This window comes from Macaca fascicularis, chromosome 4, assembly GCF_037993035.2.
Source record: "Macaca fascicularis isolate 582-1 chromosome 4, T2T-MFA8v1.1".
NCBI classification, from domain to species: domain Eukaryota; kingdom Metazoa; phylum Chordata; class Mammalia; order Primates; family Cercopithecidae; genus Macaca; species Macaca fascicularis.
In genome coordinates, this window is record NC_088378.1 from 138,202,489 (window position 1) to 138,325,589 (window position 123,101).

General features: G+C 48.9%; 5 protein-coding genes and 1 pseudogene across 43 annotated transcripts; 2 read left to right on the top strand and 4 right to left on the bottom strand.

Annotated features, from left to right (window-relative positions):
- Nucleotides 1–33,682: 33,682 nt before the first annotated feature.
- On the bottom strand, nucleotides 33,683–36,660 carry ZBTB9 (zinc finger and BTB domain containing 9). 2 transcript variants are annotated; one of them, XM_005553287.3, is made up of 2 exons: nucleotides 36,461–36,660; nucleotides 33,683–36,210 (listed from the first exon to the last, which is right to left on the bottom strand). In XM_005553287.3, exon 2 carries the CDS (start codon nucleotides 36,137–36,139, stop codon nucleotides 34,715–34,717), a length of 1,425 nt encoding a protein of 474 aa, XP_005553344.1. In that variant the 5' UTR covers nucleotides 36,140–36,210; nucleotides 36,461–36,660; the 3' UTR covers nucleotides 33,683–34,714. The 2 variants fall into 2 exon arrangements, with proteins under 2 accessions (XP_005553344.1, XP_005553343.1); XM_005553286.4 differs by having other exon boundaries at nucleotides 36,393–36,660.
- Nucleotides 36,661–37,550: 890 nt separating this feature from the next.
- Nucleotides 37,551–71,022, bottom strand: SYNGAP1 (synaptic Ras GTPase activating protein 1). 22 transcript variants are annotated; one of them, XR_012433900.1, is made up of 20 exons: nucleotides 70,943–71,022; nucleotides 67,666–67,787; nucleotides 65,364–65,469; nucleotides 59,068–59,159; nucleotides 58,479–58,600; nucleotides 55,964–56,117; nucleotides 55,656–55,754; nucleotides 52,939–53,562; nucleotides 52,667–52,811; nucleotides 52,311–52,455; nucleotides 50,254–50,490; nucleotides 49,896–50,097; nucleotides 49,511–49,689; nucleotides 48,779–48,820; nucleotides 47,318–48,389; nucleotides 46,660–46,833; nucleotides 44,478–44,683; nucleotides 43,332–43,422; nucleotides 42,380–42,459; nucleotides 37,551–39,479 (listed from the first exon to the last, which is right to left on the bottom strand). XR_012433900.1 is itself a non-coding variant. In XM_074038365.1 (19 exons), the coding sequence occupies exons 1-19, from the start codon at nucleotides 71,007–71,009 to the stop codon at nucleotides 39,333–39,335; spliced, it is 4,026 nt and encodes a 1,341-aa protein (XP_073894466.1). In that variant the 5' UTR covers nucleotides 71,010–71,022; the 3' UTR covers nucleotides 37,551–39,332. The 22 variants fall into 22 exon arrangements, 17 of the variants coding, with proteins under 17 accessions (XP_073894466.1, XP_065400220.1, XP_073894469.1 ...); XR_010586441.2 differs by having other exon boundaries at nucleotides 44,478–44,689; XR_010586443.2 differs by having other exon boundaries at nucleotides 43,332–43,435; nucleotides 44,478–44,689.
- Nucleotides 71,023–73,165: 2,143 nt separating this feature from the next.
- CUTA (cutA divalent cation tolerance homolog) lies at nucleotides 73,166–74,718 on the top strand. Of its 6 annotated transcripts, none has more exons than XM_074038373.1 (7): nucleotides 73,166–73,193; nucleotides 73,267–73,406; nucleotides 73,585–73,799; nucleotides 73,970–74,029; nucleotides 74,138–74,183; nucleotides 74,311–74,360; nucleotides 74,500–74,718. In XM_074038373.1, the coding sequence occupies exons 3-7, from the start codon at nucleotides 73,612–73,614 to the stop codon at nucleotides 74,624–74,626; spliced, it is 471 nt and encodes a 156-aa protein (XP_073894474.1). In that variant the 5' UTR covers nucleotides 73,166–73,193; nucleotides 73,267–73,406; nucleotides 73,585–73,611; the 3' UTR covers nucleotides 74,627–74,718. The 6 variants fall into 6 exon arrangements, with proteins under 6 accessions (XP_073894474.1, XP_073894473.1, XP_015305044.1 ...); XM_074038372.1 differs by having other exon boundaries at nucleotides 73,267–73,392; XM_015449558.3 differs by having other exon boundaries at nucleotides 73,267–73,318.
- Nucleotides 74,719–74,826: 108 nt separating this feature from the next.
- On the bottom strand, nucleotides 74,827–81,216 carry PHF1 (PHD finger protein 1). 10 transcript variants are annotated; one of them, XR_001490310.4, is made up of 15 exons: nucleotides 80,355–81,216; nucleotides 79,176–79,350; nucleotides 79,012–79,093; nucleotides 78,810–78,905; nucleotides 78,299–78,399; nucleotides 78,037–78,185; nucleotides 77,764–77,859; nucleotides 77,493–77,561; nucleotides 77,235–77,358; nucleotides 77,057–77,124; nucleotides 76,437–76,541; nucleotides 76,122–76,300; nucleotides 75,937–76,031; nucleotides 75,595–75,672; nucleotides 74,827–75,455 (listed from the first exon to the last, which is right to left on the bottom strand). XR_001490310.4 is itself a non-coding variant. In XM_005553303.4 (15 exons), exons 2-15 carry the CDS (start codon nucleotides 79,332–79,334, stop codon nucleotides 75,167–75,169), a joined length of 1,701 nt encoding a protein of 566 aa, XP_005553360.1. In that variant the 5' UTR covers nucleotides 79,335–79,350; nucleotides 80,355–81,216; the 3' UTR covers nucleotides 74,827–75,166. The 10 variants fall into 10 exon arrangements, 6 of the variants coding, with proteins under 6 accessions (XP_005553360.1, XP_005553359.1, XP_065400232.1 ...); XR_010586444.1 differs by having other exon boundaries at nucleotides 75,595–75,675; XM_005553303.4 differs by having other exon boundaries at nucleotides 76,122–76,311.
- A 456-nt stretch (nucleotides 81,217–81,672) lies between these two features.
- On the bottom strand, nucleotides 81,673–100,940 carry KIFC1 (kinesin family member C1). 3 transcript variants are annotated; one of them, XR_001490308.3, is made up of 11 exons: nucleotides 100,533–100,707; nucleotides 93,397–93,534; nucleotides 93,156–93,255; nucleotides 88,533–88,586; nucleotides 88,364–88,414; nucleotides 87,770–88,170; nucleotides 86,272–87,051; nucleotides 85,397–85,687; nucleotides 85,187–85,291; nucleotides 85,006–85,081; nucleotides 81,673–81,926 (listed from the first exon to the last, which is right to left on the bottom strand). XR_001490308.3 is itself a non-coding variant. In XM_005553307.5 (11 exons), the coding sequence occupies exons 2-11, from the start codon at nucleotides 93,421–93,423 to the stop codon at nucleotides 81,882–81,884; spliced, it is 1,899 nt and encodes a 632-aa protein (XP_005553364.2). In that variant the 5' UTR covers nucleotides 93,424–93,534; nucleotides 100,730–100,940; the 3' UTR covers nucleotides 81,673–81,881. The 3 variants fall into 3 exon arrangements, 2 of the variants coding, with proteins under 2 accessions (XP_005553364.2, XP_005553362.3); XM_005553307.5 differs by lacking the exon at nucleotides 100,533–100,707 and adding an exon at nucleotides 100,730–100,940 and having other exon boundaries at nucleotides 85,218–85,291; XM_005553305.4 differs by having other exon boundaries at nucleotides 85,218–85,291.
- Nucleotides 100,941–104,694: 3,754 nt separating this feature from the next.
- LOC141410122 (large ribosomal subunit protein eL33 pseudogene) lies at nucleotides 104,695–105,220 on the top strand (annotated as a pseudogene).
- Nucleotides 105,221–123,101: the final 17,881 nt, after the last annotated feature.

Consider the following 123,101-nt stretch of genomic DNA (forward strand, 5'->3'; position numbering starts at 1 on the left):
CAAGTTTCAGTCAATGAACAAAATAAGCAGTTAGATTCACCTTCATCTACACAAGCTAACACTTTACATTCAGAATTCTAGTAAGCACACTCATGTAAAAGGATTTGGCCTGATATTGTGCTATATCAGGTCTACCAACCTCTGATCTACCAACTTCAGAATCCATTCCCATGTATAGTCCCCAGGTTACTACTAATATATATTAGCAAGGCCCTGCAATCCTTTTGGTGCCTAAGCTGTCTCCTCCTGGGTCCTAAGTACTCCTGTCCCTCTGGAACATGCTAAGACTTTATGGGTCTGGTGGCCACAGGGTATGGCTGTGGTGGGTCTAGTGGAGAATGCGCAACCCTATTCAAGGCATCTGCCTCAAGCAAGGTTGTCACAAGGATTTCAAGCAGAAGAAAGGTAACGTCCTCAGACACCAGAGGGCAACTTACTTCTGCTGGTCAGGGGGCTCAGAACGACCCCCTGATAATCTTGGATCTCAAGACTATTGGCTTCATTTGGATATCTCAATTCATTTGAGTTGTCTCAGTTCATTTGAGATGTCTTGATTACAAGATTCAGGATCCCATTCTTTCCTTATCAGTGCCCTTTCACATTAAAAACTTGCCAAGACTGTGAACTCAAATGTCATTATAATTAAGTAAACGGCACAATTAAGTTTTATTTTTGGTCTTCAGCAATATCAACCCTGGATCTACAAGAAAGATTCCTAAAAAAAAAATTTTTTTTTTAGAGACAAGATCTCGCTGTGTTGCCCAAGCTTGTGTTAAACTCCTGGCCTCAAACAATGCTCCTGCCTCAGCCTCCCAAGTTGCTGGGATTACAGGCATGAGCCACCGTTCCCAGCAAGGTTCTTTTTAGGGTCACCATGGAAGCTTTCTTGTTCTCACTTCAAGACTTGAACTGAAAGGTAACAGACATGAACTTGTCATTTTTTCTCTTATGAGCTCTCAAGTACACTGGAAAGAACCGTCCCACACCTTAGAGCTTATAGTCATTATTACCGTCATAATGGTGCAGGGTGGCAGCCATATGCGCTCCTGAGGCATGTGCTTCCTTCTGTTGGCACTCCATCAGAATCAACCACAGATGATGGCTTGACGAATTGTGGTGCCATTGCATGCCCATTTCTCATGGACAAGGAGGTTAGCACTGTGCTCAAGCCCAAGGACACAAACAAACCAATGCCCAAATCTCACCTTTTTCAGTCTGTTCCTGGGACCACTCCTGAGACCGATTTTTTTTTTTTTTTTGAGATGAAGTTTTTTTTGTTTTGTTTTGTTTTTGTTTTGTCACCCAGGCTAGAGTGCAATGGCACGATCTGGGCTCACCGCAACCTCTACCTCCCAGGCTCAAGTGATTCTCCTGCCTTAGCCTCTCAAGTAGCTGGGATTACAGGCATGTGCCACCATGCCCTGCTAATTTTTGTATTTTTTTTTTTTTTTTTTTTTTGAGACAGAGTCTTGCTCTGTCGCCCAGGCTGGGGTGCAGTGGCCAGATCTCAGCTCACTGCAAGCTCCGCCTCCCGGGTTTAGACCATTCTCCTGCCTCAGCCTCCCATCTCTACTAAAAAATTTTTGTATTTTTAGTAAAGACGGGGTTTCACTGTGTTGGTCAAACTGGTGAACTCCTAACCTCCAGTAATCTGCCCGCCTCGGCCTCCCAAAGTGCTGGGATTATAGGGGTGAGCCATTGCGCCTGGCCAGGACTGATTTTTTATCAGTCTGTGTCCAATTAGTAGACAGAAACCATCCAGTAACTTAAACAGAGTGGCTTAATATAAAGAATTATTAAATGATTAACTATAAAGATGTGAAAAAAGCTCTAAAGGGTATCGTGGAGTGGAGGGAGAATACCACCAAGGCCCTAGTTGAGACCTTATTGGAGAAGCTGCAGCTGCAGTCCACTGGATGGCGGAAAGGTCTGCCGCACGCCCCGGCCAGAGCTAGTCAACAATCAGCAGGCAAGCAGGAAACAACCCCCAGGGTGGCAGGGGAACGAGGCTGATGGACAGGCATGGAGAGCTTGGCTGCTTGGAGCACGTGGTGTCTACATCAGGAGGGTTTCGAGGTGAGCTGAGGCCAGTGGAGAGGCATGCAGAGACAGTGACGGCTGTGCGGTCTGGAGTATGCTAAATCTGCATTGGCAGCAGCAAGGTGGTCTCTGGGCCCAGACTGGGGCCTCACGGTAGCTTATTCATGGTGTGCAGCTGAGGGGCTGCGTTCTCATTCTTGGGGCACACAGCTTGAACAGAGCACTCGTAGATCATCCCCACCATTGACATACATTCACTGCTGATAGACCATGGAACAGGAGCAATAAAAGCAAAATGCAGCACACTGGAACTAGGAAGAGAAGCTCCCTTCCTTCTACAGCATCCCTCCTGTGCCCTCTACTGAAAAAGCTCAACATCATGCTCCTTGCAAAGGAGAAATGCTTACATAGTCCAGTCTTTAATAGTGCTTTCATAGGGCCAGGTACAGTAGCTCATACCTGTAGTCCCAGCTACTTGAGAGGCTGAGACAGGAGGATCACTTGAGCCCAGGAATTAAAGACCAGCCTGGACAACATAGTGAGAACCTGTCTAAAAAATAAAAAATCCTAGGCCTGGCGTGATGACTCACGCCTGTAATCCCAGCACTTTGGGAGGCTGAGGCGGGCGGATCACGAGGTTAGGAGATCGAGACCATCCTGGCCAACACGGTGAAACCCCGTCTCTACTAAAAATATAAAAAATTAGCCAGGCGTGGTGGTGGGCGCCTATAGTCCCAGCTACGCGGGAGGATGAGGCAGGAGAATGGCGTGAACCAGGGAGGTGGAGCTTGCAGTGAGCCTAGACCATACCACTGTACTCCAGCCTGGGAGACAGAGCGAGACTCGGTCTCAAAAAAAAGAAAATCCTCTCATAGTGGCATTCTGGCTGTCACACCTTTCCTGAGTTTGTGGCTGGTTAGCTTCAATTTGCATTGTCTTCATTCAGCATATCAATGGCACTTAACAGCAGTCTAATAAGGTATAAGATGTACAGATTAGAAAGGAAAAAATAAAACTGACATCATTCATAGATGACATAGAAAATCCAAAAGAGTTCACAGAAAATGTTAAAATTAAGAAGTAAATTTAGCATAATCTTTAAATCAATTTTTTAATTCTTTAATTTTTAATTTTTTTTTTTTGAGACAGTTTTGCTCTTGTTGCTCAGGCTGGAGTTTAGTGGTGCAATCTCGGCTCACTGCAACCTCCACCTCCTGGGTTCAAGTGATTCTCCTGTCTCAGCCTCCCAAGTAGCTGGGATTACAGGCGCTAGCCACGACACCCGGCTAATTTTTGTACTTTTAGTGAGATGGGGTTTTGCCATGTTGGCAAGGCTGGTCTCGAACTCCCGACCTCAGATGATCCACCCACCTTAGCCTCCCAAAGTGCTGGGATTACAGGCATGAGTCACTGCACCCAGCCTCATGAATTTTTTTTTTTTTTTTTTTTTTGAGACGGAGTCTTGCTCTGTGGCCCAGGCTGGAGTGCAGTGGCCGGATCTCAGCTCACTGCAAGCTCCGCCTCCCGGGTTCACGCCGTTCTCCTGCCTCAGCCTCCCGAGTAGCTGGGACTACAGGCGCCCACCACCTCACCTGGCTAGTTTTTTGTATTTTTTAGTAGAGACGGGGTTTCACTGTGTTAGCCAGGATGGTCTCGATCTCCTGACCTCGTGATCCACCCATTTCGGCCTCCCAAAGTGCTGGGATTACAGGCTTGAGCCACCGCGCCCGGCCCCCAATATTTTTTACAAGTACCTTTTTATATGCCAGTAACCGTCAATTAGAAAATGAGATTTTTTAAAAATATAATCTAGGCACAGTGGCTCATGCTTATAATCCCAGTGCTTTGGAGGCTGAAGCAGGAGGCTTGCTTGAAGCCAGGAGTTCAAGACCAGCCTGAGCAACATAGTGAGATCATCTCTACAAAAAATTAATAAAATTAGTCAAGCATGATGGCACATGCCTATGGTCCCAGCTACTCAGGGGACTGGGGCAGGAGGATCACTGGAGTCCAGGAGTTTGGGCTGTAGTGAGCTATGATCGTACTTTTTCATTCCAGCCTGGGTGACAGAACAAGACCCTGTCTCTTAAAAAGAAAAAGAAAATAATTACAATTCCATAAAATACCAAGAAAAATACCTAACATAGTATCTAACCCAGAACGATATCTAACAAAAGACGTGCAAGATCTTTACAAAACATCATTAACAGTGACACTAGTAAAAATGGTGGAGGGGAACTTCTGGAGGCCACCCCTCCCCAGAGACACCCAAAAAACTATCAAGAATTGTCAGAATCAACCTTATCAAACTCTAAAATATAGTCAAAGGTTTACCACAACCAAGCAAACGCTTAACCAGAAAAGCTACTGTAGGGGAAGGAGAGTGTTGAGGTGTTATTTTGTGTCTTGTTTTGTTTTGTTTGGGAGACAGAGTCTTGCTCTGTCGCCCAGGCTGGAGTGCAATGGCGCGATCTCGGCTCACTGCAACCTCTGCCTCCCAGGTTCAAGTGATTCTCCTGCCTCAGCCTCCTGAGTAGCTTGGCCTACAGGTGCCCGCCACCTCGCCCAGCTAACTTTTTGTATTTTTAGTAGAGACGGGGTTTCACCATGTTAGCCAGGATGGTCTCGATCTCCTAACCTCGTGATCCTCCCAACTTGGCTTCCCAGAGTGCTGGGATTACAGGCGTGAGCCACTGTGCCCGGCCCCTCGAGGTGTTTTAACTGAGCCTTTCCCCACACCCCTCCTTGGCATGGAAGATGGCAGCTGGCGTTCCTGGTAACTGGTTCCAGAGGGAACAGAGTGGACTTTGTTCCCGAGAAATTGTGTTTATCTGTTTTCACCTGACGGGCTTCCCCGAAGGATTGATGCAAGAGGCTTCTCTTTGTTTTGCCTAACTCAGAAATCTATCAGGGTGGAGCAGCTGTGCAGAGGACATTCTTGAAAACTGAAAGATAAATGAACTAGCTGCTGCCGCCCTGGGAAAAACGTAACATTGGGGCAAAGAAGACATGAAGAAAGCCTGGGAGGAAAAGCTGGAGAGTGAGACTTTGGGGGAATAGGAGGTCTGGAAAATCTCCTCTGTATACTGGGAAACCTAGAAATCCATATACATGCCCAGGCAGGATGCATGCCCAGAAAAGACCTGAGAAGAGCACAAGCATTCACCTCCAGATGGTCTTTTTTTTTTTTTTTTTTTTTTTTTTTTTTTTTTGAGATGGAGTCTTGCTCTGTCGCCCAGGCTGGAGTGCAGTGGCACGATCTCGGCTCGCTGCAAGCTCCACCTCCCGGGTTCACGCCATTCTCCCGCCTCAGCCTCCGAGTAGCTGGGACTACAGGCGCCCGCCACCACGCCCGGCTAGTTTTTTGTATTTTTAGTAGAGACGGGGTTTCACCATGTTAGCCAGGATGGTCTCGATCTCCTGACCTCGTGATCCACCCGCCTCAGCCTCCCAAAGTGCTGGGATTACAGGCTTGAGCCACCGCGCCCGGCCCAGATGGTCTTTAGGCTCAGAAGAAACAGAAAGTGAAGGCTAAGAAAGAGTTGTAAGTGACCAGGTTAGGCATCGAAAAAGTTCTCCCAACATAGAGCCAATCTGCAAACACCTAGAGAGTAATTTCGCTTTGCCTGCCTGCCCTTCCTTCCTTCCTTCCTTCCTTCCTTCCTTCCTTCCTTCCTTCCTTCCTCTTTCTTTCTCTTTCTTCCTTTTTTCCTTCCTTTCTTTCTTCTTTCTTTCTTCCTTTCTTTCTCTTTCTTTTTCTTTCTCTTTCTTTCCTTTTTCTCTTTCTTTTTTCTCTTTCTTTCTTCCTTCTTTCTCTCTCCTTCCTTTCTTTTCTTTCTTTCCTTCCTTTCTCTTTCTTTCTCTTTCTTTCTTTTTTCCTTCCTTTCTTCCTTTCTTTCTTTCTTCCTTTCTTTCTTTCTCTTTCTTTCTTTTTCTTTCTTTTTCTTTCCTTTTTCTCTTTCTTTCTTTTTCTCTTTCTTTCTTCTGTTTCTTTCTTTCTCTCTCCTTCCTTTCTTTCTTTCTTTTCCTTCCTTCCCTTCCTTCCCTCCCTTTCCTTCCCTTACCCTTCCTTCCTTCCTTCCTTCCTTCCTTCCTTCCTTCCTTTCTTTCTTTATCTTTCTTTCATATGGAGTCTCACTCTGTTGCCCAGGCTGGAGTGCAGTGGCGTCTTCTCCACCCAGGTTCAAGTGACTCTCCTGCCTCAGCCTCCTAAGTAGCTGGGGTTACAGGCACCCACCACCATGCCCAGGTAATTTTTAAATTTTTAGTAGAGGCAGAATTTCACCCTGTTGTCCAGGCTGGTCTCAGAATCCTGACCTCAGGTGATCTGCCCGCCTTGGCCTCCCAAAGTGCTAGAATTACAGGTGTGAGCCACCACACCTGGCCCTCTTTCTTTCCTTTTCAGTCATATCATAATATGAAAGGTTTCAGCCAGGCATGGTGGTTCATGCCTGTAATCCCAGCACTTTGGGAGGCCAAGTCAGGTGGATCACCTGAGGTCAGGAGTTGGAGACTGGCCTGGGCAACATGGTGAAACCCTGTCTCTACTAAAAATATGAAATTAGCCAGGTGTCATGGGATTACATGGCTGTAATCTCAGCTACTTGGGAGGCTGAGGCAGGAGAATCACCTGAACCTGGGAAGCAGAGGTTGCAGTGAGTTGAGATTGTGCCACTGCACTCCAGCCTGGGTAATAGAGTGAGACTGTGTCAATAATAATAATAATAATTTAAAAGATGCAAAATGCAAAAAATAAAAATACTAAAGTTAGCCAGGCATGGTGGCAGGCGCCTATAATCCCAGCTACTCAGGAGGCTGAGGCAGGAGAATCACTTGAACCTGGGAGGTGAAGGTTGCAGTGAGCCAAGATTGTGCCATTGCACTCCAGCCTGGGTGACAAGAGTGAGATTCCATCTCAAAATATAAATACATATATATACACACACGTGTGTGTGTGTGTGTGTGTGTGTGTGTATACGGTGTCTAGTTTGCTTTTTATTTAATTTTTTTTCTAGATAGGGTCTCTGTTGCCCAGGCTGGAGTGCAGTGATGTGATCTCTGCTCACTGCAACCTCTGCCTCTCCAGCTCAAGCAATCCTTCACCTCAACCTCCAGAGTAGCTGGGACTACAGGTGTGTGACACCACACCCAGCTAATTTTTGTATTTTTTGTAGAGATGAGAGACTGACGCAGGAGGATTACTTGAGCCTGGGAGTTCAAGGCTGCAGTAAGCCATGATCATGCCACTGTACTGTAGCCTGGGTGACAGAGTGAGACCCTCCCTGTCTCATAAAAGATAGAAAGAGAGGAAGAGAGAAGGAAAGAAGGAAGAGAAAGCAAGAAAGCAAGCAAGCAAGCAAGCAAGCAAGCAAGAAAGAAAGAAAGAAAGAAAGAAAGAAAGAAAAGAAAAGAAAAGAAGGAAAGAAAGAGAAAGAAAGAAATGAACAGAGACTAGGAGATTGTGAGGCACCATTAAGCATGTCAATTTAGGCATAATGAGAATGCAAGAAAGAGAAGAGATAGAAAGAGGCATAAAAAATATTTGAAGAATTAATGCCCCAAAATCTGATAAAAGACATGAATCCACACATCCAGGAAGCTCAACAAACTCCTAAACTCAAAGAGATCCACATTGAGACAGATCATCAAACTTGAAAGCCAAATATAAAGAGACAAATTTGAAAGCAGAGAGAAGGGAATCATAACGTGCAAGGGATAATCAATAAGTATAACAGCCAGTTTCTCATTAGAAACCATTAAGGCCAGAAGGCAGTGGAATGACATATTTAAAGAGCTAAAAGCAAAAAAGCTGTCAACCAAGAATTCTATTCTAGTCAAACTATCCTTCAAGAATGTAGAAGAAATTAAGACATTCCCAGATAAACAAAAGCTGAGAGTTTATTGCCATTAGTCTGGTCCTATAAAAAAGTTATAGGGAGTTCCTTGGGGCAAAAGGAAAGGACATTAGATAATCTACCTCCACAGTAATGAATTTGAACACTTATTTCACACCATAAATAAAAATTAACTAAAAATCGGTCAAAAATCTAAAAGTAGGAACTAACACTATCCCATTCTTAGAAGAAAACTTAGGGAGAAATCTTCATGACCTTAGATTTGGCAATGGTTTCTAAAATATGACACCAAAAGCACAAGCAACAAAAGAAAAAATAGATAAGTTGGACTTCATCAAAATTAAAAACTGTTTGCATCAAAAGACATTATAAAGAAAATGAAAAGATAATATTTTCTCCCAGACAGAGCCTGCGAGACTTGTAGGACGATTACACATACCAACTTAGGCCTAATGAGAATGCAAGACAGAGAAGAGGTGGAAAGCGGCAATAGAATGGGAGAAAATATTTGCATATTAAACATCTGATAAGGGTCTAGTATCCATCCTATCTAAAGAACTCTCGGTGGGGCGCAGTGGCTCATGCCTGTAATCCCAGCAATTTGGGAGGCTGAGGCAGGCAGATCACCTGAAGTCAGGAGTTTGAGACCAGCCTGACTAACATGGAGAAACCCCATCTCTACTGAAAAATACAAAATTAGCTAGGTGTGGTGGCATATCCTGTAATCCCAACTACGTGGGAAGCTGAGGCAGGAGAATCACTTGAACCCGGGAGGCGGAGGTTGCGGTGAGCCAAGGTCACGCCATTGCACTCCAGCCTGGGCAACAAGAGTGAAACTCCGTCTCCTGAATAAATAAATAAATAAATAAATAAATAAATAAATAAATAAAAATAGAACTCTCACAATTCAACAGCCAAAAGACAAACAATCCAATTAAAACATGGGCTAAAGTGCATTATTGCTGGTGGGAATGGGACATAAAATGATGCAGCTGCTGTGGATAGCAGCATGGCAGTTTCTCAAAAAATTAAATGTAGAGCTACCATATGGTTCAGTAATTCCACTTCTGGGTATATATCCAAAAGAATTGAAAGCACAGCCTGGAATAGATATTTGTACACCACTGTTCACAGTGGCATTATTCACAGTAGCCAACAGGTGAAAACAACCCAAATGTAATCCACAGATGAATAGATAAACAAAATGTGTTGTATACATACAATGGAATAGTAGTCATCCATAAAAATACATGCTACAACATGGATGAACCTTGAAAACATGCGAAATGAAAGAAACCAATCACAACAAGCCACATATTATGTGATTCTATTTATATGAAATGTCCAGAATAGGCAAAGCCATAGAGACAGAAGCAGATTGTGGAAGCTGGATGCATGGGGGAAATGAGGGGCAACTGCTTAATGAGCACAGGGTTTCTGTTTGGGGTAACAAAAAAGTTCTGGAACTAGATAGTGGTGATGGTTGCATAGCATTCTGAATGCATTTAACAACACTATATCACTTTAAAATTGTTAAAATGGTAAATTTTGTTGTATGTATTTTACCAGTTCAAAACTAACGACTTTTTTCTTCTTTATTTAAGACACAGGGTTCTGCTGTGTTACCCAGGCTGGAGTGCAGTGGCACAATGATCACTCACTGCTGCCTTGACCTCCTGGACTCAAGCAATACTCCTGCCTCAGCCTCCTGAATAGCTTGGACCACAGGTGCCAGCCACTGCACCTGGCTTATTTTTTAATTTTTTGTGGAAGGCCAGGTGCTCATGCCTATAATCCCCGCACTTTGGGAGGCCAAGGTGGGTGAATCTCTTGAGGCCAGGAGTTCAAGAGCAGCCAAGCCAACATGGTGAAACCCCATCTCCACTAAAAATACAAAAATGAACCAGGCATGGTGGTGCACATCTGTAATCCCAGTTACTTGGGAGGCTGAGGCAGGAGAATTGCTTGAACCTGGGAGGCAGAGGTTGCAGTGAGCAGAGATTTTGCCACTGTACTCCAGCCTGGGTGACAGAGCAAGGACCTGTCAAAAAAAAAAAAAAGAAAAAACACTTTTTTTTTTTTTTTTTAATGTAGAGACAGAGTCTATCTATGTTATCTGGAGTGGTCTTGAATTCCTGGCCTCAAGTGATCATCCTCCTGCCTCAGCCTCCCAAAGTGTTGGGATTACAGGTGGGAGCCACTGTGCCTGGCCACAAACTAATTACTAATGTGAATAATGCTGGAGTGAACACGGGAGAGCAGATATTTTACAAGGTGGTGATTTCATCTCTGGGCATATGCCCAGCAGAGGGGGTTGCTGGGTCACATGGTAGTTCTATTTTTAACTTCTTTAGGAGTCTCTGCACTGTTTCCCGTAATGGTTGTACCAATCTACATTTCCCAACAACAGTATGCTAGGTTCCCTTTTCTCCACACCCTCACCAACATTTAGTATCTCCTGTCTTTCTGATAACAGCCATCCTTATGGGTGTAAGGTGGTGTCTCATAGTGGTTTTAACTTGCATTTCCCTTATGGATGAACAGATAAAGAAAATGTGTGTGTGTGGGGTGTGTGTATGTGTATGTCACAAATATATATAATGGAATATTATTCGGCCTTTACAAAGGAGATCTTGCCATTTGCCTCAACATGGATGGACCTGGAGGACATTATGCTAAGCGAAATAAGCCAGACGGAGAAAGAAAATATTGCATGAGCTCACTTATATGTGGAATATTTTTAAAAAGAGCCCAACTACAGAGATAGAGAATACAAGAGTGGTTCAGGGAGGGGGAGGAAATGGGAAGATACAAGTGAAAGGATACAAAGAAGCAGATATGTAAGATAAGTAAGTGCAGACGTCTAATGTACAGCATGAAGACTAAAGTGCATAAAATTAATTATTACTAAGAATTTATTATTATTTCGTTTTGAGACGGAGTCTTGTTGTCAGCCCAGGATGGAGTGCAAAGGCACGATCTTGGCTCACTGCAACCTCCGCCTCCTCGGTTCCAGCAATTCTCCTGCCTCAGCCTCCAGAGTAGCTGAGATTACAGGCGCCCACCACCATGCCCAGCTAATTTTTGTGTATTCTTAGTAGATATGGGGTTTCACCATGTTGGCCAGGCTGGTCTCAAACTCCTGACCTCAGGTGATCCACCTGCCTTGGCCTCCCAAAGTGCTGGGATTACAGGTGTGAGCCACCACACCCAGCTAAGAATTTATTGTTTGTTAAATAAATAGATCTCGGCTGCTCTTGTCACAAGAAAAAATAACCATGTGAGAGGACAGGTATGTTAACTTGCTTCATTATTGTAATCATTTTACTATCCATGTGTCTCCCACAACATCATGTTGTAAACCTGAAATATATACAATGAAATTTATTTTTAAAAATAATTGCTATTAGCCGGGCATGGTGGCACGTGCCTGTAATCCCAGCTACTCAGGAGGCTGAGGCAGGAGGATCATTTGAACCCAGAACTCCAGCCTTGGCGACAGAGCGAGACTCTGTCTCAAAATAATAATAATAAAAATAATAATAATTGCTAAAAATTAGTAAGGACTTAACTAAATGAAAGGCTATACCACATGAATGGGAAAATGCAATATTACAAAGATATCACTTCTAAAATCTCTAAAAATAAATATAAACAAACAAATAGAATTGATTCCAAAATTTATATGGAATTGCAAAGAGCAAGGAATAGCAAACACAATCTTGAAGAACAAAGTTGGAGGTCTACACAAATAGATATCATAAAGCTATAATATTTAAGATAGTGTGGTATGGGTGAAAGGATAGACAGACTAATGTTATGCATTTTCTGTGTCAGTTCCCCACATTACAAAATGAAACAACTAAAGTGGAACACTATGAAGAAAGCAGATGAACTGAAAACACTAAAGAATCATGTATACTGGAAAAGATAAAGTATATTAGGAGGTGAATGCATAAAAGGATATATGCTTGGCCATGCACGTGTTCTATCTCCTGTGAATACCTTATGTTCTGCGTGTGAGAAAATAAAGACAAATTATTCAAATAATTGTGGTTCTGGAAAGCTGTGCAACCATCACCACCATCTAGCTTACCGTGCTCCCTTCAAAAAATGCACTGATTTAGAAGGAATAATGCTGGAAGGAGCTAAACTGGAGGAAGAGGAGAGTTATGGAAGGAATTGTGTCCCCCGACCCTCTCAAATGTTGATATTGAAGCCCTCACCCTCAGTGTGACTGATTTTGGAGGTAGAGCCTTTAAAAAGGTGGCTCAGGTTAAATGAGGACATAAGGATGAGACCCTAATGCAATAGAACCGGCATCCTTATAAGAAAGAATAAGCTGGGCGTGGTGGCTCATACCTGGTAATACCAGCACTTTGGGAGGCCAAGGCGGGTAGATCACCTGAAGTCCGGAGTTCGAGACCAGACTAACCAATATGGAGAAACCCTATCGCTACTAAATACAAAAAAATTAGCTGGGCATGGTGGCGGGCATCTGTAATCCCAGCTACTCAGGAGGCTGAGGCGGAAGAATTGCTTGAACCCAGAGGTTGCAGTGAGCCAAGATGGCACCACTGCACTCCAGCCTGGGCAACAGAGTAAGACTCCATCTCAAAAAAGAAAAAAAAAAAAAATCTAGAATAAAAGACACCAGTGATGCTCACACACTGGGGAAAGACCATGAGAAGACACAGTGAGAAGGTGGTCAAACAAGACAAGGAGAGAGACCTCAGAAGAAGCCAAACCTGCTGGACCTTGATACTGAACGTCCGGCCTCCAGGACTGTGGGAAAATAAATCTCTGCTGTTTAAGACTCCCAGTCTGGGGCATTTTGTTATGACAGCCCTAGCAAACAAATGCAAGGAGACACTAATAACTGACAACAAAATTTTAAAGGAAATTTTAATCATGAAGATAGAATGATTGCTGTTTGCTTACACGAGATTACGATCAGCCGGGCGCGGTGGCTCATGCTTGTAATCCCAGCACTTTGGGAGGCGGAGACAGGCAGATCATGAGGTCAGGAGTTCAAGACCAGCCTGGCCAGCACAGTGAAACCCAGTCTCCACTAAAAATACAAAAATCAGCTGGCCGCGGTGGCAGGCGCCTGTAATCCCAACTACTCTCAACTAATGGGGAGGCTGAGGCAGCAGAATCTCTTGAACCCAGGAGGCAGAGGTTGCAGTGAGCTAAGATGATGCCACTGCACTCCAGCCTGCGTGACAGAGCTAGACCCTGCCTCAAAAAAAAAAAAAAAAAAAAAGAAAAAAGAGCGAGAGAGATTATGATCACATTGAGAGGAGAAAAATCACATTCAAAAATGCATTCTGGCACAGTCTAGGGTTATCAGAAGCTGCATGACACAAGCAAAAGGAATGGGACACTTGTCCATTTTGAGTTTCTTGTGATGCTTTGTCAATGCTTTCAGAAGATGATTAACAATCGTCCACTTCTGAAGACTCCATTGCCAAGAAAGAAAAGTAGACTGTCCATCAGCTTCTTGGATCCAAATATGGGCGAACCCCAGGCATTCACGGTTTCACTCAGTCCTTCCACAGCTCATTTTGTTCACTTTTATCTTCCACCAACAGCAACCGGGACCACAGCCTCCATATCCACATATCCCTTCTCATCTCCAAACCTCACTCACTTCACTCTTCACTAACCAACTTGCTTTTAAAAGCAAGTCTAAAAACTTGCTTCATTTTATTATTGCTAAGTGTTATTTAACTTCATTATATGTCTTTCACACATTATTTCACTGTTCACATTTGTTGCAGTTAAAGGAAAACATAATTTGTATTCTGTAATGTTACTACACAAATAAGCTAATGAGTTAATTTAGTGTTAAACAATTAGGCCATTGGTGTTTTAAAGGCTTTATACTAAGCAGAAAAATCTTTTATATATACATATATAGAGAAAATGGTTGGGGTTTTTAGATGTGCTGGGAATACATTATCATTTTTTTCCCATTTAATGTAATGACATACAGACTCCCACGATCTAAAATCCACTATGCAGCGTGTTTTTAGGAATGGATTAGACTCTCTGATGGATGTCTGAACTAGGATACGAGATACTAGAAAGGATGAAGTCATATAGTCACCATATTGACGTGTATTTTAGGTTGTATTCCATTAGAAGGCAAATATGATTGACCATTAGTTATGCTAAGGTTGACCCCTACCTAGATTAGGGTGGTGACATTCTGATCACTCCATTTATAGTTAATGTTTTCCTCTGGGGACTAGAAGTAATCTGTGTGGTGTTACTTTGGTCCTATATGAATGTCTACAACAACCAGTCATCTATTGTTTTCAATGCCAAATGATAATCCTTACCTGAATCACTAATTTATTAGAGTTTGTGAAATTATATTTCTTTTTTTTTTTTTTTTTTTTTTTTTTTTTTGAGACGGAGTCTGGCTCTGTCGCCCGGGCTGGAGTGCAGTGGCCGGATCTCAGCTCACTGCAAACTCCGCCCCCCGGGTTTACGCCATTCTTCTGCCTCAGCCTCCCGAGTAGGTGGGACTACAGGCGCCCGCCGCCTCGCCCGGCTAGTTTTTTGTATTTTTTAGTAGAGACGGGGTTTCACCGTGTTCGCCAGGATGGTCTCGATCTCCTGACCTAGTGATCCGCCCGTCTCGGCCTCCCAAAGTGCTGGGATTACAGGCTTGAGCCACCGCGCCCGGCCTATATTTCTTTTATTTCATTCACATGTATGGACTAGATGTGTACACATCCACTTAAGTTTAAAAAAAAATAAAAAAGGCCGGGCTTGGTGGCTCATGCCTGTAATCCCAGCAGTTTAGGAGGCCAAGGCAGGCAGATGACTTGAGGCCAGGAGTTCAAGACCAGCCTGGCCAATGTGGCGAAACCCTGTCTCTACGAAAAAAACAAAACAGATTAGCCAGGTGTGATGGCGCATGTCTGTAATCCCAGCTACTCGGGAGGCTGAGGCACAAGAATCACTTGAGCCTGGGAGGCAGAAGTTACAGTGAGTTGAGACCACACCACTGCACTCCAATCTGGGTGACAGAGCTCTGTCTCAAAAAAAAAAAAAGTTAATAACATTTAAACAAAATATATTAACTAGAATTCTGTGAAGGCTTTGCTCATCAACTAGGGCTATTTGGTTATCCTAAAATAAATTTTTACTGAAAGAGCAAAATAAATGCTTTTTTCTTTTTTCTTTTTGAGACAGGGTCTGGTTCCGTCACCCAGGCTGGAATGCAATGGGGCAATCTCGACTCACTGCAGCCTCAGCCTCCTGGGCTCAAGCAATCCTCCTACCTCAGCCTCCTGAGTAACTGGGACCACATGTATGCACCAACATTCCTGGTTAATTCTTGTATTGTTGTGTGTGTGTGTAGACATGGGGTTTAGCCACGTTTCCCAGTCTGGTCTCGAACTCCTGAGCTCAAGCAATCTGCCTGTCTCGGGCTCCCAAAGTGCTGTGATTACAGGCATGAGTCACTGCACCCGGCCTAAAATTTTAATTTTTTTTAATTACCAATTTTCAAAGCAAGGAGTTGTTTTAATAGTTGTCTCAAATGGTAATAAATGCGACTTCTTGACTTCTTCTTATTGTATATTTATGAACTAATGAATTTTCATTGATTCAGTATATTCAATCCAAAATTATCATTATACTTTTAGTTGTCCAATTGTCACAACATTGTTCAGTGGGGACACCTTCACATGTGCTCCTGAGTCCTTTTGACGTGACATTATCTTCTAAAGTTTTCTTTCTTTTTTTTTTTTTTTTTTAAGACAGAGTCTCTCTCTGTCGCCCAGGCTGGAGTGAAGCATGCAATCTCAACTAACCTCTGCCTCCCAGGTTCAAGCGATTCTCCTACCTCAGCCTTCCGAGTAGCTGGGGACTACAGGCGTGCACCACCACACCTGGCTAGTTGTTTTGAAATTTTAGTAGAGACGGGGTTTCACCGTGTTGGCCAGGCTGGTCTCAAACTCCTGACCTCATGTGACCTGCCCACCTCGGCCTCCCAAAGTGCTAGGATTACAGGCGTGAGCCACTGTGCCCAGCCCTGCTTTCATGCTTCTTAACATGAAAAGGAGTCCCAGACTCACCTTGAAAAGTGCCTGCACTAGACCTGAAATCAGCAGTTTCCCAATGAGCCATATCTTGTTTTAATGTGGAGTGGTATTAGAGAGCACAGCATGGACATTACAAATGCTCATTTCTTCTGGTCCATTTCAGTGGACAGGACCAGAAAAAAAATTATACATATATATATATATATGTGCATGTATATATATTATATATATTTAAAAATATAGAGAGAGCTATATAATTTTTATATATTTTTTGAGACAAGGTCTCACTCTGTCTCCTAGGCTGGAGTGTGGTAGTGTGATCTTGGTTCACTGCAGCCTCAACTTCCTGGGTTCATGCCTCCTACCTCAGCCTCCCAGGTAGCTAGGACTACAGGCATGGACCACCATGCCTGGCTAATTTAATTTTGTATTTTTTTGTAAAGGCAGGGTTTTGCCATGTTGTCCAGGCTGGTCTCAAACTCCTGGGGTCAAGCGATCTGCCTTGCTTGGCCTCCCAAAGTGCTGGAATTATAGGCATGAGCCACAGCGCCTGGCCAGAATATATAAAATGTATATATATATATATATATATTTTTTTTTTAAGACAGAGTCTCGCTCTGTCGCCCAGGCTGGAGTGTAGTGGAGTCATCTCGGCTCACTGCAAGCTCCTCCTCCTGAGTTCATGCCATTCTCCCACCTCAGCCTCACGAGTAAACTAGAACTACAGGCACCTGCCACCACACCCGGTTAATTTTGTTTTTGTATTTTTAGTAGAGACGGGGTTTCACCATGTTATCCAGGATGGTCTCAATCTCCTGACCTCATGATCTGCCCAGCTCGGCCTCCCAAAGTGCTGGGATTACAGGCGTAAGCCACTGCGCCTGGCCCAGAAAATATATATTTAAAAACAATGAGTTAACATTGATTTTTCAATTCAATTTTAACATTATCGTGTTTTCACTTAGCTTCTTTGATTACATAATTGTATCTTTTCGCTTGTACTAAAAATACTGGTTCCTGGCTGGCTGCGGTGGCTCATGCCTATAATCCCAGCACTTTGGGAGGTCGAAGCAGGTGGATCACCTGAGGTCAGGAGTTCAAGACCAGCCTGGCCAACGTGGCAAAACCCTGTCTCTACTAAAAATATAAAAATTAGACATGGTGGCGGGTGCCTGTAATTCCAGTTGCTTGGGAAGCTGAGGCAGGAGAATTGCTTGAACCCAGAAGGCAGAGGTTGCAGTGAGCCAAGATCGCACCACTGCACTTCAGCCTGGGTGACAAGGAGACTCCGTATCAAAAAACAAACAAAACAAAAACAAAAACCAAACAAAAAATCTAGTTTGTTACATTATTAATTTATGCCTATTTATGTCTCTTATGAGAAAATTGTATATTTTCAAAATTCCAGTACTGATAATACTACAAACAATATTACTTCTGAGAGTTTAAAATTTAGGAGAGTTTAATGTGTAAGGGTCTAAAGTTTAAAATTTTAGTTTCAGCTTTTTTATCCTTAAAATGCATCCTATTGTCTGGGAGCAGTGGCTCATGCCTGTAATCCTAGGACTTTGAGAGGCTGAGGCTGGTGGATCATGAGGTCAAGAGATTGAGACCATCCAGGCCAACATGGTGAAATGTTGTCTCCACTAAAAATACAAATATTAGCTGGGTGTGGTGGCACATGCCTGTAGTCCCAGCTACTCAGGAGGCTGAGGCAGGAGAATTGTTTGAACCTGGTAGGCAGAGGTTGTAGTGAGCTGAGATTGCGCCACTGCACTCCAGCCTGGCGACAGAGTAAGACTCCGTTTCAAAAAAAAAAAAAAAAAAAAAAAAAAGCATCCTATTAATGATGTAAAGTCTCTCTCTTTCTCTCTTTTTTTTTTTGAGACAGAGTCTTGCTCTGTTGCCCAGGCTGGAGTGCAATGGCACAATCATGGCTCACTGCAGCTTTGACTTCCTGGACTCAAGTGATCTTCTCACCTCCTGAGTAGCTGGGGCCACAGGGGTGCACCACCAGGACTAGCTAGTTGTGTGTGTGTGTGTGTGCTGGCGGCGGGGGGCTTTTTGTTTGTTTGTTTGTTTTTGGTAGAGACTGCAGTCTCACTATGTTGTCCGGGCTGGTCTCAAACTCCTGTCCTCTTTTATTTTGGGGTTAGGTAATGGCATTACATGACTCAAAGTATACAAGGAGGAGTCTCAAAGCACATGGAGTCTTGTTTCCGTCTTTACCTCCTCAACTCCTCTCCCGTTTTTATTGTTTCTTGTTTATTCTAGCAGTGCTTGCTTTTACAAATACAATATTAGACCTTTCTTATTTCTTCGCCACCTCCACCCTTTCTCATAAAACATAGCATGCTGTATATCCTGTTCTGCACTTTACTTTACTTGTTTCACTCAATAATATATACTGGAGATCCTTCTACATCAATATGTGGAGCCTCTGATTATTTTAAGACTTAAGCAAATAAGAATAGTTTTATTTATTAACTTGGACCAGAACTATGTGCTTATAATATAATATTTTTGATCAGACATTCTTAAAGTATATAAATAGCTATTTCAAAATTTATTTCTCAATCTTTCTTTACATTGACTATATACACAAATTTTAATTTACACACTTATCTAGAGCATGTATATGTATGCATTTAACATTTTATTCAACCCATAACCATGGATTTTTTATTATCTATAAATAGCCAATGCCATCAAAAGACAAGCCCACTCCCCGTCTTCTTTTCAGTGATGGAGTCTCACTATGTTGTCCAGTCTGGCTTTGGGCTGCAGGGATCATCCCACTTCAGCCTCCCAAATAGCTGGGATTTACAGATATGCCTCACCATGCACAGGTATAGGCCTCTTTGTTGTTGTTGTTTTTTTTTTTTTTTTTTTGAGATGGAGTTTCACTCTTGTTGCCCAGGCTGGAGTGCAATGGCACGATCTCGGCTCACTGCAACCTCTGCCTCCTGGGTTCAAGTGATTCTCCTGCCTCAGCTTCCCGAGTAGCTGGGATTATAGGCATGTACCACCATGCCCGGCTAATTTTTATATTTTTAGTAGAGATGGGGTTTCTCCATGTTGGTCAGGCTGGTTTCGAACTCCCGACCTCAGGTGATCTGCACACCTCGCCTCAGCCTCCCAAAGTGCTGGGGTTACAGGCGTGAGCCACCGCACCCAGCCCACAACTGAAATTTTTAAGAATAACTCCCTGGCTGGGCGTGGTGGCTCACCCCATAATCCCAACACTTTGGGAGGCTGAGGCGAGGTGTGCGGATCACCTGAGGTCAGGAGTTTGAAACCAGCCTGACCAACATGGAGAAACCCCATCTCTACTAAAAATATAAAAATTAGCCGGGCATGGTGGTACATGCCTATAATCCCAGCTACTCGGGAAGCTGAGGCAGGAGAATCACTTGAACCCAGGAGGCAGAGGTTGCAGTGAGCCGAGATCGTGCCATTGCACTCCAGCCTGGGCAACAAGAGTGAAACTCCATCTCAAAAAAAAAATAAATAAATAAATAAAAATAAGAACTGCCCAATATCACAAATGTTCAGTGAGTGGTTGAGTCTACAGTTGTCTCACAAATGTCATGTGAAAAAGAGATCGAGACCATTTTTTTTAACACTATGATCCAAGCAAGGTCCACACATTATGATTGGTTAACGTGTCTTTTATTTTTCTTAGAGACAGGGTCTTGCTCTGTCACCCAGGCAGAGTGCAGTGGTGCTATCATAACTCACTGTAGCCTCAAACTCCTGGGCTCAAGCCATCCTCTTGCTTATCCTCCTAAAGTGCTGGGATTACAGGAAGCAGCCACTGCGCCAGCCCTCTTTTAAACTGTAGGTTCCAATCCATCTCTTTTTTCCCTTGCAATTTTGTGTGTGTGTGTGTGTGTGTGTGTGTGTGTGTGTGTGTGTGTGTAGAAATGGGTTGTTTGTCCTTTAGAGTTTCTTATAGTTTTGATTTTGTTGATTGTACCACTTTGGTGTGATTTAATGTGTTTCCCTGCCCTCTGCATCATTTTCTGTAAATTGATAATTAGATCTTTTCTTTTATTTTTTTAGGTTCTACAGAAATTTATTTATTTATTTATTTATTTATTTCCATAGGTTTTTGGGGAACAGGTGGTATTTGATTACATTAGTAAGTTCTTTAGTGATTTTTTTGGTTTGTTTTTGTTTTTTGAGACAGGTTCTCTCTCTGCCCAGGCTGAAGTGCAGTGGCCTGATCACAACTCACTGCAGCCTTCACTTCCTGGGCTCAGGTGATCCTTTCACCTCAGCCTCCCGAGTAACTGGGACTACAGTTGTGCACCACCATGCATGGCTAATTTTTGTATTTTTTATAGAGGTGGGATTCTGCCATGCTGCCCAGCCTGGTCTCGAACTACTGGGCTTAAGCTATCCTCCTACCTTGGTCTCCCAAAGTGCTGGGATTACAGGCATGAGCCACTGCACCCAACCTATATTTTGTTTATTAAGAAATGATACTTGGACAGGCTTGGTGGCTCACACCTGTAATCCCAGCACTTTGGGAGGCCGAGGTGGGCGAATCCCCTGAGGTCAGGAGTTTGAGACCAGTCTGGCCAACGTGGTGAAACCTTGTCTCTACTAAAAATACAAAAATTAGCCAGATGCAGTGGCATGTGCCTGTAATCCCAGCTACTCGGGAGGCTGAGGCAGGAGAATCACTTGAACCTGGGAGGCGGATTTTGCAGTGAAGCAAGATTGCACCACTGCACTCCAGCATGGAGGCCTGGAGGATAGAGCGAGACTCTGTCACAAAAAAAGAAAAGAAAAGAAAAGAAAAGAATAAAAAGAAGTGATACTACAGTTGTGCTAAAAGAATAAGAATATATACATTGACATGGCCGGCCGGGCGTGGTGGCTCATGCCTGTAATCCCAGCACTTTGGGAGACCAAGGCAGGCAGATCAAGAAGTCAGGAAATCAAGACCATCCTGGCTAACATGGTGAAACCCCGTCTCTACTAAAAATACAAAAAATTAGCCAGGCGTGGTGGCAGGTGCCTGTAGTCCCAGCTACTTGGGAGGCTGAGGCAGAAGAATGATGTGAACCCGGGAGGTGGAGCTTGCAGTGAGCTGAGATGGCGCCACTGCATTCCAGCCTGGGTGACAGAGTGAGACTCCATCTCACACACAAGAAAAGAATATATACATTGACATTACAGACTGAGTAGTCATCACAATGTTCCCAATTCACAAGAAAGCAACAGTCAGAAAAATTAGAAAGCTTTTTTGAAAAAAATTTAATCACAGCAGAATTTATTCACACACACAAAATTAAAATAAAGCTACAATCACAGTAAGTTTCCACATAGCTCATTTGTAGCCAAGCAAGGAAAGCCATTTATCAATAATGAGTTAATTAAATCATGTGATGCAGAAGCCAAAGAAGTGTGTCCAGAGAAAATAAATTTGTTTAAGACTCTTATTCATCAAGAACAGCTGCTTGAAGAGTTGAGGACACTGGGATAAAAATCAATAATCAACTAAAAACAAGTCCAATGATTAAATGTGATTTTCCCTTGGCTCTTGATGAGTGGACAGATGCTACTGACACTGCTTAGCTGTTATTTATTCAAGGAGTCATTGTGAAGTTTGGAGTGAATGAAGAATCAGCTGCTATCAACAGTATGTTTGGAACAATTACATAAGATAATACTTTCAAAAAAGTTGAGAAAACACTACTTCCATACAGCCTGAAGTGGAACCTACTAAGATGTGCTACAAGTGATGGTGGTAAAGGAAACGTTGTAGTGAGGCATATTTGCAAAGCATATGAAAATGTAAGGTGTTTAAAGCCTGTGGTTATTCATTGTAATAACCATCAGTAGGTACACTGTGAAGAATATTTTAATTTATCATGTGTTATTGAACCAGTGTGTCAACAGTAAACTTCATTTGCATCTCATGGTCTTAACATTGTCAATGCTTTGAACTGAATGTTTATGTACCCCCAAAATTCATACGCTAACCCCTAATTCCAATATAGTATTTGGTGGTGTGGCCTTTGGGAAGTAATTAGGTCATGAGGGTGGATCTTTGTGAATGAGATTAGTATCATTATAAGAAGAGACACAGGCCAGGCGCAGTGGCTCAAGCCTGTAATCCCAGCACTTTGGGAGGCCGAGACAGGCGGATCACGACGTCAGGAGTTCGAGACCATCCTGGCTAACACGGTGAAACCCCGTCTCTACTAAAAAAAAATACAAAAAACTAGCCGGGCGAGGTGGTGGGCGCCTGTAGTCCCGGCTACTCGGGAGGCTGAGGCAGGAGAATGGCGTAAAAACCCGGGAGGCGGAGCTTGCAGTGAGCTGAGATCCGGCCACTGCACTCCACCCTGGGCGACATAGCGAGACTCCGTCTCAAAAAAAAAAAAAAAAAAAAAAGAAGAGACACAAGAGAGCTTGCTTCTCTCTGCTCTCTGTCTTGTGAAAATATGAGAAGATAGCCATCTACATCTTGGGCTTTCCAATCTCCAGAACTGTGAAAAATACGTGTTTGTTGTTTAAGCTACCAGTCTGTGTTAATTTGTTGTAGCAGACTGAACTAAAACAGTTTTTGTTAGAAATAGCAGTTGAATATCCTGACTTGTCCTACCATACAGCAGTTCATTGACAGAGTGGTGGCAAAGAGATGTTAAGATTTTCTTGAGCTCAGGGCTGAGATAGAAAATTTTCTGAACATGCCTTCAAACACATGTAATAGTTAAACTTTCTGTGTCAACTTGGATAGGCTATGGTGTCCAGTTCTTTGTTCAAACACTAGTCTACATATTGCTCTAAGGGTATCTTGTAGATATAATTAACACTTATAATCAACTGACTTTAAGTAAAGTAGATTACCCTTGATGATATGGGTAGGACTCATCCAATTAGTCAAAAGCCTTAAGAGCAAAGACTGAGGTTTCCTGGAAAAGAAAGTATTCTGCCTCAAGACTGTAACATTGAAATTCTGCCTGAGTTTCCATCCTGCTGACCTGCCCTACAAATTTCAGACTTGTCAGCCCCCACAATTGTGTGAGCTAATTCCTTAAAATAAATCTTTTTTAAAAACTTTTATTTTAAGTTTAGGGGTACATGGGCAGGTTTGTTATATAGGTAAACTGTGTGTCACCAGGGGTTTGGTATACAGATGATTTACTCACCCAGGTAATAAACATAGTACCTGATAGGTATTTTTTCTGATCTCCTTCCTCCCACCCTCCACATTCAAGTAGGCCTCATTGTCTATTGCTCCCCTCTTGGTGTATGTGTTCTCATTGTTTAGCTACCACTTACAAGTGAGAACATGGCCTTGATGAATTTAATCTAAAATTACAAGGTAAAAAGGTGCTTATTGTGAAACTTATACTACAGTAAATTTATTAAAGTTGTTTGAATCAGGTTAAGCTACTTTATATATTTCCTATCATCAAAAGCTAAAACAAGAACCAAAATCTCCATTCCCATACAAAATTTGCAGCAGATATATTTTCTGAGCTCAAACCACAGTTCTAGCAGGTTTTTTGGTCCTCAGTGCAAGCGCAAAGGAAATTTCTATATTTCAGGCCGGGCTTGGGGGCTCACGCCTATAATCCTAGCACTTTGGGAGGCCCAGGCAGGCAGATCACTTGATCCCAGGAGTTTGAGACAAGCCTGGCCAGGGTTTCTGTAGAAACCCTGTCTCTACAAAAAATACAAAACTTAGCTGTGGGTGGTGGCACATACCTACAGTCCTAGCTACTTGGGAGGCTGAGACAAGAGGATCGCTTGAACCCAGGTGGTCGAGCTGCAGTGAGCCGAGATCACACCACTGCACTCCAGCCTGGATGACAAAGTGAGACCCTGTTTCCAAAAAAAAAAAAATTCTATATTTCATTTAACTGTGCAATTGAGGAGCTTCTACCTAACCCTCATTTGGAGGTGATTAACCTACAATGTAATGATATGCTAAAAGGCAAGGATCAAGAAAAGTATATGTATTAGCCTGTTTTCTTTTTTTTTTTTTTTTTTTTTTTTTGAGACGGAGTCTCGCTCTGTCGCCCAGGCTGGAGTGCAGTGGCGCGATCTAGGCTCACTGCAAGCTCCGCCTCCCGGGTTCACGCCATTCTCCTGCCTCAGCCTCCTAAGTAGCTGGGACTACAGGCACCCGCCACCTCGCCCGGCTAGTTTTTTGTATTTTTTAGTAGAGACGGGGTTTCAGTGTGTTAGCCAGGATGGGCTCGATCTCCTGACCTCGTGATCCACCCGTCTCGGCCTCCCAAAGTGCTGGGATTACAGGCTTGAGCCACCACGCCCGGCCCTAGCCTGTTTTCATGATGCTGATAAAGACATACCTGAGACTGAGAAGAAAAAAATGTTTAATTGGACTTACAGTTCCACATGGCTGAGGCCTCAGAATCATGGTGGGAGGTGAAAGGCATTTCTTACATGGCGGAGGCAAGAGAAAACGAGGAAGACACAAAAGCGGAAACCCCTGATAAACCCATCAGATCTTGTGAAACTGATTCACTATCACAAGAATAGGACAGGAAAGACCAGCCCCCATGATTCAATTACCTCTCCCTAGGTCCCTCCCACAACATGTGGGAATTCTGGGAAATACAATTCGAGTTGAGATTTGAATGGGGACACAGCCAAACCATACCATTCCACCCTTGGCCCCCACTTGGTTCATGTCTTTGTATTTCAAAACCAATTATGCCTTTCCAACAGTCTCCCAAAGTCTTAACTCATTTCAGCATTAACCCATAAGTCCACAGTTCAAAGTCTCATCTGAGACAAGGCAAGTTCCTTCCACCTATGAGCCTGTAAAATCAAAAGTAAGCTAGTTACTTCCTAGATACAGTTGGGGTACAGATACTAGGTAAATACAGTCATTCCAAATGGAAGAAATTGGCCAAAATAAAGGGGTTACGGGGCCCATGCAAGTCCAAAATCCAGCAGGACAGTCAAATTTTAAAGCTCCAAAATGATCTCCTTTGACTCCAGGTCTCACATCCAAGTCATGCTGATGCATAAAGTGGGTTCCCATGGTCTTGGGCAGCTCTGCCCCTGTGGGTTTTCATGGTACAGCCTCCCTCCCGCTGCTTTCATAGGCTAGAGTTGAGTGTCTGTGGCTTCTCCAGGCAAATGGTGCACGCTGTCAGTGAATCTACCATTCTAGGGTCTGGAGGACAGTGCCCTCTTCTCACAACTCCACTAGGCAGTGCCCCAGTAGGAACTTCGTGGCGGTCTCTGACCCCACATTTCCTTTCTGCACTACCCTAGCAGAGGTTCTCCATGAGGGCCCTGACCCTGCGGAAAACTTCTGCCTGATCATCCAGGCCTTTCCACACATCTTCTGAAATTTAGGTCAAGGTTCCCAAACCTCAATTCTTGACTTCTGTGTACCTGTAGGCTCAACACCACATGGAAGCTGCCAAGGCTTGGGGCTTCACAGCCCAAGCATACATTGGCCCCTTTCAGCCATGGCTGGAGTTGCTGGGACACAGGACACCCAGTCCCTAGGCTGCACACAGCATGGGGATCTTGAGCCCAGCCTACGAACCACTTTTTCCTTCTGAGCCTCCAGGACTGTGATGGGAGGGGCTGCTGTGAAGGTGTCTGACATGGCCTGGAGATAGTTTCCCCACAGTCTTGGGGATTAACATTAGGCTCCTTGCTACTTATGCAAATTTCTGCAGCAGGCTTGAATTTCTTCTGAGAAAATGGGTTTTTCTTTTCTATCACATTGTCAGGCTGCAAATTTTCCAAACTTTTATGCTCTGCTTCCCTTATAGAACTGAATGCCTTTATCAGTATCCAAGTCACCTCTTGAATGTTTTGCTCCTTTGAAATTTCTTGTGCCAGACACCCTAAATCATCTCTCTCAAGTTCCAAGTTCCACAAATCTCTGGGGCAGGGGCAAAATGCCACCAGTGTCTTTGCTAAAACATAGCAAGAATAACTTTTGCTCCAGTTCCCAACAAGTTCCTCATCTCCATCTGAGACCAACTCAGCCTGGATCTTATTGTCCATATTGCTATCAGCATTTTGGGCAAAGCCATTCAACAAGTCTCTAGGAAGTTTCAAACTTTCCCACATTTTCCTGTCTTCATCTGAGCCCTCCAAACTGTTCCAACCTCTGCCTGTTATCCAGTTCCAAAGTCACTTCCACATTTTCGGGTATCTTTTCAGCAGCGTCTCACTCTACTGTTACCAATTTACTGTATTAGTCTGTTTTCATGCTGCTGATAAAAACATATCCCAGACTGAGAAGAAAAAAAGGTTTAATTGGACTTACAGTTCCACATGGCTGGGGAGGTCTCAGAATCACAGCAGGTGAAAGGCACTTCTTACATGGCAGTGGCAAGAGAAAATGAGGAAGAAGCAAAAGCAGAAACCCCTGATAAACCCATCAGATCTCGTGAGACTTATTCACTATCATGAGAATAGCACAGGAAAGACTGGCCCCCATGATTCAATTACTTCCCCCTAGATCCCTACCACAACACAGGGGAATTCTGGGAGATACAATTCAAGTTGAGATTTGAATGGGGACACAGCCAAACCATATAAGAATATAATAGAATTATAAAAAGCCTTCCAAGTAATGAATATACCCAATCAAAACCAGATGGTCTTGGATTGATATCAGTATTTGGCAATACCTACCTTTGTAAAGACATTTTCAAAGATGAAATATGTAAAATCTCATTGTAGATCAGCATTAACAGATGAATATTTAGGGCCAGACGCAGTCTCTCATGCCTGAAATCCCACCACTTTGGGAGGCCCAGGTGGGTCAGGAGTTCAAGACCAGCCTGGTCAACATGGCGAAACCCCATCTCTACTATAAATACAAAACTTAGCCAGGCATGGTGGCATGCACCGATAGTCTCAGCTACTCAGGAGGTTGAGGCGGGAGAATCGCTTGAACCTGGGAGGCAGAGGTTGCCGTGAGCTGAGATCATGCCACTGCACTCCAGCCTGGATGACAGAGTAAAACTGTGTCTCAAAAAAAAAAAAAAAAAAAAAAAGATAAACATTTGCAGTTGACTTTGATGAGGAGGAACACTAAATTTGAACCCCAATTAATCAGCAAATCTATATTACAAAAAAATTGCATTCAATTATTACTTTTTTTATGTTGTCAAAGCATACTCACCCTTCTCACCATGTGATGTCCTGCATCCCCTTGGGACTCTGCAGAGTCCCCATCAGCAAGAAGGCTCTCACCAGATGCACCCTCTTGACCCTGGACTTCCAGCCTCCAAAAATGTAAGAAATAAATATTGTTTCTTTATAAAACAAATTTGTCAATGACAATTCATGGAAATTTGTTTTATTTTTAAAGTACTTATATAATATCCTTGATTTTGTTTCTTGGCATGCAAAGCCTAAAATGTTTACTATTTGATCCTTCATAGAGTAAGTTTGCCAACCCCCGATCTAGAAGAACACCTGATAAATACATCTTGGATAGCTTATAGTGATTTCTACAAAACTCTTTTTTTTTTTTTTTTTTTTTTGAGATGGAGTCTCACTCTGTCACCCAGGCTGGAGCACAGTAGTGCATGGCTCACTGCAACCCACGCCTCCCCAGTTCAAGTGATTCTCCTGCCTCAGCCTCCCGAGTAGCTGGGATTACAGGCACCCACCACCATGCCCAGCTAATTTTTGTATTTTTAGTAGAGACGGGGTTTCACCATGTTGGACAGGCTGGTCTTGAACTCCTGACCTCAAGTTGTCTACCCATTTTGACCTCCCAAAGTGCTAGGATTACAGTCATAAGCCACTATGCCTGGCCTATACAAAACTCTTGATCCACTCTGAAGTTCTTTTATTCCTGTCTTCCACTCATTAAATTACCTCTAATTCAATTCCTCAAGCCAAAACTTTACAGATCTTTTTTTTTTTTTTTAACTTTCCCACAATCTCTATATTAATTCATCGGAATATCCTGTCAGCTCTGCCTCCAAATACAGTAGCTTTAATTCATCTACTTCTCTGCCTATCTGCTGCCTTGACCCATCTCTTGTTTGCACTACTAAAATGGTCTGATTGGTCTCCCCACTTTCACCCTTGCCCCCTAATGAGCCAATATTCACTCTAGCTAGAAGGAGTCTCTCTAAAATGTTAAAAGATTATTACTCCCCTACTTAAAACTTTTTATTGCCTTCCCATTGCACTTCCAAAGCCAAATTCTTTATCATGATGTCAAAGGCTCTATATGACCCAGCAGCATCCTACCTCTTCAACCACATCTTTTCCCTCTTTCCCTGTAGCTCTAGGTCCACTGGTCTCCTTGTTAAGCAAACCATTCTTTTTGTCTTTCTTGGCTTGTGCATCTGTTAAACACTTTAGTAAACCAGCTTCTCCCTTTTCTTTGCATGTCTGGGCCTTTATTTCCCCTTTGAATATTAGATTAATGTATATAGTATGCCCTCCTTTTCTGTTACTCTCCTCCTTATCTAGTTTATTTCATTTACAGCACTGCAGTGTAAGCTTATGAGAACAGGCACTGCCCGGGCATAGTGGCTTACATTTATAATCCCAGTACTTTGGGAGGCCAAGGCAGGCAGATCGCCTGAGTAGCCCAGGAGTTTGAGACCAGCCTGGGGAGCATGGCTGGACCCCACCTCAATTAAAAAATAATAAATATGGCCGAGTGTGGTGGCTCATGCCTGTAATCCCAGCACTTTGGAAGGCTGAGGCAGGTGGATCACTTGAGGTCAGGAGTTTGAGTCCAGCCTGGCCAAAATGGTGAATCCCTGTCCTACTAAAAATACAAAAATTAGCCGGGCGCGGTGGCTCAAGCCTGTAATCCCAGCACTTTGGGAGGCCGAGACGGGTGGATCACGAGGTCAGGAGATCGAGACCATCCTGGCTAACACGGTGAAACCCCGTCTCTACTAAAAAAATACAAAAAACTAGCCGGGCGAGGTGGCGGGCGCCTGTAGTCCCAGCTACTCGGGAGGCTGAGGCAGGAGAATGGCGTAAACCCGGGAGGCAGAGCTTGCAGTGAGCCGAGATCCGGCCACTGCACTCCAGCCTGGGCGATAGAGCGAGACTCCGTCTCAAAAAAAAAAAAAAAAAAAAAAAGAAAATACAAAAATTAGCTGGGCATGGTGGCACATGCCTGTAATCCCAGCTACTCAGGAGGCTGAGGCAGGAGAATTGCTTGAACCTGGGAGGCGGAGGTTGCAGTGAGCCTCGATGGCGCCATTGCACTCCAGCCTGGGCAACAAAGCGAGACTCTGTCTCAAATAATAATAATAATAAATTAATAAATAAAAAGAACAGGGACTGATCATTGTGCCTAGAGCAGTGCCCACACATGAGTAACACTAGATAGTTGGCATGTATGTTTTTTCTCAACTTTTATTTTTTATTTTAATGGCTGCTCCATAGACAGAGCAGGGCTATTCCATAGGCAGAACAGCCTAAACTTTCATTTTAGATAGAGGGGGTACATATGCAGGTTTGTTACATGGGTATATGGCACTCAGATACTGAGTGGAGTACCCAATAGATAGGCTTTCGACTCACACCCCCTTCCAAATGCAATTACTTATTGAATAAAGGAAATTGAAAAATATGGGGAATCAAGAGCTATCAGAGCACATAGCAGAGGTCCTACCCTGGTCCCATGGTCAAGATTTCTAGATGAAGTGAGGTTTAAACCAGTATCTGAAGAGCAGGAATTATTCCACTGACGGGAAACTATACTAGGTAGAGAGATGAGCATGAGAAGCAGGAAAAGCCAAAGCCTGGGACCAGTAACTGGGACCAGATCACTCGGACCTCATGAAAGAGCAAGAGGAAGCCAATGAAAGGTTTAAGCTGGAGAGTGGTGAAACATTAATTTTTGCTTTAGAAAGATTACTCTGGTCCTAGTGCATAGGGTGAAATACAGAGGGAAGCAAGACAGGAGACAAAGAACCAGTTAGGAGGTTGTAGTGGCAGAAGTGGGTAAGGAGTGCATCAATGTGAAATATTTAGGAGATAGCTTTGGTAGGACAGGTATGGGAGGTGAGAGAGCTGCTGGCAAGGAACCCTCCCAGGTTTAAACCTTGGGCATTTGGGTTGATGATGGAACCATTACCAAATCTGGAAACAACAGAGGAGAGCTGGCTAGAGGTGGGGTGGAGTACTTTAGACATGTTGAGCTTGAGATGTCTATGGCATATGGCTGGTTTAAACGTCTTGTCTCTTAAAGACATCATCCAGAGTTCAAGCCCCTATGATGCCTTCTGCTCTTTTCTTCAGTGTCTGGTATACAGCAGGCATTCATTGTTGAAAAAAGAAAGGAAAGAAGGAAGAAATCCAAGTGGGTTTGGGGCCCAGTAAAACTAGAGGTATAAAATTAAAGGTTGGCTGAGTGTAGTGGCTCATGCCTGTAATCCCAGCACTTTGGAAGGACGAGGCAGACAGATCACCTGAGGGCAGGAGTTCGAGACCGGCCTGGCCAACATGGTGAAACTCCGTCTTTACTAAAAATACAAAAATTAGCCAGGCGTGGTGGCAGGCACCTATAATCCCAGCTATTCGGGAGGCTGAGGCAGGAGAATCGCTTGAATCTAGGAGGTGGAAGTTACAGTGAGGTGAGATGGCACCATTGCACACCAGCATGGGCAACAGGGCAAGACTCTGTCTCAAATAATAATAATGATAATAATAAAATTTAAAGAAATACATTAAATTAAAGGTCATCACTATTTAAATGGTTCAACTCGGAAGAGTGGATAAAGTCACCCAGGAATTTCAACATGAGTTCTGCATAGGGGAAAAAAAAAATCACCCCAAGAGTGTGTAAATTTAGAAGAGGGCATAAAGGACCCTGAAGAACTGTAGCATTTATGAGATAGGTAATGATAATGATAATATGTAATCCTTACTAAATACTATGTGCCTCATTTCTAATTTTGTTGAAAATATTTTACCCCTTCACTAGAAATGTTTCCATTTCATCTAGAAATCTCCCAATTATTAGGTCAGGCTAGGACCTCTGCTATGTGCTCTGATAGCTCTTATTTCCCCCATCTTGCAATTTTCTTTATTATGAACGTGATCCCTCCCTGGGAGAACTGATCGCAGTAAAGGTGTGGGGAACTGATGACTACTGGTCTCACTCATAATAACAGCTAACACTTACTGAGTGATTACTGTGTGCAAGGCACTGTTCTAAGTATTTTACATGTATTAATTCTCACTACCCTATGAGCACGGTTAAACGTAATGAGGAACTTCAGAGACAGAGAGGGTAAAGATAAAGGAGAGAGGTGATAATTAAAAGAGCAAAGGCTCTGGGAATGGGGCTATCCTTTGACAACAGATTGGACATCTCCTCCACTGCATCTTCTGAAGAACAGAGGCAGAGAGGTAACAAGTTTATTTGTGTAAACCAAAATCTTTAATTTCTGCACTTGTTTTCTGTATAATACCTACAAACAAAAACAAAACTCTAACAAGCTATTGTAATTGGTTTGATACCAGTAAGGACAAAGTGTCATGGGTATTAAGGAGAGTCAGGAAACAATTCTGCCTTACATCCAGCAGGCAGAGGTGGAAGTTGGGCAACTTCAGCACCCATTAAGTAGCAAGTATACCTGAGGCTTTGGGATCCCAAAATGTGTAACATATGGAGATTGTCCAGTGTGTCTCTGTTGCTGTGGCCTGGCCAGAACCCATTCTCCACTTTTCTGTCCTAGGACTTCAATTGCCTTTGAGGATTTCATGCCCACTTTGTTGCCATCTTGAGGGACTATATCATCAAGGTGCTCTGGCTAGAGGGTGGTCATGAGGCTTAAGTTCTTTCCCTGGGAAATTTTATCTTGAGATGAGTGACACAAGAAACAAGAATGGGTCATCATCCCAAACCGTATGCCTTGGAGTTCCTGCTCCATGGATCCCCGACGCTGACCCAGGTCTTATCCTTCTGATGGCTGGTCCTTTGGCCCTTCTTTCAATTCCAGGAGCCACCCCACATCCTGCCATAAATTCCTCTTCTGATGAGGTTAGCCAGAACCAGCTTCCAGTGCTTGCAACCAAAGGATCCTGGCCAATGGATATAGCCACCCATAGAATATGTGTCAAGAATAGCTGATGGATGGGACTGTAGCAGATCCAAGATAGGTTGACCCCTCCTCATCCCCTTTCCCAATATGTTCACAGTCCTTATCATGGGGATGGGATTATGGCGTGGCTCTTTTGAGACGCTGACAAATCCCAGCTAGAATTTACCTTCTTAGCCACAGTCACATTTTTCAGACCCTTCTGAGCGCCATACCTCGTAACTTTCAGAAACAAACTTTGGGGAAGGCTATCACCCCTGGCCCTATACTTCTCACTTCAACTCCTCTGTTTACCATCTCCATGTCAGTTCAGCCACCCACACCCATGACCATACTGTGGCACATGGAAGTTGTGTTTGTGAAACCTCTGCTGACCGAGAAAAGGTCTTTACTTAGCTTTCTTTGTGGCATTCAAGCGGTTTGTACTGCCCACTATCATCAACTTATCCTATCACATTGTAATAGCTTGTCTATCTTTGGTAATACCTGTGAACCCTTTGAGGGCAGTGTATTAATCAGGGTCTAGCATAGTGCTTTGTACTGAATGTTTGTAGAACAACCATCCAAACATACAGAATACAGGAAGTTGGGGAATATTATAAAGATCATGTGAACCAGCCAGGTGCAGTGGCTCAGGCCTGTAATCCCAGCACTTTGGGCAGCTAAGGCAGAAGTATCACTTGAGCTCAGGAGTTCAAGACCAGCCTGGGCAACATGGTGAGACTTTGTCTCTAAAATAATAATAGACTGGGTGCAGTGGCTCAGGCCTGTAATCGCAGCACTTTGGGAGGCCCAGGTGGGCAGATCACCTGAGGTCTGGAGTTCAAGACCAGCCTGGCTAACATGGTGAAACCCTGTCTCTCCTAAAAATACAAAATTAGCCAGGTGTGGTGGCACACACCTGTAGTCCCAGCTACTTGGGAGGCTTAGGCAGGAGAATCGCTTGAACCCAGGAGGCAGAGGTTGCAGTGAGCCAAGATCATATCACTGTACTCCAGCCTAGGCGACAGAGCAAAACTCCATCTCAAAAAGTAAATAAACAAATAATAATAAAAAGATAATATGTGCCAACCTCTTCTAAAAAGGAAAACAAAACCAGTTAGGTGGTCCACACCACCCTACCAAAAAAAGTGCTAGTTTAGATTTTAAAAGGTAAGGCAGAACAGGCGCAATAGCTCATGCCTGTAATCCCAGCACTTTGGGAGGCTGAGGCGGGCAGATCATGAGGTCAGGAGATCGAGACCATCCTGGCTAACCCGGTGAAACCCCATCTCTACTAAAAATACAAAAAAATTAGCCAGGCGTGGTGGCGGGTGCCTGTAACCCCAGCTACTCAGGAGGCTGAGGCAGGACAATCGCTTGGACACGGGAGGCAGAGGTTGCAGTGAGCCCGCGATTGTGCCACTGCACTCCAGCCTGGGGGACAGAGTGAGACTCTGCCTCAAAAAAAAAAAAAAAAAAAAAAAAGTAAGGCAACCTACTCAAGGTTATCAGGTAACAGGTTAGGGCCTAAGTCCAGAAGAGTGTTCTTGGCACCAGTGTGAAACCATCCCATTCCTTCCCCATCAACATAACCTAGCCACCTAAGGAACACATCCAAGGCTCTGCAGCTCCGTTCTCACTCTCTCCCCCACACAAATTACTCAATCCAGTCCACTATCAGTTTAGGTTTCAGGGCACAGTTTATTCAAAAATTTTAAGTAACTGCAAGTCCCACACCCAATTCCAATATCTATCCCCTCCGTATCTCCACAGAGGGGCTGTCTATCATATGTGGGTGGGATGGGAAAGGAAGAGGTATGGTCCTATTATGCAAGTTACTCGCCAGCCTTCAGCTTGTGCTGTCCCAAACCTGAGTCCCTCTGACCAAGGCAACTTGTTCAGAGAGCAGTGGTGCCACCCTGAGAGCACTTTAGGACAGTGCCATCTCCTGAGATCACTAGTCACATTCCAGTCATTGTGACCAATATATGAGTTACCAGTGGTGGTCAAAGGTAGACCAGAGGCACAGGCTGTTGAGGGAATACCCTCTATTAAAGAAGGTTCTAAGAATGAAACATGGAATGCTCAACTTGTTAAAGTGCTCAACTACAACATTAAAAAAGTGTTGGAAAGGTGTCTACTGGTGAGAAAGCAAGGTACAATCTGAGGGGCTCCTGGAAAGATACAATTTTAAAAGTACACAAAAGGAATTCTGCTTAAATCATTCCAGCAATGAGAGAGAAAAAAGTTTAGAGCTTAGCCTCTGAATTACTCAAGCTCTAAATCAAATGTATCCGTAGGTGGAGACCAACTCCTTTAATTCCTCATGGAGACGGAATAAAACATTTACCACTGTCTTTTGCTCTAATTCTTCTCTCACTAAATAATTGAAAATCTGGTTTCCTTAATGGACATCACCACTACAAAAATGTCCACCATGGGCAAGTGATCAACTTAAGTATGAATGGCCTATAAACTGCTTTCCTGCAGGGTTGGCTAGCCAAAACCTGGAGTGGGATGAGAAATTTGAGTTTCCACATCTGCCAGGCTGAGAGGCCCATATCTTAAAACAAGAGGTCCATAATGTATCAATGTATCTATTCTCTTGGCATGATTACAAGATCCATGACTGGTGTGCCATGGTAGTGAGGGAAAAGTACCCATCAGCAGCAGTGGTTATTTCATTCTAGAAGCTAGTATATAGCCTCAGCAGTCACTTGTAAGTCCAGTGGGCAGTGGCCCAGCCCTGGCCCTTGCACAGGTCCCGGTGGCGGAGAAAACAGGCATGGACTCGGAAACGACGGCCACAGTGGGGACAGGCATGCAGGGCTCCAGCATGGGTCTTCATGTGCTCTGTCAGATGGTGCTTCAGCTTGAAGCGCTTGTTGCAGATGCCACAGCCAAAAGGCCGAAGGCTGAAGGTCAGCATGATGTGCCGGTCACGCTTTGGCTTCACTGCAAACCGCTTCCCACACAGGCAACCAAAGCGTTTTCCATCTGCAGGGGGTGTCCCCCCTAGCTTCACAGGCCCATGAACAGCCTGGCCTGCTCCCCCAGGTCCTCCTCCCCCTGACAGGATTTCATTCCCATGAAGATCCACTGGTTTCCAGGATGGACCCCCTCCCCCAGATGTTGGCCCTGCCCCTGAAGGCAACAAGAACCCTAGCTCCCCATTCCCTTCAGTGTCCCCTCCAGAAAACACTTTGGTTTCCTCCTTTGCTCCTCCAGGCTGAGTTCCACTTCCTGATATCTCCTCCTTAGGCTCGAAGGGTTCCTGCTTAATGTAGAAGATTTTAGGGGGCAGCGCAGTAGGAGGGGCAGGAAGCTCAACTGGTGCACTCTCACCCTCTGGAAGCTTTCGGGGAGTAGCAGTCACGGGCAGTGGGTGGGGTCCATGAGGACGGGGAAAAACCCCTGATACTCTCTGGGGCTGAGGAGTCTGAGAGAGTGTGGCTGACCCCTGGTCCTCATCATCATCTTCTTCCTCCTCCTCCTCTTCTTCTTCTACCTGAATTTGCAGCACTTCTCCCAGTTCACTTCCCTCCCCTCCCACAGGGCTCTCAGTGGAAGCAGGGCTTTCAGTGGAAGCAGAGGACTGTACTGGAGTCTGGAAAGGCGAAGAGCGAATGCACCAGCCTCCTGTAGAGGATGTAGTGGAAAGAAGGGCATGGTAGGAGTTTGCTCCACGGGCTGAAATTCCACCACCTGAAGTTTCTAATTCTCTAAGAATCTCTGAGCACTGATCTACTACTTGCCACATTTGAAGGCCACTGGCCACAAGGAGATGAGCAGGAAGGGCATCCAGTGGTAGGCGGAGACGCCCTGAATAAATGAGCTGGAGCAGCCCTTCGAAGGCATCGGCTTCAATGACACTCGGCAGAGTGAGACGAGGTGCATCCCCCAGAAGCAGCTTGTCATGGAAGTAAGGAGAGGCAGCAGCCAACACTGCTTTATGAGCCCTAAGTTCCCGGCCCTGCACCAGGAGGGACACATCACAGAACTTTCCCTCTAGCCTGTGGCGGTTCAGAGATTCCAGTAGCGATGAGCTATGCTGCGGGAACTCGATCTGGATTGTCCGTGGGGCTGGGTTGCAGGTCGGGGAGGCGGGTACGGGCGGCAAAGGCGTTGGGGTTTCCATGGCCTCCTCGAAGGTGAGAAGAATTGGGAAGAGGAGAGGGGCCTGGGGGTAGACTCTACGCGGGATGAAGGCTGCAAAGGAAAAAGATGGAGGTCACAGAAGCCCTGGATAAAGGGAGCCACATCTCTTCAAACAACTCCCTCCCCCCACGAGCAATAACTGGAAACTTTTAAGTCAGTGGCGGTTTCTGCAAATCAGTCCAGCACACCAAGAAAGAAAAACAAACAAACCACCACCACCACCAAACACCAACCGGGGTTGTAACTTCCAGCCCCCGTGGAAGATGCGAAGGAGGTCCTTCAGCCACGAGCCTGTCTTCACCTGCCCAGAACAGCTCCTGCCCCGCCGCTCCGTTCCGCCTCACAGTGCCCACAGAGGTCTGCTCCCGGGAAACCGCGGTCACCCGGACACCGGGAGTCCCGGCCCGGCTGTCCTTCCCGCCGACACGCCCCCGCCGTTACACACGCGGCGCTGCCCTCGCAGCTACAGTGCCGCTACAGCTCCGTCCCAGGCCGGAAGCCGCCGCCTCCCCGCCGGACGCCGTCGCAAAGTGCGGCGGGCGGAGCTAGAGGCGTAGCCAATCGAGGAAGGGCAGCCTACAAGCCTCGTGTTGACTGGCTACCGCAGACGAGGAGGGCGGTGCTAGTAGGAGGGCGCTGGCTCAGGGTGCCAGCGTATCGGGCGTCTGGGGTAGCTGCCGAAGTCCTCGCCGCTACAGAGGACCGAGAGCCAGGTCCCAGGAGAGAACAGACCGGTCGGAGGGGGCGGGCCGTCAGCCGCCCCGGAAAGCTGCGTTTCCCGGTGATTAAGTGTAGCACCCGCCCCCGGTAGGTCCTGAGAGGGGCAAGATTAGTTGGGCACTTACCATGTGGGCCTGGCACTTGCCCACATCACCTTGTGTCCTCCCACCGGCCCTGCGAGGATGGGGGTTGCGGTCCTCAGTTTCCAGGCGGGGGAAACGGGCTGGAAGCGTCACTCAGTTAATAGTAGTGGACCTGGGACTGGATCTCAGATTTGCTAAGGAACTAGGCAGGTTCTTTCCTCTGTTCTGCACAGGAGCATTTTAACCAGCAATTAAAGAAACCTTACTTCTAGGTGATTTTTAAAAGAGATAAATGTGGATATATACATGAATTCTTTTATCAGATAACGCCGCTGTTCCTGGCCTCAGACTAAGTGACACAGTGGTGAGGGGAGGGAGAGACTGGAGAAGTTTGGCCAGTGCAAAACTCCTGCTCTAAAATATAAAAACTCTCATTGGGAGGGGAGAGTGACATTTTATGAGGAGAGTGTGGCATCAGGTGGGGATGTACGGTTTTCCTCTCAGGCTGTCAGCTTCCTTTCAGAAAGCAGATCTTACCACCGTACAGGTCTGTCTGGAGAGCCCTGCCTAAGAAAGTCGGCACAGCGATAAAAGAACAATCTCCGTTTATTAAACATGTTTTTTTCTGTTTCACCACACACTCCAGAAAAAAAGGAAATGGGGCTGGGAGTGGAGAAAAGGGGACAGCGAGGGGGGGATAGATGAGGCTGGGAGTGGGGTGGGGAGGGAGAACGAGAAAACAAAATAAAACAGGTAGGAAGAGCATCTCCCTACCCTTAAGGTAGTGGGTGGGGAGGGAAGCAGAGGGGCGGGGGGGGAGGGGGCCAGGAAGCTCTGTACAGAAGGGTTGCCCCCAGCCCACACACACACACCCCGGATATGTACAGTACAAACCCCAGATAATTACAACAGCCAAAGAAGAGAGAAGGAAGGTTGGGGAGGGTCCAGGGCTAGGGCCTGAGGTGGGGAAAGGGCACAGGGATAAAATTTCACATATTTACAACTTTTATATAAGTATAAATTTGGCCCCGGCTGGGTGTATGTGTGGGGGGATGGGACTGAAGGGAAACTGTCCATACAAAAGAAAGAGTAGAGTCTAGGAGAGTCTCAATACCAAACGCAAAAGGATGAAGGGAGCAAGGCTGGGTAGGGGACAGCAGTCAGGGAAGAGGGGGTGCCAAGGAGGGGCTTCTCCCCTCCCATGGCCTACCCACCCCAAACCCCATCCATCCTACCTCCCCTATCCCGCCAGAGAACTATGTACAGAGAAACACCGAAAAATTGTGGAGCTGGCGGGAGGGAGGGAGGTGGAAGGAGATTGGGAGGGGGAGGATGAGAGGGAAGCCCAGCCCCGTCCTACCTCCCCCAGGGGACAGAGTCATGGAAGGGGGTCCCCCAACACCCCTCCTCCAACACAGGTCCCCCCACCCCGGGGGAGAGAGACATGGCTTTTCCTAGAGTAAGTTCCCCCCTCCCCCTGGGAGTAGAGACCAAGAAGAGAGAAGGGAGCGGCAGGGGGGGGCTGTGTGTCAGAGTAGGACAGATCAACTAGCCTGTCCTCCCAACATACACACCCTCCTAAACCCTGACCCCTCACCCTAACCTCAATTCCACCCCACCCAACACACTGGGGGAGGGGGGGGCATAAGCCCCCTCACCCCGCTCTGGGACCAGCCGAGAGCAGATCAGGTGTGGGGAGAAGGGGAGACAACTCCCATTCCCCCCTTGCCGCCCCCTCCCTGCCCCGGTGGCCCCCTCCACCCCATCTGGGTTCTGGGTGGGGAGGGAGTAAATTTAAGAGGGGTAGGAGGAGAAGGAGTTTGTGCGTGCTGAGCCCCCCCAGACGCTCCTGAGAAATCAAGGGGTAATAGGGCCCCCTCACCTGGGGTCCCCTCCCCATAACAAGGGGGGCAGGGGAGGCCAAAATGGGGCGGTGGAGGGAGTTAGATTGTCAGCTCTGGTTACTGCTAAAAAAATCACCCTGAAGTTGAAAGTTTGGAGGTGCCACACCCCCAGGGTGGGGGTGAGGGTCTGTCCCCCAGTGCTCAGGGGAACGATGAGGCAGAGGATGGGGATAGCACCCCGGAGTGAAGGGGTCTGTGTGGGGTAGGCGGTGTCCTGGGGCAAGGGTCCCTGGGGGTCAAAGAGAGGGCAGCACCCCAATGGGAAGGAAAAGGGGGCGGCTGAGGGTCCCCGCTCTCCCTCCTGGAAATGGTGCAGTGGGGGGGGGTGGGCAATCAGTGTGCCTCCCAGGGAGGCATTCGGGGAGGCAATCCCGCTGTTCCTCGGTGATGTCCAGTCCTGGTGGTTGGTGCTGTTACAGGGTGGGGTGCACAGGAAAGGAAGAGAAGGTCTGTGATGCTGGGTGGGCTAGTGGTCTGCGGTGTTTCGGAACTCGCCGTTCTCCGTAATCTGCAGCCGGGGTGGGGGTGGTGGGGCTGGGGGGGCCAGGCCGTTCCACGGTGGGGCCAGCGTCACACGCGGGTTTGTTGGACCCAAGGGGGGAAGCTGCCTCTCCTGCAAGACACCAAAAAGGAGAGCGCGGACTTATTGAGACGCTTCAAGGGGGCCTGGATGCCAGTCCCCTAGCAGTGGCCTCCCCTATAGCCAGCCCACACCACAAGCCATGGACCACCTCCTCCTCCCAGGACAGTCCCCACCATCCTCCTATTTTGTTTCTCACCTGCAGTAGAAGTTAACGTCCTCTGGGATCAGAGAGAAGAGAATCTCACCCCTAGACTCCTAACAGGGGCCTTCAAGCCTTTAACCCAGAGTGTCACACCAGGAAACCAGATCAAAGCAGGAAGTTCCCACCGCACCCCCAACCTAACCCTTCTCTGGCTTCACCTATGTATATTCCTGCCCATTCCACCCTCCTCCTCTTGAAACCCCCTCCCACCCATCCCCAATCCTAGGTGGGGAACTTCATGTTGAGGAATAAGGGGAGGCAGTACAGCAAAACCTCATTAATCCAAACCCCTGTGGATTTGGAATTTCTTCGTAATTTGAACAAAAACTGAGCTTGAGTTTTCCTTTATCTGTGAAGAAAAGGTGTACTAAGCAAATTAGTGGTGGAAATATGTCTGTAGGAGGGGATATTTAACCCATACCAGAAAACAGACTTTTGAATCATATCTATTCATTAATGCATGCTCCCTGAGGAGTGGAAAAAGCCTTGTTCATCGAGTTCTACTTACTGTATATATTTTGAAGACATGCATTTCATTAAATAGACACTGTCATTCAGTTTTGTCACTTATTCACAGTGGCCATCTTCTCAAATATAACATTCCAAATTAGAGAGAGGTTTAACTGTACTGGGGGGAGAGGAAGGGGATTCAGGGAAGTGATACGGGAAGGGAAAAATCTTATGGGAGGGCTGCCCCTCTCTCTCACAATTATGGCAGAAATGACTAGGAGCTTCTGCAGACACAGCATGCCCCAATCTCTGCATCCCTGGGAAGCAGAAGCCGGCTTTATTCTTTTCCACCCCCATCTTCTTTTCAGTCCTTCTCCCTGGGCTCCCAATTAGAGGGTGAGGGGTACCAGACCCAACTCCTACCCCTGGTCCTACTCTCATCACCTCCTATAGCTGCTGGACCAACTCCTGGTTCCTGCCCTTAGTTCTGTTCCTCTGCTGGGAGAAAAGAAAGCCATCTGAATTTCCCTACACTTCTGGTTGGGAAATTCACTTCCTTCTCTCTTCTTTGGCTGTTGTAATTATCTGGGGTTTGTACTGTACATATCTGGGTGTGTGTGTCGGGGGGGGGGCTGGGGGCAACACTTGGCTTTTTAAAATTCAGGCTCAGAACTAATTTTTAATTAATGGCTGAGTTGCAGAGGGACCAATACCTACCACAAGTGGTTTAGAACAAATATCCAAATTATTACTTGGGCTACATGGCATTTAGGCTTGGCAATATAGCTATGTCTGACCTTAAGATACAAAACCTTCCAAGTAAAAGCTTCTATGTAAGCTCTCCCTTCCATCCTAGGATTAAGGAGCTAACCTCTCAGGTCGCCCAAACCCCAGCCTTGGGTATGAGATACCCAGCAAAACTGCCTTCTTAGCTTGCTGGGTATCTCACACATTTTCTGCAAGTCAGTGAGAGGAAATCACTTATGGTAGGGTATCCTGAGTATGGCGGGAGAGCAGGAAAGGAACCCCCATATTCTATTCCCTGTTTGTCTGCTGGTGACAGCACATAAGCATGCCCCGGACACCCCCATAGACCCAAATTTAGAAAGTGGATAAATTACGGTGCCATTATCCATTTTACAAAAGAATTCACTGCAGGAGTCCTTTAAATGGCAAAGTCCCCTGGTGCCTTTTAGCATCTGTTTATAGATCACCAGCTACTTTGACAGAGAGGCTGGGCAGACAGAGTTAAAATTACAGTGTAAGGAGCCACTGCCCACTACAGCTCAATCCCAAAGAAAATCGCATCTCAGAAATAATGTCTGTAGCTGACAGGTTCTCATTTACTGGCTTTTTAGGTAGGGTTATGTGTCCGGCAAGGCCACTCAATGGCAGGAGAGGGGGAGTGAGTGGCATCAGCAACCTGGGGATGTGAGCTCTGAGAGTACGTTCTTTACCATGCTGTTCCTGGCACCTCTGCCTGGGAATCAACATGCCTACTGAGCCCACGATCTGATCTAGGAGGATGTCTCTCCCCATTTCTAAACTCCCAGGCCACATGGTCAAGTCCATGTCCTAACATCTGCCTGAGGTTCCTTTCTTGCTCCTTCTTGTTCCACCCACCGTGCCTAATGTCAGGACATCTCAATAGCATTTTTTCCAGGGTATCCCAAGTCTCCCTGAGTTAATTACCCACTCCTAATTCCCACCCAACGGGGGCCAATATGAGCTCCAGATGCCTTTTGCCTCACAGATGTGAGGAGGAGGAAGAGAGAGAATCAGGTGAGGAGTGGAAAGGAGGGTAGAGAACCAATGTTAGGGAAGGAAGAGGAAAACCCAACCTACCTGCTGCAGTCAGCACAGCCCCTATAGCCAAGGTCCTCCAACCCATCATCGCCTCCACCCCATTAACAAACCCCCCCAGCCCCTAAGGACACTCTGGTGAAATGGGGGGTGACAGACATACACTGGAGAGGTAGAGGAAGAGGAGGGCTTAGAGTCAGGAGGAGGCTGGGAGGGGGTGGGTTTTGCAGGGAAGTGGATGTGACCTGTGAATGTGCTGGGCCCATCTAGGGCCCAACTCTTGGTGTTGCTAAGGTATTGTTGGACAGTTCTGGGAAGCAGCAGCAAATGCTGTCTTTGGGTGGTGTCTTGGGAGATGGGTCTGTACAGGAGGTGTCGGAGGGCTGGAGTCTGTGGAGGTTCTCTGGGTGTGGAGGGCAGCAGTGAGAGGGGAGAGGCTCCGGAGGTGTTGGAGGGAGTGGGCTTCATGACCAACCTGCAGTGGTCCGGAGTCACCTCCCCCTGTGTCCTCCGCCCGTGGCCAAAGCGGAACCAGGAGAATTACCTGATGAGGAGCTGCAGTGGGAGAGAGTGGGGTCATGGGGTCAGGAGCCTTGGTGGGGGCATGGCAGGCAGGGGGAGCCTAGCAGTCAGAGCAGAGGAAAGAGGAGTATGGGTAGGAAAATGAGCAGAATTTTGGGAAAGCAAGGGGTAAGGGTGCAGAAGGGAGGTCCTAGAAGCTGGCTTTTGAGAAGAGAGGCTGGGCAGCAGGCAGCTGGGAAGGTATGAGGGCCAGAGTGGGAGGGAGGCCAGAGGGAGGCCAAAGGGAGCCTGGACTTAAATTCTGAGGGAAAAGGGAGGTTACAGGATGGAAGGCCTTCAAGATCTGAAGAGTCAGGAAGAGGAAGCTATGCAGGAGCTGCCAAGGAGACAGGAAAATTGGGGAGCCAAGAGAACAGAGGTGATGGGGTCCCCAAGTTTTCAGGGTACCGGCCAGGGCCTAGGGAAACTACAGATCATACTGCCCTGTGCTGTATTCCAGAAAATAGCAGCTTCTAGCCCTCTGGCCCAAGAGCTCAGAGGAAGCTGAACAACATGCGTTGAACAGGAGTGGGCAAAGAAGGGGCAGGGGTTCACGGAACTAGGTGGGGTCTAGGGGCAGAAAGACCAAGGTTCTGGTAGAGAAGGTCCCGAGATGCAGACAGGAGTGGGAAGACTGGATGGGAAGGCACAGGAGTTGGGCTGACGCTGCTAGGAGTGACAAAGGCACAGACGATGGGATGAAGATGGGGTCACTAGGGGGCTGCCAGGAGCAGCCAGTGGACAAACTGCAGACTATGAGAGACAGATGGTGATGGGGCTCGGTGGCTGGTGTAGTGAGTGCACGAAAGACAGTGGGATGGATGGGGATGGGACACGGAGAAGATAAATGACATTGTAATTTCCACCTGAGCGTCGAGCAGCCTCTTCTTGGGTTCTGGCAGCGGCTCAGCCATGGCGGGGTGGTCCCGGCGCAGCTCCTCCTCCACCAGCATCAGCCTGAAGGGACGGGCTTCAGTGGGGTTAGTGGCGGGCACAGGCTCAGAGCCTGCCCATGGAACCCCACAGCTCTCTGGAAAAGCCTCAGGCATCCTTATCCCTTAGAATCAGAGTCCCTCCATTGCCATGACACAAGACTCCCTGTTACTCAGGATCATGCTCTCCACCTTCCTCCCAGGAACCCTTACACCTCCCTGCTAAGGCAGCTTTCTGTGCCTCAAAGACTTCTACCATCCAGACACCTCCAGGCCTCCATCTTCCCAATCAGGACAGTAGTGCCCCTTCCCCAGACCTTCCATGGCTGAGGACCTGGCTTCTGCATCCCCCATGTCACCTCACTGTGAAGATCCTCAAAGTGATTTCTCATAAAGGATATCAATTAGAGCAGTGGTTTTAAAAAAATATTTCAAGAAGTCCTTTTCTTCTAATTAAATCTTACATAAAATACATTTAGAATGGATCAAAATAGAGGTGGCTCTGGTTGGAGTGGGGCCCAGGGGCACCCCCCTCCCCGCAACCCCACCACTCTGAAGGTAATTGACCTCTTTGCTGAGGATACCCTCTTTGGAGCCCAGGGCTTGCTGGAGCAGCTGAAAACATACACAGGCTAAAAGACCCTTTCTACAGAACACCTTTCCAAGGCTAGAGAGGGAGGGTCTGCCCAGGAAAGGCAGTGGCTACTCTGGCTAGGGAGCCCTGCTTAGGTTTGGGGTGAACATCACAGGTTAAGTTGAGAATAACCAGTGGGGAGTCCTGGCCTAGGGTGAATGCAAATGCAGTGATGGTTGGACAGGAACAGGTACATTTTCCAAGGGCTTCTGAAGCTACTCTATCAGAAGAGAGGTCAGGGTTTAGTAAAGGGATATTTAATGCACTAAGCAGGTTGCAGTTTCTCTCCATCTGGTGATAGTGGGTGGGTGGCTTCCCGGGGAGGAGAGTGGTGGGCTCTCCTGGTGGGCTCCTGAGTTTGGGATGGGAGTCAGTAGTCGCTCGCCCACTTGGTTTCTTCAGCCTCAAGCTCTCCCTCACAACCCCCTCCCCAGGCCGCCCCTCACCTGCCAATGATGCTCTTGATCTGCGAATCTTTCTCTGCCTGCTGCTGCCTTAGCCTCTTCTCACTCTGCTCCAGTCGGGCCTGATACTGCATCAGGATTTTGCTGGTCTGTTCTTCCTGGGACAGCAGCCTCCGCTCATACTCTTCTAGCTTCCGGTTGGACATGTGCAGCCGCTCTTTCAGTGAGTGAATCTCCTCCTCGTACTCCTTCACCTGCCCGCCGGGCACACGACCCCGCACTGTGAGGGGCGCCCCACCCCAAGCCCACCACCCAGCCTCCATCCCTGTCTGCCGAGCACAGCCACTGCATGGTAAGGGACATCCAGCTGCCTTCCCCAACCCCTTCCCTGCCTGTGGATCATATCCACACACCTGCTTTTGAGAAGAACCTGCCATGGTGCTGAGGCTCCCTCAAAATAGAGCAAGGTCACAGACTCCCACACCCTGAGGTCTATGTATGGCACTTCATGAAGACCCACACAGAAACCTAGACTCACAAGCACACCTTGAGTAACTGTGCTCAGAAATTAAAAATAGGGTGACTCTTCAGCCCTAAGCCAGGCCCCAGAACACATGCTGGAGACACAGGAAGAAAAGGCAATTGATGGGGGAAAGGCAGGTGTTGTCCTCCATGTGACCCTCTCCTTGGCTCTGTCAAGGAGCCAAGGATAGGGGGTCTACAAGTGAATTCTAGACTGAGAATCTAGGAATTCCAGAGCTGGAAGAGTTCAGAAGAGTCATTTTATCTGCCCTATTGGCTCTAGAGTTTACAGCTGTGCTGTCTAATGTAAGAGCCACCAGCCCACATGTAGTTATTTAAAATTTAGGCCAGGCACGGTGGCTCAACACTTGGAATCCCAGCACTTTGGGAGGCTGAAGCATGTAGATTACTTGAGCTCACAAGTTCTAGACCAGCCTGGGCAACATGGCAAAACCCCGTCTCTACAAAAAAAAGAAAAAAAAAGAAAGAAAAGAAAAAAAAGAAAAACCAGCCGGGCATGGTAGCACGACCCTGTAGTCCTAGCTACTCAGGGGGCTGAGGTGGGAGGATGCCTTGAGCCCAGGAGGCAGAGGTTGCAGCAAGCCACATCTGCACCACTGCACTCCAGCCTGGGTGACAGAGCAAAACCCTGTCTAAGAAAAATTACAAAATTAAAATTAAATAGAGCTAAAAATTCAGTTCCTGAATCACAACTAGCCACATGTGAACAGTACAGATTACAGAACATTTCATCACTGCAGAAAGTTGTATTGGATAGTGCTAGTCTACAGCCTTTCTCAACAAGGTTTCCTCATCTGAAGCACAGAACAGAAAAAAAATGATTCAAAAGACTATTTCCTCATTCTCTGAAGAGGATACAGACATGTATCACCAACCCTTCTACATGCAGAGGAGAGATGTGAATTAACTTCCTACGGTGGCTGCGTTTGGGCTAATATTAGGGCTTAATTCTCATTAAATTTGCTGGTCAAGCCCATTTGAGTCAGTCCCCACATTTCCTATGCTCAAAAACCACTTCCCCATGTTAGGGTCATATGTTGTTTATATATGACCTAATCCTGCAGCCACCCTCTTCCTCAGGCCCTAGGAGCAACAGCTTCCTCAAGTAACTTTCTGCTAAGTTATCTGTGTGTGCCCCAGAGCTCTTGGTGCCCCTTGCCCTCAGCCTCCACCAAGTGAGGGTCCGGATGGCCTTTTCACACATGACCAATACATACTACTTTACCACATGCATCCTCTGCCCACTGAGTAACTTATGCCCATGGGACAGTGACTGGGTAGGCCAGACATCACTTGTAATATAACTGCATCCCCCTCCATCCCCACCCAATTTATTAGCTCCTACTGCCAGTAAAGTAACATTTCCTTTCCTAAGCAGTCACAGGAGCCAGGGCTTATGTTCCTCCTGGGGAAGAATATGGAGGTAAGCCTAAAATAGATGATCCCCAGATAGTCTACGATATATATAACCTACAAAATAGAGTTGAAAGTGACTTTTTAACAACTGTGTGTATCTGGTCTCCCCAGATGGACTGAAGGCTTCTCAAGAGGTAATCACGTCTTTGCCTTTTCTTTCTACCATAACTACCTGACCCTGGAGGTTTCCCTTGGAAGTGACTAGAGATCTCCCCTGTGGGTAAAAGGAAACATTGGGGCTTGGAGCTGGTAGAGCCCACCGTACCCTATCCAGCCGGCTCTCATCCATCGATTTTGAGTACTCCTTGAGCTTGTACTCTTCCCGCTCGATGTGGGCACTCTCGATGTCAGCCGACAGGTGAGGCATATTGGAGACCCAGGCCACTGTCCGCTCAGAGGCTGGCATTGTGGGGTTCAATGTGGACGGTGTCTGAGAATGCTGGGACAAGGCACAGTGAGGGCGAACAGAGAAAGGAAAGGTAGGAAAAAGCAGGGTACATTTAGAGGGCAACAGCACAGCCAAAGGAGATGACAGTCCCAGTCCTATTGCCCTGCTGTAGCCTTTATCACCTCTGAATGCCAGAGATGTGAGTTGAATGCCAGAGAATTTCTCCTGTTACTGTTCTGATTCAGGATCTGATTTTTATGCCTCCAAGCCCCCAACTGGCCCTATTCCAGTCACCCCCACGCTACTTATGGATTAATCCCCTCTGGAATGAGAGTGCTAAGAGGGTTCAGTGCCATATCCTTAGTGCCTGGCATAGCACATGGCACATAGCAGGCCCTCTATACACATTTAATGGCCAAAAGGAGGCAAGAAGATTGTAACTTCAGGCCACAGACTCTGTTCCAACCCCACCCCTCCAATCTCCTTCTTCCCTCCCTGTCGTGACCCAGCCCGCCTTCCTCCTGCCTTCACCTACCTGCTTGGTGATGGAGGGCTTCAGCCCCCCACCCCCTCCGCCACCGCTGCCCCCGCTGCCCCCAATGCTGCCCTCCTTGCTGAGGCTCTGTTGCCGTGGACGGGCGGGGCCATAACTTGGCTCTGGGGACTGCAATAGATTCCCGCTGGATGGCCGGGGTTTCTGGGCTGCGCTGACTGTCAACTGCTGAGACTTGCCCCTCTGCAATGGAGGTGGCTGGCCCCCGCCACCCCCACCGCTGCCCCCACCGCTCCCACCTCCAGGCCCTGAGGGGGCTGGCCTCTGGGGACCAATGGTGATCTGGGGAGGGGACAGCATGTGCTGCAGGTTGTCCTGGAGTGAAAGCTGCCGACGGGTGAAGTCAGTGCCAGAGGGTCCAAACTCATCACTGTAGCTGTGGCTATGAAGGATGGAGGCAGCAGGGGGCTTGGGGACCCCGGAAGAGAGGTCCTCACTCTTGCTATAGCCATGGAATGGGGCAAAGGTGTCCCCAGGGGGCTCTCCACCTCGGTGGTGGTGATGGTGGTGGTGGTGGTGATGGGAGGAAGGTGGGCCATGGCCACCGCCCCCGCCATGGCCGCCTGGGGGACCTGGCCCATCAGCAGCCATGTGGAAGAGAGGGTTCTGGAAGGAGAGGGGTATTCGCAGTTGCTGGGCAGGGACACCGTCTGTGGTGACACCCATCTGGCTGAGGCGCATGCCAGCTGCCGTGATGGATGAGCCACTCCCCTGGGAGAGGCGTCCAGCAGGCGCAGGCCGTAGCCCCAAGGCTGCTGTCAGCGAGGCCTGGCTTGAGTGCAGCAGGTCCCCTACGGCTGCCAGGTTCGAAACACTGCTGCTGTTGAGGCGGCCACCAGGCCCATCGCCCTGTAAGTCCAGCATGGACACACTCTTGTTGACACTCAGCATCTTCTGCTCTGGCTCTGTGATGTCCGAGCTGCTCGTGCAGTATGCTGGTGAGGAACGGGCCAGGGGTGGACGGCTTACATAGAACAGGTCTTTACCCCCACCAGGTGGTGGTGGGGGTGGCTTTTCCTTGGTTGGGGAGGGGAGGCGAGCCATGTCCATAGAGCTGTCAGAAAGGAAGGGGTAACACAAGCAGAAGGTAAGGTTGGGGCTCCTAGCAATTGAGCCTTGCTGTGGTCTGGCATAGGCCTTGGGGTGAAAAGTGGGACCCAGAGGGAAGGGCTGAGAGCTAGCAGTGGCAGCCCTGAAGAGGGAAGGCAGGGAGGATGGGAGGGGACGGGTGGGTAAAGGGAAAGGACAGGGCCCCTCCGGGAAGGGGGTGAGGCCTAGAGGAGGGGAGATGGGGGCAGCAAGAGAAGGAATGGGGACAGGGCTGGGCAGATATGGAGGAGATGAGGTCCATGGAGGAGGAGAGGAGTAGGGCGAAGGCCAGTGGAGCAGGAGAGGGAACAGACAGGAGAGGAGAGGAGGGCGGGGGAGGGGAGAGCCCCTCACCTGTTGAGGCCTCGAGCCATGAAGGACTGAAGGTCGATGGAGCTGGAGAGAGATGGAAAGAGGGGCGAGCACAGACAGAGAAGGAGAAAGATATGGACAAATGAAAGGAGAGGCGGGAATGGTGGCATGGGTATGGTGTCATGGAGGAAGACACGGGCAGAGGAACAAGCAGGGCCATCATCAAAATAATGAGCAGCAAATGAGGCACGGGCACCACCCATGGGAATTGAGGCTGGGACTCTGGAGCAGGCTGCAGGCCCTACTAGGCTTCTGCTGCCACTGCTCTAAGTGCTGGATCATGGGGAGGTCTGTGAGGTTTTGGTTGGGGGCTAGGGGAAGTGCTTATTCACTAGCTATTACTGAGATGTTTGAATATTTTGACACATAGCTGACATGACGTGCTGGCTGAACCTCAGCCTGGGGACAAGCATAGGCAAGCAGAGGGACAGCAAATCAGGGCTTGCAGCAGGGATGCTCTAGGCTTACAACTAAGCCGTGAGTTGGTGGAGCCTCAGCCCTCTTCCTAAAGCTCCACATCTCTCACTCCCTCAGGCTGTAAAGGGCTCTCAGCCTACCACTGACTGTACCTGTCTCCTTACCAGTCTTCCCTGAGAACTTGGTGCTTTTTCCTTTTTTCAAGCCCTAGAGAGATGCGTGTGGGGCCCAATGAGGAGTATCTAGAACAGGAGAAGGGCTCCTAGGGCACAGGCCTGGCTGTCCCAGGGTGCTCACCTGTTAAGGTCCCGCATCATGTAGCCCTGCATCTCAGCCGATGGCCCCCGCAGTACCACGGGCTGAGGCCGGGGCCGCTCACTCTGGCGGCTTGGCTGCCTTTGGATGTTGGGGTTCCTCAGAGCTGTGCTGATGTCATTGAGGAGCCGGGGCAGTGGGCCCAGCTTCAGGAGGGCTTCCTGGAAGGGTGAGGCTGTTACCTGGGGGCTCAGTGCCCAGCTCTAAGAGGGCCTCTGAGGGTACAGGTGGAGGGGGTCTGAGCTGGGATGGTAGTGGTGACACCTCGGGGAACAAGGGGAGAAAAAAAATCTTCAAAGGGTAGTTTCTTAGGCTCCAGGAACCTCTGGAGTCATCTGGGGATAGGGCAAAGAGGGGATCTGCTGACCTTGCTCAGCTGGGGCAGCACCTCCCAGAGCAGGGCATGCAGTGTGGAGAGCTCTCGGCCCAAGTCGATGTAACCCTCAAAGCTACTGCTGTTGGTTAGCGTGTCCAGGTTGGAGATCTCATACAAGAACTGCTGCATGGAACCCCATTCCAGCTCCAGAAACTCATTCATGAAGCCCAGAAAGTCCTCCTTTGAGGTAAACCTAGCCAAGAATCCAGAAGATAAAGGTCACAGACACACACACAGAAAAGGTGTCATAGCCTCCCCATCTCAGGATCTCTGGGGACTCAGGAGACCCTTCTTGCCCACCCCCAGCCCTGCCACGCCCTGCCCTGCCCTCTCCTGAAGCTTCCCTCACTTGGAAAAGTTGGCCAGGTTCTGGATGACCTTGGCAATGAGGGTGAGGGTGCGTGAGGTCTGCTCATCTGGGTACTCCTGCATAAGCCCAAAGAGACTGGGCGACATAATCGCTGGGCAGAGGAAGCGCAGGAAGAGCGAGGCGCTGATAAGCCTGTCTGCGATGTCCTCCCGGCCTCGCTCTGCGCAGCGCAGCCGCCACGAAGCAAACACCTCCTTCAGCTCCCTCGGGAACACGCTGGGGGGAAGGGGCGGGGAGACAGAGAGAGAGAGAGAGAAAGAGAGAGACCGGGACTGAGCCCCAGAGACCCTCAGCTTCCAGGGAACATGCTGAGGGGGGTGGTAGGAGGTGAGGGTGTGGAAACAGAGGTGAGAGAGACAGGGAAGGAGGGACCGCAGGAGCAAGATGGGAGGCTGCTTGAAGAAGGGGGCCATGGCAGAGGGAACAGACAGATTGGGGAGAGAGAAATGGAGGGGGAGAGAAGGTGAGGGGAGAGACACGTGGGAGAGAGATGGAGGGGTGTGGGAGAGAGACAAGGAGAGGAGGAGAAGAAAAACAGACACCAGGGAGAGACAAAGATGGGAGAGAGATGGAGGGTCACTTGAGGTACAGGGAGCTCGGACCCCCCAACTCTTCTGGATTCCAGGGAAATGGGGATGGAGGTGCCCCAGGCATGATCCCCAGTCCCTGGAATGGCTCAGAGCTCACTCCCCCCACCTCCCAGATCCACTTCAATGTCCCACTGACACCTTAAACTCTACTGGTGTAAAGCAGAGCTCACCACCGCCCCCACACCTCCAACTGGCTCCTCCTCCTGACTTTCCTGGTTGTCAATGAGGCCACAGGTCTCCCAATCACCAGCCTCAGGGCCTCTTGAGTCATCCGTGACTCCCCGCAGATATGCTCCCTCTTTTCCAATAAGCTGACAATTCCTACTGATCCTTTCCTCAGAGGGTCCTTCCAGTAGCTCCTTCCTAACTCTGTCACTGTTCTGATTCAGGATCTGACTTTCATGCCTCCCAACCCCCAGCTGGCTCTACTCCAGTCATCCCCCCACATACACCCCTCTATTCTACTATTTATAATCTACTTATGGATTAATCTTTTTTTTTTTTTTTTTTTTTGAGACAGAGTTTCACTCTTGTTGCCCAAGCTGGAGTGCAATGGCGTGATCTTGGCTCACCACAACCTCCGCCTCCTGGGTTCAATCGATTCTCCTGCCTTAGCCTCCCAAGTAGCTGGGATTACAGGCATGCACCACCACATCCAGCTAATTTTATATTTTTAGTAGAGACAGCGTTTCTCCATGTTGGTCAGGCTGGTCTTGAACACCTGACCTCAAGTGGTCTGCCCACCTCGGCCTCCCAAAGTGCTGGAATTACAGGCATGAGCCACCGTGCCCAGCCTATGGATTAATCTTCTAAATCACAATACTTCTGATACCTTTAATGGCATCCCAAGGCCTACCAATGACCTCAGACTCCTTGAGGCCTTCCAGTTTCTAAAGCTAATCTTCCTGCCCAGACATCTCTCCCACCACTCCCCATCATGAGGCACATGCTCCACTAAACCTGATGTAATTGCTACTAAGCTACTCTAATGTCCCCTGATAACTCCTGGGCCTTTTCACCATCACACATGTGCCTTTCTCACAGCCTTCTTCTGAAATGTCTTTCTTGCCAACTATGTCCACATATCAGAACCTAAACCAGTCTTCAAAGCCTACCCAATGGGGCACCTCTTCCCCGCTTATCTCAATTAAAGCTCTGCCTTCTCTCTGACCTTCTATCACACAGAGGTGGGGGGACCCTTACTCAGAACTTACACACCATTATGACTCTGTGGCTTTTTTTTTCCTAATTTGTCCCCACTCATTCTGGTGGAGGCCCTCTGAGGGCAGGGACCAGGCCTCTTTCACCTGTTTGCTCTATAGTGCCTAGAACAATGCTTTGCCCATAAATGGTTCTCAGTCCTCTTTGAGGATGGACAGATAGATGAACAGATGAACACATAATTCCCCCGACCCTGGCCCCCCAGCCCAGCGTTCCCAGTCTCACCAGTGGGAGTTGACCACCTTGCACAGGGCCAACTCACAGCACATTCGCAGGTTGGCCTGGTGCTCTGCCAAACTGGACGCTGTGCACTTGATAGGGTCTACCTCGCAGTTTTCCTCAGACTCATACAGAGCACGGATGAACTCTCCTGGAGGGTGGCGGCACAAGAGGGTGTGGTCACACTTTTCAAGGGCAGGGAAGGGGGTGGCCAGGGTTGGGGAAATTTCAGAATCAGGTGTTGGAGGCTGGAGTCCTAGGACTCTGGGTTAGGAAGTATCAAGCTGTGGAAGCGTGGACTTGGGATCTGGGGTGGACATCTGGCAGGTTTGGGAAGAAGAGGGCCTAAGTGTGGGCCATACCAATGGCATCCTTGAGGTATTTCTGACCAATCAGTCTCATATACTCTTCTATGGCTTTAGTGGCGAGCGTGTTCTCGCGGAATATGAGGTGCTCCCGTTCCATGAACCGGTCTACCTCAGACATGGCCATGTCTGAAAGGAAGTCCTGAGGCCCAGGAAAATCCAAGTGTCAGCCTCTGCACAACCCAATCTCGTGAATTTGCCCTGTCCTCACTAACCCCCAAGCAAGTGCCCATTCCCAAGTCACCTTTCCCTGAGGGCACAACACTCACCTTGGCCTTGCCTGTACTCTGCAGGATGTGAACTAGTGCACTGGCAACCTCTTCCTTGCCTTTGACATTCAGGGCAGGCTCCAAGACTGCACACAGCATCCGATAATGGTTGGTGACATACTCTGCAAACTCTTTATATAGCTCCATGGGCAAGATGCTCATTGTCTGGTAACGTGCTTTCAGCCGTACAGCCGGGCAACCTCCTTTGCCCTTGCCCCCTGAGCCGCCCCCCGAACCTCCTCCCCCTCCCGAGCCCATGCCCCCAGATCCCCCACTGCCTGTTGGCAGGGTTACAGGGTACCACTGCTCTGTGAAGTGGCGCCCAGCCAGGGTGGCCACTGGCACAGTCACCAGGCCGACATAGCCCGCCTTGTCCTTCTTGCGCTTTTTGTCTGAGTCACGGTACAGATGCAGCCGCAGGGCACGGACAGCCGGCAGGTTGTTAAACTCGAAGTGCTCGCCCCAGAAGACGGTGTCCCCTGAGGCAGAGCGGGGCTTGGAGGTGGTGCGTGCATACAGCATGTCATCCAGGCAGAGCTCGCAGTAGTACCGCTTCTTGGGGGGCAGCTCTCGGGCCTCTATGATCCACAGCTTTAGCACATTGTCTACCCGGCGGCTGTTGTCCTGGCATGGTGGGGTGGGCACGATGTTAAAGGGGAAAGGGACAGAGAGACACCAAAAGAGGAGAGACAGTAAGAAAGTGGGATACAGACAGCAATCATAGGTGAGACGGTGTACTGGGTTGAACAGTATCCCACCAAAACTCATGTCTACCCTGAACCTGTGACTGTGATCTTATTAGGAAACAGGATCCCTGCAAATGTAATCAAATTAAGAAGAGGCCAGGCACGGTATCTTATTCCTGTAATCCCAGCACTTTGGGAGGCTGAGGTGGTGGATCGCCTGAGGTCAGGAGTTCGAGCCAGCCTGGCCAACATAGTGAAACCCTGTCTCTAATAAAAATACAGAAAAAATTAGCTGGGCATAGTGGCACGTGCCTGTAATCCCAGCTACTCGGGAGGCTGAGGGAGGAGAATCATTTGAACCTGGGAGGCGGAGGTTGCAGTGAGCTGAGCTCATGCCATTGCACTCCAGCCTGGGAAACAAGAGCGAAATTCCATCTCAAAAAAAAAAAAAAGGCCATACTGAATTAGAGTTGACTCTTAATCCACCTTATAAAAATTGATGTCTTTATATGGAGAGGGAGATTTGGAGACATAGAGATACAGGATACAGAGACACACAAAAGGAAGCCAGCTACATGAAGATGGAGGCAGAAACTAGACATATGCAGTTACAAGCCCAGGAATGCCAAGGACTGCTGGCAACCTCCAGAAGCTAGGAAGAGGCAAGGAAGAATTCCCTGCTACAGCATCAAAAGGAGCATGGCCCTGCTGATACCTTGCTTTTGGACTTCCAGTCTCCTGAACTGTGTGAAAGAATAAATTTCTGTTGTTTAATGTGACCAAGTTTGTAGCAGTTTGTTATAGCAGCCCCAGGAAACTACTCTAGAAGCGTAGTTCATACACTAGACAACACAAACAGTATTGGAAAGAGTTTTAAAGCTGGAATAACAAGCCAAAAATATTAATGTAGAATTTAAAGGGAACTGGAAAGTCCTGCAGAGACTATCAGAAATTGTGAAAAAAGAATTGTATATAGAATGGGTAAAGCTTGGCCAGGTGTGGTGGCTTATGCCTGTAATCCTAGCACTTTGGGTGGCTGAGGCAGGCAGACAACTTGAGGTCAGGAGTTTGAGACTAGCCTGGCCAACATGGTGAAATCTTGTCTCTGCTAAAAATACAAAAATTAGTCAGGTGTGGTGGTGCATGCCTGTAATCCCAGCTACTGGGGAGGCTGAGGCACAGGTATGGCTTAAACCTGGGAGGCAGAGGTTGTAGTGAGCCAAGATCACACCACTGCACTCCAGCCTGGGTGACAGAGTAAGACTCAGTCTCAAAAAATAAAAATAAAAAAAAAAAAGAATGAGTAAGGCTTGACAGTTGGTATAAGGGCCTGGGGGGATACAATTGAGCACAAGCTAATGGGAAGGCTCAGGTGATATTGCAGTGTGTGGAAAAAGAACATGGTGTTTGTACTCTGCATAGGTCAGATCATGTCAGCATCTTGGGTTGAGTTCTTTAAGGACATCAAGACACAAGAGTTCCCCCCAGAGGAGGGTGACTACGACTGTAAGCTTGCTAGAAACTGGGATACAGAGAATAGCTGACAGAACTGAAAGCATGAAGTTTTGGGAAGAACACAGACTCACAGAATTTATGTGCCAAAGGGAACTTAGAGATCATTTAATCCAACCCTAAGACAGTTCCCTCTGTCTTAGAGAGGAAACCAAGGTACAGAGACTTGGCTAAGTGTATTTTATGTGTCCTGCGGGGTTTTAGTGAAGCATTCCTGCCTGCAGGGAAGCTAGACTAAAGGATTTCCAGAGCCCCGTCAACTCTGTAAGTCTACAACTTATATGGCAGGGAAAGAGATCGTAAGGCAGGGTAGCAGTACAGAAAGTACAGAAAGAGAAAAGAAATGGGGGACTCAGAATAATGGGGGTCTTCCCCTTCTTGTCCAGGTACCCTGTACTTCAATCCTCTCCTTCTCCAAGCCTCTCCTCCTTTAACTCACTTTCCTCCCTAGGCCCCCAACTTTCCATGTTGGCGCAACCTTTGCCCTGCACAGGTTATGTCCCCTTTATTCCCCAATACCTTGTTGGGCTTTACTGCCCGCTGCAGATTCTCAATCCATTTGTCTCTTTCGGCTGCAGACCGACAGGCAAAGCATTTTGTTCCTGATGAAGTTGTTACCTAGAAAGGAGTGTGGAGTTGAGGGAAAGGGCTACAAAGGGAAGGAGACTCTGCTACTTTCTCTTCCTCCCTGGCCTATCCTCCTTTCTTCCAGTCCCAAAAGTTTGTTTCCTTGATGTCCCCACCTGTGCCACTTTCTCTAGACCTCTCTGCCCCCCACCTCCATTGCCCCTTTCCTTTGGCCCTCCCCAGCCCACTAGACCCAGTACCTCAAAACAGAACTCCTGGCCCAGGATGGAGCTGTGCACTGGCTTGATAATGGAATCTTCATCCAAGTTGAGCTCCAATGCCTCAGCTGCACTGCTAGGACTCAGCAAGGACTCATGAGAGTGCGACTCCTTAAAGCTTTGCATCAGCCGGGCCCTGGCAAGCAGGAGGTTCAGGAGAGGCGGGGATCAGGGCCCCCCACTCTTTTTTTTTTTTTTTTTTTTTTTGAGACAGAGTCTTGCTCTGTTGCCCAGGCTGGAGTACAGTGGTGTGATCTCGGCTCGCTGCAACTTCTGCCTCCTGGGCTCAAGCGATTCTCCTGCCTCAGTACACCCAGCTAATTGTTTTTCTTTTTTTTTTTTTTTTTTTTTTGTATTTTTAGTTGAGACACGGTTTCACCCTGTTGGTCAGGCTGGTCTTAAACTCCTGACCTCACGTGATTCAGCCTTCCAAAGTGCTGGGATTACAGGCATGAGCCACCACGCCCGGCCCCACTACTCTTCTTAGACACATAGGGATCCTGCACCATCAGTCTGTTCCAGGATGGAGACTTGGAGAGAAGGCCCCCTGAACACCCTTCCCAGACAGGCACTGAAAGAAACCCTGCCTATCTCAGGAAGGACATGAGGGATGTGAGAGAAATGAGAATCCTTTAAGGAACTCCCCTGCTCCAGCTGGGCCTGGTGGCTCACGCCTGTAATCCCAACACTTTCAAAGGCCGAGGTGGGAGGGTCACTTGAGCCCAGAAGTTCGAGACCAGTCTGGGCAACACAGTGAGACCCTATCTCTATTTTTAAAAAAAGGAAAAAAAAAAAGAAACTCCAACCATCTCACACCTAAGGGATTGTGAGGACTGGGGATACCTAGAAATATCTCAACCCAGAAATGGACCATGGCAGAAAAGAAAAAAAAAAGGAGAGAACAAAGTGGGCCTGGGGCACTTCTAGGTAGTACCTCCAGGTAACCCCAGAAACCAGAGCCTCAGTATAAAGGAAAAAGTGGAAGAAGTGATGGCACAGAAAAAAGATATGTCTAGCCTGGGCCTGGCACACAGCTAGTGCCTAATAAACATTTAATGATTCAAAAAGTGCCTAATAAACATTTAATGATTCAAAGAATGAATGAACATAGCATAAGAGGACAAGTTTTAGCAGAACCAGGGAAAAGAGTGAGGGAAAAGCATATGAAACAGGAGAAAGCTAAGGGCAAAAAAGAGCTGAATGAGGATAAAAGACAGAATATGGGGACTAGGGAAGAAGAGAAGGTAGGGCAAGGAGAAAGGGGAAGACAAAGGTATGTGCAGCAAGACAGAGGACAGGAGAAGAGGAGGAGGGCCAACTGGAGAGGTGGCCAGGAGAACCGAGGTGGGGGCTAAGAGGGGATGGAATGCAAAAAAATCACTGCAGGAGGGCAGAAGATAAAGGGGACTGGGGGCATGGAATAATGAGGGGTAGGATAGCAAGCGGTATGGAGATGGGCAGGGGATGAAGAGTAGAGAGCAGTGGGAAAGCGGGAGGGGAGCTCGGGTGTGGGAGCCTCCAAGAAGTTATTTATAGCAGCCCCGTCATCGCAGGCTCTGGCTGCCGTCAGCGCGACGCTCCCCCGGCCCCCGGCCCCCCCCGCCCCCGCGGCCAGGAATACCATGCCCTCACCCCCTGCCGGCCCCAAATCCAGCTCTGGCAACATGGGAGGGGGGCAGGGAAAGGTGTAACTCACTTTATCCCAACCTCCCTACCTGCCCAATCCTGTGGGTGGCCAGACGTGGTGGAAAGGGAGGGCATGGTTCTCCCTAGGGAGTGACTGGGTGAGGGGGAAACCCAGATAGGAACCCCAAATGGCAGACAACAAAGGCAAACAGTGGAGGTCTCCTTCAGCCTGGCCTCAGGGCCACTGCCTTCTGGACGTCTCTACAGGCTGCTTCTTCATGCCTCAGTCCATGGATTGCTCCCCATTCTGTCACCCTGCACACCTGTCCCAGACTCCCCTTCTCTGCCATGCTCTATACTGTCTCTTCCTTCACTGATGAGGTCCTTGAGCCCTAGCCATCATCCATTAATTCAGCCACCCCCAGCCCCGCTCCAACCCTCTGCCCTGTATTTCCTGACCTTCCCTGACACCCTTCCACCTAGAGCCTATTGCTCACTGACCTCCCAACCCCTTCCCTGCATTCCTTAAACGCTCCTCCAGGGTCACTCTCCTCCTGTACAGCTCCTTTGATCCTGGGCTAGAGCCCATCCTTCTTGGCCTGAGTAGTCCCTGAGGAGTCACTACTTGGCTTCACCTTCATTCCCTTTCCAGCCTCTCTGTCTGTCTTCTCTCTGCCACCCTACCCCTCTCCTGCTACTCACAGATCCCTATTCTAGTTATTTTCTGTTCTGTCCCCTGCCCCGTGACATCCCCCAACCAACTTGAGTTGAATCCTTCAACCTTTGCACACAGATAACCCCCTCCCTCTGCATCTCACACAAGAGACCCTACATTACATCGATCTCATCCCACATGCTCCAGCCCCTGTACCGGTCATGGTCAGCACTTCGGAATCGAGGCAGGATCTGGCGAAAGCTGCTGGTCCGGTCAAGTTTGGGTTGTGACTTCGTTCGTTTGATGGAGCTTTTTAGCCGTCGGCTCAGGAAGCCTTGCTGGGGGGGAAATGGGGATGGGGTGTGTTGGGGCAGGGTCAGTTCTAGCTACTCATCCCTCAGCTGGTAGATAGTCCCTGGATGAAAGTGGGATGGGGAAAAGGGAAGTCTCCAGAGGCGAGGAAAGGGGGATAGGAACCCTAATACCAGTTTGTCTTCCTTGCTCCCACAGGTACAGTGCAAGCACGCGTGCACACACACACACACACACACACACACACAGAGCTTGGAGAAAGTGGGAGGGCTGGTCTCAGAAGCAGAGGGGCAGAGCCAAGAAGGGGGAAACCAAAGAGGTGGGGAGACACACACACACACACACACACACACACACACACACACACACACACTCTTTTTCTCAATCTCACTCCCTCTTTCCCCCTCCTGCCCTCTTTCTCAGACTCCTAGGGCCCGAGTTGGGGCTCAGGGGAGGGGGCCCAGCTGAGCCACATCTGGTAGGCACCACTCACCGAGGGCCGGAAGGGCGCAGCAGGGGCGCCCTCCATGCTGTACTGCTTCCCCCCTGGGACACTCTTCCTCCTCGAGCGACCCAAGTGGTATTCTGGAGGGGAGAAAAGGGCCAGAAGGGAAGTTGGGGAGGGGGCCAGGAGGGAAGCTGTTAACCCAGGTTCCCACCCCTGACCCCAGTGCATGCCCCCACCTCCCTCTGCCCTTCAGCTCCGGCCTCACCTACCCCCCGGAAAGCAGCAGGAAGAGCAGCGACGGCGGAGAGGCTGGCAGCGGGAAGGAGGGGGCAAGGAACCTGAGCAGGAGCCCCCTGAGGGGGATGGGGTGGGAGGCCTTAGGCCCATGACTGGGGCTAGCAGTCAGCAGGGGGGCATGGCTGAGAGGGTCAGTAAAACCCCAGTAATGAAGGACACCAAAGATCCAGGGAGGCTAGGTCCCTGGTGCCCACCCACCCCAGAAGGGGCCAGCTGGGGGGAAAGATGGGTTAAAGGTCATTGCCCATAGGCAGGCTTTCCTCTTCCCCCTGCTGGACACATCTTCCATCTGCCCCCCACCTCCTGGAACCCCTGTCTGTCTGGAGGGCCAGGGCTGCCTCCCATGACCCCCTCCCTGGACTGGAGGGGGAGGTCTTGGAAGAGACCTGTGAAGAGTAGCAGGGGGAGAAGCCGGGGACAGAAAATCCAAGGAAGGGGCAGGTGGGGGGAGGGGAGAAGGAGCCGGTTCCACGTGCACTGCAGTGGCAGGGGCTCAGAAGGTGGGGGAGGGGAAAAGCAAAGAATGCAGGGGAGTGGGCAGGGAACAGGAAGGATGGGCAGTGGGGGTTCTGGGGACTCCCAAGTAAGGGCAGGGAGAGGAGGAGGAGGGGAGGTGAATGCGGATGCAGCTCAGCCTGCCAAGAGCCTAGAGGGATGGCAAGCTCTGAAAAAGGAAGCTGAGGCTCGGCTACAAGGGAATTTAGAGGGGCCGAGGGGCTGGAAGAGAATGTAAGTGGGGGGATGCCAAGCTCCGGCTCCAGCTCCAGAATGGCTGCCCAGGCCTGGGCTCCCCCCTCAGCCCCACAGTCACCACTGCAGCCAATGGGGGGGCAGGTGCTGCATCAGGGGCGGGGCCAGCATCTCCACGGCAACAAGAAGCTACAGGCTGGAAGGAGGGGGGTGGACCGGAAGAGCTGCCTGTTAACCCTCTAGGTTCCAGAACAGAACAAGGGAGGACCACAATTATATTTTCACTGTCTGCTTCCAGAATTGCAAATTGCCTGCAAACTGCCCTAGAATCAGTCCCCAGCTCCCCTTTACCTGTAAAACCCAGGTGGTGGACCCCATGACACGAGAACCCTATCACTCCCTCAGGAACAGGTGTATAGTACAGAAACATACACTGAGCTGTAGTGGTACGTGTATATGAGAACCACAATACAAAAAAATAACTGGGGATCTATGTGCTTTTGAGACATACAGACAACTGTGAGCACGGGCATAGCACGGATCCACATTCTGAGACCCTAAGGCCCACACACCCCACAGGATACATGCTTTGACATATGTGAGTACTACAACAAGGGAGTACATACTTGAACCCAGTTACCCACATGAGAGCTGCTCGTGTGGACTTTGTGGCCCAAGTCTCTTGGGCAATCATGTGGACAGCACACTACAGAAATGGACCTATAACCCTAAGACGCGCATATCCCCATGCAGGGGAATTCCAGTTTAACCCCTGAAATACATGCTTGAGTACACCATGATCCTGACCACAGAAAGGTATCCCCATATCTCAGAAGCACAAACATCCTTTCATTCACGTGAAAAGTACAACCATATCCGCTCTGTCTCAGGACAACCCCCTCTCCTCCCCCAGCCCTTCTCTCACTCTAACACAGGCATCCAAGATTGCCACCGGAGTAAAGAAAAACCAGGAGCAAATGTGTTAATTATCCTTCTGGCACACACTAAGCAGTGCATCCAATGGTTCAGGATATCTCTTCCCTAGTAACATTTTTCTGCATTTCTCAGGTATGGCTGCCTCACTCTCATTTCAGGGAACCAAGCTCAGCCATTATTTTCATGTGCAAGCTCATCTAATAAAGGCATAAAGTCTAACTTTAAATGCATTAAAATTCTGCTTTGGAACTAAAGCATTAACAGAAGAACAAATTTGCTAATTGGCTTGCTTGGTTCTTGGAAGTAATATAACCTTACACGTATTATCAAGAATTAAGATCCATGAACTCACTCATAAGTCACAGGAACACAGAGGCCACATACACGTACGCTTATTAAAGACTTTTGTTGCCGCAGGAAAAGAAGAGCAGAAACACAGAGGAAAGGGGGACAGAGTGACAGAAACACTGAACATCCTGTTATTAGTGCTGCATGCAGTGACATGTACAGAGAAAATAACACACACCCGTGTATACACACACACAGCAAACCTGAAAAGCATAAACTGTGATCCTGGGTCTCCATGTCCCATGCCTGCACGATGTATACACGCATGCACACACATAACAGCCACCTACACAAACCCGTAACACAGGCATTGTGCACACACCCACACATGTACACACCCTGTGTACACACACAATGGCACTCACACACACAGCAAGGGCTTGGACTCCTGCCCCTCCAACATCTCTAATCTTGCCATCACCCACAGAATCTCCCCCTGCCCTCCAAATCCCTAACCTTTCCTTGGCCTTTCTTCCTCTCCACACCCAGCTGGCAGCTCTCAAGGGGAGCCAGGGGAGGGAGGTTGCCAGAGAAGGGCGAAGAACAGGGTTGGACACAGAGCAGAGAAATGGGAGACAGAGCTCTGTGCTGGGCATATGAACCTCTAATGACAGTCCCTGCCATGACAGGCCTCACTGTGAGCCAGCCCGTATGCCTGAGTGGCCTTCCCTGATCCAAAACCAAGCCTGATCCTACAAGGCCTACAAGAATCCAGTGCCTTCTCCCATCTTCTTCCCTTTCTTCTTTCAGAGATGACTTTACCAGAAGGCCTGACTCTCTCCTCCCCACTGCCTTCCCAGCTCCCAGACCCCTTCTTTTCCCACTATCTCTATCCAGTTCCCCATCTTAAGCTCTTATCCCCTGTTCTCTCCTAAGTCTGGCTCGGCTTTCTCCCACATTCCCATTCTCCAGCTATTTCTCCCTGGCCTGCTCTCTGCTCTCTTCTTCAAGCCTCTCTCATTCCTTCGCTCCTATTCCCTCCCCACTTTTCCTCTTTACCCCATTTCTTCCCTTTTTGAGCTTTTCTGTCCCCACTTACTGACCAAGCAGGGCTTACACCTGCCCGGCCCAAAGGTGTTTCATACACAGTAGGATTCCAAGGAACACATTCACACACTCCCCCCCGCCACACCACCCACATCCAGACACGCCCTGGACACCCATGCTGGGACTGACACAGATACTCAGGCCAGTGCTGGAACACACATGCAAAGACACACACCTGCCACCAGGGACACAGAAAATCCTGCTCATAGGGCCACACATTCCCACACACAGAAGGCTGACAGGAGGTGAGCCCCAGCCAGGGATATGCATGCTCAGGGTCAGAGGTGACATGGACCAGCATGGCCACGAACTGCCCCACAAGCCCATGGCTGGCCCAACAGCCCCCTAGGCAGGAAACAGGCAGAGGCAGGATAAGACAGGACACACTTGCACAAGGCTGGCTGCACATGTGTGCACGAGGAACTGGGCCCCCGTGTGCACATGGTACCGACACACAGGAGACACGAGCATGGGCACGAACACACATGCGGACACACGGGCTGCCCCTTCCACCAGGGGCTCCAAGATCGCACACACACCGGCCGCCCCCGCGTGCTCAAGACCCTGTCCGCACGAGGCCGGTCCCCGACCCTCCCGACCTCCGCTGTCCCCCTCCGGTTACCATAACTCCCCCCACTCGGAAGATGCAGCGAGAACATGCGGAGGGAGCAGCTGCCGCCGCCGCCGCCGCCACCGCGGCTTCCCCACCCCCCTCCCCGCGCCCACGCACACGCGCGCCCCCGCCCCACGCGCGCTCCTAGACCGCCTGGCCCCGCCCTTACCTCGCACCGCCCCCCCGGGGGGGGTCAGGGGTGTCCCCGGTGGGGGAGGGGCCCCGCCCCTGCGCGGGGGAAGGGCGGGGTGCGGAGTGAGAGGGGGCGGTACGGCCCGGCTCGCGCCGCCCGGCGCGGTGAGGGCGGCGGCGGGGCCCGGGACGGCCGGGACGGCCGCGCGGTGACGGCCGCGGGAACGGCTCCCTCCGCCGCCGCTCCCGCCGCTGCCGCCGTTGCCCGGGCCCCGCCGCCGTTGCTAGGCGACCGCTGCTGCCGTGGCCGCCTCTGTCACGAGCCCCGTCGCCCGGAGACAGCGCGAGAGAGACGGGGGAGGGGGGCAAGGGGACCCCCAAAACAAACCAGGCCACCCACCATCCCCTCCTGAGCAGGACCCCCCCACACACACAAAACCGCGGAGAGAACGAGGGTTCGCGGCTCCACCCAGCAGAGGAGGAGCCCTGGATTCCAATGCCCCTCAAAGGTCCGGCGACCTCTCCCGGGCTGGAGAGTCCACAGCCTCAGCAAACACCTTTGCATAGCCAAGTCCCCAAGGTTCCAACGACCCGTGTCCACTGCACATCCTCTATGCCCTTTACACATTCCATGTTTCCCTGAAGACCCTAAATGTTCACCCCCTATCAACTTTCACTAAGCCCTCCCCCCAAATACATATGCCCCTGGAACCCCTCCCAGCCCCTAGTGAACCCCAATACAGCAACCTCCACGTGCCACCTCAACTCCAAACACACACGGTGTCCCCACCCAAAACACACGGGAGACCCCCGCCAGAGACCCCTAGACCCTGAGGACTCAGGATAAGGAGAAGAAAGATGGGAAATAAGTGGGCAGATCTGCCAACCACAGGACACATGATAAACATGCTCTGTGAGCATGTGACCATTCTGGCCTGGAAACGCAGGTATACACACGTGCACACAAACACACACATCTTCCCCAGACACGAACATGACATACACACATATACATACACACACAGATGTGACAGACATCACACACATTCTCTGTATACACTCCACCACCACCTGACTTTGCCTCACAGAGATGTGCTACCCACACACCCCCATGGTATGGGGTTTCCATGACAATGACACACATCCCTGACCACCCACCCACCCACCCAAGGTCTCCAAACCGGCCCACAAGGCTAGTAGGGCCTGGACCTAGCAGAAGGCTGGAAGGAGCCAACGGATGGGGACAGGTCACCGGCTCTCTAAGGGAAAGAAACTGGTAGCCTGAATTCCTGAGGGGAGGGGGAGCTGGTGGGAAAAAGGGGTCACCCGGGGGTTGGAGGAATGGGGAACCTGGATCGCTGGGTCCGGGAAGGGAAATGCAGTGGAAGGGGGCAGTGACGAGGGGGTTTCCGGGGGCTGAGGGCGTCTCTCTGCACCTTGGCTGCAGATCTCTGTTCTCTGCCTTCATCTCCCCTCACTGTTCCCATGGAAACCTTTTAAGCGAACTTCTCAGGAAGACAAAAATCTTTTTTTAAATGACTAAAGAGGGGGTTGGGGGGGGCAGAAAGGGGGAGGGAGGGGAAGAGACAGATGGAGAGAGGGAGAGAGTTGGAGAGACAGACCGAGCAGATAGCTCTACAGACAGAAAGGAGATGAGATGGGAGTCTGATGGACTTTCGCCGGGAGCAGAGGGGAGGGACGGGGTAATCAAGAAGGGTACAGAAAATAAGAGAAATCAGGGAGGAAAGAGAAAGGGGGTGATACAATTGCAGAAAATAGAAGCAGCTGATGAAAGAAGAAAAAAAGGGGGCAAGAAAAGGAGACCTCAAGGACTGAAGGTCCGGAAGAAGAATCAGGAGCATAGGGGTGGGGCAGAGGTCTGGGGGGAGGGCAGGAACTAGGTCATTCTTTCCAAGATCCCAGACCAGGGGCTGGGAGGGGCAGGGGCAGGGGCAGGAACACATGGACTGGAAGCTAAAGATCTAAGGAGACTATTTTTACAAGCACCAGGAAAATAGTCAAACTTCATTGCTGGAGAGGAGAAAGGGAGCGAAGCCGAGCGAGGACCTACAGGGGCCTCTCACCCACAGCCCCTGTCCCGCTCCACCTTCCAGAGGAGGGCGCCATCTCCCCTCGGGAAGCGAGACTTTGTCTCCACCTTCTCCCGCCCCCGGCCAGCTCCCGCAGCTCCCCGACGCCCCCGCCCCGCCAGCCCCGTCCACCTTCAGCCCTCTCCCCTCGCCTGTCCGGGGCATGAGAGCCTGCTCGGCCGCCGTACCATGCTCGCCGTGGGGACGCCCCTCCACCGGCACGGAGACTGTGCGTCTCAGCAGTTTGTTGCGACTGGACTCGCTCCTCCGGTCCCGGATCAGTAGCGGGTGTATCTAGGGGAGGTGGGGGTGTCTCAGACCTCCCTGGCCCACGCCGCCCTTCCCCTCCCTCTACCCCCCTCCGCCCCCTCCCAGGAAGGGCGGGCCTCCCTTTCCCCCCTCAGCCTGCCCACCTTCTGCCCCGGCCCCTCCACACTTGGTGACTGGATCTCTCCCTTCTCTCCCCCAGTCTCTCTCTCTCATTCCTTCCCGTCCCACCCTCTTTTCTCCCTCCATTTGTCTTGAAACACCTTCCTGAGAATTCTCCCAAACCCTACTCAGCTCTTCTGCAACTCCTCAGAAGTTAGCTACTTCCTGAATCCAGTTTTCCCTTGACCTTCAGTTCCTCCATTCTCCCTGCTTTCCTCCCAACCTCCCACCTCCCTTACCCCCTTCTCTCCCTCCGAGCCTGTCACGGGGGTAGCAGAAGCTGCATTTATAATCAGGATCCACAGCTTGTCTCCCTCCCACGGCCCGGCTTGCGGCCAGACTGGGACCCAACCTCCCCTCCCCCCAGAGGGCCTGGTCACCTTCCCCCACCTTTCATCTCCTTCCATCACCCGACCCAACATTTCTCAGTTCCCTTCTTCCCCTCAGCCATCACCTTTCCCTAAGCTTCACACCCCACTCCCCCTGTCCACCTCCATCCCTATCTCCATACACCTCCACCCCTGCAGTCTCCTCCACCTCTACCAAGAGCCACAGGAACAGACCCCTCACTATCTCCCAGCCCCAGTTCCACCACCCATCCAATTGCAACTCCCTGTGTCTGTTCAGGCTGCTCATTTTCCCAGTTCCATCTACTCCCCCTCCCACACACATGCCCTTCCTACTCCAGACTGGCCATTCCAATTGCCCCTCAGCTTGCTGGCCACTGGTCCCTTCAATCTGTCCCTATCTCTGTCATTCCTTCATTACCCCAATCCATGGTCTTCCCTCTTCATCCCTATAACAGTCCCCACTCTTGGTTCCAGTTTCCCCCATTTCTTCTACGGACTCCAAACCTTCATCGAGGGGTTTGACCACAGTCACTCAAATCTCTCCCAATGGTGTCCAAAAGTTAGACTCCCCAAACCACCTCCCCTTTCAAAGTCACTGTATCCTCTCCTTAACACCTCTACTTTACTCTGTGGCCTGGAAGCTGTCTACCCAGCCATCTCTCCACACTCTCACCTGCCCCCACAGGTCCCTTGACACTGTAGTTAGCCCTGACTCGAATTCTAACCCTTCCTCATCACACCATTCCCAACAACTTTCAGGGCCCATTTCTCATCACATTTGGTTTTCCAGGCTACCCTACCATTCTTTAAAGCTTGTCCCCCAAATCACCCCCATTCCCTGACTCACACTTATGGGGTATCCTTCCAGTTTTCATCCTCTATTTCCTCCGATGGACACTCCTACTGACCCAGCTCCCAAATCAGAACCCACACTCCCCTGGCTCTCAGATCTCCATACCTGGCCACCACCTTCCATAAGAGGCCTCTGTCCATTTCATCTCCTTTACTCTGGCTAGTCCCTGCCCCTACTCCACTCCTACTCCTTTAGATAACTCCACATACTCCCAGTTCCCCTCCCTTATATTCCTTCCTGATGTCCAACCATTCCCTTGCAGAATCCCTCTCAGTGTCTCTCTAAACCTTGATCTCAGTCACCCTCCCAGTCTTCACCCCCATCATGCCAAGATCCACTGACCTCAGTCTTCTCTCCTATTACCCTTCAGCTACTGAAAACCTCCTCTATCCCCTGCCTTTTCTCTGGGTCCTGCAATTTCTCCTCCTTGCACTCCGCCCCCTGATGGAGAAAGGACTGGGAGTCTTGCTCAGTGGGCAAAGCAGAGAGGGGTCCTGAAGATTACTTTGGTAGGGAGGGCTTTCCATGTCTTCACCCCTTCTCCAAACCTTTCAGTTCCCCTTCCCATTCTAACCTATCCTACAATATGGACAGTATGAAAACAGGAGCCTCCCCACCCCAAAATCTTCAGACACATCTCCTCCCCAACACAGTTCATAACCCTCAAAGACTCCCTTCCCAAAGTGAGAGGATGACTACCCCTCTTGTCACACTCCAACCCAAGTCTCAGTGGCCACCCTCCTGCCATTTGCAAATGCTTTTTCTTTGTGTGCCTTCTTTGTGTCTCTCTCCCCTTCACTAATGAGGATTCTCCCCATTCTCCCACATGCCTTTCCCCAGCCTTCTCACCCCACTCACCTCATCCTCATCCAGCATGAGCAGCTGGTTCCCCGAGATGATGCAGAACCGAGGGTTCCAACCAGGACGATCATACGGGGAATGAACATATTGGGTTCGGTGCATAGAGGGTCCCCGTACATCTGGGGGACAGAGATACACAGAAACAGTAAGGGAGGCTCTATGTATTTGGAAGCAGAGGCCTAAAATGGCAAGAAGAGAGTCCACAAAGTGAGAAGGGAACCCCACCAGCCTTTAGGAGATCACAGTTGAAAGTGACGCACCTGGCAACTCTAAAGGAACACAAGACAAGCGTTTATACATAGGGGAAAAGAGGAGAGGATCACATCACAGAAGGCTCTGGAGACGTGGGGGAAGAAATGCAGAGGTTCAGGGACGGGAATTATATGACAGAGAAGGTACACGTTTGGGGGCAGAGAAAGAAGAAGGAGCTCTCCGTCTACTTCAGGAAAATAAGGTGGAGATGCCACAAAATTGGCAGGAGAAAAACAGAGAAGTTGGTGTCAGATATCTGGGTAGAGGAAGGCATCCAAATAGCTGCAGAAGACAAGGACTTGGAAGGTGGCACCATCCCTCTATAAAAGAGTATGAGGAAAGCTACACAGCTGTGGGAAAGAAGGATGGGGTGTGTGTGTAGGAACACTGGGATCATGAGATTCAGAGGGCTAAATATCTAGAAAAGAGGAAGTCAGGGAGCTTACCTGTTCACAGAGTCAGAGACATGAGAGGGCCTCCCCTCCCAACTCTCCCTCCTCTGTGCCCTCCTCCCCTAGTTCAACCCTGTTCATCCTTTAGGGAAAGTTCTGGTTCTTCTGGTGTTAAGGAGAAGATGGCTTTTGTCGGCATCTGGCTGTGGAGGGGCCAGGGCAGAATGTGAGAAAGATGCCCTTGTTTGGACGAGTAGAGACCAAATTTATCTCTTCCCCCATTCAGTGCCCAGAGATTCAACACTGCCCCCACCACCTCCCCCCACCTAGTCTCAATGGACAGGATGGAAGCCACTCCATAGGTTAGGAGCCTTCCCAAGGCACAGTGAAGAGCCTGAGGAAGAAAGAGGTCAGGGGGAAAGACTGGAATATCCAGGCCTGGTGACATAGAGGGGCCTCCAAAGACGAGAGCTGGAGATGGGAACAAAACTTTCAGAAGAGAGAATAGTAGACCAAGTGTCACCCATGGCTGAGATGATCCCAGGGTCCTCCTTCCCCAATTCTGTTGTTCTTGCCATACCGCTTTTCCTGCAAACTGCCTCTCCTTTAAACCCCAATGCCACACAGGCCCTATTGAAGTAAGAGAGATGTCACATTGGTGACAGCAAAGAGAAATCAGCTTAAGGTATCAGATTTTAGATGGAAAAAAAGATCAAACTCTGTCACTTTTATGGGATAACCATGAGTATACTGCAGGAGAACTGGTCTTTGAGCTTCATTCCAACAGAATGCACTGAGTAGCAGAGTTTTGCAAATTCAGCCCTTTTCTGTCTATAAATATATCTCTCAAATTTACCCAGCCTCCAGATCACAGTGAGCGATGAATGTCCACCTCAGAATGTCCACCATCTAGAAACCACAATACTTTGAAACTCTATCTCAACCCATTTCCAGAGACTAACTAATGTTCTCTAGACACAAAGATCACCAATACCTAGCCTCTGAAACTACAGACATTGCTGGCAACATGCCCACCGCACTTAGACATTTGGTATACTCAAGAGAAATCTGTTGATACACATAAGCATCTTGGGAAAGGGCTGGTTCAGGCTGCAGCCAAGGGAGGCAGGTTAGACTTCAGAGGGCATCTTTCTCCTGGCAGCAGGGAACTCAGGAACAACTCTAGAAACACACACACACACACACACACACTGTCTGGACTTGGTGAAGAATGATTCTGGGAGGCAGATGCAAGAGGCAGAGGAACATGACTGAGAAAGGGAAAATTTTTACTAGCATGAGAAATCTCTTAAGGGCTGAGATGGGGATCCCTTGTTCTAATCATCAAAACCTGTGTCTTTGTAACCCAAATCTCCAACACCCCAATAAGTAGAGGAGACAAGAAAAGAGAAATGATAATAAGAGTTGAGGTATTAAGGGAAAGTGGGTAGGCACAGACTTGTGGTGACAAGGAATGGTCTGGGGGACAAATAATAGGAGTAGATATAAAAGAAAAGGAGGCAGAAATGATAGTAAATGCCTAGGGGCAAGGGAATACACCTGAAGGGCTCGACTGGACGTGTCAGAGCAAAGGAGGCAGACCTAATGCGGGGGCTATGACAAGGGGTCAAGACAGACTAGTAGAGAAGCGATAGAGATATAAGGGAGCGACCACATAGAAAAGAGATAGAGAGAGGCAATGGACACCAGAGAGGGGACTGATATAGGGGAAGGACAGAAGGGGGACTCATATAAGGAACGGACACCATATGGGGGGAAAGATATAGGTGATGGACAGCAGAGGAGGGAGGGGGAATGGAAATAAGGATTGGAGGGGTGGGGGAAGGGGGTAAAAGTGATGAAGTGAAGACAGCATTAAGACCCCAGAGGTTACATTTCACTGGTCAAGAGCCTTTAAGAGGGTCAGAGGCTGGGGCAGGATCCTAACCTGTCCCCTACTCCCATCACTTAATTTTACTTATATTGCCACCCCACCAAGCACACATAATTTGGCCCTCCCCCTGCCCTGGTCTCCCCTCCCCCACCATTCCATCTCTCCTCTCTTCCCTCCATCTGGACCCTCCATCCCCCCACCCCCCACTGCCTCCCTCTCTCTCCATCTGGCCCCTTCTCTCCCTCCATCCTCCTCTCTTTTTCCACCCCTTACCATACTCTGAGTCCCCCACCAAATTCTCCCCCCACATCTTCTTGGCTTCTCTTTTCACCCCTATGTTTTCATTTCTCCCTCCTAGCCCCTCTTCCAAGACTCTGTCCCTCTATTTCCTTGATGTTTTCCTCATCACTCAGCTCCCACCCCCAAATTATTTCTGCAGCTTTTTCCCCAACCCAATCCTTCTACCTTCCCACCCCTTTCTGGCGCTTTCTTCCCCCTTCATCATTTTCCCTTCAGCCCCCTTTCAAGGCCCATTTCCTGGCCCCTCCGTCCCTTATCTACCCCTCTCCCTCTGGCCTCCAATCCCTCCTTCCCGGTTGCTCCCACCCCTGCCTTCCCGGTCCTCCCCTCTCTCTCCATTTCAGCCGCTCCCCTCCCTTGGCCCCGACTCTCCCCCGCCCCCTGCCCCTCCCCCTGTTGCCCCCCATATGGCCCTCCCCCTCCCCCCACCACGTACCTCTGAAGGGGGCATAGGACATCGCGGGGATGCTCCCCCGATGGATGGAGGCTCGAGACCTGCTCATCAGGCCTGGGGGGAGGGGGCGGGGGGACGGGGGAGAAAGAAGAGAGAAAGAGGGGGAGAAAGAGGGGGAGAAGGAGGAGGAGGTGGAGGAGGAGGAGGAGGAGAGAGGAGGAGAGAGGAGCAGAGAGAAGCAGAGAGGAGGAGAGAGGAGGAGGAGGAGGAGAATAAGAGCCAACGGCAGCAGCGGCAGCCGAGAGAGAGGGGGGGCGGGGGAGCGAGCGAGAGCTAAGAGAGCAGGAGGAGGAGGAGGAGGGAGAGACTCTGCAGCCCCCACCCCTACTCGGGGAGGCCCAGATTGTGAGAGAGAGAGACCCCTGACTCAAAAACACACCAGAGAAAGACAGAGGTGCTAAAGATGCAGACCCCAGACCCTGAGAGAGAGACCCTAGACCCACAGAGAAAGATACTTCACCACCCCCCACCGTGGGTTAATTTGAGACACAGGCCCAAAATCTAGAGGAAAAGAGACTCCTGATTTGAGGAAAAAACGACCCCAGATCCCCCAGAGAGAGGAACCCAAGATCAAAATCTGAGAATCCAGGCTCAAAAAGGTTCTCCATACCCACAGACATCTTAGACTCCAGACCCTGAGATGATGATTTCAGGGACCAGGACCTGAGACCTAGACTCAGAAAAAGATGAGGCCCAGATTCAGAAAGAGCCAGATGTAGAATTAGAGCTTAGAGAACTCAGACCTAGAGAGAGACCCCAGACTCAGATCTCAGAGACTGATAACTCAGAGACAGAGACACTCCAGATTTAAGGGGAGATAGAGAGAGACCTCAGCTGGTCCAGAGATGGACAACTCAGAGACCCAAAATTCATGAAGAAGACTTCGAAAGACCTCAGAGTGCGACCACAGACCCTGAAACATAGAAACCCCCCAGACCAAAAACATAAAAGGAAACTCAGTCCTAAGAAAGATCTCCACACAAATACTGAAAGACCCCTCCGAAATCTGTCTCAGAGACAAACTCCAAACTCAAAGACAGAGATCTCAGGGAACCTCCCCTCCCCACTTCCCTGCCCTAGAACCTCCGAGAGGTAGAACACTGACGTCAGCCTGGGAAACTCCGAGGCATCCCCACCACCAGACCAATGACCTCAGACCTTGAAGGGAGGGGAAATATTGGGTGGGGGCAGTGGCAAGAGCTTTTTTCTCTGCGCCTCCTCCCACCTCTCTGCCTCTCACTGGCCCCTCTCTCCATTTTTGGGTCACAGGATGTGCTTGGGCCCCAGGGAAGTTATGTAGGGCAGGTCCTGGCTCCTCAGGGGATGGGTTAGGGAAAGGAGACCCAAGGCTGAGAGGTGGACCAATCCTGGGGAGTGGAATAGGCAGGGAAGAGGGGACAGAAGGACCATCACCACTGTCCCCATCCTGCAGCCCTCGTTCTCCTTCCCTCTGATTCAGTAGTCTGTCTCAAGCTTTGGGTTTTCAATTAAGATGGCTAGGCCCCATTTTCACCATCCTCTACCCCATTTACAGGATCTCGCTCTGTTTTAAAATGCATCTTTCCTCACCTAGCTATTGTCGTGCCATGCCCATGCCTGCCTAATCACTCCCCGCTACGCAGGGACAGCGGGCTTCTAGATCACCGTTGTTCATTCCCAAACCCAGGCATATCTCTGTCCCAACTAAAATGGCAGGGGGCGCTCTCTTAACCCCTGAGGTTGGGGTGAAGGGTCTTTCTCAGACCCTGCCACACCTTAAGGCCTCGGAAACAGTGCAGGGGAGGTTAGGCACATTGTGGGGTTTAAGAATGATTCCCCACACCACAGCCTGACGCATCGACTATGCGGGGTCTCCGGCCCCCCCCTTTCCTGGAGCCAGCACTCGCCTCACGTGGCCTGCAGGGCTGGCCTGTGATTGGCCACTTGGCGTCACTCACTGAGTGCCGCCGCCGGAGAGGACCGGCCCCCTCACGTGACAGTGGAACGCCGCAGCGGCTCTCCTCAGCCAGCAAGTGGTAGTTTCGGGTTCACACGGAAACGGGCGTGCCATTTCCGCGCACGTCTGCAGATCCAGCGGTCGATTGGTCAAGTCTCCCATCGCTCCGCCCTCATCAGGAGGCGGGCAAACCGCGCCACGAGAGGGCCAGGATTGGCTGGCTCTGGAAGCGCGGGTGGTCCCCCTTCTACTGTCACATGGTGCGCGCTGTTTTCTTATCACGTGGCTGCCACCCAGGTAAGAGGCCGCTCTTCCTGGGGTTGTTTCTCCGTGTGACGTGTGGCCTCTGAGATCAACTCTCCTCTACCAGCGTAGGCCGCATGAGTAGGGGGCGGGCTCCCGCGGTCCTGCTCGGCGGAGTGGTGAGTGACCGGCCCCGTCCCGCCCCTTCCGGTCCTCGAAGCCTCGACCGCTACCTGCACCCCAAATCCCAGAGGTTGGCCCCCTGAGGTGTGAGTGAAATGAGCCTTTGCTTTACTTTTCCAAGTTTCTCTCTCACCTTCAGGGGCATTCTTCTTCGGGGTACATCAGAGGGAGGGCAGAGCCTGAGTATCTAAGCAGAGGCTTCCCTGGGTGTAATTTCCTGGGCTGTTGGTGAGGAGAGATCGAATTCGCCTCCTGCTCTCAGGCTTCTCTGCTCCTGTCTTTTGTTTGGATGCCGGCGCTGCTGCCTGTGGCCTCCCGCCTTTTGTTGCTACCCCGAGCCCTGCTGACCATGGCCTCTGGAAGCCCTCCGACCCAGCCCTCGCCAGCCTCGGATTCCGGCTCCGGCTACGTTCCGGGCTCGGTGTCTGCAGCCTTTGTCACTTGCCCCAACGAGAAGGTCGCCAAGGAGATCGCCAGGTAGGGACCTCGATGTTCAGCGAGAAAGGATGATCATGAAGGGAGAGTTGGGGGTGGGGCAGAAGAGTGCCGCTTTCTCCTCTCTTCAGCTCTGCAAGCCTGTCTCTGGGCTGCCAGTACAAAAACTGGGGTCATGGGGCACTCTGAATGGGACTGTCTCTTCACTCCAGGGCTGTGGTGGAGAAGCGCCTAGCAGCCTGCGTCAACCTCATCCCTCAGATTACATCCATGTGAGTCATAGGAGTTGGGGGGTTAACCTAACTGTAGGAGCTGACTGGGAACCTCTTTCCTGGGGGAAATTCTTTGCTCCTCACAACTCTCCCCCTCTGACCTTTCAGCTATGAGTGGAAAGGGAAGATCGAGGAAGACAGTGAGGTGCTGATGGTGAGAAACATTTCCCCCACCCAACAAAATTTCCCCAATCCCTGACCCCTTTAGCCCTTACCCCTCTTCTGAGAAACTGAACTCAGTCCCACTCCTTGATTCAACCATGTTTATCTTTGTCCCTTAGATGATTAAAACCCAAAGTTCCTTGGTCCCGGCTTTGACAGATTTTGTTCGGTGAGAACTTTGAGATGTATGGGGTGACGGTGTGTACTGTGGGGGTGTACTGTGGGGATGGGACTTGCTTGCGCGAGGGAGTGGCTTCCTTTAGGTCAATCTTTGAGTAATCCCCTTCCCCCACCCACCTATCTTGTAGTTCTGTGCACCCTTACGAAGTGGCTGAGGTAATTGCATTGCCTGTGGAACAGGGGAACTTTCCATACCTGCAGTGGGTGCACCAGGTCACAGAGTCAGTTTCTGACTCCAGCACAGTCCTGCCATGATGAGCCCTGTTCCTGCCGTGATCCCCTTGATACTCAATGCCTTCTGACTTCCAGGTGATGACCGGGCCCCCAATAAATCCTGTCTTTAGGTCTTTCTGCCTTTTGCCTGTTTTTTCCTTGTCATGTATGCAAATTTGTTGGGAGAATAAGTGCTTCTAGTCCCTGTATTCTCTACATCTTTCAGAATGACTCCGAGCTGCTAGATTTATTTCTCTTTATTTCAATCATACAGAGTCCGGGATCCCTTATCATCCTCCCTCCTCAGTCTCTGCCCCCAGGGGTTAAATAATTTTAAAAAATATTTAAAAAGCTGTAACAAAATAACATCAAAGGAAATGGGAAGGATGGAGGGGTCAGGAATCATGAAGGAAGGTAGAGAAGAGAGCCTCTTCCCTACCCCCCACTCTTGGATTCCAGCCTGGGCAGTAGGGAGAACTATCCCCTATCTCTCCAGGTACATCCCAGCTGTAGGTGAGGTCAGAGGTCAGGGTATGAAAGTGCCGGTGTGTGTGAATGGGGAGGTGGGCAGAGGCAAGCTGTTCAGAAGATGCCCCCTCCTCCCCACTCAACCAGGTACTGCACAGAGCCATCAGGCCGTACTCTCCGAGCAAGGACCCGGACAGGGTCCCCTCGGGACAGGTAGCCAACCCCACCTCGGACTCCTCCCCCAGTCCCAGGAGACAAACTACGGCACAGGGGAGAAGGGGGTGCTGAGCGTCTAGGAAGACCTGGGGATGGGGATGAGACTGAGGAAGATGAGGCAGTCATCGAGTGGGGGGCATTTTTAGGGATGTCTGTGGGGAAACCAATGTGAAGTTCCAGGGGTGACCTAGGGAGAGAAGGCAATTGTAAGAAATGGGCAGAAATGGAGAGCACATGTGAATCAGAGAAACAGTGTTAGAGACTAAGAGCCTTGAGCACATAGAGGGGAAGAGGAGCATTGCTGGTAATAGAAGATAGAATCTCACCTGTCTGGGGGTTCACCGTCCCCAGAGGTCCCTGCGGTGCTGGCAGAAGGGTGGAAGGAAGCAAACATCCGGATGGGGCTGCTGGGGTTGGAGTGGGGCAAGTCAGGACCTGAAGCAGGGGAACAGGACCTTCTCCCCCGGGGAAGTGCAGAGCTCAAACACTACCCACAAGGGACTCCCTTCCCCAGAATACTGGCTACCAGACACTAGGTTCTAGAAGTTGGTCTAGGCCAAGAAGTGGGTAGCCAAGGGGGAGAGGGAAAATAATTCTGGGTGAGAAAGTCCAGAAGATGTGAATAAATGGGAGCATATTTTGTGGGGGAGAGGCAGAGGAGCACTGACCTGGGCAGGCAGCGGGCATCTGTGGGCCGGAAGTTGTAGCCGCTGCTGCCCTGGTAAGTCTGGTTAGGGCTGGGGGATGGTGGAGACACTGAGGCCTAGAAGAGGGGGCAAAGGACTGAGAGGTAATCCTTGACTCCTTCCCACACCCCACCATTTACTCCATAGGGTTCCCCCTGCCCCGGTACCTGCAGTGCCCTCTGCAGATGAGCCCGCTCCCTCTGCTCCCGGGGCTCGGGCTGATTGCGCACTGCTGAGGGTGGCCCCAGCTCCTCCACTTTCCCCTTCTGCCTCCTCCTCAGGGGCTCTGGCTCCGGCCTCCGGCGCTTCCCCAGGGGACGTGAGACCCCTCCCCCAGGGCCCTGCCCTGAAGGGAAGCTGTAAGAGGCCTCCTTATCCCCCCAGCCCCCTCCCGGACACCCCAAAGACCTCCCCATCTCTATACATATACCCGCCAGCACTAACACCCTGAGAATTTCCCCCATCCCCCCTGGACCAGTGACCTGGTGAGTGCTCCATCTCCAGTAGGGGGCTCCACAGGGGGGGGCATCCGAGCATGGAGACCAAACAAACATTTCCTCTTCTTAATCTCTCTCCCTGAAATGAAACTGGAGCAAGAAGAAAAATGATATAGGGTCAGTGCTGTTAAAAAAAAAAAAAAAAGGTTCCTTCTTACACCATTCCTCAATCCTTTTCAGTCATAGTCTTCCAGGTGGGTTGCAAGCCCCTCCCCTTCCAGGCTTCCAATCTACATCTCTTTCTTTTTTTTTTTTTTATTTTTTATTTTTTTTGAGACGGAGTCTCGCTCTGTCACCCAGGCTGGAGTGCAGTGGCCGGATCTCAGCTCACTGCAAGCTCTGCCTCCCGGGTTCACGCCATTCTCCTGCCTCAGCCTCCCGAGTAGCTGGGACTACAGGCGCCCGCCACCTCGCCCGGCTAAGTTTTTTGTATTTTTAGTAGAGACGGGGTTTCACTGTGTTAGCCAGGATGGTCTCGATCTCCTGACCTCGTGATCCGCCCGTCTCGGCCTCCCAAAGTGCTGGGATTACAGGCTTGAGCCACCGCGCCCGGCCTTACATCTCTTTCTGAGTCTCATCCTAGACTCCTCCTCCCTCCAACTCACCGGTCCTTGTGGCTGTTGAGAGCAGAGAGGAGCTTGGAAGAACGTTCTCCTTTGGGGGTGTCTGAAAGCTGGGAGGAATGAAGAAAAATGGGGCCAGGGGAACAGTGATTTCTTCTCTTCCCCTTTCCACTACATCTCCCTGTCCCATCCCAACCCCCAAAACTGCACTACCCCTTACCTCCCCCAGAAGCAAACTGTCCCAATTCTCAGAAGTGAAGGGGAGGATCTCACGATCAAAATCAAAGTATTTCTTCTTACAGCAAACGCTGAGGTGATACAGGACAAGATGGGCCACATCCACCCTGGAAAAACAAAATTTCCAAGACCACAGAGGCATTTTAAGAGCCAGGGGAGTCCTGAGGTGCGAGGCTGGGGCATACAGAGTAAAATACTAGGGGTGTGGAGTTACACTGAGGTCATGCCCAAGCCAGCTCACCAGCGAAGCTGTAGTCTCCGGACTTTCTCAGGGCCTCCACGACACACACAGCATTCAAATTCATAGAACCTGGACGTGGGCAAGAGGGAGAACACACACTTACGCAGGAAAACTATGCCATCCCCTGGAGGACTCACAAGCAAGGATGGGGCAAACAGGTGAGGTAATGCTGCAGATATTGGGAAGAGACTGGAGTGGAGACAGGCATGGGAACTGAGGGTGGAGCACGAAGAGAACACCTTGGCTTCTGGAGAGTCTGCCTTGGTCTCACCTGTCCCCATAGAGGAGGGGCTTGCTCAGACACTGGGTGCAGGCCTCATGGAACCACTGCAGGCAGCTCCGGCACTGCAGCATTTTCAGGTTCCACCTGAGGGGGAACATAGGACTTCTGGCCTCCAGAAACCCCCTTCCCCATAACTGCCCCAAACCCTAAACTTACCTCCCATCCCCCTGAGTGCTACCCTCATCCTGTTCTTTTTCCTTCATTTCCTGGGAGGCACCACCACATCATTCATTCCACAGTCTGCTCCCCCTCATTACTCACTCCCCAGGGCCACCACAGTAACAGTAACTCTGCTGTCGGTTGCTCAGATGTCCAGCATCCCAGTCCAGCCCCTTCAGTCCATATGGCAGAGAGAGCTTCATACCCAGCATGGCCCGGGCATAGGGGCCCTTCTTCAGGGCACCTCCCCTCTGCAGAGACAGGACAGGTGGATGACTTCAGAGGGGTGGGGAGAGGAAAAGGCTTGGGAGAGGATGTGGATGGGAGGCTCTCACAGGAAGGGGTAACAGGGAAGTGCCTTTACCTTGGTGGCGATCGCAAAGACACACTGGCGGCATACCCAGGATGTGCCCTCTCCCTCTCCAGGGGCTGGGGCCCTGGGAACATGGCAGTCCTGGTGATAAGCTGAAGAGTGATAATGTTAATAGTAGACCACTAATTGCATACCTGTGTGTGCTTGGTATTGGGACAGGAATAGTCTTTACCCATCTCATTTAATCCTTGACCATGTTCTTGATGAGAGGGTACATGATCCTTATTTTACGAGTCAGGGAACTGAGGCTCCTAGAGGTTAAGGGACTTGTCCAAGGTCATATGGTTAGAAAAGGATGCAGTTAAATCATCCTCTGCTTGCAAAGGTTACACCACCCCTTTCCATGGCTGCTTCTCCCTGGGCTGAAAGGGGATGAGGACTAAGATAGGGCTAAGCAGCCTGGCCAGAGCAGTGGCTTGGGGACTAAGGCCACGACAGGTGACATAAGGACCATCCTGGAGGGAAGAGCAAGCTAGACCATTCAGGTGACCTGCCCTCTCACCATGGCGACACTTCTCACAGCTGACCAGCCGGTTCCCAGGGACCACAGTCTCAGAGCGACAGACACAACAGAGGAGTTCCTCCCCAGGGAGGGCAGCTGTGAGAGAACACAGTGTCACGGGGCCTGCCCTTAAGTCTCTTTCTGCCCCTCTAAGCCAGGTTTGTTTTCCATGGGATGTGCAATCTCAGGTCTCTAGTCTTACCAGGGCTAATGTCTTTCCATAGAACCAGAAACTGCGAATCATCCTCAAACTGGACCAGACACACCTCTCTAGCACTGTCCACCTGGAATGGGTGAGCAAAGAGAATGAAATGGGAACCAGAATTAGATAAGGGAAATAGGAAAAAGATCAGAAGTAGGTCTTACCTTTTTGATGGTACCCAAGTATAGCAGCCCATCAGTCCATCTGGCCAGCACATCTTGACCCTCCCAAAGTCGAGGCCTGGGGCCAGAGGTGGGAGCAGGAGAAGCTGGGTCCCAAAGTGAGGAGGTACCAGAGCGGCTCAGCCGGGGGGGCTGCGCCATTGCATCCTGGGGGGGCCTAGCCAGAAAAGAAATGGGGAGGAGAAGGTTATGAATGCTCAGAAAGCTTCCCCATTTTTTTTTTCTGAGATGGAGTTTTGCTCTGTCGCCCAGGCTGGACAATCTTGGCTCACTGCAACCATCACCTCCTGGGTTCAGGCAATTCTCCTGCCTCAGCCTCCCAAGTAGGTGGGATTAAAGGTCTACCCACCACCACGCCTGGCTATTTTTTGTATTTTTAGTAGAGAGGGGGTGTTGGCCATGTTGGCCAAACTGGTCTCGAACTCCTGACCTCATGATCCACCCACCTCAGCTTCCCAAAGTGTTGGGATTACAGGCGTGAGCCACCGCGCCCGGCCAACTTCCCCATTTTCTTTGCCTATTTTGCCGTCAAGAATGAAGGATCTGTGCCCCCATCTCCAAATCCCTGAGACACCTGGATAGGAAACCACCAGGCACCCATCACCAGCTTCTTGAGTCCTCTTTCAACTCTAGTGACTGGCTCTCCTCACGGTAACTGCCCTCCCCCCAACCCCAAACCTAGTTGCTAGTTTCCCAGCTTCCAGAGCTCTCCTGGGATATTATATCCTGGCCTTGAAATTTTAGGAGAAATTACGGTTGTAGAAGCAAAGGCTACCACTCAGTTTAGAGGTATCATAATTAGGGTGTCCTGTTGCCCAGAGATGTGTTTTGGGACCTTTTCTGGAGATGTTTTCCAGAGCAGAAACGGCTGTCTCCCCAGGCCTGCGTGTCTCATTAAGAACAATCATCCTGGTGCCAGGTTATGTCAGGTCACCCTCAAATTCGGGGCTCCCTGCCCCCGGGTTAGACAACTTCTCCGAGTGCCCCGGGAGGGGGGCGTGTCCCAGTCCTGGTCTCCACTCCCCAGGACCGCAAGTCCGAGAAGGGACTTGAGTCGGCCCAGCTCGGACCCGAGGCCAAGGCGGCGAGGCTCTCCCGCCCGCGCCCCGCGCCGACCCCCGGCTCCCTGCCCCCCACCGGCGCCTCCTGCCGCCTCCTTACCGGTGACAGCTGGGGCCGCCAGGAGCCGGGCAGGGGCAGACGTAGGAGACCTAGGCGAGTCCCCCGCGCGGAGAGGGCACGTCCGGGCGTGGGGGGGTTGTGCAGGCGGAGGCCGGGGGGTCCCCAGGCCCAGCCCCTCCGTCCCGGCGGCTCTGGGGCGTATGACGCAGCAGCCAAAGCAGCAGCAGCGGCAGGAGGAGGAGGCGGCGGGGGGGAGGGAGGGGAGGGACGGACCGGTTGGGGGGGAGGGTGGTGGGAGGGGAGGACTGGGGGGAAGGAGGAGCCGGAGGGGGGGGCGGGCACCACCTCACCCCACCTCCCTCACCTCCGACAGGCCTGGAGGGTGCCGAGGAAGAGGCAGGCCCTCCACGGCTTGGGAAGCAAACAGTCGGACCCGGTGGGAGAGGGAATCCCCTCAGCCCCTTCCTCCGACCTGAGACTCGCCCTTGGGGCACGAGGGAATCCCCCCTCCCGGCAGCGCGCCTCCGGACTGGTCCCCCGCCCCATGCCACATCCGTTAACTGCCCCACCCCCCATGGTCACTCCAAGTCCCGCCCCCCGGCCCCAGTTCACGGCCCCGCCCTCCATTCACCCTTCTCGATGCCCCCACCACGCCCTCCTCCCTCGCGCGCCCCGCCCTCCACTCGCCGTTAGCCCCAGCCCCGCCCTCCCCGTGGCAAGTCGCGCCCCACCCGCCGCCCTTTTGCGCACGCGTGTCCCCTCCTGCGCGCGGCACCTGGGAGGACTGAGCTCCTCCTTCACGGGGCGGCGGCCGTCGGCGGTTGGCGAGAGGGAGTCGGCGGGCGTGCGCGCCGCTTCCCGGGTACGTCCCGCCCCGTGCTTCCAGGGCTGGCGCAAAGACGAAGGGGGCAAGGACCCGAGGCGGTGACGCCACCGAGAGCCAGCCAATGGGCAACGAGCGGGCAGAGCCCCAGCCGTTCGAACGGAAAGGCAGGGAAAGGGCGGGAGGAAAGAGCCAGCAGTTTGGGAGCGCGCGCTAGCCCCGCCTCTGGACTCCGGGGTCCGGTCCCCATTTGCCGACACCCACCAAAGGAACGTTGCTCCCTGGGGCTGGGGTGGCCGGCGGAAGGGTGAAACTTATCTAGATAACTAGTGACCAAGGAGAGGGTGTGGATAGCTAGAGGGCACGCCTCCCTGATGTGAGGGACGGGGGAGGGGGTATTAGCAGAGGGGAAAATGATCCAGACCATGGTCCAGAACCGGTGAGAGCTAAGGAGAGGAAAAGCCCAAGCCCTCAGCCCCCGCTCCCGCCTCCCACACAAACGTTTGGCAGAGGGGACAGATCACAGCTCCCACCTTTACAGATATGAAAATATCTGCCTTCTTGGGCAGATAAACCTTTATTTAAAAAAAAAAAAAAAACTATTCTTTATTTGATAGCCCTGGGACATGGTGCCCTCTACCCAATAAAGCACCCTCCAGCAACCCTCCCACTCCTCACCCAATACATACACATACAGATACAGACACACACACACACTCCCAACACAAGATCTGGATCCGTCTTCACTTCCTGTTGGCCTGGGCAGTACCAATAACACACTGGTTCACCTGGGGGTAGACAGGATAAAAGTTTGCAGAGTAACCAATACATTTTCCCCAAGATCTCCTTCCATCCTCCAATGCTAGGGCTGCCCTCAGAAATACTGAAATAAGGCCTCCAAAGGCAGGTTCAGGCTGGTCCCAGTTATGGTTGGTTCTCCTCTGCACACGGTTTGGAGGAGGTTAAAAGGCCTGAGAAGAGATAGAAGCCCCAGAAGAAAATACAGGAGCAGAGAGAGGAGGCTTTCATTTCCAGCAATACCCTGTACTAGAGACCTCCAACCTCTCTCACTGTAAAATACTTAAACCGAGATAAAAGAGTAATAACACCCATTTAGGAACTAGGACTCCTTAGAAAATGGATCAGTTGAAATCTGGGGAGGAAATGTACAAGTTGAATCTGAAAAGACTGCTTGAGTTCTGTCTAAAGGACACTGGCGCCAACCTGAAGGAGGTTCTTTTTTTTTTTTTTTGAGACAGTCTTGCTTTGTCACACAGGCTGGAGTGCAGTGGCTCGATCTCGATGCTCACTGCAAGCTCCGCCTCCCAGGTTCATGCCATTCTCCTGCCTCAGACTCCTGAGTAGCTGGGACTACAGGCGCCCTCCACCATACCTGGCTAATTTTTTGTATTTTTAGTAGAGACAGGGTTTCACCGTGTTCGCCAGGATGGTCTCCATCTCCTGAGCTCGTGATCCACCCGCCTCGGCCTCCCAAAGTGTTGGGATTACAGGCGTGAGCCACCGCACCCGGCCAGGAGGTTCCTATTGGCCCAAAATGGGGCAATTTGAGCATCAGAAAGAGGAACGACTGTGGCTGGGCTGGGTGGCTCACGCCTGTAATCCCAACACTTTTGGTGGCTACAGTGAGCTATGATTGAGCCATTGAATTCCAGTCTAGGCAACAGAGCGTCTCTGTCTCAAAAAAATAAAGATAAAAATAAAGATAACCCTCAGATAAACATTCATTGGTCACCTTTGGAAGCTGCTAGGGTATCAACTCAATACTGAAAATCAATAAATAATTCAGCATTTATCTTGTTTTTCCTGTATGAACTGAATTTCAGAGAAACCAAGTAGATGGCAAGGCAAATGTCTTCATAAAAAAATTATGACTAACCAATGCAGAACAACTAAGATTAGAAAAATCGCCATTTAAAAACCCCTTAATGAAATAATGGATCCAGGTATGGTCACTGATGGGTAAAATCACTAGGTGAAAAAGTCAGTAAGGAGCTTTTAAATGGATAGATCACGCTAACACCACCCAAATATGATAAATAAGTGAAAGTACGGGGGAAAGAGGAAGCAATCAGCCAAAATCCAGAATAGTATATTCGATAGGACAAATGACCTTCAACAAACAAATGACATAATAGTGGCAGTGTGGGGTAGGGTTGTGGAACTTGAGACATTTCAATCAAGTGGGTGGCCCTTGCCTGGATCCTGATTTGAACAAACCTATTAGGTATAAAAGACACTTCTGAGACAGTTGGGTGAAATTTAACATAAACTGGGTATTAGAGGATATTAAAGTTCATGTTGTTGGATGTTACATTGGTATAACATTAATAAAAATTAGAAAAAACATCACCACCCTCTAAAATTGAACTTAGAATACCAGATCAGGGTGCAGGTGCTGGCTACAGCAACAATCAGTGCTGATTGGGAGGAGGCCCAAGCGCACAGCAGGACAGACCTGATCAGACCTCAAATAAAGCCAGAGCCCATTAAAGGGCTATACGCTCAGGAGGAGGGTAAACCAGAGAAAAAAATTACCGTAGAGGCAGACAGTAAGGAAATTTTCTGACTTGCTTAACACTAGTGGGAGGAGATTCTAGTGGAAGAAATTCTCATACGTGAGAATTCATATGGCCACTGGCTGATCCTCATGGAGTTTGGAGTCTGAATTTACACTATTTGGAACAGTCTGAAAAACCTGTAAGCCTTTGATCCAGTAATCCCATTTCAAGGACTATTTCCCTGGTTAGATGTAACTGAAAAAATACAAAATGATGTATGTACAAAGTTAGTCAACGTGGCCTTGTTTGTAACTAAAAAAGGGTGGAAACAATCCAAGTGTCCAGTAGAGGGAACTGGTGGATAAATTTTGGTGCAACTACATAGTGGAGTCCTAGGCAGACCTAAAAATAATGGAATGATCTCTGTATGCTGATGGGGAGGAATCTTAGGGATATTTTGTGTGTTGTTTTGTTTTTTGAGACAAGGTCTTGCTCTGTCACCCAGGCTGAAGTGCAGTGGTAGGATCATGGCTCACTGAAGCCTCTACCTCCCAGGCTCAGGTGATCCTCCCACCTCAGCCTCCTGAGTAGCTGAACTATAGGTGTGAGCCACGACACCCAGCTAATTTTCCTGTTTTTTGTAGAGACAGGTCTCACTATGTTGCCCAGGCTGATTTTAAACTCGTGGGCTCAAGCAATCCTCCTGTCTTGGCTTCCCAAAGTGTTCGGATTACAGACGTGAGCTACTGCACCCAACCAGTTTAGACCTTTTAGTCAGTCACCTTTTCTTTTTTTTTTTTTCCAATCAGCTTTCTCAGGTTAAATTAATCACCTGTTTTTTAAAAAACTTAACTCAAAAGCTAATAATTGGCCGGGCGCAGTGGCTCAAGCCTGTAATCCCAGCACTTTGGGAGGCCGAGACGGGCGGATCACGAGGTCAGGAGATCGAGACCATCCTGGCTAACACAATGAAACCCCATCTCCACTAAAAATACAAAAAAATTAGCCGGGCGTGGTGGCGGCGCCTGTAGTCCCAGCTACTCGGGAGGCTGAGGCAGGAGAATGGCGGGAACCCGGGAGGCGGAGCTTGCAGTGAGCCGAGATCGCGCCACTGCACTCCAGCCTGGGCGACAGAGCGAGACTCCGCCTCAAAAAAATAAATAAATAAATAAAAAGCTAATAATTAAAAATGGAACCATGGTGAGTACTGCCTCAGATGCCTGCAAATGTAAAACCTTTCTGGACAAATGTGCTCCCTGCCCTAGAAGACAGAAGGGATAGGAATGGAGAAGCCTACAAGCACCCATGGGTCCTGACAAGGCCTGGGATTGATTGGTGGTAATCGCACCTTGGAGGCAAAGCGTAAAGAGTTGAGGGACTCGGAGACGTTCTCTTCCAGTGGAGAAATGTTCACAAACATGAGCCTATGAAAACAGAATATGCCCAGTCCCAGCATTAGGGGCCAGCAGAGCCTGGACAGGTCTCCACTGTTCCCCTCTTTCTACCCCTCACCCCAACACAGTTCCTACCTGAACCCTTCCATCTGTCCCTTTCACTCACATCTTAGCACTACCACCCAGAGAGTTCTGCAGCAGGTAGGTCAGTTTGCTGTTCCGGTAAGGCACATGGGACTCCTACATGATTGAGGTGGGGACAGATGTTTAGGAATGGGCAGAGTTCTGCACAGCCAACCCCAACTGGCCCCCAGGTCCCATATCTCCCCCCACTCCTATTCCCACCTTGTTACTCAGGGCCATGATAACCAGCCCCAGCGTGGACAGGCTGCTGTTAATGGCCTGTGTTTCCCGAAGGCGTTCCCGCTCCCCGGGGCCGAGGGCTAAGCCAGGGTCAAGTCGCTCACTCCCGGCCAGGTCCACAAGACTGAGGGAGGCCCCACACTGCAGGCCTCGGCTGGAGTGCTCCCCAGAAATCTGTAGCTGGAATACACTGTGGCTGCGTGATGACCGTTCATTCTGGGCTGTGCGGGCCACAGCCCGATTCTGGCGGGCCAGATGAAGCAGGGCCTCCACCTGGGGATGGGAGCAGAAGGGGCAAAAGGGCAGGCAGAAGTCAGTACATAGTAATATGTATGGAAATAAGTAAGAGCCCACCCCCACTCTCTCGAAGCTTTCTAGCCTGTCAACAAACAAAATTAGATGCACAGTATGTCTGAAAATGGTAAGGAATACATAGAATAGGGAGTGTATAAAGGCGGGGTGGGGAACCAAGTTTTGACAGGATAGCCAAAGATGGCCTCATTGCCGTAAGATCTCCAGGAAAGGAGCATCCAGGCAAAGGCCCTGAGATGGGGAGCATGACTAGTTGGTTGAGGAATAGCCAGGAGACCAGCATGGCTAGGATGAGCTGAGCAAGGAGATGAGACCTGAGATGCAGTGACCCTCCCCATTTCGGCAGCTGCATCACTCCCTCGCCACTCCTGGGTTAAGGCAGATCTACCTACAGCCCACAGGCCAAAACGGGATGTGGTAACCCAGCCTCACAACTTGTACTTCATCCTTCAATTCTCTCCTGCTCCCTTCTCTCTCTACCTCCATCTTGTGGCACCCTGCCCACTCCTCCCCATTCCCCAGTTCCAGTGCCCATGGGTCCTCACTTCTTTCTCACAGGAGACAGGGACATATCGAGCATTGGTGACAGTGAGCTCCTCGCTCCCTGGCCCCGCACGGCGAATCTCACACTCGCCCCCTTGACCCTTCCGGGTTCCAGTGGCCAGCAGGTCCCGGACAGTCTCATTGTAGATCTCTACGTAGCTTGCTACAAAGCTGTAGGTCCAGCCCTGACCACTCAGCTCCTGGGCCACAGAGAAGAGGTGCCGTAGGGCCCGAGGGATCAGCCCCTCCAACTGGGGGTCTCCCCCAGGCCCACCCTCCATTGTGAAGGTCTTGCCACTGCCTGTCTGGCCATAGGCAAAGATGCATACTGGATAGCCATCCAGGGCTGACTGGACAAGCATGGCAATCTCTTCAAACACTTCATCCTGTCCACTTCCTGGTGGGAATACCCGGTCAAAGGAAAAATCGTGGCGAGTTGGTGGGGCTGGTGCCCCACTCAGGGTCCCACGCCGCTCGTCAGACCGGGAGAGGCTAAGGCGGGTTGGAGGATCAGAGGGCCCACCAGGGCCAGAGGGAAACAGGAGGAGGCCGGGGGGTGGAGTGGGCTCCCCCGGAAGGACAGGGCGGACCCGGCAGAATACACGGATGTTGCCCTTGAGTTCCTGCAGCTGGTTGTGCAGTCGCCGGCGCTCCATTTCTAGCCCGTGAAGACGTTCTTCCCGCTCAGCCAGTAAGGCTGCCTGGGCCGCAGTCTCCTGCCACAGAGATGCCACCTCTGCTCGGCTGCTTGACAGGGCTGCTTCTGATGTCTGCAGCCTCCTCTGCCCAGAACAAAACACAACATACACAGAGGGTGATTTGCAACCAAGAATAAGAACAAATTGTGTGGCATATGGAGTGGGTGGAGTGAGGTCCCCGCTGAAAAGGACCTCAACACCTGGTAAACAAAGAAAGATAAGAAAATAAGGAATCATGGTACTAAGACAGGGAGTGCTATGGGTATGCCCAAGCACAGAGGAGCACAAGGAAGATGATATCTAGGCTGACACCCAGAAGTACAGAAGTGAACCAAGGAAGGATGCAGTACACAAAGAACATTCCAGAAAGAGGGAAGCACATATGCACAATGCCCAGAAGTGAAAGTTGAGTCATTTAAGAGACTGCAAATAATTTAATCTAGTTGGTGCTCACCAGGAAGGAGTCAAGTGGACATGGGAGGAGGGAAAGAGAGTACCACAGGAATTTGTGATCAGGATGCCAAAGAAAGAGGGATGGAGGACTAAGGAAGACACAGATCTAAATGGGAGCTTTGCAAACAGTCAGGGATAGGAAGAAGCATGGCAGAAAGCAAGACAGTCCGGAGTGGGCTGGGTGCAGACTGGTGGAAGAGAGAGGTATCTTCAGCAGCACCTATACTGCTAAAGATAGGTGCTCAGGAGTTCTGAGCCCAAACAGACTTGAGGGGCACCTGGAATGGAGGGGAGGCATGACCTCTGCCAGGAAAGCGGGGCTGGCACCTGGTGAAAATCTGGCCCTTACCTCCTTCTCCTCTAGTTGGGACGTCAGTCCCCTCCTTTCTTCCTGCAATTCCACTTGTTTTTTCTGAAGCTCTTGCACCAAGCCCTCCTGCGTGCTCAGCCGCTCTTCCAGCTCCAGGACACAAGCACGCAAGTTCTTCAGCTCCTGTTGGCCCTGCTCAGCCTGGGCCTGTACCTTGGCTAAATGCCCCTCCAGTGTCCTGCGCTCTGTCCCCAGGGCCTTGGCCTGCTGTTGGGCATCTCTGAGCTGGTCCTGAAGCTGCTGGTTCTCTTGGTCCAATGTTTGAGTCCTCTCACGGCAGCGTTTTAGTTCTGCGTTTAGGTCACATAACTGACCCTTTAAGTCCCACGCTGGACGTTTGCTGGGTTTCTTCCCTCCTGCCATGGGAGGAACAGCTGATGCTAAGATGAACACAGAAAGGACAAAGCTCAGTGAAGTCTAGGCTCTCTATCCCTCCTCCCTTCTAGCCTTTATGGGATCCACACCTGATGCTACATCTCCTTCCCCTAAGAGACCAAATGGATTTTTCTGGGCACTCACCATCTTCTCTTCCCTATCCCAGCCTCTCACCCAGTGGTTATGTTTGTCACCTACTGCCAGGCTTCTGGACAGGAACAGCAGGAACTGGCTTCTGGTTCTTCAACCCTAGAGAATTGAGGAGGTGACTTAGGAAGTACAGGACCAGTGTCCCTTCACCTCCGTCATTCTCCCTTTACACATTACCCCAAATCCCTTCTCAGACCCAGCTCTTGAGCACAATTACCTGTGGCAATAGCTGTGGAACACCGGGGTCCTGTCTTCTTGGAAACTTTTTGAGCTGCCCAGGAGATGGGAGAGCAAAGGTAGAATGATCATTCTTAAGATGACATGTAATCTTGCTAGGACAGGGGCAGGAGAAGTGCTTTTCTCAGAATTAGAAATAAGATAACTTTCTTCCCTTATCCCTACATCTGGCCAGCTCCTAATGATACCTCCCCTAGAACCAGAAATTAGTCATCCCTCAGTATCCAAAAGGGGTTGATTCTAGCACCCCCCAAGAATACCAGAATCCAAGGATGCCCAAGTCCCTTACATAAATTGGTATATAGTATTACATATAGTCTATGCACACCCTCCCATATACTTTATTTATTGATGATTGAGACAGAGTTTCACTCGTTGCCCAGGCTGAAGTGCAATGGTATGATCTCAGCTTACAGCAAACTCCACCTCCCGGGTTCAAGCGATTCTCCTGCCTCAGCCTCCCGAGTAGCATGCACCACCATGCCTGGCTAATTTTGTATTTTTAGTAAAGACGGGGTTTCACCATGTTAATTAGGCTAGCCTCGAACTCCTGACCGCTGGTGATCTGCCTGCCTTGGCCTCCATTTTTTTTTTTTTTTTTTGAGATGGAGTTGCGCCCTTGTCACCCAGGCTGGAATGCAATGGCGCAATCTTGGCTCAGTGCAACCGCCGCCTCCAGGGTTCAAGCAATTCTTCTGCCTCAGCCTCCTGAGTAGCTGGGATTACAGGCATGCGCCACCATGCCCGGCTAATTTTTTTTTTTTTTTTTTTGTATTTTTAGTAGAGACAGGTTTTCAGCATGTTGGCCAGGCTGGTCTCAAACTCCTGACCTCAGGTGATCTGCCTGCCTCAGCCTCCCAAAGTGCTGGGATTACAGGCGTGAGCCACAGCATCCAGCCACATATACTTTAAATCATCTTTAGATTACTTATAATATCTAACACAATGTAAATGCTATGTTAATACAGTCATGTGCCCATAATGACATTTCGGTCAATGACAGACTGCATATACTGTCATTGACCCGTAACATCATAATGGAGCTAAAAATTCCTATTGCCTAGTGACATTATAGCCATGGTAATGTCATGGCATTCCCCACCTGTTTGTGGTGATTCTGGTATAAACAAACCTAACGCACTGCCAGTTGTATAAAAGTATAGCACATACAATTATATATAGTACATAATACCTGAAAATGATAATGACTATGTTACTAGTTTATATATGTACTGTATTGTACTTTTTATTGTATATTAGAGTGTACTCCTTCTATTTGCAAAAGCAGTTAACTATAAAACAGCCTCAGGCATGTCATTCAAAAGGCATTCCAATTTAATTTTAAAAATAAAATTTTAAATTAAAAAAATAATTTTAGGCGGGGCATAGTAACACTTGTAATCCCAGCACTTTGGGAGGCCAAGGCAGGCAGATCACGAGGTCAGGAGATTGAGACCATCCTGGCTAACACGGTGAAACCCCATCTCGACTAAAAATACAAAAAAGTAGCTGGGCGTGGTGGCGGGCGCCTGTAGTCCCAGCTACCAGGGAAGGCGGAGCTGCAGTGAGCCGAGATCATGCCACTGCACTCTAGCCTGGGCGACAGTGCGAGACTCCTCAAAAAAAAAAAAAAAAAAAAAAAAAGGGCATTCCAGAAGGCACTGTTATCACAGGAAGTCACATCTCCATGTGTGTTACTGCCCCTGAAGATCTTCCAGTGCGACAAGATGTGGAGGTGAAAGCCAGTAATGTTGACGATCCTGACCCCGTGTAGGCCTAGACTAATGTGTGTATTTCTTCATTTTTAACAAAAGGTTTCGAAAGCAAAATAATATTGAAAAATTTTCAAATTCAAGCTTACTTCTTGGAAAAAAATACAAATAAAATTTTAAATTAAAAAAAGAATTTTAGGTGGGGCATAGTAACTCATGCTTGTAATCCCAGCACTTTGGGAGGCTGAGGTGAGCAGGTCACAAGGTCAGGAGATCAAGACCATCCTGGCTAACACGGTGAAACCCCATCTCGACTAAAAATACAAAAAATTAGACGGGCGTGGTGGCATGCACCTGTAGTTCTAGCTACTCAGGAGGCTGAGGCAGGAGAATTGCTTGAACCCGGGAGGTGGAGGTTATAGTGAGCTGAGATCATGCCACTGCACTCCAGCCTGGGCGACACAGCAAGACTGTCTCAAAAAAAAAAAAAGAATTTTCTTTTCAACCCAGGAGACGGAGATCCATATTGCTCTCAGTATATGCTCCCCACCCAATAAAAAAATTTAGACAGAAAAAAAGCATGAGGAATAAGGATATAAGTAAATAAAATATTTCTGTACAGCTATACAATGTTTGTGTTTTAAGTTGTTATTACAAGGTCAAAAAGATAGCCGGGTGCAGTTGCTTACACCTGTAATCCCAGCACTTTGGGAGGCTGAGGCAGGCAGATCACGAGGTCAGGAGATCAAGACCATCCTGGCTAACACGGTGAAACCCCGTCTCTACTAAAAATACAAAAAACAAAATTAGCCAGGTGTGGTGGAGGGCGCCTGTAGTCCCAGCTACTCGGGAGGCTGAGGCGGGAGAATGGCGTGAACCTGGGAGGCAGAGCTTGCAGTGAGTTGAGATTGTGCCACTGCACTCCAGCCTGGGCGACAGAGCGAGACTTCATCTCAAAAAAAAAAAAAAAGAGAGAGTTAAAAAAAGATTAAAATGTTACATCAGCCTTGGCAAGTGGGAAAAAAAATGTTAAGTTTATAAAGCAAAACAGTTATAGTAAACTAAGGTTAATTTATTATAAAAGAACTATTTTTTATAAATTTGGTGTAGCCTAACTGTACCATGTTTCTAAAGTCTACAGCAGTGAAGAGTAAGGCCCTAGGCCTTCACATTCACTCACCACTCACTCGCTGACTCATGCAGAGCAACTTCCATTCAACTATGCTCCATTTAATGGTTTGTACCCTGTACAGGTGTACCCTTTTTTTATCATTTATATTGTTATTTTAAATGTACCTTTTCTATGTTTAGGTATGTTTATATACACAAATGGTTACCACTGGGTTATAGTTACCTACAGTGCTTCAGTATAGTAACACGCCGGCCGGGCGCGGTGGCTCAAGCCTGTAATCCCAGCACTTTGGGAGGCCGAGACGGGCGGATCACAAGGTCAGGAGATCGAGACCAGCCTGGCTAATACGGTGAAACCCCGTCTCTACTAAAAAATACAAAAAAAACTAGCCGGGTGAGGTGGCGGGCGCCTGTAGTCCCAGCTACTCGGGAGGCTGAGGCAGGAGAATGGCGTAGACCCGGGAGGCGGAGCTTGCAGTGAGCTGAGATGCGGCCACTGCACTCCAGCCTGGGCGACAGAGCGAGACTCCGTCTCAAAAAAAAAAAAAAAAAAAAAAAAAGTAACACGCCACACAGGCTTGTTGCCCAGGAGCAATAGGCTATCCCAGACAGCCTAGGTGTGTAGCAGGCTAGATCATCTAGGTTTCAGTAAGTACATTCTATGATGTTTCCACAGTAATGCATTTCTGATAATGTATCTGCATTGCCAAGTGACACATGACCATAATTGTTATATTGTATTTTTTGGTTATTTTTTTATTTTCCATGAATTTTTTTTTTTTTTTGAGACCGAGTCTCGCTCTGTCGCCAGGCTGGCGCAATCTCAGCTCACTGCAACCTCCACCTCCCGGGTTCTAAGCAATTCTCCTGCCTCAGCCTCCAGAGTAGCTGGATTACAGGTGCGGGACATCATGTCCGGCTAATTTTGTATTTTTAGTAGAGACAGGGTTTCACCATGTTGGCCAGGCTGGTCTGGAACTCCGGACTTCAGGTAATCCACCCACCTTGGCCTCACAAAGTGCTGGGATTGATTATAGGCGTGAGCCACTGTGCCTACTCTCCTTGAATATTTTCAACCAATGGTTGGTTGAATCTGCAGAAGCAGAACCCACGGATACAGAGGGCCAACTGTACTCCATAGGCCAAAAAGCAAGTTGGATCAAGATAAGTAAAAGCAGAACCATATCTAAAGTATGCCACCATTTGCGTAAAAAAGGTGGGGGAGTATAGTCTTACTTGCTTGAATACCAATAGAATTTTCCTGGAAGAACATACAGTTGCCCTGAGTAGCAGAACTGGGTGGTTGGAGGACAGAAACAGGAAGCAAATTTTACTATACAACAACCTTTGTGCCTTTGGAATTTTGAACCAAATGAAATGTTATTACCTATTCAAAACAGACAGGCTGGGCGTGGTGCCTCACCTGAGGCCAGGAGTTCAAGACCAGCCTGGCCAACATGGTGAAACCCCATCTCTACTAAAAATACAAAAATTAGCTGGGCATGGTGGTGGGCACCTGTAATCCCAGCTACTCAGGAGGCTGAGGTAGGAGAATCGCTTGAACCTGGGAGAAGGAGGTTGCAGTGAGCAGAGGTCGCGCCACTGCACTCCAGCCTGGGCGACAGAGCAAGACTCTGTCTCAAAAAAAAAAAAAAACCAGAAAAAAACCAAAATAGAATAAAATTGAAAGAAAAGAAACAAGTGAGTTGAAGAGCACTGGACTTCCGTGTCCTTGGAGGCTATCCATCCCGAGAGCCCACCTGTGGTCTGGCCTTGTGTCTGTGGCACTGTAGTGAGGGATGGAACTCTTGGGTGGGATGTGGTAATTTTGGTCGTTGCACCCAGGCCTCTTGTCCGTTTCTGGGGAAAGATAAAGACAAGGTCCACAGTCACCCTCCCAAATGGTTTATACTCTCTCTCTCCTTTCTTTCACACACACATACACACACATACCCCCACATACCCCACACACACATGCACAGCTCTCCACGCCCAGCTCACCTTCTCAGGCTCCAGGCCATCTTCCATCTGGTCAGGCCTCCTCTTGAGTCTGCTTCCTGAGAGAGGCAGCCGGGAAGGGGCCTTAATCCGAGGTCTCTTCAGTTCTATGTTCCCCTTTACTTCCAACAGGGGGGACCTCTGTTGGGAAAAGAGACCCTTGAGACAATACCCAGGAGCCCAAATGTCCCAAGAACTTCCCGTCTTGGCCCCCCAGCCTCAATTATCAACATCACCACACCAAGCACTGAGCACCACTTGTGCCAAAAGCTGAATTATGTGCCAGACAGACAGCATGAACAGAAGTGGGGACATAACCTAAAAGTGGGAATAACCTCTAGGAGAAAAGCTGGACTTGACTAACTTTAAGGGCAGGAGTCAAACAAGCAGAGAGGAATGGATGCTCTTTCTGGAAGGCAAAAATTCAAATACGCACATAGCATGGCTAAGAAACCAACTGGCCCTTTTGGCTGAAGCTGAGAATCATAAATAAGGGAGAGAGTGGAAGATATGTGAGGGCTGAAGACTGCTTGGGAGAATCAGGCAACATTTATTGAGCAATGTTTGAAATGTTTTACTTGGGCCAGGTGCAGCAGCTCACGCCTGTAATCCCAGCACTTTGGGAGGCTGAGGCAGGCAGATCACAAGGTCAGGAGTTTGAGACTAGCCTGGCCAACATGGTGAAACCCTGTCTCTACTAAAAATACAAAAATTAGCTGGGTGTGGTGGCGCATGCCTGCAATACCAGCTACTCGGGAGGCTGAGTCAGGAGAATCACTTGACCCTAGGAGGCAGAGGTTGCGATGAGCCGAGATCACGCCACTGCACTCCAGCCTGGGCAACAGAGTGAGACTCCATCTCAAAAAAAAAAAAAAAAGGCATTCGAACTTAATTCTAGCCGAGCACGGTGGCTTACGCCTGTAATCCCAGCACTTTGGGACGCTGAGGCGGGCAGATTACTTAAGGTCAGGAGTTCAAGACCAGCCTGACCAACATGGTGAAACCCTGTTTCTACAAAAATTACCCGGGCATGGTGGCATGTGCCTGTAATCCAGCTGCTTGGGAAGCCGAGGAAGACAATTGCTTGAGTGACTGGCAGAGGTTGTGGTGAGCCAAGATCATACCACTGCACTCCAGCCTGGGTGACAGAGCGAGACTGCGTCTCAAAAAAAAAAAAAAAGACGAAGAACTTGGCCAGGCGCGGTGTCTCACGCCTGTAATCCCAGCACTTTGGGAGGCTGAGGTGGGCAGATCATGAGGTCAGGAGATTGAGACCATCCTGGCTAACATGGTGAAACCCCATCTCTACTAAAACATACAAAAAATTAGCTGGGTGTGGTGACGGGCGCCTGTAGTCCTAGCTACTTGGGAGGCTGAGGCAGGAGAATGGCCTGAACCCGGGAGGCGTAGCTTGCAGTGAGCCAAAATCATGCCACTGCACTCCAGCCTGGGCAACGGAGTGAGACTCCGTCTCAGAAAAAAAAAAAAAAAAAAAAGAACTTAATTCTCATGGAACTCAGTTGAAAGGGGCTATTCTAGAAGCTTGAGGGCTAAGCTAGGCAGACATCCACCTTAGCGAACCAGATGGCATTTGCCTGTGGTCCCAGCTGCAAGGGAGGCTGAGGTGGGAGGATGGCTTGGGCCCAGGTCAAGGCTGCAGTGAGCTGCGATCATGCCACCGCACTCCAGCACTCCAGCCTGGGCGACATACTGAGATCCTGTCTCGAAAAAGAAAAAAGAAAAAGAAAAAAGAAAAAGAAAAGAAATAACACAGAGATCTGAGTACCTGAAGAGCTGGTTTTTGTTTATTTGTTTTGAGACAGGGTTTCCCAAGCTGGTTTTGAACTTTGAGTTCAAGTGATCCTCCTGCCTCAGCCTCCTGAGTGCCTAGGACAACAGGCACATGCCATTGGACCCAGCAGGATTGGTTTTATGGATGCTAAGTCCAATTTTGGGAAAGTGAGTTTGAGCTACCTGTGATACAATGAGATTTACTCAAGGAAGTTCATAAAGCATCATTATTTTTAAAAATAATGAAACAACCTGATACACTGTTTTCTTTTGTTTTTAATTTATTATCATAACCCCTATATAAGACTGTGAGCACCATAAGAATTCATCTGTTTTGTTCATAACTATATAACCAGAGGGCCTAGTACAACGTCTGCTACATGGTAGGACTCTACAGTTTTTGAAGGAATGAAATTTAATGTTCATCAGTAGGGCAATACTTACACTGTGATATATCCATACCATTGGCTTCTATACAAATAAAATGGGAAAAAAAGAGGTAGTATTTTTCCTGCCACCTACAGAAATGTGCACAAAGAATGCTTATTTTAATTTAGCGTAATCAATTATAGTATGGAAACCAAATTTTTCTTTAAGTATTCCAAAGTCAAACACTGATTTTCAAAAATACCCTGTGCCCTTCCTCCTCTCTACACTACCATAGTGGATCTGCCACAGACCTACCTCCTTGGAATCTGTCGGTTCAGAAAATGTGTTTAAAGGTTTGTTTATTCAGGACAACTCCAAAGACCACAGTATATATATTTTTTCCCATCTATTAATATAAAGCTAGACATGATACCCTCCAACTTTCCACAATGAGAAGCATAAGCACTTAACCTTCTATAAGAATGGATATTCATGCAACCCTGCCTACATCCACCTCACCACAAGATCAGAGATGGATGGCCCTGCTCCTAAGGCAACCCTTTCACATATGCATCACATCCCACCCCTCCTTACCAAATCCTGGACTCACCAAATCCTCCCAATTGCAGGAACATTCCTCCAGCAATCATCCCTTCTCACCTCTGCACCATCAGCTTTGCGCTATATGGCATCACTCCAACTGACATACAACAAACTCTATTATTTCTTCGAACCTAAAAGAATCTGAACTGTTAGGCCGGGCGCGGTGGCTCACGCCTGTAATCCCAGCACTTTGGGAGGCCGAGGCGGGCGGATCACAAGGTCAGGAGATCGAGACCACGGTGAAACCCCGTCTCTACTAAAAATACAAAAAATTAGCCGGGCGCGGTTGTGGGCGCCTGTAGTCCCAGCTACTCGGGAGGCTGAGGCAGGAGAATGGCGTGAACCCGGGAGGCGGAGCTTGCAGTGAGCGGAGATCGCGCCACTGCACTCCAGCCTGGGCGACAGAGCGAGACTCCGTCTCAAAAAAAAAAAAAAAAAAAAAAAAAAAGAATCTGAACTGTTTTCCCTAACAGATACTATCCTTTTTCCTTGCCGCCCTTAGCAGCAAAACTCTTAGCAGCAAAAGTATTACCTATATTGTATTCACTGTGGCCAATTTCTCTCCTAAGCCCATTGCAATCAGGCTTTCATTCCCACCATTCCATCGAAATTCCTATTCTCAAGATCACGAGTAACTTCATGTTGCTAAGTCAATTCTTTATCTTCATTTTCTTGACGCATTAAACAGCATTTGATACAACTCATCACTCTCCTTTTCCTTAATAGGCATTCTTCATTTAGCTTCCAGGAGACCACCCTTTCTTACCTCACTGGCAGGTCCTCCCCATCACTCCAGACTTTAACAGCATTCTCTATCTATACTCACTATCCACTCCCATGGCTTTAAAGATCATTGATATGCTGACAGTTTCCAAATTTATATGTCCAGCTCAGACCTCGATCCTGCACCTATACTGAACTGCATCCTCAACATCTCTATTTAAGGCTGGGAGTGGTGCCTCATGCCTGTAATCCCAGCACTCTGGGAGGCTGAGGTGGGTGGATCACTTGAGGTCGGAGTTCGAGACCAGCCTGGCCAACATGGCAAAACTCTGCCTCTACTAAAAATACAAAAATTACCCGGGTGTGGTGGCACATGCCTGTAATCCCAGCTACTCGGGAGACTGAGGCGGGAGGATCACTTGAAGCTGGGAGGTAGAAGTTGCGGTGAGCCGAGATCGCACCACTGCACTCCAGCCTGGGCAAGAGTGAGAGACTCCGTCTCAAAAAAAAAAAAGTCTCCATTTGGAAGTCTAATAACTGACCTGTTGATGTCCAACCCTGCTTTGAACTTGCTCCTCTTGCAGCTTTCTCCATCTCAGTTGATATAACTCCATCTTCCAGTTGCTCAAGCCAAAAACCCAGAGTCTTCTCTTTCTCCTACATACCACATCTAATCTGTCAGCAAAGCATGGCTGATTGTACCTTCAAAATATATCCAGAACCCGACCACTTTTTACTATTTCTTCCACTGCTACCACCCTGACCTAAGACACCATCATCTGGCACCTAGATTATCATAAACCAGTGGTTCTCAACTGAGGGCTATTTTATCCCCCAGGTGACATTTGACAATGTCCAATGCAGTCCTGCACACTGTCAGATGCCTAGCAGCATCCCTGCCTCTACCCACTAGATGCCAGTAGCAACCCCCCACCTCATCATGACAAAAAATGTTGGCTAGGTGTGGTGCTCATGCCTGTAATCCGAGTACTTTGGGAGGCCGAGGCGGGAGGATCATGAGGTCAGGAGATTGAGACCATCCTGGCTGACACGGTGAACCCGTCTCTACTAAAAATACAAAAAATTAGCCAGGTGTGGTGGCATGCGCCTGTAGTCCCAGCTACTCGGGAGGCTGAGGCAGGAGAATCGCCTGAACCCGGGAAGCGGAGGTTGCAGTGAGCCAAGATCGCACCACTGCACTCCAGGCTGGCGACAGAGCATGACTACATCTCAAAAAAAAAAAAAAAAAAAAAAAAGAAGTTGCAGGGCACGGTGGCTCATGCCTGTAATCCCAGCACTTTGGGAGGCCAAGGTAGGTGAATTGCTTGAGCCCAGGAGTTCCAGACCAGCCTGGGCAACATGGCAAAACCTGTCTCTATAAAAAATACAAAAAACTAGCCAGGCATAGCGGCAGGTGCCTGTAGTCCCAGCTACTCAGGAGGCTGAGGTGGGAGGATCACTTGAACCCAGGAAGTTAAGGCTCTAGTGAGCCATGATCACGCCACTGCACTCCAGCCTGGGAACAGAGAAAGAAACTGTCTCAAAACAAAACAAAAAAAACAAGAAGCAAACAAAAAATCAAAACAAAAGGCAATGGTGCTATGGTTGTGAAAATCTGTTGGACCTGACATATATTATTTCTTTGCTTAAAATCGTCCAGTGGGCCGGGCGCGGTGGCTCAAGCCTGTAATCCCAGCACTTTGGGAGGCCGAGACGGGCGGATCAGGAGGTCAGGAGATCGAGACCATCCTGGCTAACACGGTGAAACCCCGTCTCTACTAAAAAATACAAAAAAAAACTAGCCGGGCGAGGTGGCGGGCGCCTGTAGTCCCAGCTACTCGGGAGGCTGAGGCAGGAGAATGGCGTGAACCCGGGAGGCGGAGCTTGCAGTGAGCTGAGATCCGGCCACAGCACTCCAGCCTGGGCGACACAGCGAGACTCTGTCTCAAAAAAAAAAAAAAAAAAAAAAAAAAAAAAATCGTCCAGTGATTCCCCATCTCACTCAGAGTAAAAGTCCTCACAATGACCCCCACAAGGACTAACTGTGATCAGCAACCCCACTACCCATTACCTGACTTCTTTTCCCACAACTTTTCCCCTTGCTCACTTCAATCCTGCCACACTTCCCTCCTTACAACTCTTTAGGGACTCTGCTCTAGCAGATTCCCTCTACCTGAAATGTTCTTCCCTCACTATCTGCTTGTCTATCTCCCTCACTTCCTTCAACTCATCTTTTCCATGGGGGTTACTGAGACCACCCTATTTATATTCTATCCCGCCAGTTGGCTTCTCCTGCTCCCTTAACCTTGAATTTCTCCTTTTCTCCACAGCATTTATGGCCTTCCAGCAGTTATATAATTCATTTATTACATTTGTTGTCTGTATCCCCATAGAATGGCAGCTCCACGATGGCAGCGATTTGTCCCTTGTTCACTGCTGCATCCTAAGTACCTACAACCGCGCCTGGCATGTAGTAGGTGCTCAATAAATACTTGATGAGTAGATCTGAGAAGGCTTTTACTACTTCTCACTGTCACATCATACTACTCTGCTCTCTGGTTATCACGACAGAAAGAATCTCTCTTTATTTTTTTTTATTTTTTTTTTTTGAGACGGAGTCTCACTCTGTCGCCCGGGCTGGAGTACAGTGGCCGGATCTCAGCTCACTGCAAGCTCCGCCTCCCGGGTTTACGTCATTCTCCTGCCTCAGCCTCCGGAGTAGCTGGGACTACAGGCGGCCGCCACCTCGCCCGGCTAGTTTTTTGTATTTTTTTAGTAGAGACGGGGTTTCACTGTGTTAGCCAGGATGGTCTCGATCTCCTGGCCTCGTGATCCGCCCGTCTCGGCCTCCCAAAGTGCTGGGATTACAGGCTTGAGCCACCGCGCCCGGCCCAGAAAGAATCTCTCTTAAGGGAATCCTAACTTTAGGGAAACCTGAATGTGAAATACCAGTAAACAAAAGATTCAGGCAGGAGACCTTTCCTGGCACCAGAAATCAGTACACTCCAGCTGTCATACACATTCATCTCTCTTCACTGGAGAGAGGAAGCTGCATATGGTTGTGGGGTGCAGCAGGGCACCATTTAAGAGAAAGAACTAAATCAATCAGTTTCATTGGGCAGCAATCTGCAAAATTTGGGAAAGGAGAGAGAATGAGTCTTTCGGCCCAGATTACCCTACTCTCCTTCTCCCTTTCCTACACTCTGAAGCAGCAGTGATGAGGAGAGGCGATAACACAAAAGGACCTCAGCAAGGATGTGACCTCAGACACCATGTCCCCAAAGGAAGAAGTCATATCAGAACTCTCCCTTCTTACACACTGCAATCACACCCTGAGTAGGAATAAAGAAGTGGAAATGTGTCAGAGGAGCCTGAGAATTCGAAAGGGAAAATCTCGGAGACATGAAAGGGAGGGGCCCCCGAGACTTGAAGCTGGGGGAAGACAGACAGACGTCCCTTCCGATCTCCCCGGGTGCACTCTGCCGTCTCCACTCCTGCCTCCGCCCCTTTCCACTTGTGCGGGGCCGCACGGACCTTCGCTCTCCCGGTAGACATGACAAAGGCCGGCCGGGAGCCGGGGGCGCGACAGCATCGGGGCGGCCAGCCGTCGTCCCCATCCCCAGGACAGGACACCTGCGCCGCCCCCTACTCACCTGCGGATCCATGTCCACCTCGGTCCCACACGCGCCGGGGGAATGCAGTGGAAGAGAACTGGGTTCCGGGGATCCTGGGACTCGCGTTCTCTCGCCCGCTCGCGAAGCAGGGTAGAGAACTCGCGCGGCTCCGGCCGCTACCAGCCCCGCGCCACACCCGCCACTTTTGAATTCCAACGGCCGCCACCCGCTCTCACCGCGCTCTGCACGCAGGGACCAATCGTCGCTGTCGCCACAGCCGAGGGCCAATCGCAGCGTCCTCCGCCACCCGAAGCCACACCCCGCCCGACAGGCGCCTTCTCTTTTCTGTTTCGCAGGCGTCGGAGAGGTAAGCGGATTAATTCCACTTCCGGTCCCACTTACGCTTCTCACCCCTCCCTCCTCTAGCGGCAACCGTGCTGGACTTCCGCTCCGCTCCCCGCCGTCGCTCGCTACGTCAAAAAATGCGTGGACGTCGCCGCACGAACGCAACTGGCCGAACGTAACTGGTGGCGGCCGGAGGAGGAGGGGCGGGGATGCTGGAGGAAAGAAATCACGCATGCTCAAACAAGGACCATTGCCGGTAGACAGGCTGGACTAGCGCCTCCTGGTGACTGCAGTAGGGAGCGCACTCGTTTTCCGTCGACGTGATTGTGGCTCCAGCGCTTCCTCTCCTGGTCGTGGTTGACTAGGCTCGGAAGTGGCTCCTGGAGCCCTCACGTGGACGTTAGTGGCCTGGTCTGTTCATTCCCTGGTAATGTTACCATTTCTCACCAAATTTAGGAACTTTTGCGCTCCATTGAAGCCTGACAGTGGGGATTCAAAACTCAGGAAATAATTTTTTTTTTTTTTTGAGACGGAGTCTCGCTCTGTCGCCCAGGCTGGAGTGCAGTGGCGCGATCTCGGCTCACTGCAAGCTCTACCTCCCGGGTTCACGCCATTTTCCCGCCTCAGCCTCCGAGTAGCTGGGACTACAGGCGCCCGCCACCACGCCCGGCTAGTTTTTTTTGTATTTTTAGTAGAGACGGGGTTTCACCATGTTAGCCAGGATGGTCTCGATCTCCTGACCTCGTGATCCACCCGCCTCGGCCTCCCAAAGTGCTGGGATTACAGGCTTGAGCCACCGCGCCCGGCCATAATTTTTTTTTTATAGCCCTCTTCTCTCAGTCAACCTACTTACCTGGGTGCTGTTACTGGTGCTGGGCTCAGGGCCTTTGGAGTCTCGAGCCCAGGGAAGATTTACTGCTTCCATTTATGGAGTATTTTATGTTTTTCAGGTTATGGACCTGTATTATCTCCTCTTATAATCTCAAAAATTCACTGAGTTCCTACATTGTGCCACGTTCTTTGTATAGATGGATGGAGACAGGTTCAGAAAGGTTAAATAGTAAGTATAAGGTCACACCGCTGGTTGGGAATGGATCTAGATTCCATTAGCTTCAAAATTCGAGCTATTTCTGTTAACTCACGTTGCCTCTAACAGGCTCGGTGACAAGAGAAACCCCTTACGTGTGAATAAGGTGCTAGTTTGCAAAGTCGTTCTACCATATTTACTCATCCGAGTTTCCATCCAATCCTGGAGGTAGTCAAGACAGGGTTTTATTTATGAAGCCGAAAGGCAGGGGCCTAAAGCATATGTTCCGGGGTTTGGTGTGCAGTTGGAAATTGGCAGGTCTGGCACCCACGCTGCCGTCTTCTATCCATTAGTTTAACTTGGCTTCAAACAAACTTGTGGAGAGAAGCAGATTGTGGGGAGACACACTGTCTGAAAACCATGTTGCCATCCCCCCAACCTTTGATATCCTGGGAAAACTCCAAAAAGCAAGAGCTGGAAGAGAACACAGTAAAAAGAAAAGTAAAGGAAGAAACTAGAGAAAACCGACAATGGAAGGTAAAGGGAGTAACTGAGAAGGGAGACCTGAGAAGAAACATATAGCTAAAGATATTTATCAAATTAAAAGAAAAAGTTAAACTAGGAGAAATATAGACCCATTAGCAGATGAAAGGGGGAAAATTTATTCATCCCAATTGATGCAGCAAAGCCACTCAAAATATTCAACACCCATTGATTTAAAAAAAAAAAAAAAAAAAAAAAAAAAAAAAAAAACTCCAGAAGCTGATAAAGGACATCTTCAAAAATTTCTCAAAACATCTCACCATAATGGTGAAATGTTGAAAGCATTCCTTTCAAGATGGGGAACAAGGCAAGGATGCCTGCTCTCAATAATCCTCACCAATACAACAATGGAAGTTGTAGCCAGTGCAATAAGCAACAAATATATAAGGATTACAAAAAACAATAATGTTAATATTCGCAGATGAAATTATTGCACGTACAGCAACCCTAAAGTAAAATTCAGATAAAATTGATAAATGAGTTTAGCAAGGTTGATGGATAAAAGATCAGTAAGAGGAAAAAAATCAATTTACAAGATCAATTGCATTTCCATCTTCAGCAACATCAATTAGAAAGCATAACTTTAAAAATTGTACTATTTGGTTACATGAATATTTACATACATAAAAGTTAAGCTCAGGCTGGGCGTGGTGACTCACGCTTGTAATCCCAGCACTTTGGGAGGCTGAGGCAGATGGATCACCTGAGGTCAAGAGTTCAAGACCAGCCTGAACAACATGGTGAAACCCCGTTTCTACTAAAAATATAAAAATTAGCTGGCTGTGGTGGTGTGCCTGTAATCCCAGCTACTCAGGAGGCTGAGGCAGGAGAATTGCTTGAACCCGGGAGGCAGAGGTTGCAGTGAACTGAGATCGCACCACTGAAGTTCAGCCTGGGCTAACACAGTGACACTCCTTCTCAATAATAATAATAATTAAAAAAAAGAAACACTTATTGTGTGCCAACGATCTGGAGCCAGAGGACCTGTGAAGGTGCCACACCGTGCTGCTTACTGGGAATACAGCAGTGAACACAACAGATGTGGGCCTCCATTTCTCAAAGTTCCAGCCCAGTGAGGAGTACAGATGAGCAGAGAGGCAGCGACAAAAAATAAAAGAGATCATGCATGTGAAGTTCTTAGCACGGTCTGTACAATTGTATGTATCCCTGAGCAGCAGCAGCAGGGCACAACGGGCCAGAGCCAGGCTCATCAAGTGTGCAGAACTGAGAAGGGCTGCAGCACGGAACAGTCTGGGGAGCCGAGGCTGGCGGGATGGGTAGGAGGGGGCAGACCACGAAGGCTTTACCCTGGGGATAGGAGCAGGAGTCTCCTTCAAATCTGTCAGTTGGTGGGATTCCCTACTTCCAGGATGGGGAAGGGTGAAGCTTTACAGGGACAAAGTCTGTGCTGGAGTGAGCCCAGGAGTTCAAGACCAGCCTGGGCAACGTGGGGAAAAGGAGTAAACACTCCTTTTCTTGTGCATCATGCAGTTTGCCACCATCTGCTATAGAGAGCCCCACAGGGCAGGGTTTCCTGCTGGGCCACCTCAAGTGCTACAGGCCTGCCCAGGGGTGTCCTGCCCACACAGGGTGCTGTGGCTCAGGCACTCAACCTTGGTCCAGCCTCTCACAGCTGAGCATAATATTGATAGTGACACTGAGCCTTTGATAGAGGCTGTTAGTTTCCCTCCCAGTATTGTTTCTCCAATCTTTTCTTCTTAATGAACCCTCCAGTTTTTTGCAAGACACAGGGCCACCAAAGAAGACCTCAATTCCCAGCCTGTCTTGGGACTAGGTATGGCAATGGATGGTGCTCTGGCCAATAGAGCACAAATGGAAGTAATGTATCCACATTTCAGGGAAAGCCCGGAAGAAAGGAGTATGCCCTTCCCCGTCAAACCATGCCATTTGTTGAGAATAGAAGAACCACAGGCTTGGCCTGGCACTGTGGCTCACACCTGTAATCCCAGCACTTTGGGAGGCTGAGGCGGGCAGATCACCTGAGGTCAGGAGTTTGAGACCAGCCTGGCCAACATGGTGAACCCCGTCTCTACCAAAAATACAAAAAATTAGCTGGGCGTGGTGATGGGCACCTGTAGTCCCAGCTACTCGGGAGGCTGAGGCAGGAGAATGGCGTGAACCCGGGAGGCGGAGCTTGCAGTGAGCCCAGAGAGCACCAGTGTACTCCAGCCTGGGCGACAGAGCGAGACTCTGTCTCAAAACAACAACAACAACAACAACAACAACAAACCCACAAAAAATTACCCAGGCATGGTGGGTAAAAAATAAAAAATAAAAAATAATAATAAAAAAAAAAGCTCTTCCTACCATCTTGACTCCTGTGGAGGCCTGCTGGGAAAAGGACTTCTAAAAGGAACTATGTCTGGAAGGTTGTGGTCCAAGGCCATTTTTGGCGGCTATAAGTGGGGTCTCCAGAACCAGAGGGAGCACATAGCTCTTCTTAAAATTGAAGGTGTTTATGCCCGAGATGAAACAGAATTCTAATGGGGCAAGAGATGCACTTATGTATACAAAGCAAAGAACAACACAGTGACTCCTGGCAGCAAATCAAACAAAACCAGAGTAATCTGGGGAAAGGTAACTCAGGCCCACGGAAACAGTGGCATGGTTGGTGCCAAATTCCGAAGCAATCTTCCCACTAAGGCTATTGGACACAGAATCCGAGCAATGCTGTACCCCTCAAGGATTTAAACTAGGCCGGGCGCGGTGGCTCAAGCCTGTAATCCCAGCACTTTGGGAGGCCGAGACGGGCGGATCACGAGGTCAGGAGATGGAGACCATCCTGGCTAACATGGTGAAACCCCGTCTCTACTAAAAATACGAAAAAAAATAAGCCGGGCGAGGTGGCGGGCGCCTGTAGTCCCAGCTGCTCGGGAGGCTGAGGCAGGAAAATTGCGCAAACCCGGGAGGCGGAGCTTGCAGTGAGCGGAGATCTGGCCACTGCACTCCAGCTTGGGCGACAGAGTGAGACTCCGTCTCAAAAAAAAAAAAAAGGATTTAAACAAATGAAAAGTCAATAGGCTGGGTGCAGTGGCTCACTCCTGTCGTCCCGGCACTTTGGGAGGCTGAGGCGGGTAAATCACAAGGTCAGGAGTTCAAGACCAGCCTGACCAAAATGGTGAAACCCCGTCTCTACTAAAAATACAAAAATGCTGGGTGTGGTGGCGGGCACCTGTAATCCCAGCTACTTGGGAGGCTAAGGCAGAGAACTGCATGAACCCAGGAGGCGGAGGTTGCAGTGAGCTGAGATTGTGCCACTGCACTCTAGCCTGGGCGACAGAGCGAGGCTGAGTCTCAAAAAAAAAAAAAAAAGAAAAAAGAAAAGTCAATAAATAAACATGGATTTGTGCTCTTAAAAAAAAAAAAAAAAAAAAAAAAGCCAGGCATGGTGGATCATGCCTCTAATCCCAGCACTTTGGGAGGCCAAGGTAGGAGGACCACTTGAGGTCAGGAGTTCCAGACCAGGCTGGCCAACATGGTGGCACCCATCTCTACTAAAAATACAAAAAAATTAGCCAGGCATTGTGGCGTGTGCCTGTAATTCCAGCTACTCAGGAGGCTGAGGCAGAATTGCTTGAACCCATGAGGCGGATGTTGTGGTGAGCCAAGATCGTGCCATTGCACTCCAGCCTGGGCAATGAGGGCAAAACTCCATCTCAAAAATAAATAAATAAATTATTCGAAGACTTAAAAGGCTGTAACTCAGCCTTGATTCAAATAGGTTACAAGTAGTCATGATGATATTTAACAGGAAACATTGCAAGATGAGAACTTTGATGAAGTCTCATGTAGGTATAGATACAGGTACAGATATTCATATAGGTACAGATACAGTTATAGTCATGGTAGACTCCAGATCACAATGAACCAACATTTGGCCAAAGGCAAAAAAGTTATTTAAGATTACTTTTATGTATGCTCAGTCTCTAGTAAAGGTAACTACCATTCAATTTTTTAAATTTTTTTATTTTTTGGAAACGGAGTCTTGCTCTGTCAACCTCCGCCTCCTGGGTTCAAGCGATTCTCCTGCCTCAGCCTCCTGAGTAGCTGGGATTACAGACATCCGCCACCATGCCCACCTAAATCTGGTATTTTTGGTGGAAACGGGGTTTTACTGTATTGGCCAGGCTGGTCTCGAACTCCTGACCTCGTGATCTGCCCGCCTTAACCTCCCAAAGTGCTGGGATTATAGGCGTGAGCCACCACGCCTGGCTTACCATTACATTTTTAAAACTGTGATAAAGTCACATAGCCTCTGAGATAGGCTACTTCTTTTTTTAAATAATATTTTATTTATTTATTTATTTAAAGACAGGGTCTCACTCTATCACCCAGGCTGGAGTGCACTGGTGCAATCTGGGCTCACTGCATCCTCTGCCTCCCAGGTTCAAACGACTCTCTGACTCAGTCTCCCAAGTGGCTGGGATTACAGGTGCGCACCACCATGCCAGGCTAATTTTTGTATTTTTAGTAGAGACGAGGTTTCACCATGTTGGCTAGGATGGTCTGGAACTCCTGATCTCAAGTGATCTGCCTGCCTCAGCCTCCCAAAGTGCTGAGATTACAAGCGTGAGCACTGCTCCCGGCCAATATTTTAAAACTTTTAATAAAATAAAATAGAGACAGGGTCTCACCATGTTGCTCAGGCTGGTCTCAAACTCCTGGGCTCAGACAGTCCTCCTGCCTCGGCCTCCCAAAGTGCTGGGATTACAAGTTCGAGCCACTACATCTGGCAGTAACTGACTACTACTAACTCTGAAAACTGTAACCTGAATCTTACGGCTTTGATTATTTGTTATAGGAAACTACATTTGTCAGAATGCTATAGTAAATTGTGTTTGTTTACTTCAAGTCAACTATATTTGTTATGTGAAGTTGTATTTGTATACCAACCTATGTTGGTAAGCTACTGTTTATAACCTCACTGATTTTCTTATAATCATATCTGTATATTATCTTGCCAAGATAGATTCCAAATCCAGAATTTTCCTCCTTATGGGTTGTAAACATAAAATAAAACATTATTTGTCTGTGCTACTATAACAAAATACCTGTGACAGAGTAATTAATAAACAACAGAAATGTGTTTCTTACAGAGCTGAAGGGTTGGGAAGTGAAAGATCAAGGTGCCAGCAGATATAGTGTCTGGTGAGGGACCTGGTTTCTTCTTCACATAGAGCCTTGTTGCTGCATCCTCCAGAGGAGATGATCTCCGGAGGAGATGCTGTGTTCCTTACATGGTGGAAGGACAAAAAAGGGCCAAAGCTAGTCCCCTCCAGCCCTTCCCTCCAGCCCTTTCCCTCAATGAATAAGGCACTAATTCATTCATGAGAGTGGAGTCCTCATGACTTAATTACTTCCCAAACAACCTCACCTCTTAATACCACCAAAGCTGAGATTAAATATCAACATATGAATTTTGGGGGACATTCAGATCAAAGCAGTATTATAGCACATTTGCTTTCAAAAACACATGACATATTTTTCTGTGTGTTTGTTTTTAGCCAGGGTCTCACTTTGTCACCCAGGCTGGAGTGCAGTGGCGCAATCTCGGCTCACTGCAGACTCCACCTTTCACGTTCAAGCTATTCTCCTGCTTCAGCCCCCCCAAATAGCTGGGACTACAGGCCTGCACCCCATGCCCAGCTAAATTTTGTATTTTTTATAGAGACGGGGTTTTGCCATGTTGTCCGGGCTAGTCTCAAACTCCTGACCTCAGCGATCCACCCACCTCAGCCTCCCAAAGTGCTGGGATTACAGACATGAACCCTGGGCCCAGAGGCTGGGGTGTCTTTTGCCATCTCATCTTTACCCCTTTCTTCCCCTGAACTATTCAAATATCCAGCTAAAGGCAGAGATAGAAATAGGAGGGGAGGCAAGTTGGGCTGAGAATGCTTGTATAACATCAGGCCTGCAGGCACTTTCAGAAGCCAGGCATCGCCTATATTTCATCTCAAACTGCTACACAAGTGTTATTTCCAACCATGTGCCAATGTCACACAATGTCACGACTACACGCAGAACTGAATGAAGGTCCTGGAGAGTCTCTCATAATAGAAATTTTCAGATCCAGACTTGGAAATAATTGGTCATTTAAGTGAGCTAGAGGTGGCGTTAAAATAAAGAATTGTGCTTTTCTATATTTTATTATCATTTCTTTGATGAGAAATGGAAGATGTTAAATAAAAATGGGAGTCTAGGCCCAGCGTGGTGGCTCACACCTGTAATCTCAGCACTTTGAGAGGCCGAGGCAGGTGGATCACCTGAGGTCAGGAGTTCAAGACCAGCCTGGCCAAAATGGTGAAACGCCATATCTACTAAAAATACAAAAATTGGCTGGGCGTGGTGGTGGGCACCTGTAATCCCTGCTACTTGGGAGGCTGATGCAGGAGAATTGCTTGAACCCAGGAGGCAGAGGTTGCAGTGAGCCAAGATCACACCATTCCACTCCAGCCTGGGCAACAAGAGCAAAACTCCGCCTAAAAAAAAAAAAAAACAAAAAAACAAACAAAAAAAAACTCCAGGCGCAGTGGCTCATGCCTGTAATCTGAAATCCCAGCATTTTGGGAGGCTGAGGCTGGCAGATCACCTGAGGTGGGCAGTTCGAGACTGGCCTGACCAGCATGGAGAAACCCCGTCTCTACTAAAAATACAAAATTACCCAGACGTGGTGGTACATGCCTGTAATCCCAGCTACTCAGGAGGCTGAGACAGGAGAATTGCTAGAACCTGGGAGGCAGAGGTTGCGGTGAGCCGAGATTGTGTCACTGGACTCCAGCCTGGGCAACAAGAGTAAAACTCCATCTCAAAAAAAACTCCAACTCAACAAGAGTAAAACTCCATCTAGACCAGGCACAGTAGCTCATGCCTGTAGTCCCAGCACTTTGGGAGGCTAAAGCAGATGGATTGCTTGAGCCCAGGAGTTCAAGACCAGCCTGGCCAACATGGGGAAACCCTGTCTCTACAAAAAACACAAAAAATTAGCCAGGCGTGGTGGCACATAGGTGTAGTCCCAGCTACTCGGGAGGCTGAAGTGGGAGGATCACCTGAGCCTGGGAGGTCGAGGCTGCAGTGAGTAATGATTACACCACTGTACTTCAGCCTGGGTGACAGAGTAAGATCCTGTCTTAAAAGAAAAAAAAAAAGAAAAAAAAAAGGGCACATAAATTCCCCTTCTTCCAGATCCCTGCCTTTGGACATGAAGACCTCCCTCTAGGGTCTCCAGTCCAAGCTGCCAGGGTGACATCACTCAGCACCACCACACCCTCCATCTGCGTGGACAGGCCTCCTAGGGGATGGCCACTCCTTGTGTAAGATCCATTACCACTCCGAAAATCAATGTCAAAGATCTAGGAAGATATGCCCTCTAGAGGAGTTCTAGGGAAGCATCTTCCTTTCCCTGATCACTGCTCCTTAAGAAAAATTAGTCACAAAAGGAAAAAAAAAACAGTGACTGTACTTCACAATGTCTTGGTTCATTTTTATACAAGTTGCAAATTCAATATAAGAAACACTTATGGCCGGGTGCAGTGGCTCACGCCTGTAATCCCAGCACTTTAGGAGGCAGAGGCGGGCGGATCACCTGAGGAGTTGAGACCAGCCTGACCAATATCATGAAACCCCATCTCTACTAAAGATACAAAAAGTAGCTGGGCGTGGTGGCATGTGCCTGTAATCCCAGCTACTCAGTAGGCTGAGACAGGAGAATCGCTTGAACCCCAGAGGCAGAAATTTTGCAGTAAGCTGAGATTGCACCATTGCACTCCAGCCTGGACAACAAGAGCAAAACTCTGTCTCAAGAAAAAAAAAACAGAAAGAAAGAAATTATGGTTTAGGAGTCATGCAGATGAAGGCTACAAAATTCTGACCCTCCCTAAACATCTCCTTAGATCAGTGCTTGAGACATTTTGCAGACCCTGCACTTGATGGATCAGCTGGCCCCACCCAGATTGATTAACTGGCTCATCTGATCTTATGGCCCCCACCCAGGAACTGACTCAGCACAAGAAGACAGTTTAGACTCCCTATGATTTCATCTCTGACCAATCAGCACTGCTGGCTCACTGGCTTCCCCTGGCCCACCAAGCTGTGCTTAAAAACTCTGCTCCCCAGGCTGGGCGAGGTGGCTCGTGCCTGTAATCTCAGCACTTTGGGAGGCTGAGGCAGGTGGATCACCTGAAGTCAGGAGTTCAAGATCAGCCTGGCCAACATGGTGAAACCCCGTCTCTAAAAATACAAAAATCAGCCGGGCATGGTGGCACAGGCCTGTAATCCCAGCTACTGAGGCTGAGGCAGGAGAATCACTTGAACCTGGGAGGTGAAGGTTGCAGTGAGCCAAGATTTTGCCATTGCACTCCAGCCTGGGCGACAGAGAGAGACTCCGTCTCAAAAAACAGAACAAAACAACAACAACAAAAAACAAACTCTGCTCCCCGAATTATCAGGCAGACTGATTTGAGTAATAATAAAACTCCAGTCCCCCACACAGCAGGCTCTGCGTGAATTACTCTTTCTCTATTGCAATTCCTCTGTCTTGAGAAATCTGTCTAGGCAGCAGGCAAAGTAAACATACTGGGCGGTTACAAGACCAGCCTAGTAGGCCGGGTGCGGTGGCTCAAGCCTGTAATCCCAGCACTTTGGGAGGCCGAGACGGGCGGATCACGAGGTCAGGAGATCGAAACCATCTTGGCTAACACGGTGAAACCCCGTCTCTATTAAGAAATACAAAAAACTAGCCGGGCGAGGTGGCGGGCGCCTGTAGTCCCAGCTACTCGGGAGGCTGAGGCCGGAGAATGGCGTGAACCCGGGAGGCGGAGCTTGCAGTGAGCTGAGATCCGGCCACTGCACTCCAGCCTGGGCGACAGAGCGAGACTCCGTCTCAAAAAAAAAAAAAAAAAAAAAAAAAAGACCAGCCTAGTTAACATGGTGAAACCCCATCTCTACAAAAAATACAAAAATTAGCTGGGTGTGGTGGTGCATTCCTGTAGTCCCAGCTTCTCAGAAGGCTGAAGTGAGAGGATGGCATGAGTCCAGGAAATGGAGGTTACAGTGAGCCAAGATCAAGCCACTGTATTCCAGCATGGGCAACAGAGCCAGATCCTGTACCAAAAAAAAAAAAAAAAAAAGGCCATACATTACTTTTTTTTGCACCATTTCAACCAGTGCATTGTGACGGCTCTGCCCATTAGCTAAATCTAGCTAATCAGTATAAGCATCTGCCCAGTCTGCCCATCTGGCTGGACTTCTCCAGGGAAAGTCTGCACTGACACTGAAAGTCTGGCCACAGAAGCTGTTATTCCTTAAAAGTGCCAGGCCTTCACACTGAAAGCGTAAAACAGTTTTCTCCCTTCTCTTCTTCTCTTTTGAAATTATGAAATACTTAAGTAGAAAACTACGTAGAATAGCTATAATGAATCTGTCTGGGCCAAAGGAAAACTTCCCTTTCACCCTCTGAAGGTTGGCTGGAAAATCAACTCTCAAAGACAGATGCAGGCTGGGCACGGTGGCTCACACCTGTAATTCCAGCACTTTGGGAGGTCAAGTCGGGTGGATCACCTGAGGTCAGGAGTTCAAAACCAGCCTGGAAACATGGTGAAAATACAAAAATTAGCTGGGCGCAGTGGCGTGTGCTTGTAATCCCAGTTACTTGGGAGGCTGAGACAGGAGAATCATTTGAGCCCAGGAGGTGGAGGTTGCAGTGAGCTGAGATTGTGCCATTGCACTCCAGCCTTGTTGACAGAGTGAGAGTCTAGAAAAAAAAAAAAAGATGCATTGGAGAAGAGGCATATAAATGGATTAATGTGTACACAGAGAGAACCACAGAGTGATTAACCAATCCACAACAGAGTTCAGGAGCTTATTTACCATCCTGGCAAAACAGGTTATGGGATAGGGAGTAGGAATTCTATTGAGGGGCCCTAGGGGATTACTAGGGAGAATAAATGGGCCCAGAGATAGAGATTAATTTTTGAATAGTTCTCTGTGGAATTTCAATGAGCCTGAAAGACAGACTGTCTTGGGAAAGGACCTGCTCAGGTGTGATTCCATTCCTGATCTCATAGGGAGGGGAAGAGAAAACAATTGTTATTTGTGATATGTCTGGACTTGAAGCAGATAAAGGAACTTCAGAGAACAACTCATCCTGGCTTGTGGGAGAGCCGGTTGAGAAGAGAGGTCAGAGAAACCTTGAAGTTTCTTCTTCAGTTCAGCATGTCAGCATATTTTGGGGTATTAATTTCTGAGCCTCAACAAACCTCACAGACTCACTACTTCCTTATACAACTGTAAACAAACTTTTTTTTTTTTTTTTTGAGACAGAGTACCACCCTGTCACCCAGGCTGGAATGCAGTGGCAGGATCTCAACTCAGAGCAACCTCTACCTCCTAGGTTCAAGCAATTCTTGCCTCAGCCTCCCGAGTAGCTGGGATTACAGGCCCGTGCCACCCCAGCCGGCTAATTTTTGTATTTTTAATAGAGATGGGGTTTCACAATGTTGGCCAGGCTGGTTTCGAACTCCTGACCTCAGGTGATTTACCTGCTTCAGCCTTCTAAAGTGCTAGGATTACAGGTGTGAGCCACCACGGCTGGCCTCTTTTTTTTGTTTTTTTGTTTTTTGTTTTTTTTGACACTGAGTTTCAATCTGTCACCCAGGCTGGAGTGCAATGGCAGGATCTTGGCTCACTGCAACCTCCACCTCCTGGGTTCAAGCAATTCTCCTGCCTCAGCCTTCTGAGCAGCTAGGATTATAGGCGCCTACACCATGCTTGGCTAATTTGTTTACATTTTGAATAGAGACAGGGTTTCACCATGTTGCCCAGGCTGGTCTCCAACTCTTGACCTCAGATGATCCGCCCACCTCAGCCTCCCAAAGTGCTGGGATTACCTCTGTTTTTTTTTTTTTTTTAAGGGGGTGGAGTTAGGGGTGTCTCACTATGTTGTCCAGGCTGGTCTCCAACACCTGGGCTCAAGTGTTCCTCCCACCTGCCTCAGCCTCCCAAAGTGCTGGGATTACAGGCATGCACCACGGTGCCTGACATAAACTGTTTTCTTCCACCATACTCTTGTTACCTGAAAAAAACTGGGGTTTGTTTGCCTGGCAAATAACAAATGACTCTCCACAAGGCAGGTTTTAATTAATAGGAGTTCAATTACTCGTCACAAGTAAGAATAGCACTGGTAGGATTCTCCAAAGCAGTGTCCCCCGGAAAGAAGTGACAGGAGGATTTTAGGGGGCGATGGGGAGGGGAGAGGGTGCCTCATTGCATGTAGAGGACGGGTGCCAGTTGTGGAAACACAGTGAATCATCACGCCCGCACACAGGTCACACACTATGAGAATGAAGCCGCAGCTCCTCCCGGGATGGAGACTTCAGCATGGTAATGAGGAACTTTCACTCGGGTTTATCTACAAGTTGCTGGGGTCTGCCAGGAGCCAGTTTTAACCAACCAGGTGACTGCATTCAACACAGGGTTTAGGAAAAAAGAGGCTGCAGGGCAGGAGGTTGTAAAACAAGCCAATTGCTCAGGATGATTAAATTTCTATAATCCCTGAAGACCCTCCCTGTCTGCTCACACAACACAAAACACTTGTGACCAGATGTGTGGGACTTTTCCCCCATACACCAAGCAGTTATCCAGCAAACACTGAGTGTCCTATTCGATTCAGTTCAGACACTAGCTACCTGGAGATGGTATCAGATTCCACAGGTGGAGGGCTGAGTCCCAAAAGACTGCCCCCCACTTTAGATGCTAATTCCAAGACCAAGGCTGTGATCTGTGCTTCTGACAAACCCGCTATAAATCAGGGTTCCCACAACCCCCTCCTTGGCTTCATAATTTGCTAGGATTGCTAACAGAACTCAGGGAAACACTTACATTTATCACTTAATTATAAAGGACATTATAAAAGATATAGATGAATAGCTAGATTTAAAAGATGCATAGAGTGAGCTTTGGGGAGGAAGAGACTTGGCGCTTCCAGGGCCCATCTGGGAACCACCCTCCCAGCACCTCCAAGTGTCAGTACCCTGCCAGCCCATCAGTTCTTTTTTTTTTTCTTCTTTTGAGAGGCAGTTGCACTCTGTTGCCCAGGCTGGAGTGCAGTGGCCTGATCTCGGCTCATCGCAACCTCTGCCTCTTGGGTTCAAGTGATTCTCCTGCCTCAGCCTCCCGAGTAGCTGGGACTACAGGGGTGCGCCACCACGCCCAGCTAATTTTTGTATTTTTAGTAGAGACAGGGGTTTCACTATGTTGGCCAGGCTGGTCTCAAACTACTGACCTCGTGATTCAACCGCCTCAGCCTCCAAAGTGCTGGGATTACAGGTGTGAGCCACCGTGCCTGGCCAAAAAAGGAGTTTTTATAAAGCTTAACCTTCAAACACCACTACTTTTCCTGGAAGTTGGTGGGTGAGGCTGAAAATTCCAAATCTACTCCTTTAATACCTTGGTCTTTCTGGTGACCAGCCCCATCCTGAGGCTACTTAGGGGCCTCACCCTAACTCATCTCATTAGCATAAACTCTGGTGTGATCCGAAAGAGCTCATTATGAATAATAAAAGACATTCCTGGCCTGGCACTGGGGCCCAACACTTTGGGAAGCAGAGGCAGGAGGATCACTTGAGCCCAAGGGTTCAAAACCAGTCTGACAACATAGTAATTTGCCTGTTTCTATTCGAGTGAAAAAAAAAAAAAAAGTGGCCGGGCGCGGTGGCTCACGCCTGTAATCCCAGCACTTTGGGAGGCCGAGGCGGGCGGATCACAAGGTCAGGAGATCGAGACCACGGTGAAACCCCGTCTCTACTAAAAATACAAAAAATTAGCCGGGCGCAGTTGTGGGCGCCTGTAGTCCCAGCTACTCGGGAGGCTGAGGCAGGAGAATGGCGTGAACCCGGGAGGCAGAGCTTGCAGTGAGCTGAGATCCGGCCACTGCACTCCAGCCTGGGCGACAGAGCGAGACTCCGTCTCAAAAAAAAAAAAAAAAAAAAAAAAAAGTTAAAAAATAAAACAGCAGCCGGGCGAGGTGGGTTACACCTGTAATCCCAGCACTTTAGGAGGCTGAGGCAGGCAGATCACGAGATCAGGAGTTCGAGACCAGCCTGGCCAATATGATGAAAGCCCATCTCTACTAAAACTACAAAAATTAGCCTGGTGTGGGGGCACACATCTGTAATCCCAGCTACTCGGGAGGCTGAAGCAGGACAATTGCTTCAGCCTGGGAGGTGAAGGTTGCAGTGAGCCGAGATCATGCCATTGCACTCCAACCTGGGTGACAAGAGCAAGACTCCATCTCAAAAAAAATAAAAGACACTCATCACTCTGGAAATTCCAAGTGTTAGGAGTTCTGTGAAGGGAACGGGAACAAAGATCAAATATATTTCACATTATACCACACCAACACTAATAATTTACCCTCTTTTTTTTTTTTTTTTTTTTGAGACAGAGTCTCGCTCTGTTGCCCAGGCTGGAGTGCATTGGTGCAATCTCAGCTCACTACAGGCTCCGCCTCCCAGGTTCACACCATTCTCATGCCTCAGCCTCCCGAGTAGCTGAGACTACAGGCATCTGCCACCTCGCCCGGCTAATTTTTTGTATTTTTAGTAGAGACAGGGTTTCACTGTATTAGGCAGGATGGTCTCGATCTCCTGACCTTGTGATCTGCCCACCTCGGCCTCCCAAAGTGCTGGGATTACAGACGTGAGCCACCACGCCTGGCCAATTTGCCCTCTTTTTAAAATAAGTAACACAGGTCCGGCACGGTGGCTCATGCCTGTAATCCCAGGACTTTGGGAGGCCATCCTGGGCGGATCACCTGAGGTCAGGAGTTCTAGATCAGCCTGGCCAACATGGCAAAACCCCGTCTCTACTAAAATACAAAAATTAGCTGGATGTGGTGGCAGGCACCTGTAATCCCAGCTACTTGGGAGGCTGGGGCAGGAGAATTGCTTGAGCCTGGGGGGCAGAGGTTGCAGTGAGCTGAGATACTGCTACTGCACTCCAGCCTGAACAACAGAGCAAGACTCTATATCAAAAAAAAAAAAAAAAAAAAAAAAAAAAGGCTGGGCGTGGTGGCTCACGCCTGTAATCAAGAGATCGAGACCATCCTGGCTAACACGGTGAAACCCCGTCTCTACTAAAAATATAAAAACTAGCCGGGCGCGGTGGCTCACGCCTGTAATCCTAGCACTTTGGGAGGCCGAGGCGGGTGGATCATGAGGTCAGGAGATCAAGACCATCCTGGCTAACAAGATGAAACCCCGTCTCTACTAAAAATGCAAAAAATTAGCTGGACGTGGTGGCAGGCACCTGTAGTCCCAGCTACTCGGGAGGCTGAGGCAGGAGAATGGCATAAACCCAGGAGGCGGAGCTTGCTGTGAGCCAAGATCGCGCCACAGCACTCCAGCCTGGGCAGAGCAAGACTCCATCTCAAAAAAAAAAAAAAAAAAAAAAAAAAAAAATATATATATATATATATATATATATATAAACTTAGCCGGGCGTGGTGGTGGGCGCCTGTAGTCCCAGCTACTTTGGAGGCTGAGGTAGGAGAATGGAGTGAACCTGGGAGGCGGAGCTTGCAGTGATCTGAGATCACACCACTGTACTCCAGCCTGGGTGACAGAGTGAGACTCCGTCTCAAAAATATATATAAATAAATAAAAAAGACAGGAAATTTCAGTACTGATAAATTTCACACTTTGGAAACATAGAATCATCACAGAGAAGAATCACGAGAGTATGTTTTAAAAATAACCTGGGGCTAGGTGCAGTGAGGTGACTCGCACCTGTAATCCCAGCACTTTGGAAGGCCATTGGGGGCAGATCACTACAGGCTAGAGGTTGAGAGTTCAAAACCAGCCTAGTCAAAATGGCGAAACCCTGTCTCTACTAAAAATATAAATATTAGCCAGGCATGGTGGCACACACCTGTGATCTCAGCTCACTGTAATCACAGCTACTAGGGAGACTGAGGCAGGAGAATCACTTGAACCCAGGAGGCGGAGGTTGCAGTGAGCCAAAATGACACCATTGCACTCCAGCCTGGGTGACGGAGCAAGGCTCTATCTCAAAAAAACAAAAATAAAAAAGCATAACCTGGTGGATGGCTTTCAGTAAATAACTAATAAATATGATATGTCAACATCCATACAGATTGTACACGTATTCGGCCTTTTTCCTTTTTTTTCTTTTTTATTTTATTTTATATATATTTTTTGAGACAGAGTTTCACTCTTATTGCCCAGGCTGGAGTGCAATGGCGCGATCTTGGCTCACGGCAACCTCCGCCTCCCAGGTTGAAGCGATTCTCCTGTCTCAGCCTCCTGAGTAGCTGGGATTACAGACAAGTGCCACCACGCCCGGCTAATTTTGTATTTTTAGTAGAGATGGGGTTTCTCCATGTTGGTCAGGCTGGTCTCGAACTCCCGACCTCAGGTGATCTGCCCACCTTGGCCTCCCAAAGTGCTGGGATTACAGGCATGAGCCACCGCACCCGGCCAATTCGGCTTTTTTCCTGGACTTGATTGGTACTGGAAGCATTTATTTTATTTTTGAATACATGATACAACTGCAGGGTTTGAAGTGTAAAAGAAGAAAAAGGGTATGTGTGACAGTCTCCCTGCCACTTCATCCCTCATCCACATACTGCCCTCTGCTGAAGACAACGAACGTCATCAATTTCTTCCAAACTTTATTTATTTATGGATTATTATTATTATTATTTTCTTTTTTTGAAATGAAATCTTCCTTTGTTGCCCAAGCTGGAGTGCAGTGGTGCAATCTTGGCTCACTTCGGCCTTTGTCTCCCAGGTGTAAGTGATTCTCTTGCCTCAGTCTTCTGAGTAGCTGGGTTTACAGGCCCGGGCCACCACACCCAGCTGATTTTTGTAGTTTTAGTAGAGACAGAGTTTCACCATGTTGGCCAGGCTGGTCTTAAACTCCTGACCTCAGGTGATCCACGAGCCTCAGCCTCCCAAAGTGCAGGGATTACAGGCATAAGCCACCACACCTGGCCTATTTTATTTTATTTATTTATTTATTTATTTATTTATTTATTTATTTAGAGACAGAGTCTCACTCTGTCACCCAGGCTGGAATGCAGTGGCGGTATCTCGGGTAAATGAAACCTCCACCTCCTAGGTTCCAGCAATTTTCCTGCCTCACCCTCCAGAGTAGCTGGATTACAGGAGCCCATCACCACACCCAGGTTTTTTGGTTTTTTTTTTGTTTGTTTGTTTTTTTGAGACAGAGTCTTGCTCTGTCGCCCAGGCTGGAGTGCAGTGGCGCAGTCTAGCTCACCACAAGCTCCGCTATTCTCCTACCTCAGCCTCCCGAGTAGCTGGAACTACAGGCACCCGCCACCAAGCCCAGCTAATTTTTTGTAGTTTTTTAGTAGAGACCATGTTAGCCAGAATGGTCTCAATCTCCTGACCTCGTGATCTGCCCACCTCGGCCTCCCAAAGTGCTGGGATTACACACCCAGGTAATTTTTGTATTTTTAGTACAGATAGGGTTTCGCTATGTTGGCCAGGCTGGTCTTAAACTCCTGACTGCAAGTGATCCACCCGCGTCAGCCTTCCAAAGTGCTAGGATTATAGGCATGAGCCACCGTGCCAGGCCTATTATTTTTAAATTGACAGATACATTTTATGTATTTATCATATACAACATGATGGTTTGGTTTTGGTTTGGTTATTAATTAAATATTTATTTATTTATTTATTTATTTTTGAGACAAATTCTAGCTCTGTTGCCCAGACTATAATGCAGTAGCGTGATCTTCTTGGCTCACTGCAACTTCAACCTCCTGAATTCAAGAGATTCTCATGCCTCAGCCTCCAGAGTAGCTGGGACTACAAGCATGCACCACCATGTCCAGTTAATTTTTGTATTTTTTTATAGAGATGGGGTTTCTCCTTGTTGGCCAAGCTGGGCCTGAGCTCCTGGCCTCAAGTGATCCGTCCACATCAGCCTCCCGAAGTGCTGGGATTACAGGCGTGAGCCACTGCGATTGGCCTGCTTTTTTATTTTTATTTTCATTATTTTTTGAGACAGTTTTACTGTGTTGCCCAGACTGGGGTGCACTGCCATAGTCACGGCTCATTGCAGTCTCAAACACCTGGGCTCCAGTGATCCTCCCACCTCAGCCTATAGCTGGAACTACAAGCTCCAGCCACCACGCCCAGCTAATTTTTTGCATTTTTTGCAGAGACATGGTCTGCCTATGTTGCCCAAGCTGTTTTCTCTACTTTTTTCTTTTTTTTTTTTTTGAGATGGAGTCTTGCTCTGTCACCCAGGCTGGCGTGCAGTGGCCAGATCTCAGCTCACTACAAGCTCCGCCTCCTGGGTTCACGCCATTCTCCTGCCTCAGCCTCCCAAGTAGCTGGGATTACAGGCGCCCGCCACCTCGCCCTTCTAGTTTTTTGTATTTTTCAGTAGAGACAGGGTTTCACCGTGTTAGCCAGGATGGTCTCGATCTCCTGACCTCGTGATCCGCCCATCTCGGCCTCCCAAAGTGCTGGGATTACAGGCTTGAGCCACCGCGCCCGGCCCCCCAACCTGTTTTCAAACTCTTGGGTTCACACAATCCTCTTGCCTTGGCCTACCAAAGCGCTGGGATTTCAGGTGTGAGCCTCTGTGCCCAGCCTAATTCTTAGTTTCCATAGCGTTTAAATGCTATTTTGAAGCATATATAAACTTGGAATGACTAAATCTAGCTAATTAACATATGCTTTACCTCACATAATTATCATTTTGTGGTGAGAACACAAAATTCAATCTCTTAACATTTTTCAAGAATACAATGTATTGTTTTGTGGTGTTTTGTTTTTTTCTGGAGATAGAGTTTCATTCTGTCATCCAGGCTGGGGTGCAGTGGCTCGATCTCGGCCCACTGCAAGCTCTGCCTCCTGGGTTCACGCCATTCTTTTGCCTCAGCCTCCCGAGTAGCTGGGACTACAGGTATCTGCCACCATGCAGATAATTTTGGGGGTTTTTTTTGTATTTTTAGTAGAGACGGGGTTTCACCGTGTTAGCCAGGATGGTCTCGATCTCCTGACCTCGTGATCCTCCCGCCTTGGCCTCCCGAAGTGCTGGGATTACAGGCATGAGCCACTGTGCCTGGCCTGTTTTGTTTTGGTTTTTTTGGGAGGGTGTCTTGCTATGACGCCCAGGCTGAGGTACAATGGTGCAATATGTCTCACTGCAACCTTTGCCTCCCAGGTTCATGAGATTCTCCTGCCTCAGCCTCCCACGTAGCTGGGACTACAGGTGCGTGCCACCACACCCAGCTAATTTTTGTATTTTTAGTAGTGATGGGGTTTCACCATATTGGCCAGGCTGGTCTCGAACTCCTGACCTCAGGTGATCTGCCCTCCTTAGCCTCCCAAAGTGCTGGAATTACAGGCGTAAGCCACCACGCCCGGCCTACAATACATTATTATTAACTCTAGTCATCATGCTGTACCAAATTTTAAATAGGAGGATATTCTATGTGTTCTACAACTTACTTTCTTTTTCTGATGTACTTCATATTTTTTAGTCTTATATTTTGATGTTTTCTGTTTTTTTTTTTTTTCTTTTTGAAATCTTTAGACCCAGTTAGCTCATTTTATGTTGTAGAACAGTGCTGTCCAATAGAACTTTCTGCAATGATGGAAATTTTCTATATCAGCATCGTCTAATATAGTACTCACTAATCACATGTGGCTGCTGAGTACTTGAAGTGTGGCTAATGTGACTAAGGAACTAATTTTTGAGATGGAGTCTTGCTGTGTCGCCAGGCTGGAGTGCAGTGGTGTGGTCTCAGCTCACTGCAACCTCCACCTTCAGGGTTCAAGCGATTCTCTTGCCTCAGCCTCCTGAGTAGCTGGGACTACAGGCGTGTACCACCACACCCAGCTAATTTGGGTATTTTTAGTAGAGATTGGGTTTCACCCTGTTGGCCAGGATGGTCTCTATCCCTTGACCTCCTGATCCGCCCGCCTTGGCCTCTCAAAGTGCTGGGATTACAGGCATGAGCCACTGTGCCTGGCCAAGGAACTAAATTTAAATTTTTTAAATGTGAAACATAGACATAATTTTAATTATTTAAGTTTAAGTTTAAATAGCCACATGTGGCTCATTGCTACCATGTTGGATAATGCAGCTCTTTAATATTCAATTATATAAATATATCACAAATAATGTATCCATTCTTCTGTTTATGGATTTTAAAGTATTTCCAATTACTTTATATACTGCTATATTAAAAAATGCTGCAATGAACATACTTCTGCATGCCTTCTTGAGCAAATGTGGGAGAGGCTAGGTATAAGCTCATAGGTAGAATTGTATTATCAAGTCTACTAGGTATTGCCAAATGGTCTCCATAGTGGTTTTTCCAGTTTACACTCCCATCCACTAGAAGAGAGTCCCTGTTGCCCTGGAGCTTCAACAACATCTGATATTCCCAAACCTGTCTTTGCCAACTTAATGAATGTTACCTTGTTATTTTATTATTAATTTTATTATTTTTTTCACCTCATTATTTTATTTTATTAATTAATTAATTTTTTTTTTTTTTTTGAGATGGAGTCTTACTCTGTCGCCCAGGCTGGAGTGCAGTGGTGGTATATCGGATCACTACAACCTCCACACCCCCACCCCCTCCCTGGGTTCAAGCAACTCTCCTGCCTGGGCCTCCTGAGTAGCTGGGATTATAGGTGCCTGCCACCACACCTGGCTAATTTTTGTATTTTTAGTAGAGATGGTGTTTCACCATCTTGGCCAGGCTGGTCTTGAGCTCCTGACCTCGTGATCCACCAGCCTCAGCCTCCCAAAGTGCTAGCATTATAGGCCTGAGCCACTGCACCCAGCCCTTGTCGTTATTTTAATTTGCTTTTTTTTTTGAAGCCCAAAATGTCAATATTAATTTACATTTTCTATTTTCTCTTTGAGGGATTGTCTTTCCTATATTTAATTTTTTTTTTCTCTTGGGTTGGTTGTCTTTTTCATATCAATTTGTAGAAGTTCTTTGTAAATTCTAGATAGTAATTCTTTCTTGGTTATATACCTATATATGATGTAGTCTGCTATGGCATGGCTTTTATTATTATTTCAATGTTTGCAAAACCAGTATATTTTCATATATTTCAAATGGTACAAACAGATAACCAGGGGCCGGGCATGGTGGCTCACACCTGTAATCCCAGCACTTTGGAAGGCTAAGGCAGGAGGATCACTAGGTCAGGAGATCGAGACCATCCTGGTTAACACGGTGAAATCCCATCTCTACTAAAAATACAAAATATTAGCCAGGTGTGGTGGCAGGCGCCTGTAATCCCAGCTACTCAGGAGGCTGAGGCAGGAGAATGGCATGAACCTGGGAGGTGGAGGTTGCCGCAAGCCGAGATTGCGCCACTGCACACCAGCCTAGGCAACAGAGCAAGACTCCGTCTCAAAAAAAAAAAAAAAAAAGATAAAGAAGATAACCAGGAATTTTTTTTGAGATGGAGTTTCACTCTTGTTGCCCCCAGGCTGAAGTGCAATGGCCCGTTCTTGGCTCACTGCAACCTCCACCTCCCGGGTTCAAGCAATTCTCCTGCCTCAGCCTCCTGAGTAGCTGGGATTACAGGCACCTGCCACTACGCCTGGCTAGATTTTTTGTTTTTGTTTTTGTTTTGTATTTTTAGTAGAGA

Excerpts from the sequence above, each read along its gene's own strand:
- PHF1 (XM_005553302.4), bottom strand. The coding sequence starts at position 79,334 with ATGGCGCAGCCCCCCCGGCTGAGCCGCTCTGGTACCTCCTCACTTTGG. Across the intron at positions 78,906-79,011 it reads ATGGAAAGACATTAGCCCTG|CTGCCCTCCCTGGGGAGGAA; the intron begins GTAAGACTAGAG and ends GTTCTCTCACAG. Across the intron at positions 77,125-77,234 it reads ACAGTTTGCTTCTGGGGGAG|CTTTCAGACACCCCCAAAGG; the intron begins GTAAGGGGTAGT and ends CATTCCTCCCAG.
- KIFC1 (XM_005553305.4), bottom strand. Across the intron at positions 93,256-93,396 it reads ATGGCCTGGAGCCTGAGAAG|AAACGGACAAGAGGCCTGGG; the intron begins GTGAGCTGGGCG and ends ATCTTTCCCCAG. Across the intron at positions 88,415-88,532 it reads TTCCACAGCTATTGCCACAG|GGTTGAAGAACCAGAAGCCA; the intron begins GTAATTGTGCTC and ends TCAATTCTCTAG.
- SYNGAP1 (XM_065544147.1), bottom strand. The coding sequence starts at position 71,009 with ATGAGCAGGTCTCGAGCCTCCATCCATCGGGGGAGCATCCCCGCGATG. Across the intron at positions 55,755-55,963 it reads GCCAGGAGTTCTGTTTTGAG|GTAACAACTTCATCAGGAAC; the intron begins GTACTGGGTCTA and ends ACTCCTTTCTAG. Across the intron at positions 50,491-52,310 it reads AAGGTGGTCAACTCCCACTG|CGTGTTCCCGAGGGAGCTGA; the intron begins GTGAGACTGGGA and ends CCTTCCCCCCAG.
- ZBTB9 (XM_005553287.3), bottom strand. The coding sequence starts at position 36,139 with ATGGAAACCCCAACGCCTTTGCCGCCCGTACCCGCCTCCCCGACCTGC.
- CUTA (XM_015449558.3), top strand. The coding sequence starts at position 73,277 with ATGAGTAGGGGGCGGGCTCCCGCGGTCCTGCTCGGCGGAGTG. Across the intron at positions 73,319-73,584 it reads CGGTCCTGCTCGGCGGAGTG|GCTTCTCTGCTCCTGTCTTT; the intron begins GTGAGTGACCGG and ends TCCTGCTCTCAG. Across the intron at positions 74,184-74,310 it reads AAGACAGTGAGGTGCTGATG|ATGATTAAAACCCAAAGTTC; the intron begins GTGAGAAACATT and ends TTTGTCCCTTAG.